The sequence below is a fragment of the Buteo buteo genome, chromosome 6, assembly GCF_964188355.1.
Source record: "Buteo buteo chromosome 6, bButBut1.hap1.1, whole genome shotgun sequence".
Lineage (NCBI taxonomy): Eukaryota > Metazoa > Chordata > Aves > Accipitriformes > Accipitridae > Buteo > Buteo buteo.
In genome coordinates this window covers 7,051,630-7,195,808 of record NC_134176.1, presented here as the reverse complement: position 1 = coordinate 7,195,808, position 144,179 = coordinate 7,051,630, and the positions used below count along the sequence as shown (strand labels likewise).

Sequence of the window (144,179 nt, the reverse complement as noted above, 5' to 3'; positions counted from 1 at the left end):
ATGCTGCTCTCACCTGCTCTCCTGCAACAGTGAGACAGAAGGCAGAGTGGACCTGCAGACAGGCGGGCTTGGGCCACTGTTTCAGGCCACCAATTTTATTTTTTCCATCCCCTGTGAGAGAAAAAAATTTTGGGGAAGTAGATGTGATTCACTCAACTTAGTTATGCCGCCTCCAGTCTCACTGCCGGTCAGCTCTCAAGATGCTGGGAGTATCACTTGGGCAAATGCAAAGTCAGTTACTGCATGTGTCGTAAGATCTGGAGCAGAACGACAGACACAGAAACATGGTGAAAGGGAGGCCATTTAAACAGAGGTTGAAGCAGGGGACGACAAGTGGGAAAACAGAAAATAAGCAAGAAGCAGGATATCAGAAAAAGAACAGAATCATGAAGCGTGAAGAAGGAACACTGGGTGGGAAAATAGATCCCCAAATGGGTCCTGTTAATTCCAGCTGAGTCACTTTTCTTTGACCCAAATGCTTTATCTCCTCAGTGTCTCCTCCCTGCTGTGCCTTGGCTCCAGAGAGTGCTGGGCACTGCTCTGAGGACGTGGCCAACTACTGCTAGGGAGGGACCTCTGCTTTCTTGCCACTTTTGTAGCTTATTGTTAGGACCTCAATGGCAGATTACATCAACTTAGATGGGCAGTGATCTGAGGAGATGCTGAAGCAAAGACATAGCTAGTAAAACCATTGCTGAGATGGACAGTAGCAAAGAAATTTGGAAATCCTGTTGTGGAAATGCCTAAGCCTCTGTGTGCTTCCACTTACGTAACTCCCCTGTTGTACAAAGTGCCAGCCCTGGCACTCAGTGCTGCCGCACCGGCCTGGTTTGATCACGGCATAAAGTATCTTTTCAGTTGGTGTTTGCTTACAACGTGCCTCATTGTTCTGCAGTGTTGACCTGAACAGGCCAAAGCCATCATTCTTCATTTGTGATGTAGGCTGTACTTCATCTAGGCACTGCTCCAGCCCGGCAGGCTCTGCTAAAATTGATTTCTGCATCTGAGCTGCTTGCATGCTGCTAGAACAGGGCTTATGTCTGGCCAGCTTCTTGGATACACTGTCAGGGATGCAAGGACACGTAGAGCATCACGGGTGGAGGATGCCTGTGTCATTGGGGTGGGATTTTTGTGGTGGATGGAGCCGATTCCCTGAACTCAGAGCTCACTTTCTTCTCCGTCTCCTTGTGACAGCTGGAGGTACCAGCTGATTTCAACAAATGATATTGTTGTCAGAGTTATCCAAGATGATAAATTCGTTTCATATGATAAGTTTGTTTAGTAAGAAGCCAAGAGTTAACTGAGTGTGGTTACATTCCTGAGACTTTCTCAGAGCCTTGGAAAGTAGAGCAAGGACAAAGTGCATGTTGCTTTTCAGCTTTGTTCCTCTTGCCAGTACTTGGAGCATGGTGTAAGTACCACTCGCACGCTCCTATGGCTGGCAGGTCTGGCTGTTCACATGTTCACAATCAGCAAGAACATTATCTCCATGAAGTGAATATGTGCAAACAGAGGCGCATGCACACCACCAAATAGCAGCACAGTCCCTGTTCCACACATGCTTCAGTTGTCAACCTCTCAATTCCCGAAGCACATGTGGATACAGGAAGGTAAGGTAGTAGTGTGGAGTGTAAATTAACTGCTGAATGAATGTATAGCCACTAACATCCTTGCGTATTAGTGCCATTAAATAAATTTCTAATGAGAACAACTGTAAATGCCATGTCACCATTTCTGGGGCCAGTCTCACTTTATTAAGCTCAATGGCCAAGCTCCAAATCTCTTTGTTTTATTTAGCCTCTGGACAGCTGGGTCTGTCCCTGGGCAAGTCACTAGTCTTCCCATATCTCTGTTCTTGATGGGTAAAAATTATCATGTTAATAATGGCTTTGTCATCATCATTGTTATTTTTATGTGCTACAAGGTCTTTAAGAAGAGATAATGTCTTTCATTGGACTGAACAAGTGAGAAAACAGCTAACTCTTCATTTGACTTAGCTTCAGTTGTGATGGTGCATCTTTTGGTTGGTTAGACTGCAGATTGAACTGGGCATGATTAATCTCTTCCTGGGAGTGAGCCGAGTGCCTCTTACACAAAGGTTTTAGTCTCTGAACATGCAGTCATGATTCCGATAAAGCTAAATTATGATCTTAGTAATACATAAGCATGACTCATCCCAGGATTGCCAGCGAAAACAGACCTATACACCACCGCCCTGCTTCTCCACCAATGCGTCCAGCCTGTCTCATCAACTTTGCCTCTTTCTTTTCCTGTTCCGTCTTTTCATACATTGGCAGCTTCTCCCACTCCTTCATAAAGGCTGAACATGTAATTTGCAAAACTGATTCCTGTGTCTAGCATCAGGGAGGGACTTTGTAAATGCCTCTGCACTTTTCTTTTCAAGGTCTCATCTGAAAACGTCATCTCTACCCATGAGTAATAGCTGCTGTGCTGCAGTGCTGTCTACAAGGATTGTCCAAACTGACTCGAAGGTGAAAAATTCTGGGGTTGTAACACTGGAGGAGAGCACCGAGGGCAGTGACTGTGGTGCTGCCACCTAAGCCTGTGATTAAAGCTGTGCAGGAGGCGGAAGATTTTATGACAGGTTTTGACATTGTGAAATACTAACTTTTTTCTGAGTTGCAGGAGAGAAGTGGTTTTCTGAGGAAAATCATTTATGGATTTGTGGGGTCAGTTGAGACATTTTTATTTCAAGTACTTAAAAACTAGATTTCTTTACAGTGTACAGAATATAAAAGCTGAAATGACAATCTGAAAACTATGTTCTGTGACTCTGGCCAGATCTGGTAAACCTTTCAGTGTTGATGGAAAACAAAATATTCCAGCTGATGTTGACCCTATTCATATCTTGCTGATCAGCTTTTCCTGCAAAACATTCTGAGAAATATTTAGATTTCTTACTGGAACTGAGATTTGTCAGAAGGATATGTACCATTAGGCCAGCATGAAGCTTGCTCTGAGCTGTCTGCTCTGGGTGCTGCTCTCATTTGCTCTCCAGGAGAGGAACAGTGTCCTCTGACCATGGCTGAGTATGTGCTGCAGAGGGAGCAGAGGAAATGCAGATCTCTGTCAGTGTAGGACATTTTCAACTTATTTATGACAACAGATGCTTCTTATTGCCAGTATTGGGTTGCTACGCCGAGGTTGTGTAACGGTCTTGTTACAGGACTGAAAAGATACATTTTTCCATACCTGTAACGTCACAAACTTTCATAGGACGTTTATTGGGAAAAAAACCAGCAAAGCTGTGCTGATCTTTTAGCTCCAAGGACTTCAAGTGGAAACCTGGTGAAAGCGATTCTAAGCTTTGGTTGAGAAAATTTTGAGTTTTTTTTATTCACCAGGAACATAATCTTTCTCTCCCAGGGAAAGACATGGTCTTTCTAAAGCTATTGGCAGAAAAAGCCAACACTGTTCAGTTGGATGTTTCACCAAAGGTGTGTATTCATGCTGGAGCCCTAACCTCTCCTGTGCATTAGGAACTGCTGTGTGTACTGTGGGCACGATCCTGGTCACATCAGCCTTTCTTTCTAGCGCCAGACTGACAGAAAGGGTCCCCTCTCCCCCTAACAAAATTAAAGAAACTCTTATATATAGAATACATTAAGTATGATAAAGTGCTGTTAGATTGTACCTCTGTGTCTTTATTTACTGCTTTATTTGATCAGAGAGGGTATTCCACTAACACCGAGGGTGTATTTGACTGACTCACCTTTCTATAGTGCAGTGGAAGGGCTGATCACCCAGCATTCAAACCTCAACCAGGGGAAGCAGAAAAAAACCCAGTTGCCAGTACTTCCACCGATTAAGATACAAGATTTATTGACTGTTTCCTCCTATACCACAACAATCTTCCCTTCTGCCAGAACATCTCTGAGACTGATCTTTTCATAGACTGCATACACCAACGGGTTGACATCGTTTCCAAGATCAGCTCACCTCATACATGTGCAAAACAAACCAGATTTTGATCTACTTTCATTATGTTTTGTGAGTGTGCACATGACATAATTTAAATAAGCTTATCCTACTCAGAAGGAAAAAAACATTCCTACCACAGTTTAGGTAAACCAAGCAATTATTCTGTTACTAAGTGTAATTAATGCCTAATGATTTGCTTTGATTAATAGGACAATCAGCATCTGCTCCTAGATTAGTAACCCAAGCAGTCTCTAATATTAGAAGGTAGGGGGTTCTTTTGTACTAAAATCTATTTTTCCACATTCATGTCAAAGCAGAAAAGAAAAGCCTTGTGCTATATTCTAAAAGTAGAATAAAGGGAAGGTAGTATATTTTTGAAAGAATGTAGGGAAAACTTCATAATGTCTTAATGAATTTGTGGGTTTGAGTGAAATCCATGCATCTCCATCCTTTAAGAAAGAAATGACTTTGATCTAATTCTCTGACAATTTTTACAGGCAAAGTTACAGTCAAAGTGTTTAAGATTTTGCATATTCTAGGCAGTAGAGGCATCTCCTGGAAAAGCAAGTTGAACTAAATAAGAATCTACATTTCATATTCCTGTGTTGCTGATCACTGCTAAATATTCCCTCAGTTTAGGAAACAACGGAATGGCATGTTTGAGAGATAATAGTCATTTTTCTAAATCTCCTGATTAGTTTCTTGATTTTTTTTTTGCTGTATGGCTGAAGAATTACAACATACAATGAAGCTGCAAGGCTAATCATTCTTTATCATCTTCTATTGATCCTAAAGATAGAGATGGAGTGCAGTTAGATGCAACACTAATCCAATCGTATAACAGACATCCCCATATGGTTAGTTACCGGCTTTGCCTTAAGCCAATCAATAATCACTTTGACAAAGATAAATAAATTTGGAATTTTTTGTTGAAAGGTTGGTTGTCAGTCCTTTGGGCTCTGAATGCTGCATCTACCAAGGGATACCCAGGTGTTACAGACTTCTCAGTCACTTCAGCGTCCACTTAAAAATAGTGCTTGAAATGACTGGTAGATAACTAAGGAAATGGTTCTCATTTCTGGGAATACTACAGAGCCAAGGACAGAATTAACTTAAGTCACACATCTTGCTTCTAAAAGCCTTTAAAAGACAGTGAATACCTGATAAATGAGTTAGGCTTTCACTGTAATATAAACAAAAAATGTCCCTGAAGAAACAATGTCAGTACAAGCCATTGAACATAGGAGGTGTGTGATGTAGGCTCACCTGGAGGCTTTTATTCTTCAGTCTGTGGTTGAACATTACAAGAATGGAGAGTGAGTGCCTCATAGGCACCTGGCAAACACTTGGTTTATTCTGTTCATGGATGCTTTCACAGAAATGTTTGTCTGCTCTGATACAAGCAGTGCTGAATACAGTGAAGAGACACCATAAATGCCGACATTTCACATGGCTGTACTTCAGCCCCTCTCTGAGTTTGTTTGGTTGAGGGCTGACTCCTGTGTTTGGTCTCAGGCCGTGCATGTGTCCTCTGTACCAGTTCCTCTGTGTCCAGAAACTGTATTTCAAATTCCCTTGCATAGGAATTCATGCTGCAATTGCAGAGGGACACCAGGAGGTCAGGACTGATGGTGAAGGATGATGACTTATGATTAAACATTCACTGTATGTTCAGTTTAATCCAGTGAATAATTGTCTAATACCAAATACTCAATATTCACATGTGGTGGGTTGACGCTGGCTGGATGCCAGGTACCTACCAAAGCTGCTCTGTCACTTCCCCACCCCGCTGGACAGGGGAGAGAAACTATAACAAAAGGCTTATGAGTCGAGATAAGGACAAGGAGAGATCACTCACTAATTACTATCACGGGCAAAACCAGATTCGACTTGGAGAAAATTAACTTAATTTATCACCAATTGACCAGAGAAGGGTAATAAGAAACAAAACCAAATCTTAGAACACCTTCCCCCCACCTCTCCCTTCTTCCTGGGCACAACTCCCAATTTTCTCTACCTCCTCCCCACCAGCAGCACAAGGGGATGGGGAATGGGCATTGCGGTCAGTTCATCACACGTTGTCTCTGCTGCTCCTTCCTCCTCAGGGGCAAGACTCCTCACACTCTTCCCCTGCTCCAGCATGGGTCCTTTCCATGGGCTGCAGTGCTTCAGGAACACACTGCTCCAGTGTGGATCCTCCTGGGGTCACAAGTCCTGCCAGAAAACCTGCTCCAGCGTGGGCTCCTCTCTCCACAGAGCCACAGGTCCTGCTGGGAGCCTGCTCCAGCGTGGGCTTCCCAGGGGGTCACAGCCTCCTTTGGGCATCCATCTGCTCCAGCGTGGGGTCCTCCACAGGCTACAGGTGGAGATCTGCTCCACCGTGGACCTCCCTGGGCTGCAGGAGGACAGCCTGCCTCACCGTGGTCTTCCCCACGGGCTGCAGGGAAATCTCTGCTCCGGCGCCTGGAGCATCTCCTCCCCTCCTTCTGCACTGACCCGGGGGTCTGCAGGGTTGGTTCTCTCACATGTTCTCACTCCTCTATTCAGCTGCAGTTTCTGTTGCGCAGCAATTTTTTTTTTCCCGCTTCTTACATATGTTATCACAGAGACGCTACCACTATCGCTGATGGGCTCGGCCTTGGCTGGCGGCGGGTCCGTCTTGGAGCTGGCTGGCCTTGGCTCTGTTGGACATAGGGGAAGCTTCCAGCAGCTTCTCACAGAAGCCACCCCTGTAGCCCCCCTGCTACCAAAACCTTGCCACACAGACCCAATACATCACAATGAAATGCCTTTGACCAGATTGGGGCTGAGACAAAAACATTGCAATAAACTTAAAAAATAACATCAAATAGCTGAACATGTAAAGGAAATAAGACATGCTGTGAGATGCCACACTTACCATGTATTAACTAAATTATCTTTTCCCTTGGCTTTTTTTCCTCTTGTATCTTTACTCAGATGGACTGTCCTGTTTCATAAACCTGCATCAGTTACAAGCTTAAGATTTCCAATCACCTTCATACCCTTTTCTTTTTTCCTCCTAATATGGCTTTACCATGCCTTTCAGATGTGCATTTCCTCCTGTTGCTTATCATGGTGCTGAGATTCAGGGTTTATTTCACCTTCTGCAATCAAAACGCCCTTGTCGTCTTCTTTTGTCCTTATAGAGGCCCAGAGACACAATGACTGAAGCAAGACATTTACCCTCGTGTCCTCCATTAGAACCAAATTCTGTCTTCATGGTCTGCCTGTAATATTTTAAAACTGATGGGTGAGTAACCAGATCTTTGCCGTTATGCAAACCCCAGCTTGAAGCATTACTTGTTATAATGTACATTGTGGACACATCTAGGAACCTCCAGCAGGATGAAGCAGGAGCTGTGCAAGCACAGTCCCTGCACTACAGAGTGTGGCCAGGTCTGCTCACAATTAGCCTACTTCACATGAGTTGCACTATAATATACGGTCAGCTCTGAACTGGATGGTGTGAAGATACTTGAGCAGACTCAGAAAGGCTAGAGCAGCATTTTTGAGACTCTGCACTAGACCCTCTCCATCTATATTGTTTGCACAGTGCCCATATGCAGAAGTGTTTTATTTGCAAGCTGGATAATCTGCTGGGCCATAATGGCAAGGAAACAAAGAACACTCAGAGTACGTAATGACACATTGACATTTATAGGTACTTTCCCCCAGCAGGTCTTTAAAATAGAGAATCTAAACACTAGCAGGTACCAAGCACTCAAGATGCCAGTTTTTATCAGTGAAAGTTATTTATGAGCCAGTATAGGTACTGCATGCAAAGTAGGAACCCAGCAAAAATAACCTGCCTAAAAGATGCTCAAAATCCAGCTTCTGGGCAAAGTCTTTCCCATTATCTATTCTCTAGCTGGAGAATGACAACCATTTTGGCATATGTTCTCCGATAGGCCCCTGTATTCCTCATTGCACTGTGATGCATCTTTTTACCTTTGCTTGTAATTAGAGGTACTTTTTGATTGGTCTTGACAGCAGTTTGAAGTGGGTTTTTTTTGTTCAGAAATGTCACCAGGAAGTATATTAATCGAGAGAAGCCGAAGGTATTAAAAGCTACAGACTTCTACGTAACAATGGAGAGATATTCTTGTGTATATTCCAGTGCAATGTTGGCAATATAAAAGCAGAAACAAAACATCTCCTGTGTTTCTTTCCTTCCTTGAATTCCATCTTTCATCACCCTATTCCCTTTGCAGATTGGTGAGCGGCAGTTGCTAAATATATGCATAATAGTGAAAACCACTACATAATACACTGCATTGAAAAAGAGTCCTGCCAGGCTTCTAGGTCAAGGGAAGGAGTATCTCTTTCTTTCCTAGTTAGCTTACCTTCCCATTTGCCTCCTTTCTCTTTATGAAAGAGCTGATGGGGAAGGTCTCCAGTTGAAGGAGCTATTCAGAAAAAGACCTGACATTTTGAACCAGAATTCAGCTGCCTCCAACCGTCGTGTCCCCAGTGCTATTAAACAATAATCAAAGTATAATGAAATTCATATTTACTCTGAAAACAAAATGCATACAGATATTTGATTTCAGAAAACCCAGATAATTGCCATAGAAAAGAAATCTGTGACAAATGGGTGCAAAGTGGATAATTTAGAGCATGAAAAAAAGTAATACTTGAATCTATGGGAGGAAGAGACAAGAGCCAACAGTAGGCAGAAGCACAGATGTTTGCATTCTTATTCTATAGAGGACTGCATAGATACATGGGGACAAAGGCTTGGAAAGGGACCCCCATTTCACCAAAGTCCAACCCTGGCACCACAAGCAGTTTGGTGATAGACATCAGGCTGAGAGAGACTCGCAGCTCAGCACATGCGCTGGTCCCCACGTGCCATCGTGACATGTCCCTGCATGGCCCTCTCGCATCGATAGCAATTTTAACACCTCCAGGGTGTTAACACCTTCAGTGTGTTTAACACCTTTATTGTGTGTCAGTGAGAACTTGGGTGACACTGGGGAGAAGATTTTACCCCATGCTATGGGTAAAAGCAAAAAATTGTGCCCCTAAACCAATGGCACATGTCCATCAGATTTATGGCACAGATTCCTTCTTGACCCCAAGCCTGTCATCAGCTTAGCCCTGACTTTGCGATAAGTCACACCACTACTTGAGAGGTTTCTTGGGATCAGCAGAAGCACCAACTTAACTCACATGAAAATCCATCCACATGTGGGTGTTTCAGAAGAGGCTGGAGAAAAGCAACCTAAACCCTCAAATTTGGCATTAAGAGTGAAAAAAAACCCCCTCTTGGAATCTTGTAAATGGTCACAATTAGCATCAAAGAGCATTCAGAACAGAGAAGCACTTTGGTATTTGGATGTAGGTTCTAAAATGCAAATGTTGAAGACCATACATAGAAGTGTGCCCCTGCCCATAGCAGGCGAACTCTTGCCTATCTCAAGCTCCAGGGAGAATTATGAGGCAGATCAAGAAGAATGAGGACTTGGGTGCTCAGGTTAAAAGCATTTGTTTGTGGCTTTTGGACCCGCAGATGAAGTGGTTTTATCTGACTTGCTGCTTTCATTGCCTCCTTCAGACATCCCATAGGCCTGGTGTGGACTCTGCTGCCACGGAAATTGTCACAGACCAAGCTCTGTCCCACTCACCTGACACTGTGGATAGAGCATCTGAGTAACGTCTCTTTCTGGGTGACTATTCTGTCATTGTTTCTTAAAGCTGCTCTTTGTAACATGATTCCTGAACTGCAAACTGATCCAGTTGCAGCGGCCAGGTAGAAATTACCAGCATGTGCTCAGGATTCCCAGGCAACTCTGTCAGGATGCGGCGTTGCTTATCCTGTCAGTCACGGGTATGTAATCACAGAGGATAATGAAAGAGCATAAAAACAAGCAGGTGAAAAAGGTCTTTGTAGGTACTGTTTGTTACCTTTTAACCTGTCAGTAAGAAGACAGCCACGCTGCAGTTATTAGGAGCTCTAATGCAATGGGGTGGAACACCAACGAGGACTGGGAGACAAGCGTTTAGGTGAAGATCCACAGTTTGCGAAGGCCTCATGTCTTACTGGTATAATACATCTCCAAGCGGTGTAATTCAGCAACGGTGACAGCAACCAAGGATAGTGCAGCTGCGAGATGCTTCCTGGCCCACCACCTAACAGAGTCCCTAAGGCTTTTGAGCACTGCAGCAGGGTGAGCGGGGTCACTCAAAAGGGAATTACGGCCACATATAGGAGATCTCCAGACTGTTGCTGAGACAGGTGAGTCCCAGATCCGTGGCAGCTTGAGTGTGACCAGAGTGGGTTCTGCAGTCTGCTGCTCAAAAGTGATGATCTACCGGTTTTCTGTTAAAATCCTTGTGTAAGAGTTTCGCTAAGTAGCCCAATCCAAAGGCTGTATTCTGCTCTCAGGGGTATGCACGCACAGGTCCCACCAGTACCCATTCATGCTGAATGCATCTGCCTGTTGCCTGACATCAGGACATCCCCAGGTGGTAGAGCACCGCAGGAAAGTTCGCGTTCTTCAGAGGCTGGATAAGAAATGTTAGTGAGCTAAAGAAAACATCAGCATCGTTAGAACAACCTGCTGTGCTTCACGACACAGCTGACTCCATTAGTTCTTGCCCCTGCCCTGCCTTCCAGCTAGAGGTTTAAAAAACCCCAGCGACACATGTATCTTCAAAACTTCCAGGGGCAAACTTTCCTCTGCAGCCTTCACCATATCTCTCAGTCTTATTCACAAGCACAGAATTCATTGTATAATCCACACCCACTCAGCACAAAGATCATTCTTGACACCAGAGGAAAAGTTAATGTATGAAGAAATAAAAGAATATGTAATTGAGATTTCCCCAGAGCAGAAAGGAGTGGCGAAATCTGCCACCGCATATCATGCATCTCACTAACAGATACATATTCATTTTGCTTAAATGTATTCTGGTAGTTCTTATGTATTCCTTGTAGTTCCTAACAATTATGTCTGATCTCTTTGTTAGGGACAGAAAATGGAGACTTAATAAGATGTCAACAGACAAGGAGTATAAAGTAATTGCCCATTACTCTATAAATGTGTTATAATCACTTGCCAGAGGGAAAAACGTCTAATTGAATGAAAACTCTTGATGGTTTCATTATGCTCCTATTAAGAGGCAGTCAGTCCTCCTGATCCAAATACAAGGCTTAATGCTTCTTGCATTTACATCTGTAGAAAATTTGAGGCAACTGCAACATTACCGATGGATTTGCAGCGATGCGGAGCTGGAGTCAGTGAGATCAGAGTGAGTCCTGAGCATTTCTGAGCCAGGATGAAATGAACACATTTACCACGCGTGTGGCTGAGGAAGAAATATTCAATACAAATGAAAGCAAAGCTGAATAAAATGCCAGAGCTCTTTCCAGCAATGGCAGGAATCAAACAAAATCTGTGTGCAGGGAGAAAGCAAAGTAAGGGTGAAATTCTGCCTTTCAAATTGCACTGCTAAAAATCCAGGCTAATTATTTGCTTATTAGTTATTAAATAAAACTTCCTTTTCTCCATCCTCCCTGCCACCCAGACAGAACACAGCTGTTGAAATCCCTTTCTGTCTTAGCCAAGATCAGCCCAGCCTCTTTCAATCACTAACTCCCCCTTTCTCTCCTGCATCTTGTTCAAGTTCTTTGTCCTTGCTTTTGTGCCCTGCATAATTCCAGCTCTTCCCCACTTCACGTGCTACCCCCTGTGCATCCTCCATGCCCTATATACCAACTTCAGCACCCTGTGCATCCCCTTCTCCGCAAATCTCTTGGCATTTTCCCCTCCTGCCACTATTCACAGCCTTCCTGATGTGCTTCACGAAGTCGTCCCCCTCACCTACTTTCAATACTTTTTGAAGAACGTTTTCTTCCATGACCTTAAACAAACACAACTCCTGGTGGCTTCATCCACTTACCACATGACAACAGGAATTGTCGCTCCTCCTCTGCGTTACCCTCACGGAATATGTAGCTTCAGGGCTGGTGTGTTTGCCTGTGCTTCCCCAGCCCGTCCATCTTGGTGGCTGCTGTGAAGCGGTTTGTGAGCTCCACGGGATGGGAACGGCGAGTCGCTGGGAGGAACGGCACGTGGATTTGGGTGCCTTCAAAGTAACAGCAGGAGGCTGCCTCTGACTCTAGCTGTGGCTCCTGCAGCAGGGGTATGGTACGTGAGAGGTGGTGGGGCTAGGAAAGGGAGAGAGGTAGCCAGGGTCTGGGGTCAGCCTGGGACAGTTGCTGGTCCCCTGCCCGCAGCAGGAACCCCTCGATGTCTCATCAGCTCCACCCGCCCACAGACCTCCATGGGACAGACAGGGGCTGTGCCTGGTGAGTCCTGTCTGCAAGAGGATTTTGGGATGTGGCTCAGAAGGTCAGACAGAATGGACACTCCTAAGCTATGCTGTCTCGGCAAAGGAGATTTTCATCTTGTTTTGATTGATAAATGTCTTTTTCCAGTGTGAGTAAATACCAATATATCATGCCTTTTAAAGGCTGACTTTTCTTAATTGCCCTCCACGAGTCTCTGAAGCATCATGCACAACTCCCCGAGGATCTGCAGACCACCGATGGGAAAGCGTTTACCACTTGCTCATTGGCTTCCTCTGATCAGACAAATTATTAAAGTTACCTGAGCAGAGGTATTTGTGCTAGCTGAGGGCCTCCCTCAGCAGCGAGGATGTGCTCTGGAGGCAGCGAAGAGCAGCGATCTCTTCTGCACAGGGACTTTAAAGTGGTTGTAAAGCCAGACAGCAGCTTCTTATGCTCACTTGCACTTGTGCAAGATACCGTGTAAGTTATAAGACAAGGAAAAATCATGTTGGCCATTATATATGTTGTGCAGATGATGCTCTAACTAGGATGATCACCCAAAATAAAGGGAAACTAAATGGCTATCTGTTTAGCAGTACATCCTTCTGGCCCTAAACCCTTAGGCTTCCCTGTCTTCTATCTGTGTACCTACTTACCCAGGCAGCCTGTTGCATACCGAGCCTTTTTCAGACTGGGAATGTAACAAAGTCTGCTTTCTCTCCTTGTCTCTATCAGTCTGGTTTTCTTTTTAGCAGATTTGCATGCTACTGGTATGAATCTGTACCATTATCAGCATCTTTTTCAAAGCTCATGTTCGAGGCTCCGCACAATAAAAACCCGAGTTCTTTATGTAAAAAAGTACTGGGTAGATAGATTCAGCAGTGAAGCTGGTCTTTAGGCATGTTCAACCCCTCAGTATCATTTTGTGAAGGAAAATATCCCACTTTTTCATTGGATTTATTTTTGAGGGAATCACACTGTATTTCTCCCAACCTCTGAACTCACTGGGCACTTTCAATCACATTTGACAGTCAGTTTTGTTACAGTTTTGCCAAGAAAGAACAGAGGGAGGCAGGTTAGTCTCCGCTGAAGGAAGGGCAGGCAGAATTTAGCTGTTACCCAGTGCCCAGATGTGAGCGTTTGGCCAGGCAGCATCACGACCAAGCCAAGGTGATGCTGTCCTGCCGGAGAGGGGGAGGCAGCTGGGAGCACCGCAGTGGGGAGAAATTTGGGGGACAAAGAACACATACCCACTGCAACTGAGGCATCACTACTTCATGTTGCAGTATTACTTCATTAGTCTGTATTATGTTTTTATCTTCATTTAATTGGCATGTGCATTTGCATGAACAAGCCATTGCATAAATCTCAAATTGTGAACATTTCAGTTCATTTTTTCCCTCTTTTTGGCTGGGGCAAAGATACCTATTTGTCCTGTGTGCTTGGAGAGGAGTGTCTTGTCAGACAGGCACAGTGACTCCTCTTTGTTTGGAAAGCTGCTCACTTGTGCTTGCTGGTGCAAAGGTGTCTTGTACCTGTTGCAGAGATTTACCTTCAGTGGCATCAATCTCCTGAGCTCATAATAAGATGATATTTTGAGATATTTGCTTTCAAAATATTTACTGAGAAACAACCCTCTCATCTCAGATCGTAGTTGAGAGTCGTACTTCTGTGTGTGCTCCTCGACTTCAGCAGTAAATGGTTTTGTTGTGCATCAGATTCAGACTCTGCAAGGAAAATTGCTGGTGGAGCTGTATCTGCAAGTAGAAATGTTTTCCTTCAGAGTCTGGTCCAAAGCTACCTGGAATTAATAGCATTTTTTTCCCCTAAGTTTTCTGAACACTGAGGACTAAATCTAACTATGATGAGCTAGTTTATAAATAGAGGAATCTTCCCTATTTTTAGACTGCTTTTCCTTGAGCAGGCGAGTGGTATTGATAATAAATGTACAATTTCTTGTACATAGCAGTGGGATTATTTGTATCTCTACTGTTCTACATAAATATAGATGCTCTCTGTTCAGAAAAAAAAAAGCGGAAGAAATGTAGCTAAAATGCTGAATTGTGTGCAGCCCAGTGTGCTAACAGACACTGAGCTGCTTTATTTTACACTATTTGGGCTAAAGATCAAATAGAATGAGATGATAAACAAAAATTGCTGTAAAAGATAAACAAGAACCACTAAACCCATGTTGTTTAAAGATTAAGTATCACTGTTGTTTGCAACATTATAAAACCAAGTCAGTTCGAAAATACCAGACTTAGTTCATCCCTTTTGGCCTGTATCTGAAACTCAGTAGTTTTAACATTTCCTTTTGGTGTAGTGCAGTCAGGGCAAAAGATATAAAAGTATGAATTAAGAGTAATTCTGCTGAAATCTTTAGACAAAATTTTCAGCTTGGACATTGAAAAATAGGGGTTTTTTTAGAAAATCCCACTTTTAGTGAGAATTGAACCATTATCTTTCCTGCTCTTGCAAATCCCCTGCAAATGCATAGTTATGCTCTGACTTCAAAAGCATCCTGTATTTTAAGTATGTTTCTCCTGTTGCCTTAGAATTGCAGTTGTTCTGAGAGGAGAAAATTCAACTATATTTTGGAGAGATATCAAAGTATAGATTTAGGAGACTAATTTTAGGCACCCAGGCTTGAAGTTTTAACCAATGGGATTACAGTGGTATAAACAACAGCAAAGCCCCCAATCTGGGAAAAATAACAAAGCAGAAAGATCTTCTCAAAGAAGGACAATCCAACTCTTGCAAAAGCTGCCAAGGATTACTGTAAGGCAATAATTAATGACCATTGCTGCTGGGTCTCTAACTGATGCAGGGGGAATATTGATATAATCCTATTAGTGTGTTGCTCTCATTAATGTACTTATGTCAATTAGCTGAGCATTTTAGCAGAAAGGTGAATTTATGAATGTTTTTTTTTCTCCATCCAACATAGATTTCCAGTGCAAAAATCGATTTTGAACCACCAAAGATCAAGGTCCATTAATGAATCTTATCTGACACTAATGTTGTCTAATTACATTAAAATGTCACAACTAATTTAATGGCATCAGAGCTCCCTGCTCCATAAGCAAACAAAAGTTTGGTTACATTTCTAAAGAATTTAATTTTTGAACAGGAAAAAGATGAATGGAAATTCCAGTTTTGATAATTTTCTACATTTCTGTCATTCTTAAGTGTTTTGAAATAAAGACTAAGAAAAACCTGGACTCAACAGAACATTCACCAACATCTTACCAGCCAAAACAATAGAGCTTTGGGGAACCATTCAGAAGTATTTCATTATCTTTGCCCTTTTCCTTCATTAATTACTAAGAAAGCCCTAGAAAATTGGTCAAAGCAGCCTGAGCTGCTCTTTGTGAACCAATTTCTGCGTGCGCTTGCGTCTTGGGGCAGCCGCTTGGGTGCAAAGTTGAGGTCAGCCGATGCTGTGCTGACTTAAGCACTGCATATCCGCGTGCGTGTGTGTGTGGCTGGTGCTCACACCGTGGGTCACCCTCATCGATGCTCCTGCTCCCTGCGCCCCAGCACCCTGCTCTGCCCCTGCACCCACGTGCCACAGCCAGGGTGGTGTGGGAGAAGGGGTGCAGGAGGGGGGTAAAACTGGGGGCTGCCCAGTCCCCAGCTTGTGTGTCTGGTTGTAAGTGGGTGGAAAAGAAGAGGGGCGCAGCGAGGGTTTTCATCACTCCATTATGCTTGAGCCTTGAAAATGAGTTAAAATAAGACACTGAACCAACAACTCTTCAAATGACTGATAACTGGGGCAAAGAGATGAGTTCTTAACCTATTTCCAACTGGGTTTTTTTCTTCAACAAAATAAAACAGCGGACTCTTTCACAGCTGCCAGAGCTGGAGCCTCAGTAAGAGATTATGAGAGATGCAGCCAGGGACTAAGTTCGGATACAAAAGCATTTCTGATTGGTTTCCCGCAAGACGAAATTCTGTTATAAAACCTGCTACTCATTTTCCATTGAAAGAGTAATTTGGGAAACTGTCTCTCTTTGTGCTCTAACTAGGCAGCAGATGGCTCCAGATAAGTTTTACTTGGTCCTATTGATTTCACTGCAGGGATTTAATTTTATTTCTCAGCAGAGCAGATTAAAATACAGGAGATGCTTTTTAGGCTTCTGAAATGGCAGAAACCTGCCCCAAAGAAGCCACGGCATCAGTCCATCACCAAGAACACCTCTTTCTCTTGTGTTAGCTCAGAGACATCCGCTTCCTCACCACGGTCTCCTGTAGCATCATTCAGGTCCAGGGAATGGTGTTGGCAGAGCCAGTGAAAAACATGGACAACAGGCAGACAAAGAAGAAATGAGTGACTCTGAGCAAAAGATGTGCAATGTGATTTTTTTTTTAAAGCCCCTTCCCAATGTGTGCTTAATAAATAATTAATTGCTGTTATTTCCAAACTCAGATCCATTTTCACAGAAATGCACTTTCAACTCCAGTGATAAAAAAAAGGGATGCTTTTTTGTTGATTCTTCTTCAGTGCAGCCCTGAAGCGATAAACCAAATTGACTGCTAAATTTAGACAAGAATACAGTCTGGCCGAGTCATCTCGGAGTCCATAAATTTATTAATAAGGGAGATCAAGACAAGTCAGGAAAGAATCCCTGAGATGCAGAGCTGCTTCTCCTTTTAGTGGGTCAAGGATAGTTTGGGGTATGAAACACATATTGTATTTTCTGATTTACATGTCTAAGTCTAGGTTTACTCTCCTAACTATGAAAAACATTGCACTGAGGAAGAGCAACTTGCTGGCCAGCCCTGAGCAAGACTTCCCCATGCTAGGGGCTGCTTGTTCCAGCCCAGTGACTCCACACTTCTTCCTCTACCCTTGGGATTCCTCTCTTTTTCAGCAGTGGGTGGGTAACGTGCTCTTTTATAAGTAGTATTTCCTATGTGTTACCTAGCAAAGGAATCCCTGGGAGTCTGTTTGAAGCCCTAGCTGGTGCCTGCATGTTTTTTGCAAAGCAGGTGTGATGACTGATCCTCAGTTGTATTCCTCACACAGTACCTAACCTTTTATCTCAGACTTTGTATGGAGGCGGCTGCGTATTTCACACATTTTTCCACATAAGAAAACAAATCCATAGCAAAAGAAAGCGATCTGCCTCCTGTGCTGCACAAATGAGGATACAGCCAAGTAGAAGATCCATTGCATGGCAAGGTAGGAAAAGAAAGAGGTGGGATATGAATCGGGAATTGGTTCCCTTCACTGGAGGAAGGGACTGAATCTCGTCTTTCCCAGGGAGGCGAGCAGGAAAGCAGGTGTCACCTCAGAGTAGTTAATGGCATAGTCTGTCTTACTGCCCTTCTTCATGTCCTTGTACTTCACAGGCATGGCGTGGCGTGGCAAGAACTTCTCTCCTGAAGAAGCCTGGAAGCTTGTTCAGGCACTAGGCACTAGACCTGGCCTTGAGAGACACATCTCCCATTTCTCTCATGATCTTCCTGCCCCATACAATGAACTACTCCTGCAAGGGCAACACAAGTACAGCCAGTAGGGTCATAGATTTTATCATAGTTTTATGTGTAATGCTTGGGAAAACAGCCCCATATGGGGTAGACCTTGTGTCCAGACACCGGTCAGAGTTGGATGAGGGACCAAGGCATTTGCTTAGAGCTACCTCTGTCAATCAGCTTCTCCTGTCCACGCTGTCTCCTTCTCTCCCACCATTTCCCTTCATCTTCCCTTCTCTTCTCCCATTCATGCTTGGGGATCAGTGTCTGCAAAGGGCTCATTCAGCTTTGCAGTGGCAGATTCTAGCAACAGCTGCATCTGCAACAAGGAGTATATTAAAAACTGAAAAAGCTAAGAGGGAGCTTGGAAGCCAAGGGTGTGGGGAACGGAAGGTGTCAGATAAGAATGGAGGTGATCTGTACTACCTTTTTTTTGCTGGAGAGCCCTTTTTCTTGCGGTAATGCACTTCTGCAGGAGTTGGTGAAGGCAAACATGAATGGGTCGTGTGATGTTGCAGTTGCTTTCTCTGGGGTTAGAGCTTGCACTCAGGAAAATTACAGCCTTTTAGTTACTTAGCAGGAAGATTCCACTTTTGTTTACTTTGCCATAGTACCTGTGTGTCCATCACCCTTACGAGTCAGGGACAGAAAGATGAAAACTTGCTTCTCTCCCCTCAAGGCTGGGGAACTGCCATGAACATGACCCTGTCACTAATAGCATATAATTTAATCACCAAGTTTTCAATATCAACCAATGATTATGAAGATTACAACTCAGACTAACTAATGCAACCACTTGAATTCATAGCCAGTCTCCCAAGTAGTAGCATGAACCCAACACACCTTCTCCAGGTGGCTTCAAAGAGACTATTTATCTGAGTAAAGCGAGCAGAACTTGATCCACAACATCACACAAAAGGATCGGTGTTTGCTCGACTTGGCCAAAATTCATTGCAAAATGTGTCAGCACAAATGTGGGTGACATATCACTGTGAAGAAATTAGGACACGCTGAACATCACTCTAACAAAGCGACGTTACCACAATGCACCGTACATGACAGCCTGCCCTTTAGACCATGCATCCCACTCCAGCCTGCCCCAGATTTGTACGCCTGTCCCAGCACACCTGAACCTTGTACAAAGGCTGAAGAGCAAACTCTGGTCTCAGAGCAGCCAGAAGAGCATAAGGCAAAACTGCTTTATTCAACACTAGTGCTGGCTTCCTTGTGCACAAAAAGCAGGATGAAATTGCTGCAGTTCAATTCCAGACTTCTGCCTTAAGTGGTAAGGTCTTTATCTCCTTTTTCTGGCTCCCAAGAAGCTGATAAGAGTGAGACAAGATTTGTACCTTATTTGGCTTGGAAAGCCTCAGCTGAACAGGTTGATCATTTATGGGTGCTCGGTGCTTCTTGATCAGCCCCTGCTGGTTTTCTCATACCCCACACTTCAGGGCATATTTCACAGCCCCATGCTGGTGTCTTCTCCCTGCTTGCCCTCTCCTGGCTCTCCCTATTACTGCGTGTGCTGCTCCTCCAAACACTGCAATTTTTTCCTCTCCTCCTCCAGTGTGAAGCTGGGTTTCCCCAGGCAGGATTTTGCCCTTGGCTAAAGGGAAGGAGAAACACCACCACGGTTATGGGTGAAAGTCCCTCTGCTCATGTTCCCAGGCTACAAACTTGAAGTCAGAGATCATGGACATTCCTAAGATAGTGCTCGTTATACTACCTGCTCCTGGTGACCCAACCTGCCCTCAGTGGACCTGTTTCACAGAAGCTGATAGAGAGTGATATAATTTATATCTTCTGGTGTCAGTAAAGCCTTTTGCACTGGTGGGGAAAGAGTTCCTGCTTAGAAACAGCTACTAACAGTCTGTTTTGGTTCTGGTTTGGTTGTGGGTTTTTTTTCCCCTTTAAATGACCCAAGTTCAGCACTCTACTGAGCAAACAAGGGACAGTCCCCTAGAAGCAATGACTGCCACCTATTTTCACCAGCAGCACTTCTTACATCTACTTGGCTATTCTTCTTAAATTGCTGTCTAATTTTCAGTATAAAGAGTGTCTAAGGTACATGCTTTCCATGACTGCAGCTATATTACAAACCTGCAAGAAAAAATAAGAGCTTTCATTGTTGTTTTAATTCCTTTGAACTTCTGAATTCAGCGTCCCCAAAACACGTGCACATACAATGCAGAAAAGAGCTCACTATTTTAAAGCGCGCCCAGAATAAAGGTTGGAATGTATTTTCTTGTCATTTTCTAATAAAAACCCAAGCAAATTATCACATTCCTGCAATTAGGACATTTACTAAATACCATGTGTATTGGATCTGCTGTTGGAATAAAAACTAACATTAAAATTAATACATTTCCAGAGTGACTGATGGGTATAAGCCAGGGCTGCAATTGTTGAACGCAGATCCATCCTCGGAACAGCACAGAGCTTCACAAATGGTTGATCTGCACATGAAAAATAAGAAAAAAAAATAAGCAGGGTAAATACCGTTGTTTAATTGACTTCTGCCACTACAAATCTAGGCCAGATGCAGCCCTGGATTTCCAGTCATTGAAGAAAGAGCCTCATACAAAAAAATCTATTTTGCAAAATACACAAGTGAAAGAGCTTGGAAGGTCACCAAACCTAAACAGTTAAAAGCAATCGCGTTTCAATTAAGTTGAACTGAAACAAACAGGCTTTAGAAAGAATGGTAAACACAGAAATGTTTCACTGAGCATTAAGATGAACAAAGAGCATATATCTTCTGAAATGCCTTTTAAGAGCCATCTCATCCCAGCGCAGACATGAGACATCGCGCTGCGTAAAACTCCCAACTTCTCCCCGCCAAGCGAAGCACAAAAATTAAATAGTTTTTCCTCTCCGTTCGAGATTAAAGAATGGCAAGACAGCCATCTGAAGCAAAAGGGAAAGAAATGGCCGCACGGTATTAAGAGAGTTAATTATAGATGCAGATTAAAAGGCAAGACCGAGTGGTGGAAGAAAAGGGAAGAGTAACCTCCGGCGCAGAGATACTGACATGCAGCAGTTGTCAGTCACCTAGCAACAAGTTTCCTATCCCTGCTGTGCTCTTTAATTCAGCAAATCTGCTCAGGATGTTGGGCTGTTCTCCTGACAAAACGCATTATGTAGCAGACTAAAGGATACAAAAATCCACTGTACACAACACTCTGCTCCCTATTGACCACTGATCCTTTCTCTCAACCCACAAAAGAGGCTTGCATAATGCTCTGAAAAGAGAAAAGTCTCAACAGAGAAAACATTTGCTTGTAATTGAGATTGACTACATAATGAAAATGATGTTCTTTTTTAAATTCAGCTTGTTGAGGCCATGCTTTTTGTCTCCTGGCTCTCAAAACCCATCCCTGCTGGGAAAAGGGGCAAACATTGTACAAACTCAAACCTGTGGGTTTTTTCCCTTCTTTTCACTGGAAGCACACACACACGCACGCATGCACGCACATGCATTTTGTGGCTAAATGGGCAAGACTGGCTCCTAAAGACTTAAACAAGTTTGAAAAAAGAGAAGACAAATAAGAAAATTGTGGTGTGCTTCTGCGTTGGAGAGAAGCTGTCTTCCTTCTGAAGGGAAGCCGGGGTGCGGAGGGCAGAATATATTTTATAATTGATCTGCCTAACGAAGAAGTACCACTGTCTGAGGAGAGGAGTGCTTTTATTACTGAATCCATGCAAAAGTTATAAGTAAACCCACGTATGACTTGTGCACCCACAGACACCCACATCCCTACCTCTGCGTTGAAGTCAGGACTGTGCTTTGAGATAATGGTTATCTGAATATGAAGAATAAACAAGGGGCTGAGTTTAAAAGACCTAAGTCTTGACACAGTGAGCTCTACTGTGGTCCATGGCAGAAGTTGGGGTGAGTGCTCCTTACAGAGCAGTGTCACTGCTGCCATCACCAGGACAGCTGAGGGTGCTGGACCAGGAGATCTGGGTGTCTTCCTAAGACTTACCGGTAGGTCTCATCTTGAGTCCAGAAGCTAGTAGAAGGAGAGAAGAAGGTAATGGGAGAGAAACTACAGCCCCATCCAGCTCACGTGGATGCTCGCAGCAAACCCAGCAGAAGAAAAGAAGCCCGCTGAAGAGGGGTTTGAGCTCAGTTGACACACTCAGCTCTTTGGGATGGAAGCGGGTTTTTTTGTTCTGTTTGTAGAGCACCTAATGCACTGGAGGATCAGATAACAACAATAACACATGACAAGGTTTCCCATTGACACCAATCAGTTGACTCTGCAACTGTGCAACTCCAGATAAACCAGTTGCAATGCCCCAAATTATCTGGAGTTCCTTGTAGAGTAAGACTAATCAGGCACATCAGTGTGGAGCACATCGTTACATCCAAAACTGAGACTGCAGAGGAGAGGGCATGGATCCCAGTGAGTCCCAGAGTGCAGCACAGGTAGGGAACATCACAAAACCCCAGCTTCCTTGGATAACAAAAGAGTCTCCCAGCTGCACTGGCAGAAGGCCCATCACTTCACTCTCTAAAGCACTGGTGGTGCAGGTAGAACAGCATTTTCCTCCCTGGATGTCAGAACCACCTTCTCTTCATGCTCCACAGCATAAAAAAAAAAAAGTCATGTGCCTGTGCACAAGGAAATGCAGCAGTGAGATTTCTCTCCCCAAAAAGCTACACAAAAGACTGAAAAAATACCTTGGTGCCCCAGCTGGACGATGGGAAAGGTGACAGTATAATTTATAATCTGATGGTCACAGAATGGCATCACTCGGAGGCTGTAACAGGCCAGTATAAGGCTGATGGGTGCAATACTTCATCCCATCAAACCAGACCCACTTGGACTTTGCTCAAGCTCAGGTCTTTCCACCCTCTGCTCTCCTAAAGAGGGAGGGGATGAAAGGCAAGGGCCACTGTTTAGCCAGTGGGTATTTCCAGAGGTGAAAAACCACATTCCCCACTTGTACCTATAACCCCCAGACGCCCATTCCTGCCCAAATGCCCCCTCCCCTGTGTGGGGCTGAGCACCAGAAGGCACTCGCTGGGCCTGTCGCCACCACTGTTGCTTGCGAAAGGGGAGAGATTTGGCCACAGCTCGCCTGGTCCTCAAATTTGCTCTGCCCAACCGACCACCCGTTCCCCTCCTGACTTCATCTATAGAGCCCAGCTTGTCATACGGGGCTGCTCTGAGCTGTATAGCAAGCTGGGGCGGGGGGGGAATTGCCAATGGGCATATCTCAGCTGATAACTTACACCTAGATCTCGTTTCTTCTGTGCTCAGTGCAGCAGAGCCAGGAGCAATTGGTGTGGGCTTTCCTTTGGGATCATCTCACAGAATAAGGATACCAGTGGAATAATGCTTCGCTAGTAAGAGATGGGTAATGCTGAGTTCATTCTCTGGCTTATTGAAACACGTTTAACAATTTTTCTGCCATATCAACGCTTTTGCCAGTCTTTTGCATTGTTTTGTATATTGAATAACAAGTTGGGTTCTTTGTTTCCTTTATTTTAATAGCCATGGCTCTGAAGATAAGGAGAGTTAACGTAAGCAGTATTCACTTCAATGTTAATATAACACAGCCTGTTCAAAAAATAAAGGATTGGGAAAGGCTGCCACATGTTGTGCACCCACAACCAAGAAAAAGTAGGCTTTTAGTTTTAAAGGTTTCTCTCTTAAAAAGGATTGTTCCTTTGAAAACAATCAATTTGTTTTCAAAGTTTTTCTTCCCCTTTTTAAACAAAACAAAACATTATTTTCAATCAAAAAATAAAAATTGCGAAGATGATTTCAACCGATAAATATGAACTTAAGCTCACGGGAATGATTGGAAGGTAATGTGCAACAGTAGAAAAGTGGGTTATGTGAACCCCCCGAAGAAATGGTAAAAACCTGAAAGAGTAGAAGGTTTAGAGGAATGCAGTGGGGAATAAAAAAAGCAGAACGTGTATAATTGTGGTGCTCGTGAAATACATCTTGCTATCTCCAGAAATAGTGTAGTGTTGTTTACTATAGAATTTGAGACCCTCTGTCACTCAAAGAGTGCCAACAGATTTCATAGGAGTTAGTTACAAAGAAAATTGCCTGGGAAGGAGTTGGATTGATCATAGAATATGTAAGAGTCCAAATTGCTGAAAAAAAGGAAAAAAAAAAAGCCAAGTGGTAACACCTAGTACTATGGAATGAAAAGAACACATAAAAGTATTTACACCCCTTTCTGGAGCTTTGGGGATATTTGTTGAAATCTACCTACAATAACCACCTGTGTAAATCCTGCCCTGGCTTAACTCTGTGTAGTTCCTCTCCTGCTGAGCCAGTGCACACCAGCTGCGGAAGGGACCTTGTCTTCTGAAAACAGAATTTCTGCTAAGCAGGATATTAATTTTCAGGTATAGTTTTTAGAAAAGTTTTATCACAGAAAAGATAAAATTAAAGTGGACACTGGGGTCAACGCGGAATAGTTGGATCACGTCCCACCAAAAATAGGAATCGCGAGGGATTCTCCTGTTGATATTTTAAACTTTTGTTCATGGAAGCTTTAATCAATTAAAATGCATTATCTACCCTCTTAACTTTCTCAGAGAGGATTATCTGACATTTACTATTCACCAGTTTTGCTGAAAAGGTTAATAGTTCACAGGCTGAAGTTAGAAGTAAACAGAATTGATCATTCCTAATGCTTTGGCTGAAATGGAGGGGCTTTGTGTTGACAGGCTAGGAGATGTAATGAGCCTCTAGTACATTCTTAAGGCTTGTTTCATTTGCTCTGTGAATGGGGAAAGTAAAATTATAGTCTATAGGTGTTTTCCATGGTTCTTTCATAAGCAGGCCTCCTGACACCAATTAAAGAGATTATGTCATCAACTGAAAAGAAAGCTATAACCTTGTATGTTAATGCTGTGATTACTTAAGACAGGGTCACTGGACCCCATAGAACAGTGAATGACCTTGGTGAAATTAACTTCGGAGCTCAATTCCTAATTAACTGTTTTCAATGAAAGAATGTGTGATTTCAAGCTATTGGTCAAAATATTCACTTTTTTCTGTACAAGGACTTTGCCACCAGAAGTTAGTCTCCAGCAGCATAAAAAAACGGGAATAAGATTAGGAAATGGCAAACAGCATGTCCAGAACTTTATGAAAGCAGATATTGTGCCTTGGATATTTTGCCTGAAAAACCTTATTCTTTTGAGGCTTCTTTGCCCACAGTGCGAAAATTACAATCCTCAGGAGGAAACGACACATTTGAACACACATCCAGGACACGTGAAATTGAAAAGAATCGCACCAAAATACTAACACGTAGCTATGTACAAAATATAAGCGTATATTTATAAAAATTATAAATTTAATTTTTTTTTAAATGGAATAGAAGCATATACAAAAACCTGGTCAGGGAAGCTGTATTTTGTAACAGCGGAGGAATGTGCAAAGAAGACAGGGAAGCGTTTTTAAGCAGCTGTCTCCATTCTCTCTCAGGTAAGGGTAGTGATGCTCCAAAAGGAGGATAGACTGCCAGAGTACCCCTTGCCTTCATCTGCCCTGTGTCACGGACTGATCTCTCTCAGAGATGCACAAACTCCGTCCTAGTGCTGTAATACTGGTAGGGGCCGTGTAGTCCCCTTGAAGCTGTTGCTCGGCACTGAACCTTTCTTGGATTGCTGATCAGCTCTGCTAAAGTCACGGTCATATATGCTTCACTTTACCAGGGAGAAATATGCGTCTGAAAACACTTTCAACACTAACAACCACCTGATCTGGCTGTAAAAGAAGTCAGTTTAACCTGTCAGTCTTTTTCTACTTTCTTAAATAACTCTTTTTAGGTGTTGTCCAAGTCATATTTGGACTGGGAGTGCAAGTCCTGAGGATGTTGCTAATCCAATACTCCAGCAAATAGCAGATTCTCCTTCAAAACTGTTCCAAAGGTAGTGGCAACTTGCTTTACGTGTGGAAAGGCTTCGGACCTCAGCTACCTGTATGAACAGGTTCCACTTCCACGGGGCTGAATTTACAGGGTCAGATGTTATGCCTGTGCCAGCTCTGCGTGTGGCAGAGGTTTCTCCCTCTGAAGGCTGTGAGCAAGGCAAGCACGGCGGCTACCCAAGGCGTCACACCGTCCCCAACCCAGGACGAGCGGCGGGGCTCTGGGTCTGCTTCTGCTACCGAATCGTGAGATGGAGCCGATTCCTCTCTGTGGCTGCTGCGATGGGATGAACACCGAAGTAGGTCAGGAAGGGGAAGCGGGAACATCTCCCATCTGCCCACATCTAATTCGAGAAGAAGAAGCGATGAGATAAAATGTCCCAGAGAAAGCCCAGAGTACCTGGTGCTCAGAGACAGCGGAGGTATCTCTGTGCCACGGGCAAAACCCCAAAGGGAGCCTGTAGCAAAGCCAAGGCGTGAGCCAGCTTCCTGAAACTCCATCTCTGTTCGCAAACCACATCTGTGCCAACCATACAGCCCTTGCTGGTTGACCACCAGGCCAGCTGCTCCTCTCCTCACGTAGAACGAAAATCTGCCTAGGCTTGGACACAGACATTCACTGTTCATGGGAACACTGTGAAATATCAGAGCGCAAAAAAGTCTTTTCCCACGGTCACCAGGTTGTAAAGCAGTGTGCTTAAATGGGGATCCAGCTCTAGGGGACAGCTAAAGAGACTGAAGGAGATGCACTGGAAATTAAACTGGTGTGATCTGGATATCATTGCTGATACCTGCCTGGAGATATGGCATGTGGATGGGAAGGCATTAATTAAACATAAAGACCCGTGAAAGCTGTAATACAGACGACACAAAACATGCAATTCACTTCAAATCTGACGAAATGTGGGTGGCTGTTGTCTCTAAGAACCAAGAAAAAGAAATCTCATATAGCTTTCTGGCTTTATTTTTAGTGCAGGTCAAAAATATACCTCATAGACTGGGCATGAATGTGACCGAGAAAGCCCTGGGGTTGGGTATCTCCAACCTCACAGTGAGTTCAGCCTCCCAGAGCACACTTCAGATAACCACCTTTCACACTCCGGCCCCTGGCTAATAAATGGCAAAGAAGCAGTTAGTAAATTTGCTGAAAGGTGCAATTAAAAGTGATAGGGACATTCTGCCAGCTGAAAGTAATGTATTCTTTACTGCTTGTTTGTGGAGGAGGGAAAAGAAAAGGAAAGGAAAAGATTTCTCCCTTCACTGTGGACCACCCATGAAACTTTTTGTCTCCTAATTCTGACACCAGAAAGAAAAGAGATACTTCTTGCTTACAGCGATGCCTTGAGCTCTCATGTGCATTTCTCCCCATACAGTATGGCTTTGGGAAACTAATTGCATTAACATGTTGTCCGAGTGAAAACAGGTGTTGCAACACCTGCATTTTCTGAAGCTGAATTTCATTAAGAACCTGCATTTTCGGAGAGTCAGAGCATGTGGTTTATACAGAGATGATATTTAAGGGGCTGGGGCTGCACAGAACCACTAAATTGGAAAGGTTAATAACTTGTGCTATCAAACCCTGCAAATTATTGACTACGAGAGCTAAACCCTGGACAGTGCCAAGCTCTCTGCAGGAATTCAGCATGGCCGTGATTTTCAGAGAGTGGCAGTGGAGTCAGTTTGTGCTATTAACCTTTTGGCCCACGCTTGAGCCTTTACCTGGACCCGATGACAGTGGACAGCCCTTTACAGGATGCAGCTCCTTAGATAAGGCCTCTGAGTCTTTTGCCAGCATTTTCATTCAAAAGCCAGGTCAGGCTTTTAGTGAATAAATATTATGGTTGCAAAGAACATGACAGCAACAACACTAAGGCTGGAAAGCCTGCTGGCATTGGGGATTTTCTAGGAACAGGGAGCAGCTTACGGGCTACAAGGGCTGAAGTGGAAGATCTGCTTACTCACATGAGTAAAGGCTACTAGCAGTAGGAAGGAAGATTAAGCTCTTAAGGCATGAAGTGCTAACGGGTCTGATGGTGAAGTGGCTCTGCAGTTGCTTACACAGTTGAGGATACAGCCTGTGACATAACACACTCAGCCATGCAAGCTTCATGTGCACATGTCCATGTCATAATACCAGCAACTTGCTAAGTGCACATAATCCCTCCCATCAGAGACACGAGAGTCACCTCCTTGTAAAAACCATGTTAAAATCCTGAGAATGTACACTGCCTTGTGCTAACACTCATTTGTACTTTGAATCATATAAGGGGGGGATACAGCTTGGGTGAGATACCCTTACCTCAGCAAGAGCCCTCTCCACCACTTGTCTGTATTTGCTAGCGTACTAAAGGGTCAGAGCAGCAGGAAAAAGTTTGAAAAGCTCTATTAAATGCAGAAAGATGATTCCTGCAGTGGAGGCAGCAGAAGGGGGCAGAGCATCCACCTTCCAGGGACAAGTTCTGGTGCTGAGGGTGTGCAGAATAGAGACCTTAATGAGGCAAACCACTGAACAGAGCTGGGTGATAACTAAGATAACTAGGAGAGCTCATTCAAGTACAAGTGGAAATGGGGCTTTTCTCTTTACACAACCAGTCCAGGGTTGAGGACATTCAGAAAGTATTTAAAATCAGCGTTGCTACGAATGCACTGTGAGCTTTGTGAGGTCCAGCTATGAGTCCTTTTGAGTACTGTGACCATATTTCATGCAGTGCTTCAAATTAATAATTAATACCTAATCCTATTAGGTATTATTATTATTAGCCTCATTACTCACATCCAGCCTGATCATACTCTCATGGTCTATACATGAAGTGCTGCATGGTTTCATTCCAGCTCACTATAGCTTTCAGCCCCATCAAACCTTTTCCTGAAACTTGCCAGCTGCTAGCAACTGTGCTTCCCCCCCCCCCCATCCCTCCTGGGTGCATTGAGTTGCCTATCTGGAATGCCACAGGATGCCTCTTGCCCTGGACACACAGGCAAGAAACCCATCACAAGGGAAATAATTTAATTACTTGTACCAAGCAAAGCATTTAGTTCAAATGCTTTATGGCACAGAAAAGCAGTGGCAGGCTCTAAACGTCTTCCCCAGAAAGCAGATTTGCTTTGTAATGGTTTTGGAATAAAATCTTCCAAAGCGGAAATGAGAGATGAGCAGCAGAAATGACTGACAACGGTTTCCTTCCTTCTGTTGTGGGCTATTTTAAGATATGATTGACATTGTCTTTCCTACTTCCTTCCTCTGAAGTCCACATCTTTTCTAGCAAATACACAGTTCCTTCCTCCTTTATCACTATTAGCAAGTGCACAGATGCTGGAGAGCAGCTACTTTCTGTGCGTACGAAGACGGCAGTGCGTTCGCACAACTATTTTTCACCAGAGCAGCCTTCCCAAAGCAGCCTGGGCAAAAGGACCGGCTGCACACCACCCTGGAGACTCTCCTGGGGCAGAGCAGGCTCCAGCACGGTCAGCTCTTCCCAGAAGATGCTCCAGCAGCAATTTCCACATGTGCTAATGACAGTAAAACGCTGCTGTTACAAAGCATCCTTCTCACCAGCAGATCTCAAAGCACTTTACAAGGGCAGCATCTCTCTCTCCTTTTCAGAGGCACAAATGATCGGTCCCCATGTCATTTAGGAGGTCATCATACAACCAACAACAGAGGAAAAGGCACTTGAGCTCCCCAGCCATGGCTCCAGCCCCTAGACCACACTAGTCCTTCTCCCCAGCCAGAACTAGGGAAGGTGGTAAAGCTACTTTTATGCTGTTTGCTGGTGGGAAGTCAAGCTGATATCAATCATAGCAACCTTGCTATTCACATTGAGGATGCCTCTGATTTAAGTCCTTGTTTGACAGGTCTTCTCCTTCACCTTGCAAAGCCCAACCTAGAAAGGCAAGCCCTGGTGGAACGCAGGAGGCGGTGGGTTTGCAGCTGTGGCACGGCTTGAGGAAAACCCTGCGGCAGCACAGCTTGTTGAGACAACCTGTCCCCCGGTCAGATGGGATGCTACGTCTTCCTGAGGCGACAGCCTGGTGCCAAGGAGCCTCAAATCCACCAGCTCTGGCTCCGAGCTGGCGTCTGGTGCGGCGATGAAGTTGGGGCCAGGCTGCAGGTGGCAAGAGCTGGAGCAGTTGGGTGGAACTTCTCTTGGCCTTTCCCTCATCTGTCAGTGTTTGAGCACAAAATCTCAGGCTTTCGTTCCTTCTTACGCATACATTCACGCTGTGATTATTCCAGTTTTTTTTCTGCTTCCATCCCCTGGGGACTGGCGATTCAGGCATGGACAAGACATCTTCTGCCAGCAGTTACCTGCTGCTCTTTGTCACCTTGCTCCGACACTACACCATGAGGGACCTGCTCCTCTCAGCCTTGCTGTGTGCTTTTTTCCATCATCTGTGAGTTTTTTTCCTGACAAAAGGAACTGGAGCCCTCTTGTGTTGAGTTTTGAAGCTTGCAACAATCCTTTTAGAAATCCCTTTAGGTTAAGACACCCCAGCTTCACCGGGATGCTGCTGCGGACGAGCTGCTATTAATAGGAACCCATCTGCTCTGCTCGGCTTGGCTTTAGTAGCAACATTACATACAGTGACACCCCAAAAGAGATTTCAGCTTCAAAAGCCACAGACTTAATTATAAAAAGGTAAATGAAAAAAAATCTTATGAGGTAAAACCAGCCTGCTCTAATCTCAGCTATGGAAAAAGGTGGCTTTTTTAATCACTGGAGTTTAATTAGTAGGGTACAGTATATGCCAACTTTGTTAGGAGGCATACATTAGAAAGAGCAATGATGACTATAGGATTTGCAATTTCACTTGACTTTCAAAGCTCCATGGAATAAGTCAATCTCTGTTCACATCTACTACAGAGCTGTGCAAAATGACTGATTTCCACTGAGGGGAAACGGAGTGAGTTTCCCTAAACCTGAGATCTTTCAGTATGTGGCTATGGTAGAACAGCACACACACTTTGGAAGAGGCAGCATCTTAATTGCTGAGAATTCCTGGGATTATTTGAAACTGATGTAGATTTGATGTTATTTTTAATTAATTTTATTTATAAATTATGCTTTTGTGACTCTTCTAGTGATATCAGCTTGACAGTGAAAGCTGATGTTGAAACCACCTTCAATACAAGTATCAGTATTTTATTTTGAGAAACTATTATTTATGCAACCACAATCACAACACTTTTTCAAAGTTGGGGAAAACCTAAGATTATATTTGCCTTGGTTTTTTGTGTGTGGAGATATTTTTATTTGTTGTAATACTCTTCTGATAAAAGTTGCTATAAAACAAGCTATTCAAAGATATTTAAAATTGTTTCCATTGCAGACTCATTTAAGACATCCTAAAAAAATTGTTACTTGTGCTCCTAAGTCCTGTATACAGGATTCCAACAGTCTCTAGACACGGGTCTTAATTCTATATTGTGCCTTTTAAGGCCATTTTATGAGAAGCTATTAGTCCTATTTTAATTATTATTTTTATTCTTATTGTTCTTGTTTCTGTTGTTAAGTGCTGCAAATTGCAATGGTATTGTAGAGACTTGTGAGATGACAAGGTCCTTGCCCTGTAATGCTCAAGCTCAGTGACACGTGCTCTATGGAATAACTTCACATATTACATGGCCTTGTAGAGACACGCTCCCTATGAAAGTCAGCCTTAAAAGGTCCCACAAAGGAAGCAGTTTCTAAAGAGGGTTTTGAAGGCGGGGAAGAAGAGAGCTCACGTTATTAGAGTGAGTTGAGCCCCCTCTGCCACCAGTGCAACACTTGGAAGACTGAGACCCAAGACTTTCCCAGAGGATGTACTCACTAGCAAAGAAGTAGATGCAAATGTTGTGCCTTTCACTGCTTTCGTTGCATGCTGCCATCTCCCCCGTCTCCAAATCCAATCCAAGACCATGTGTTTCCCTGTGTCAAAGAGAGAACCTGAGCTGTGGACCAAGATTCTCTGCAGCGACTAGAGCTTTCCAAACACCTAGCTTGTAAGATAGTACAGGGACATGGCTTTTTATGAACTGCTGAGACATTCTCTCAAAATTCAGGCCTTTTAAAGAAGCTTCCAGTTGTTTTCTTAGGGAAAAAAAAAGTATTAATAAAAATGCCCCAAAGCATTAATCACTTAAAAAATCTCTCTATATTTGGTTGGCAATGTAGATATATTCAGTACAGATGAAGGTCATGCTTGATCTTTCTCCATTTTGCTTCCTGGTTCTCACCATATGTCAAAGATCACGATTATAACCTGACACAGAAGTATCTTCAGCAAGTGATGCATTTCCTCTGTGGTTAAACACAACACCTACAGACAAAATGATATTTTATGGTTCAAAACTACAGTAACAATAACTGGAAGAGATAATTTATAGGTGCTTCAGCTTTTACTGTCTGGATTGCAGAGTGCATCAGGGATTGAACAACAGCATGCAGTTGCTGACTTTCACCACAGGACAGCTGAAATGGAAATAATTGATGCCGATAGTACCTTTCACTGAGAGAGAGTTCCTAATACCTCATGCAAACAGCAGCTGTGTGTCTGAGAGACACAGCGGTCTAACGAAGCAAAGAAGGAAGACTCTGACAGAAGACATTATGGTAATGTACTGTAATGGGGCTTGCTGATTTGAATAAAGTAGCATGTTAAACACTCCACAGTCTCTTTACTGTGTTCCATGGCCCTATTTACAACTCTATATTTAAGATGTTTGCACTCAATACAATCTGAGACAAGCTAACACGCCCAGATTACAGTATTTTTCCATTTATTTTATTTTTAAAAATTTACAAAGGATACATAGAAACTTTGTCCCTTGGTGAAAACCTGACAGCTATGAACAAGCTTTGCAGCAGCATTCCCATCATTTGCCTCTTGGATGCATCTTTTGAAATGAAACCTTTGTCCCACGTCCAAGGTCAGCACAAAGTCACCTGTCACTTGTAGAAACACTACTGGTCTCAGAAAACAGCTAACACTTGTTTTAGTAGTCATTAGAGCAATAAACGTGCTTTATTACCCATTCATAATGGGAAAAAAAGCAAACATTAATAAACTTACCTATTAATAGCTGCAGAGCACCATAACCCATGTTGTATGAATGGTATTGTGCCTCACCCCAGGCCCTGGTTGAGCACACGTGTTCCTGTCAACTGAGTCAAGCACATGCTGTAATAAAAACAGATGATGGATGCGATGATAATGTATACCATTAAATGATTAAAGTCTACTACTCCCTTGAGTAGACACTCTGCAGCACTCTGTTCTTCAGCCAGCTTTTGCAATCCAGCCTCTCCTTCTACATCCAGATTAGGATGTCCATTGTTCCTTCTGCTGCTGCACACCCTCTCCCAGAATATCTCCCTCTGCCACCTTCACCTTCTCAAACGTGGTCAGGTTCATCATCCGTACGGAGTAGCTGATGGGCCAGTAGCTGGACAGGCTGGGTGCCATCGACCGCTGCCACGTGGGAAGCCCCCAGAGCCTCTGGTCTTGGCCAAGGGAAGAATTAGACCCTAAGGGTCCGATCCTCTTCCCATCCCCTCCATCCATTGAGGTCACAGCTTGCATTTATAAAAGGAGTCACAGTTTCTTTAAGCTACGCATTTTGTTTGTAGTTTTAATTAAATCTGATGTTTAACTTGAAATGCAAACCTTTGTTTTCTTCAAAGTTCCTTGACATAATTTTTCTTAAAATTAAGGAAACTTAAAATGAAAAATTCTCACAGAAATTTAAATGTTTTATTTCATTAGTGGCAAAATGGCTTTTTATGAAGAGCTTAATTAAATCTATGCAATTCACAACCTTCTGAAATAGCTGAACCAGTGATTATTTGTTTATTTAGTTGATATAATTGTCTTGGCTGAGAGATTTTGCAGCTAAATCTTTCTCCCTGTTTTACCTAGGGACTCTGCTGGTCTCTGGGGCTCAGAGCTGTGTGTCCTGTGGGCTGGTCTTAAAGCATCTCCTGTATTGTCTCCCTGCTCCTCAGACACTTTTTTTGCCTGTGAAGGTGGCATCTGGTCCTTAATTATTTGACTTTGTTTTGCCTGGTACTCTCCATTTAACACATGAGGAGCTCAAGAGTGCCGCTGCTGGTGGAATGTTTCTGCATGCATAATTAACACCTTCCCTATAGGTTTGGCGACTACCTAAAATCCTCCAGTGGAGGCGTGGATTTGGTTGGTCCACAAGAACTTGATGGTTGAGGGTTGTCTCTGGTGCCTGTAAATTGGGAATTCTTGGCTTAACAAGATGGTGCTGAAGAACAGGGTGCTGAAACCTACCGACCACGGCCAACTAAGAGGAACTTTGCGTGCAATTTCCCTGCCTCCTTTGAGGGGCGAAGAGAATCGCGAGCCGACGCCATCCGTCACAGCATACCACGCCACGCGATACGATGCTGAAGAGGAAGGCCACGCCGCCAAGTGTTGGGCAGGACCGTCAGGACCACACGGGAACCTGCGGTGTGGCCGTCCCCGGCTGCTCGTAGCTTTTCTGCTGCGCAAGGAGCCCTCTGCGATGTGCATCGTGGAAAAAGGATGGCCAGCAGCATCTGGCGGGGGGGGGTGGGGGGCAGCCTTGAAGTCAGGGAGAGCTGTGACACTGCACCGCAATGTCACGAGCTGCTACTGCTCGTAGGGCCGGGGAGAATACATGAGAATTGACAGTGAGGTCAGGGAGATAATATGAAGGAGCTAAAGCGGCTGGAAACCTGGAGAGAAAATGACAAGTTCTTTTGCACTTTTTGAAGCTGAACCTTATTTACTTCTGGGGACAGATGATCTGAAGAACTGATGTAAACTAGTGGGTAAGTTAGAAATTCCTGGAAACTAAGAAAAAACATGTGGGTAAAGAGTAGCAGAGGAAAAAGAGGTGAGGGTAATTTTGGATCTAAAATCAGTCCTGCTAGAATTTTTCATTTTATTTAAGGAAATATGCAGAAGATAACTCATTGGTAAAAAAAACCCAAACAACAATACAACCAAAGGTATTCATGTGTGACTAGACCTGAAGTGTACTTTTCTCAATGCCGTGATGGTCACCCTGGTTTTGGGGAGGTTTTTTTAGCATATACAGGGGAGGAGGGAGACAGCACTCAGCCAGTAGCTCCCCTGACAAGGCAAATCTTTCATCTTGCAGAAACCTAACGTAATTCCCTTCTTCCCACAGGAACCATGCTGTGGACACTGAATTCCTGGTCCATAACACCCCATGAGCAGGTGTTAGAGGGCAGGAAGCGCTCGACACAGGTTAGGTTCAACAGAGAGACAATTTGCCGAGTGTCCCAAGTTTAAGTGCATCATGTTTTAAGTTCTACAAATGCAGGAATGCAAACTGGCCGACAAACTTTTGTGAAATGGACCACGAGTCATGATTAATTTATCAAGCTGTTCTAAATACATCAACTAAAATAATGGAAATATAAACAAAAGTTACATAATTCTTTCTTGCCTGTGCTTGGGCCCTGCTTGTAATGGCGGATATATAAACTGAACTAGAGCGTATAAAAAGATTTCCAAGAAAAAGCCTTTGTTTAATGTTTCCTATGCATCAGATATTCCACTTGCCTCCCAGATGCATATATTCCAAATCATGCTTTTGCTGTCCACAGAAAATTCCTCCATCTATTTATACTTTCAAATCTGTGATCTTATACATTAATAAATAGTAATGAAGTCCTGAAGTAAATACCAATGTTATGGTTTCACTGGAGATCTTGCTGACATTTATAAATATCTGCAGCTTTCATGGTTCAGGACACTGGCAGAGCTCACAGATTCTGTTAAATTTTATCATGGAATTGTACGTATGGTCTCTCTTTTGAAAGTATAATGCGTGGGGTTTATGGAATATTTCTGTTAGGCAGCACTGCATGTGTTTGCTTGCTTTATGAAAAGCCATGTTTCTGCGTGGGTGTATCTTAGCTGACCTACTAAACCCACCATTTTTCATCTCAGCTGACACTGAACACCACACATAGTCTGGACTTTACCAAGCTGTGGAAATGTTCCTATCTTGTGATTACTCACTACTCTGAATTAGTCATCCATTTATATCTCTGTCCATTTATACGCTAGGAGATAATCCAACAAGACTAATAGCCCTTTCACTTCTCGTGTATGCCTTTGTCTATCAACAGGATTACAGGACTTGGTTCCCCATGGAGGAAAGTTTAGCTCAGTGACCCAAGAAATACTTTCCAATTGAACGCTGTCTTTGCCCTGCTCCAAAAGGTGAGAGAGGAATTTCACAACACAGCCTGGAACTGAACCTGGCATGGGACAATCCTGGGGCAGGGATTTTGCTGCTGGGATAAGGCCAAGTTGAAGAGCTGAAGAGCATAAGTAGCAATTAGTTTGAGTCTGGCTCCTCCAAGAGATGTTTAAGTGACCAAGAGCAAAGGACTTGGGACAGAACTTCATTTCAGCCTCAGATTCAGGGGTGGTACAGTGATCTCTGAGCCAGTTTCTTGCTGAAACCTCCTGATCATGAAATACCGCCTAACTGTGCAAAAAGACAAATGCCGTAACATACATTCCTTCAACAGACAGAGTTCTAAGTATCTAGTATCTCACATTTATACAAAAGATGGGGACGTAGAAGGGAATTCTCCACTCCAGAGAACTATGTCCAAGTATGGCTTTGCTTCTTGTACAACAGGGAAGACCACTGCTGCCTCTGGGTCTCCCAAAAGTCCTCCCATCCAAGCAGGAATCAAATCGCTCCAGTCCCTGATATCTGCTAGGACTGGTAGGAATTCGGTAACTTCCAGGTAAAATAATGGTTAAAGCTCCCTTTTTACATGGTTAAACTTTCACACTCCAAGGGAGTCCCATGCTCAGTCATCCCTCGTCTAACACTGGAATTGGTGGAGGCCGCGGGACAGTCAGAATGAGGGGAACTGTTCAGACAAAACTTCCTTGGTTTGTGTGTGGAAGATCTCATGCAGATACAGATGCTCCCAGTAAGTCTGCACTGCCTGCCTGGGATGATGAAAGGAACTTCTGTCACTTGCTAGATGAATTCTGCCAGCACTTCTGAAGCCCTAACACTACTAGCATTTAAAGGAACTTATAAATATTATGTATTATCTCTTTGGGAAACTTTTTATAGCTGAACTTCTGGGAACAGCCACCTTAATCCCCTGTTCGGTCACTAGAGACACGAGAGCTGTGATTGCCACTGCTACTGCTGAGGATGAGACCTTGAAGAGAATGGCCAAGGCAAGTAGGATGGACTATTATTGATCTCAGAAGCAGGTGGGATTTTGCTTGCAGGCTACATGACGGCAGCTCTGAGCGCATCGTGTAAAACCAGTTTTTAAGAGAATGCATGAAAGACCTTTAGACTATCTTCTCTCCAGATTTCCGGAGATGTATTTATATTGGCCTAAAATAAATGTAACATAGAGGAAGGGAGAACGGCTTGCTGCATATGCCACAATACAGATCAAGTCAAGCGAAAAAGCCAGTGTTGGTGGCACATGAAAAATTAGCTCCCTGAAGCAAAGTAGGCAACGACTTATTTATGCTGGCTGGAAAAACTGCTTGTTCTATACACTTGTTCTTCTCCTACCTATAGCTCTTCCCAAGTAAGGCTGACTAGCCTGGTGATTTTGCCTATCAGATCTTTTTATTAGACCTAATAACGTCTGTAGATGCTGCCTAATGTAACATGTGAGTTAAAGCACTTGGCAGTGAATCATGGGCTAAGACATGTCCATCCCCAATTATCCTCATTCTGATAAAGGGAGGAAAAGCAGTGATGAAATAATTGTGTACTTAAATGAAGGTTGCAAGGTCATGTTCTGATCCATATTTAGCAGTGTTAAATTGCAAAATAGCACAACGATGTCTGCTTACATTCAACAGAAAACTGGAGAAAAGTGTTTGCCCTGATGTCCAACCTCAGAGACCTGAGAAGGCTTGTACAGAAGAAGAGGAACAACTCAGTTCTTGTGTCTGTACCAATGCCAGGAGCTGGCCCGGCAGTGAATTGAGACTGAGATTAAAACACTAGAACTGCTTTCAGCACACACAGTGAGTCTGGTAGGACCCCGGCCACTGCCTCTGCTTTGCCTTCCCCGTGGCTGAAGACTTTGTCCAACATGTAGACACGTGCATGACCCCCACCGAATGCTTCACGGCATCGCAGTGTGCAAAGACCCCATTTGAGACCCAAGGGCTGTGCAGAGGCAGATGCGCTCCTTGCTGGGAAGACCAACTGGTTGGTTTGAAACCTGCAGGAAAAAACCGTAGGGTAAGGGGAGGGGGAGGGAAGGGCGAGTGTGGTTGAATGTGCAGTCTCTGTGTCCCATTAAAGGAAAGCTAGCTGAATATTGCTAAAAATCACAGCTGGAAAAATGAATTTTAAACATCTTTATCTGAACTCACCTAATTAGCGCACTGTTTGCCTTATTGGTTGGAACGTCTCACTACTAACCAAGTCATTTCTTGAGCTATTTTCTTGCTAACATGTATAATTACTCCCAGTTCAGATAAGCCAAAAGGTAACAAAACCCCATCCTTTCCACATTTTATTTATTTTGATTCTCCAAAGATGAGGTCTTCTAAAGGTCATATCTTGACAGAATTCCTTTTTTACCCCCCCTGTTGTGCTAAAATAGATCAGTATTATTGACCTTGACAACAATGCCTGAAAGGTTTAGTGACAATCTATTCTGTATCAATGAGCACATAAAACTGCTTTTATGGGCTGGGGCACTCTCCGTGCATTTGATAGCAGGCAGATCGGCTTTTCTTGACAAGGCATCGAGTAAAAAGATTTAATGTATCCATCTCAATGTGAATTGGATCGTACCCTCCTGACATGAGATCCCCAGCCCCAGGGAGAACCGTGCTCAGCGCTGTGTTGCTGCATTAGTCATTTGTAATGGCTACACGAAGAAACAGAGCATGACAAGAGCTAAATAATGTTGTGAGTGCGGAAACGTCCAAGTTTCCCCAGCCTCGCTGCTTTCCCAGACTTTTTAAACATGAAAAGCAATAGAATGCTTTTAAAGGGGGCTTATTTTTCCTTTGAAACTAGTCTTTTTTGAAGCAGGCTTTGTAAAGGTAGATGTTGCACGATGAATAAGGCAGCCGTGGGTCCCGTTAAGGATCTGACAAGAACTCTGCGTTGGCTCTTTCAAGTGGCTTCAGATTTGGGGTGGTAAAGCAGCTGATCCACTAACGTTTAACTGCTCTGCTGTTGCTGACTCCGGTTTCGAAGGCACCAGTCCTCAGCCTGTTGTATACTCTAACACCTGCTCTGGGGCAATAGGTCCCTCTTAATTGAATTTTTCTTTTCTTCCAAATTCTTTTCTTCACTGATGCCCACTCCAAAATAATCAACAAAAATAGAGTTTAATCTCTGTATTTGGTGAAATTATGGCCCAAATGAAGGCAATGCAAATGTGCCAGTGGTGTGAGTGGGGGCAGGATTTCACTTGTTTAGTTAGAAACAGGTTTTGCCAGAATCCTGACTCTTTCCCCTTGAGTTACAGTGATTACTGGGGGAGAGGGGAAGGGGGAAGGGAGATGGAAAAACTATGATAGACATATAGATGAATAAAAAATCACACAGTGGGGAAATGTACAATGACTATTGTTATTCTGGTGTTTTATATTAAAATTTGAAAAACAAGGCACATGAAAAAAAGAAGACAAGGTGGAAATTAAGAGCTTTGTTTCAGAATTTACATTTCTCTGGTTTAAGGGGTTATAAATAATCCTTCCTAATGGGCTGAGTTACCTCCCATCATTATTAGTCTTATCTCCACAATGCCTGTTCTATCATGTTCATTTCAGGGTCAAAAAATTCACCTGGAAGAGCAGCAACACACAGCAGATTTCCCCGAACCCAAGCAGGGAAGCTTGTTAACCAGCCCTTTCACTACTCCACTACTGGGAAGTCAACCAAAGCTTTGTGTATTTGGCTTCAGGGGGTCCTCCCCTGTATTACCGTGTCTAGAAGTGGCATGGAAGCATCATGGCAACTCTTCGTGATCTCTTCCGGAGATGCAGGATTGTTGTCCGAGAATCAACAGCTTCTGTATCAGTACAAAGGCAACTGGTATAATTGAAAACATTTGGAGACGAAAGGTGTAACTCACTGTAGCACAACCCTCAGGACTGGAGAAACACTGAGTACAGGTATACCATCCTTCCCACCTGTGTGGGGACAAGGGATGGAACTGGGATAAATGTTTGCCTGGGTGCACACACATTACTGAGCATCAGGGTTTATGCAGAGACCCCTAAAAATCCCATCCTCCTTTCCTTTTCAAAAGAAAGAGTACAGCATTAATCTCCCAAGAAAGGGTGTTCCTGTATTTCATATTTGACCCATATGAGCACATTTGATTTCTGCAGTGGCAGAAGGCACAGAGAACTGCCAAAAAAGAGCTTTGATCGTGGTAAGCTCAGCTGCATTACACATCTCTGTGCATGTCAAGGAGCACCACCGCCGCTTACAACATCAGTTGAGTGCAGCACAGTTAACTGCAGGTCTAAGAAATCCAGCTCAGATGGCTGGTAAAGCAAAGTCACTGGCATTCAGATTCCTGCTTCAATCATTTAAAGGGCAGTTTGCAGATCAAAGGGGTCTTGGAAAAAACGAAGACACAGGTTATTTGAAATACAATCTTAGCTGGAATAAGCCACCGTGGGGTTCCTTTCCGAAGGCAGCCCCTACCTCCAGGTGTTGCTCTGGGAATGAGAACAAAAGGGGGAGGTAGTGGAGGATGAACAAAACCCCGCAAAAGTCAAGGAAAGAATGAGGAGGAAAAGACAAAAGATTAATCGTTCCATCACCGGCAGACTCCTGAGCAGGTCATTTGTTCTTCCCGCATGAAAAGTCCTTCCACTGCCATCCAAAACAATCACCTGGCATTTAGCTTGCCTTCAGCCCTTTTCCCCCATTTCAAGCACGTAATTATTTACACCAGGTGCATTGCTTCAACCCATCTCTCATGACGTCCCCATTCACAAGTAAAGGATTGTAATTTGCCAGCCTTCACTGAAGTTTCTTTGTACGAGTCTCCTACCCCGGGTGTAACGTTACATTGACAAGCGGCACGGCACAATGGAAAGGGAAATAGAATTTACCCGGTGAACAAAGGGCATTAGTGCTCCCTGCCTCTAACCCCGGGTGACTGTACAGAGCTGACTGCAGGGTCTCTGGTGACAGAAGGCTGGGGTCCTATAAAAACCGTGAGCGCGGCGGCAGCGCTGGCAGACAACTACACCTGCGGCAGCCCACGGCTGCACGCAACCACGCCGCTTTGTACCGTTACTTCGGGTAAATGCTGCCGGTCCTATTTAAAGTTTAAATTAATGGAAGATTTTAGCTGGCAGGGTCCTCGGTGCTGATGGAGGGTATTCAGCTCAAGCAGCGTTCACCCCCAGCTGCTGACAGAAGGTTGCCCCATCGCTGCTTGATTCGCACTGCGTGGTCTGGCCTTTTGTGCACGGAGTTGCCCTGAACTCTGCTGACGGCTGCATTCGGGATCAGGTGCGGTAATAGAAATGCTGTGAAAACTCAGGTCTCGTGGCACCCGTGACGCTGCCTCTTTGTTTCGCTGAAGCTCCCAGAATTTGCCTGTTGCACCCACACGGGGCAGGACCTGTCCCTTTGTGTGCGGCCAGGAACTCTCCCTGGCCAGGGCTGATCCATGACAGATGCCCCTGGGCTCTGCTGTACAACAAATAAACAGCGACAACAATAACGAGGGAAAAGTGATAAGTGGGATTATTTTGGTTTGCAGCTCCTGTCCTTTGATTTCGTTTGATGTAGCAAGTCCAGGCATGGATGAACCTGGGAATGAAGGGAGTCTGAGTGCTCCCCACTTTGCCCTGGCTATGTAGCACACATGCCACTGCATGCAAGGCTGCTTGCAAGCACAATCCCTTTTCACCCATCTAAATCAAAGGTGTCTCCCATCTTTCCCTCCCAGAAAAATCCCAAGGTCACAGACCACACAGAGATGCCAATTATAATACTGGGACAATGATGCCAGATAAACACTGTCTCTCTCATCACTTCTCATTGCTTCTTCTCCCTGAAAAGCGTGTGCAATAAGCTAAACAAGTCCTGGATGCTAGACAGGAGAAATTCCTGCTTGTTCAACTTCAGCCTACATCCCCCAGCCTCTGTGGTCTCATCCAGACTTAGAGTGGAGGCAGTGGGAGCCCTGGTCTCTTCTTTTCAGAAGCAATTCTGGTTCCCAATGAATATGCGGCGTACTCTGGCCATGCCTTCTTGTGATCCTGCCCAAATTTGCTCTTTTAAAAACGGCAGTCCACTGCTCCTAGTCTGGCCTCCAACCAGGAGGCCAGAGAAGGGTGCACCGGGGAAGGGTCACCACACCGTGACTCACATGTCGCAACTGGAAAAGTGGTGTACCCCAGGGGTTGATGGAGGGGCCAATACTGTTTAACCTCTTCATTACTGACCTGGGTGAGAGGAAGGAGTGCTCCCTCAGCAGGTTTGAAAATGGTATAAAATCTGGAGGAGTGGTTGATACACCAGAGGGCTGTGCTGCTGTTCAGAGGGACCTTGACAGGGTGGAGAAGCAGGTCAACAGCAATCTTATGAAGTTCAACAACTGGAAATGCAAAATCCTGCAGAGGGGAGAAAAAACCCCACATGTACCAGCACAGGCTGGGGACCGACTGGCTGGAAAGCAGCCTTGCACAGAAGTACCCGTGGGTCCTGTTGGACACCGGTTTGCCCATGGGCCAGGCATGTGCCCTCATGGCACAGAAGCCCAACAGCCTCCTGGGCTGCCTTAGGCAGAGCGTTGCCAGCAGGTCAAGGGTAGTGCCACCCACAAAAGGCCGGTAGAGTACGGGGAAATCTGTCTCGGACAGGTAGGCTCGCTGGGAGCTTTGTGGCGGTGGTGGCCCTGCCTCAGCAGAGAGCTCTCAGCTCTGCTGCCGTACACGCCGCGCAGACGCTTGAAGATTTCCAGTCCCACCACAAAACCTCAGCCCTGCTGACAGCTGCATGGCCATTAAACCAGAGGTTACAGGCAGCGCTGTAGGAAAGATACCCAGCAGGGGAAGGAAGGGTTGGGTGTGCTTCTGCACATATAAAACCCCATTTTTTATAATTTTTCCATTTCTTTCACTTTCTAATCTGTTGCCAGAGGCACAAAGAAAATTCAGGGGAAGGCAGCAGTACAGAAGTCGCTTCCTCTGAACATCCCCAAAGCAGCGGCTTACAACAGACTTGGAGAACAGCATGCCGCTGGCTGCACCGGCAGGCAGCTTTGCCGAACTCAGCACAACCTTCTGCTAAGGCCCCTTCTGCTGTCTGACTTACCCTTCCTAAAGCACTGCTCCTTCTGACACGAGCGTGCCCGTTTCTTGCTGTGAAACATGCTACCGAGGCACCTTTCCGCTCTTCCTGCAGATGCTTCTGACTCATGCTGATCTACCAAAGATTAGGGAATCCAGCTTTTGAAGTGCTCCGAGACACGGGCTTTTAAAGAAAGTAATTAATTGAAGCAACATTGGTCCAAGCCCTATCAAGGCAGAAATCAGACAGAGGCAGGAGGAATGTCCTTGAGCCTTTTTTTCGTGGCTTCCTCTGACCCGCAGGCTGGAGGAAGAAGTGGGCAGATGTTTCAAATGGAGACATTACATCACTGGGTTTTTATATCCTCCATCTGTATGAACTGTAAGACATAAGCAGGGCCAAGCATAAGTATTCCTAAAGAAATTAAGGCATGAGCAAGGCACGTGCACAGCCCCAGGGTGTAGTTTGCAATATGGGAGAAGTTTGGCTGCCCTCTGGGCAAAATGAAGATCTGTCCCTCCTTCCTATCACTTCCACCTTCTCCCTATAAACCTGCAGTTGCCTGTAGAGCTCCCAGGACAGCTGGCCATGCCCAGGACCATCTGTGCCCTCACTGAAATTGGTGTTAGTGAGTTAAAACCAGGAACACCGGAAAATAATTTTCTCGAGGGACACTTCTCTTCTAGGGCATTTGAAATAACAGCCTCAGCCTTGCTGTTTGATGCAGTAGGTATTTCTCCCATGGACAAGTTATTTCAAATTGGAGAGGAATAGCATAAAAAAGTAATAAAACCTGCCTACCTCCAAACTGGACTTGATCCCAAGCACTGCAGAAAATGGGCCCACCAGTGGGATGAGGATCCTATTCAATGTGCAAGCCCTCACCAGGCTTTTGCTTGCCTGTTTCTCCATGGTTTCCCCAGGTCACCCCGCAACTACCCTTAGAGGTTTTCCTCAGTTGCTGAAAAGAAGAGCACAGAAATGGGTAAGAGGCTGCACCGCAGCATTTTTGGAGTTTTCAGGTTCACTTGGGTCCCAGACATGACAACAGCACGTCTGTGTGTCCCACCCCACCACCTCTCACTGCCTGACTCTCCCAGAAGAGGAAGCGCTGTTTTACAGCTGAAGAGCAGAATTAGAGACGTCCTTCTCTTGGAAAGGCTTTGACATCCCTAGGCAAAAGCTTTTGCTCAGTAAGAAGCATTGCAGACTGCAGGTGTAGGTTTACTATATTGCAACATCCTGAGTTTTGAAGCACGCTGCAAATGCAAGTTTTTTATCAGGCACTACAGATTTAGCCTGTAGATAAATAGGAGACCACCAGCTTTTGATTTTCTATTAACTTTTTATTAATTCTACTTGATTGTCTATTATCTTTTTATTAATTCTATTTGATTTTCTATTAACTTTCTATTAGTTTTTCTATTTTGATTTTCTATTCCATTTCCTCTGCTATTTTTTCATCATTCTGCATTATAATTAGTTGAGATGAACAGACAGTTCTGGCCTCTTCCCATTCATTACATGGTATTGTTTTGTTTTTCATTAACTTCTTTCTCTTTCTGCTGCTTTTTGTTCTGGAAAGCATCCCCTGCCTGCAAAGAGAAAGAGAAGGGGGGTGCAGCATTTTGACCCCCAAATTTTTGTCTGAATTTTTACTGCTGAGATGTCTGGACCTTGACTTCATACTGGCCGCATGTTCTACTGCGCAGTTCTGCAACAGCCAGACTTAGTGGCAACAGCCCAGATCCAGCATTCACCACTAACCAGAAGAAAGAGGCCATCCTATTCTAGGACATCTCCCTGAGAACAGGCAGACAATTATTTGAAGCACAGGAGGAAAGGGGGTGAGAAAACTTCAGTAGTGAGAGCCTGTTTTACAAGCATCTACAAGTCTCATTTACAAAAAGGAGATTACTGCAGGAAAATTCAGTGTTCACAGCTGGCTGGAAAAATCCCTCAAATATAGTTTCCTTTGACTCTCCCTTCTGCAACAGTTGGGACTCAGTCTGAAATTCAAATTAACTTTCATACGCAGCCTACAATTCCATTTTGTGCCCCAAAGCAAAATTTCCTGCATAATTGTGTGTATTTAGGTCAGTTCTCCATTGTTCACTTCTGCAAAGAAAATAGCTGATTTGCTAGTGGAGAAAATTCCTAATACAGTTTTCAAAAGCACTTTTGCAATTAGAGATTGTGCTCCTAAATGAGACTGGAACGTAGGCATGTATTTGCTTGGGTAATGTCTTGAGACTTTTTATGTCTGTTTTTGACAGCAGGGTGACTCCATTTAAACACAGACCATTTTTGACATTTATACAGGAATAAGCTGGTTTGCCAAACTATATTTTAACTTCTATCAAATATTAACCATAAGTACGTGGTATGTGCAAATATTAATCTAATTAACATTTAATCTAGAGAAATAACACTTACCATCTTTTCCTGTTAAAAGGTTCTTTTCACTGCAGATTTTCCCTACGCTTAATTTGTATGAATTTCTTTTGTTTCTAAATTTCTCCTGTGAGAAGTACTCTGTTAGTATCTTCTGTTTATGTTTGACTGTAAAGCACCAGCCACATGCATGGACAGATCCGTATAAACATTTTAACTCATGCGGGTATCAAACTAAAACAAAATATTCTGAGCTGAATGTAATGACTAAGAAAGCTCTCTTGAATGCTCAGTTAATTGGCTTAGACCAGGGATCTATACAAAGCAATGCCTTTATCTCTGTATCTTGCAACGAAGCAAGGAGCATGACTCAAAATGTGTATTTTCTCTACATTTTAGAGACCCATGGTCTGATTTTGTGGCTTCATAAATATTTTTGTGAACGTGCTGCCAGAACAGGTCCAAACAGTTTGAACACATCATTCAAAGGCCCCATCAGGGCTGTAATTCAGGGCAATGACACCAAAGGTCAGGTGGTGGAAAGCCAAAAACTGATGCTACATGTAGATTTCTAGGCATAAATTAAAAAATCAAATCAAATCTCTACCACCCCACCCCCCCCCCCCAGACACTTGCGAGGGACAACAAAGCGTGGCAGATCTACCTCAGGATGCTTGGAGAGAGGGGAAAAAAGAATCAGGTCAAAGCACACAATATACAAATCCTTGGGATGCCGTAGGGCACAGTATGCAACGACCTCAGACTGTTTTGAAAATCGATTACAGAAGGCCTTCAGCTGAATGGAGTCAATGACCCTATCTATGCATGGCAAAAGGAAAACAGCTACATCTTCTCTGAGCTAATACGCACGAGGGTTCCTGGCCCAAGAACATGGTGGCTAGCAAAACAAGACCTATGGAAACAGCTCCTCCCAGCTGTTCTTCTTCAGACCAGGAGAGGAAAACATTGGCTTTCTTTTCATAAAGATTTCATTTCCATGAGATCAAAATAGACGAACCCCAGCTTTGCTCCTCCCCTTCGAAAAAACATCACCAGCTGTGCTAAGGGTCACGATGTAATAGACAAAGAACGTGTGTAATTCAGGAACTGCAACTGCCTAATGAAATATATGTCAAAAGAGACAGCTGGCCTGAAGGCTTGGGCTGCCCACTGTGTTTGTCTTAAGGTTTTCTCTAGCTAGAAGTACAGGAGAATTAGGACTGGTGAAATGGGGTGAGTTTTATCTGGTATATCCAATTGCCAATGTCTCCTTTTTGCACTTAAGCTTGCACCCTTCAGGATTTGTAACTACTGTCCAGTTAAAGCTGTTCTGCTTGGACAGAGCTGGTAAGCCATAACCAACACGTGAGAACGAAGGGTTTTGCTGCCGGTGAGCAGAGCATTCAAACACAGGAGAGAACCATTGAGTGTGATTTGGGTAGCAAAGAAGTGGCAACATTAAGACTTGTGATGCCCCAACAGACATAGAAAAATGAGTCCTATTGTGTTACTACTTGTTACTACTCTGCTTCTGATAGCTGTTTCCATCGTCCTCATTACTGCAGGAGAACTAGTGAAGTTCTTCATTCGGTGACATGCATCAAGTCTGCACTCTCCATCAGCACTGAAAGTGCAAAAGATATTTATGTTAACCGTATAAAAACACTTTTAAACTGATAAAGATGGAAGAATTGTATCAGAAAAAGTGTGGCCAGCAGGACTAGGGAAGTGATCATCCCCCCCAGACTCGGCACTGGTGAGACCTCACCTCGAATAGTGTGTTCAGTTTTGGGCACCTCACTACAAGAAAGACACTGAGGTGTTGGAGGGTGTCCAAAGAAGAGCAGTGAAGCTGGTGAAGGGGCTAGAGAGGATGGTGAAGGCTCTTATGAGGAGCAGCTGAGGGAACTGGGACTGTTTAGTCTGAGGAAAAGGAGGTTGAGGAGCAGAGACCTTATCGCTCTCTACAACTACCTGAAAGGAGGTTGTGGCGAGTTGGGTGTTGGTTTCTTTTCCAAGTACCAATTGATAGGACAAGAGGAAATGGCCTCAAGTTGTGCCAGGAGAGGTTTAGATTGGATATTAGGAAAAATTTCTTCACTGAAAGGGTTGTCAAGCATTGGAACAGGCTGCCCAGGGAAGTGGTGGAGTCACGATCCCTGGAGGTATTTAAAAAATGTGTAAACATGGTGGTCAGGGACATGGTTTAGTGATGGAGTTGGCAGGTTCATGGTTGGACTTGATGACCTTAAGGGTCTTTTCCAACCTCAACGATTCTATGATTCTATGAATTGGGAATAAGGTTGGAGACCACTACTTCTAAAAAACTTGTAAATTGGAGCACAGGGATTACATCGCTTAAAAACATAGACTCTTCAAACATGGAGAACATGATACACCAGCACGAGTTCACTAGACTAAACACATTTTCCAAGCAATGGTGCAAAAACCTTTTGAAGTCAAGCAATACTGAAGTAAAAAAAAAAAAAAAAGGGTCAAAAGTAGCTCCATTAATTTTCTTTGCCTTAGCTACTGTAGACTGTACAATTGTGTCTTCCTTTGTTTCTCTTTCTTCTTTCAGAAAAACCCATAGCAACAGTAGAGGAAATGAATTGTGGGTTCAGTGCCACAAAAACATACGAACGGACTTACTTTTAAGCACGCGAGCAGCTCACTGGCTTCAGCTGGGACTGAATGTTCAGCATATGCTGCAGGGCTCTTCCAACGCGGGACCTACCAAGTGGAAATGGACTAAATGTCTACGCACGGTCAGATAAGCTGAGACAAGGTATTCACACTACAGCATCAATTAGCTGCCTGTAGAGATGGTAGAAAGAATTTAGCTTTTTAGCAGTGCTCCGAAAAGCCTCAAACCCTATTAGACCAGGTGGTGTAGAAAGAAAGTGGACACTATTCCTAATATGAGAAAATGTAGAAAATGCACACAGAAGATGCAAGAGGGACTACAACAACACCCAGAGGATTTGCAGACTTTTACAGAATAGTCTGGCAGCTTCAGGCCAAAAAGAGATGCTTAAGGAAGAAAAATCAAAAGGATCAGGTGTATGCGAGAGGTGGCAGAAGGAATGCACTTCGCTGCATGCAAAGCAAGAACCAACCACAGAACAAGACCCAACTGATTTGTGTACATAGAAAATACAGAAATTAGGCTAAAGGTTACAGTCTACCTAGAAACAAGGTGATAAGGTGAGTACAGCCCCTTATCAAATTTTAATACGAAAGCTTTGCCTTAGCTATCAGATAATAAAAGCTAGGCTGTGGCCTGGAGCAGCTTTCTTCTAGCATTGAACTCATACCCATGCCAAGGTTTTCAGATGCCGGTAAATTGAGACCCTCACCCTCAGCTTAACATCTGAAACTGGGGCAAGGTTTAGCCTATTAGCATGGCCACCTATTAATTAATTAATTAATGTTTCCTAACAGAACAATAAAGTTTCCATATTGAAACTCCTCTAAGTTTTAAGAGTGTAAAAGCATTAAGCTAATATATTTCTGCAAGTATTTACATTACTTCATTTCAATTCATGCTGTACATTTCATTGCTAATATTTTCAGTAAAAGCCTTCTAAAATCAGCCTTCTGGTTTTTTTGTTGGTTCCCCTCCCCTGCCCCAAAACCGATTCCTGATATCCTGCCAGTCTCCAGTTCATTACTGGGAGTCCACAACAACCAACTGGAGGGTGACTTCACTTACTTTCCTATTCCGATTGTATATAGTCTTCTAAGATAGCTGAAGGTAAGCATTAAAATCCCCCGGATAAACAAAACAGTGCAACAAGAGCAAAAAAAGACAAAAACCACTCTGAAGTGTACACTTCAGGATACTTATAATATGAAGTAAAACATATTAGGATTAAGACTGATTTGGGTTGATTGTATCACAGACTCCCACTACATACATGCCAGGGGTGAGCACTACAAAAGCAATAAAGGACTCTTCTAAAGGAATACTTCAAAAGGCTTCTGGCCTTTTGGAAAAAGTAATTTGGGTAAGTAGGAAATGCAATAATAATAAAAAAGCACAGCTACAAAAGACCTGGAGGCTAGCTATGTCCAAATACCCTATTTCTACTGTCTAGATCTCAGTCTAGGGACTCCATCGGTTATTTTAAAAACAGACCAGAAAAGCTTGTTTCCTTAAATGCCTTTTTTTTTCTGCATGCTTGTAACATACTTTGAATTATTTTGTTGAAGTAAATTATACATAGCTGTTTTATCCTGTACCTTCTTATAGTTTATGGGACAGGATTCAAGTTTCAGAGAAAGGTGACTGTTCTCACCAAGTTATACTTCGTATTCACAAATGAGCAGCAAACTCTGACATACTATGTCAGAGTAAAGGGGAAGAGGCATGATGCAGCTTCAGCAAGATGGTGCTTCCTAAAAAGAATCAGCAGGACACTGGACAGTGTCACAGACACTTCTACTACTAAGGAATAGAGGTAAAGACAAGAAAACACATATAGCTAATTGTATTTACTTCATATCTGCTCTACTGTACAAATAAACTCACTGGTTTAAATGTCTATTCAACAAACTTTTAATTCAAGACAAGCCTAAGTGGTAGGTCACAGCAAAGTTTTCAGTCCTGTTTAATAGTATTAAAAACCTGGCTAGCAAATATTTTCTTAGAGGATGAACACCAGAAAAAAGTTGCTAATTGGGAAAAGAAAATAAATCTCTCACAGCTGTCACTCATAAGTAGGATCTTTGAAAGGTTGCAGCTAATTTTAAGCTCTCCCACTTTCTGTAAAAACATTGGAAAGCTTGCACTAAAATTGGTAAATACAAATTAATTTAATCAATATATGAATTCTCATTATACTGATGAACTTCCAGTCCTGCAAGCTCACAAATGAGAGCCATACACCAAGTTCACTCAACTCCCACAGACTCTCGTGTATGCATATTTGCAGGGATAGTTGTCTTAGTTACTTCTACCAGTAACTGTAAACAATTCTTCTTGCTACTCTTTGCCAAATTCACCTTCATTCCTTCAGAACATGACATTAGAATAAACTCTTATATTCTGAAAAATTGCTGAAATCTAAAATTGAAATAGTTAAATGATTCAACTGGGCTTCAGAGTTCTACCTCTTTTAAATTAGCCCATGTAAATGTTGCCTGATCAAATTCAGCCACAATGGACACCTTAAGTTAGCTTAACCTTCCTATCTAAACAGCTCTGATGACATTCAGATTAATTATTACACATCAAGATTAAAAAAAAAAATTAAATTAACCAATAATGCTATTCAGAGGTATAGTATTCTTTGGCTTTGAGAAAAAATACACTAAAATGTAAATTTCCAATTAAACAGGATAAAACATTCTTTTTATAAACTTTGAGCTGGAAAACAAAAGGGATATACTTTGTCTCCCATGTTTGCTCCATTTATGTGAACCAAGGCTAACAGTCAATCATATCATAGCAATTTCAGTTTTTTAATCCACAGAAAAGATTCCCTTATTTTGCTAGACAATGCAGTAGTTCTGATTTTTTTTTGTCCTTAAAGGGACAGGGCTGAATCTTTAGAAAAGACAAGTTTGTTCCAGGTCCCGGGTGACAGCAGAACACCCTCCTGCCCGCTCCCCTGGTTTAATTTGTATATTCCATGTCAGAATCCTACCAGCTCTCTGTCTATAAAGATTTCCAGGGAACCAATAACACATAGGCTCATTTTCCCTCCAAATCATACAGGCTAAAACCAGTGTCAAGATTTATTTTAGCCTTTAGCATCCTTAAATGCTTAGAAATTATATTAGAAAAGTCTATCCTGTATTTTACAGTACTGAATTGGGGCAAAAGATACAAATATATTTTGCTCCTGTGTGACTTGATTTTCCAAAGTCGGGCATCCTAATCAATCCCCAGCTCTCTTGAAAACCCCAGACCAGGTGGCCTCTGGGGAACACCGTGGCTGGAGCCAAGCGCACACTGCTTTATCTTGGAATTTCAACACGTAAGGGGAAAAACAGTGAAAAGGGGGATTTTTATTACTGTAACTAAAAATGATCAATATCAGCACTCAATATTCCATTTTAGTATAACTAGCTTGAATCAGAAAACTGAAGGAGGCCTGGTAAGTTTGTAAATTAGTGACAATAAAACAGATATGAAAACACTTTATAGCATACCACTCAAATACACACACACGATGTAATTGCCTGTTTTATTTAGTGGAATCACTTTTGTAGATCAGAAATATTTCCAATTCCCATTTACTCCAATGCAAGCCTCCACCATTGACAGGCATAATGCAGTTTGTTCAACTGATTCCAAAATAAAAAAAAAAAAGAGGAAAAAAAAAAGTACAATCTCAAAAGTTAAGTTAGAAACTAAGTTCACACATTTTCTTTGGGACCAGGAATCTGTACATAGTACAAAATATACATTTATTGAACTTTCTGTAAACACACAGTTTGAATTGTGTAAAACTGTAAATAGTGGGTGAACTACGTGGAGAATAATTTATTATATATCGTTATACATTCTACTTAAGGAAAATAGTTATGCTCTTGTATATTACTCTGTTAAATTTATAAATTCCATAATGAAGCTGTGTAATCTGCAAACATGCTTTTCAAGCTTAAATCTCTCCATTCGTAACACACATTTATACAGGTCATCAATGAAAAAAGTTACACTTTCCACAAAATAGATATAAAGAGGTCATGAATTTTCTAAAAAGACAGGCACAGCATGTCACTACAAACGAGACTTATGATACGATGTGGAGTCAATTCTGTGAGAAGACAGGTGAAAACTCTCTAATTCAGCATGTTTGTACGTGGTCTTAGTAACAAGACAGATGCTAGAAACCAAAATCTCTGCTTTGAAAGATTTATAAAGCCGCCAGTTCTGGAAACCAAACCTCACACTTTTCAAATATCCAGCATTCCCTGGTTAGGAGAACCTAGGCTTTTGTCTCGTATTAACCCTTCATCACTAGTAGTTTCGTTTTCCGAGTAGTGAACTACCCGGCATGATTTGCCAAGAACATTTGCATAATTCAGCACTTACTCCAAAAACTAGATTCCTGGCACCAAAGAGTTAGATCTGGTTAATAAATGCAACTTAACTCTTGGTACTCAAGGTCATCGTGAATCACACCATCAGCAATAAAACGAATGCTAGGAAATCCCAACTTCCAGCATCAAATGGTTGCACAGCATTAAGCCGCAGAACACGTATTGGCAGGTTCTGCAGCACCTCATGTACTGGGGACTCTGTTGTATAATGCCCAGTTTCCAGTTTAAGAGTCTGGAAATTTCAAATTGTAGCAGACTTGCCAATCTAGCATCAAACACTCAGCAAGAATAAGAAGTTCCCGTGAAACCACCAAAAAAGATCCTTTCATTAGGTCCATCACTGGACACGGAAATAATGCTATATAAATTCAGCACATTTATTCCTAGATTTTTAGGGTCTCATTGTTATGGGTTTCATCCTTTCATTTATTCTTTACAAATAAAAGCACTACATCAAAGGCCAAACCTCTTAAACTGTGCCCTTCTCATGTTTTAAAAGAAAAAAAAATGCCAACTTACATGTTTAAAGAATTATGATAGTTATCTCCAATTAGTCTAACATTTTGCTTTAACATTACCACTTTCTTCCCTTTGACTTTAAAAAGCTTTTTTCCAAACCAAAACTGAATAAAGGTTAAATTTCTCTTTCATTCCAAGAAAAGTGGGACAGTTAAGGCTCCAACAATACACATGCAAACTTTATATATTGGGAGTGAAGCTCCATCAACATCAGCAGGATGTAAAGTTAAATACGTGCCTGATTTTCCCAAGACTATCTTAATTTAATTTTCCCCTGTAGTTTGAACAAAACCACTGTGCTTCAGCCTGAAAACCCAACAGTGAAAATGAAATCAGCTACTCAGCATTGCCATTGCTCAGGCTGGATTGAATTCAGTAATGCAAGTGAAATTAAACTCTGGACCTCAGTCTGTAGGCATTGACAGAAGTAAAAGCATGTAATATTTTATGACCTGCCAGTCTGTTTTCTCGTTTTTCTTCTCAAAGATACTTCTCAAAAGAAACAACAATGGTACCTCCTTCAACTCTGGAGGCTTATTCACAATACGTATGGAGAGCCCTGTCTACTTCAGCTGTAAAAAAACCATGCTCCCACCACCTCTTCAGAGCCATACACTTAATGGAAGCAAAAATGAATTTCAGTTTGAGCTCAATGTTACTGAGTGAGCTGAGAAGTGCAGATGTAGTGCTCTTAAAGGAGAATGTTACTATCTGACACAGCACTCACCCTTCCAAATAAATGGCTGGTTACATAGTAGTAAGGACCATTGATTTTATTTCTCTTTTTTTAGGGGGGAAAAAAAAAGTAGATGTCTAGCGATATTTTAAAAAGCATTTGGGCAGGAATCAGTACAAGTTAAGCATAAAAATCCAGCTAGGCATAAAACAATGTATAGTCTAGAGGTCTGACCTGTCATCCCACCTCTACGGAAAGTTTTGACACTTTCGGTATAGAACCATTTCTTTAATTCTATAAAAGGCATTTTTAAAGTTAAGCCCACTTCCCCAGATTTTGTGGTTGCAAAGGGCAGGGGTTTTGCTGTTGTTGCTGCATTTAAAGCAAGCCTCCCCCACAACCCTTTCCTAAGAGACCGTTATCACTCCTGTTCTCTTAGCTTGGAAGCAAAGGCTTTAGAAGAGTGTCTACAGGGGGGGCGGGGGGGGGGGGAATCTCATTTACTGCTACTCAAAAGGAACATCAAATAAAAAAAATAGATAAAGCAAGGAATATGCATAGAGCCTAGGTCACTATAGGTCAACAAATCCAACACAATCAGGAGATTAAAGCTCCAGACATTTTTTTCACGTATTAAGTAAATAGCAGAAATATTTGTAGTTTTTTCTGGAAACAAGTTTTCAGTGGGAGATAAACTCAACTTTTAGCATGTTTTATATTTTTTTTTTTTCTACTTGAAAGCATTTAGTGGCCCCTGAGAATAAAGACAAGCTTTAGTTTTCCTACAGCTTCCCGAACTTCTGTGAACAAATGCCACGACCCAGGTGACTGCTCCCTCATTTATAAAGCCACATTATTAAGCAAAATAAGGCTACAAAGTGCTTCAGAAGGTGCACACCTGGGTCCGCAGAGACCTGCGGACTGTGCAAGCACTCCAGAGACAGCTTAGCAAGAGCTCACCAAAAGACTGGATTCTCTGACAGAGAGCCTCTTCACAGACAGGTCAGCCAAAAAAAGTACTTAGCCCCAGATTGTTACTTTTAAATTTTGTTCCATTTTTACAACTTATAGCAGGAATCCCATTCATATTATGCACTACAGCATCCTAGAAATCCACATGTGGAGCCTCTTTTTACCACTTAAAGAGTTAAAAACCCCTATCCAGCCAAGCAGAGACTTTACACCCTGTATTGGTATATGAAGACTCAGGTTATGATCATTTCAGACACACGCAGCGGTAGGAACAAGGAACTATACTAGTTATCTAGGAGACATTATTTTCACACCTCATAAAGCTTGGCACAGAGTAACAATTCTATTTTCTACAGAAAAATGTCAGGTACAGCTCTATAGCTCTACAGAGTTTTGCCGTTTCTGAACCTAGGCAAGGTACATCAGGTTTGTATTAAAATATAGTATTTGCCAAATGATGAGGAAAAGGGTAACATTTTACTAAAGGTTAGCCCACTTCAGACATGGCCAAGTTTAAATATCAAGAAATTTAAATATACGAAGTCATTTGCACATAAAAGCAATTCAAGAAGATGCAGGTAGAGATGAAGGTGAACATCTCAGCATGAAATCCTGATGTACATTGAAATAAGGTAAACTGTAACAACCGTATCATTAGCTTAATTGTGGCAGCCATGCTGTCTATCCCACAGCACAGAGCTACATATGTCTAGAGAAAGCAAAAATATGTTTGTCAGCACGTAACTCATACACAAGATGACATTAAAACCAAAGTCTCACGATTCCAGTTTTAAGAATGTTTACCAAAATGTTTGTCTTAATTATAGAGTGGAGAAAGATCTGCAAAGGCTTCGATACTCCCTACAGAGGTCAATCATTTATCTGTTTAGGGTGTAGTTTCCCAAACTGTTGCAGAAGGGGTGATGCAACTGTTCCCTTGCTCTCAGTCCTGTCTCCCCCGCCCGCATCTTGCCCTAGTACCAGCATCCCATAGCTGGATTATCAACTTACCCAGATGAAGCATACAGATTTTTTTTTCCTTTCTCCTAACTGCACGGCCACATAAGCATGAGTGCTGGCACAAAAAGGGCAGCAGGGGCAAACTTACAGGAATAGTTCAGTCTTGATATTTGATCATGAAAGCATAGCCTTAGTTCATAAATTACTAAAAAATGAAATGCAATAGGAAGTCTACCCTATCCCAGTGTATCAAATTAAGATGGGATTCTTACCAGGGAATCAACTGAAGTGAAATTTTGTTAAATCACCTTTTTAAGTTTCCAATTCTTGAACTGAGCAAAATGGCTCAGAGTTTAACCTATATAGCTGAGACAGTACCAGCTTTGCAGTAATTTAATGGACCCTGAGGTCAGTTTATCGTAAGTACATGTTAAAATGATTACCTTTGGCACCTGCAGGAACTATCAAGGTAAGTGCTACCATTACTCATCTGCTGCTTAATATTCATCAGGCACCTTGCTAGTATGACACAACCTAGGATTACTGCAACTCAGCGTAGTTTAATGACAAGCAGATGAAATTTCTCTCTCCGATTCTGACTTTTGCTGGAAGATTAAAATGAATGATGGCCACACATCGAGGTCTTTGTGGGGCTGCTTCCCGGCTAGGTAGGAGCAAGCCAGCTGAAAGGCCCTGGCTTCACAACTTGCACAGGACCCCCAGATTTCTGCCCCACCACGTGTACCGGGGACTCTATTGATACAACGGGTTTACAAAGCCTTGCAAATCTAGGACCCTACTTAATGTAATTGCATTTAGTTAACCCAACATTGGTTTTAAAACACATTTTAGAAGCCTCTGTCTTGAACATATTTCAATGCTGAATTAGTGAGAATTATTTGAAACACTTGTCTATAAAGCAGTACAGGTATTCTCCCAGAATGATCAGTGAAACATTTAATCTGACTATAACAAAACTCACAGAAACTGAAGCCAGTGAAGCTGTCAAATGTAGAAGGAAAACAAAGTCGCATGGCATACGAAGCAAAGTAGCTTTACAAATGTAATTTCCTTTTAAAAACAAGCAAATTGGGACCATCCTATTTGAACATGTATTTAAAAATACATCTTTTAACATCACACAATTTTCATTTTTGTCACACAGGAATCTTTTTCCAAGAGGGAAATAAATAGCACACAATACTTTTAAAAAAAAAAAATTGCTGCCTTGCCCCTGAGGTGCTAATGTTTTTTTAGCATTTAAGAAAAAGTTTCTGGTGCAAGAAGGAGATGCACAAAGGTGCAAAAGTGCCTTTTCCTTTTCAGAGCGGTGAAAAGTAGAGCTTGCCTCTGTTCTAGGATGCTTTATATACTTAGTTCGCATATTTTGTAATCAAAATCTGTATCTAAAATGGCAGTGTTTATGCATACATAATAGATTCAGTGCTCTGACCTCATCAAAACGCTGAACATAGGCGGGAGAGAGAAAGGCCTGAAACGGGCTTTCTTCCGCTACCCTCAAACCTAGTTACATCGCCTGTAGCAATAGCAGAATTATGTTCTTTCTAACCTTTAGGAGACCTCATAAGAAGAGGCTTCAAATATATCATTTGTCACTGAGACAGTTTAAGTGATTATGGTTTGAAGTATGGCTTTTCACACCACAGTTTTGCTTCTGATTTTTAAAGTTTAAAAACTCAAAGGTTCCACAGTCCAGTTCAACGTTTTGCAGTTTCCAAAACTAAACTTTAGTCTCTATGAGAAAGGACAGAACTTTATCTGCCTAGTCCTAAATTAAGTTTAGCTTTTTGCACTAATACGCCATGTAGTATTAAATATGCTTGTTAATTAGGTGCCTGTGAAGCTATAACTTAACATTATTATAGTTTTGCACTCTACAACAAAATTAGACATTTTAAGCATTTATTCATAGGTAGGTAAGGAACTGGTTCTTAAAGCAAAAATTGCTATAAATTTATAAATACAAATAGTGCTTATGTTTTCTTCATTCATGCTTGAACAGATTACAAACTGAATACAATGAAGTTACGTTTAAGCACCCCACATAGACAAGAGGGATAAAAGAAAAGTTTGCTGGTATATACTATACTTAGTTCCAAGACACTATAAGTTACTTTTTCACTGTTCAGTGTTCCCTAACTCTGCATTAGTTTTAAGGCTATATATACAAATATGTATATTTCAAAGTTAGGGAAAGACAAATATAGCAAAATGCATTGTACTACATTTTCCTATCAAAAAGTAATTATACACCAAGTTTTGATTCTGTTTAACTGCAGTAAATGTTACAATCTACTTGTTTTACTGATTTTCCTTTTGGGGAATCTGCCTACTAAATGAGTAAACTACATATTAAATACAATATTCTCAACCAAAAAGACAATACAAGGTGCACAAAACAGCAGTTTTGCAAACACGACTGACTTGAACTTAATTTTTGTATGCTCAATGGGAGAAAGCTAAGCTTAAATCAAATTAGTTTATTATCTTATAAAATTTAAATTAGAATTTTAAACAACGAACAGTTAAATATTGTCAACATGCTATATCTCAAATCACAAGTACTGTTTAACCACTAGTCTCTCATTCTAAGTGGGTCAATTAAAAACACACACCATAAAATGTTAAAGATTGTCAGGCTTTGACAAATGTATTTTTATCAAACAGTAGGCAAATTCAAACCAATGCACATCTTCAGTGGGGAGAAAAAAAACCACAACACCAAAAAGCCTGAAAAAACCCACACTTGTAAAAAATAGGGTAATGGATTAATCCCACATCATCCTCTAGCATATGGCTATGTCTTGGGCAATAATCAAAATCCTTCCCATTTTAAAAATGGGCTACCAATTAATAAAAATATTCTTCCACAAGTAAAATATCATTTACAATGGCACCAACATTTTAAAAGGCAGGAAAAAAGGAATTACACATTTATGGATAAATTTCTTGTTTGTTAAATCAAGCTTTATTGATAAAATGGAATTCAAAGTATTTTACTTGGAACAGCAGCAGACCCAGCCAATCAGGATTGTAAAAATGCTGCAGACTCCTACTGTATGTAGAAAGCTGCCTGTTCGTGCTCAGTGATTAGTAGTTTCAGGTAAGGGTTAATGAAAAAAGAGGTGCAAAGAATCAAGGCATTCTAATCCCAAGGTTCATACGTGTATGAACACGATACTATTAATAGGGCATGATTTAACTCCCACTGAAGTCAAAATCAGAACTCCCTTTAACTCAATGTGAGAGCAGGAGTGTGTCCAAGAAAACAATATACATTTGTTGAAGAATGTGCACTACTCTTAATTATTTTTCCACTGCCAAGCAAATTCACACACTGTAATTTCTGGTAAGTTGCCCACAAGTTCAGCTTTCATATAAAACAAAAAGTTATCTTTACAGTTTTGTGCACCTCTTGAGCACCTAGCTGGCTAGGCTGCTGCTCCTTGCAATCCAAAACCACAACATGAATTTAAAGGGATATATATTGTTGCATCACACAAGCCAAACGTTTCTTCTAACCTTTATAGTGATTTAAAGCAGTTCATAATTAAATATGAGCATTTTGTACAAAGACAATTGCACTTTACAAAAACAAAATCATACAACATAAATTGCTGGAGTCTGATTTACAACATGAATTATGGTTTGAAATCACGTTTACAGAAGTCTGTTTTACAAAAAAGATCAGTTCCTGGGCTAGATGTCGTACTGCTGTAGTCAGTCTCACCAACACATCATATTCCCTTCTTTAATTAAGGATGAGGATGGATGTTAAGAAGGGTCACTGAGGTTGGGCTGCACTTTCATTTGAAGGATGAAACGTGAACTCCACAGCTAGATGAGCAGTTTTACCACATATCATCAGTTGAGGCAGAATCCTTAAAGAAAAAAGAAGGAACCCCTTTAAAGTCTGGAGTGCCCACAGTTACAGCAGTTTCTGGATAATCCAGACTGAAAAGGGTAAAGACTTAAATCATTTTAGAAGTCTGTTTTCTCTCCCCTTTCAGAAACAGCTTTTAAGTATCTAAAATCCACATATGCTTAATTAATGAAGTATTAGTACCAAGACATTTCAAAATCTGACCAAGTGTTTTATAATAGCCTTATCAATCCTCAAAATATTATCCTAGGAACATTATTCAAAACCATTCTCAGAGTAGTCAGAAGAAATACAAAATAGATACACTTACTACACAGGTGCATTAAAAGAGCAGGATGTGCCTCATGCCATTTGTTACTATCATTACCATCTTTTGTGATTTCAGCCCTCCCTCACTTCATAGGAAGATAGTCATCAACTGACACCCTGTTATAATTCAGATCAATTTTAACATTTGTAATTTAAGGTTAGAAAAGTGTAGTTTGGGCAACTGCAGGAAACCCTAATTTAGGATGGTAATAAAACCACAAGGAGAAAAAAAAATGTATATAAGAAAAAAATTGGAAGCAGAGACATGCCATGCTCTAAATCATAACCATGTGGCCACACAACATGGCGTTAAACCGTGCATCCAATACCTGAGTATCCCTAAAATTTGGTCCATTTAGGCCCACAGGCAACAGTGGATTTTGTGTAACTACCACACCCCTGAATAATGTTTAACTGATTCCTGCTCTCAGGTAAAAAAAATCCTAGTACAAATTGAATATTTAATTCCAGTATATGTTTTTAACCCATTTGCCTTTGTCATGTCTGTTTCCATTTCCCTTGCTTAGATTGTTCTATATTCAGCTTTCTCTAATTCCTCATCAGTTGGGTACATAGGTTAACACCACGACTAAGAAGGGGGACCACAGCTCGGTAGCTGAAGCAACAGCTAAATCAGTAGCACAGGCATCAGAGCAAACTGCTTCTGTACAGCAATCTTTGGTTGTTTCAGCATTGCCTGCTACCTCCCCCTAAGTAATTAAGAGCCATGATGGGCTTTAACAACAGTTTATGCTGGTGCTTCCACAGCTACACTTCTCTATCATTACTAGGACTGCAGGAGGGAGAAATATTACTCCTCCTTAAAAGCATGACTTACTGATTCCTTCAAGAGAAAAGAGGCTAAGTCTCCAGCAATGCCACATACGACAATTTCTTAGCCCTAAAGTTCTGCACCCTTCATTCAAACTTGCACACAGAATTCATTACAAACCATAGAGAAGAACAGTTGGCACGGAGGTGTAGTAAAAAAAAAAAACCACAAAAACCACAAATCACTAAAATTACCCTTTGCAAAAGTACCACCTCCAGTTTTTTCTTCAAGACCAGAAGTAGCAAAGGAGAGCAATTATATGAAAGACCAAAATGGCTGTGTTTGTTTCAAGTGCAAGGATGAAGAATAAAAGCAGTAGTGAGTAAAATAGTGAGCTGCGTGCCAACTATTCAGTATGCAGATTTCTGTATCCAAGTTGCCAACATCATCGCAAAACAAAGAAGTTTGTGTACTGTACATCTGTAGAAGAGTAACATACTATAGAATGTATTTTGTAGGTTAAAGCACCCTCTTTCAGCCACTGTTTAGGAATTTTTATGCTAAAGGTATGAGAACTGCCAAATAAACTAGCACTCAGCTGTGAAGCCAATACACAATTCTTTAAGTCTGGATGCATTTCACTTATGTCACATCTAAGCATGTAAGTCATTTTTGCTGATAGGTAAAGGACCAATTTAACTACTTTATGAAGTACAGCACTTCCAGTGACAGAACATTGTTTCCAGTGATCTAACTGCAACTGGGATCAGTGTTCATATTTTAGAGTTTTGCGGTGGTTTTCCCTGCTGACAGTGGCTTCATGTCACTGATCACTGACATATAAGAACCTAAACTGTATGCTTGCTGTAAGATGCTCTACGCTTAAGAATAAAAGTACTTATGCAGTCCCTTTATAAAGTTAATATATCCTTAAAGCTGACAGTTAGAAATCTGTTTATCCTACAAGTATAGCCTTCTTGATATTTGGGGAAAAATGTCTCCCGTAAAAGGGAAAAAAAAAATATACATGACTCCACTGCACCACTGGGCAGGAAAGAATTTGGAAAACCAGGCAGGATTCAAATAATGAAATTCCACAGGACAAATGAATCAACCATACTGGAGTTTTGAGACTATGATCAGCAGAAGGCAGCAGAAAACAATTACAAAACATAGTCCAAAGAGCAGAACATTGCTATTGCTTCTTTGGGGGAAAGTGTCTTTTAACAAGAACTAGCAATATGTTTCTTTACAAAACAGCTAAAATAATTGGGGTGGGGGGAAAGACAATGTAAGAGAAAGGATACTTACAGTATCATCATTCCTGTAGGGGTTCAGTCTGTTATAAACAGCTTCAATCACACTCCGTCTAGAGCAAAAAAAAAAAACCAAACACAAGACTTTAAGGTTGTGTCTTTTTTTTTTTTTTAAGTCAAATTCCCTAAGCATAATTTTAATTTAAAATGCAAGCTTTAAAAGGTTATAAATTCACAGAACTGAGTTTACTGCAAATTAGCACTAAGTGTCATTAAACATTGAACACAGCTACTGCATCCTTTAAAACCTTCAAGTTCAAGATTAACAAAGCTGAATACCACTCAGAGTTCAGCAGGAGGAGAGCACAATCTGACATTCAGAAGAGGCTGCAATGCTGCTTGATGCTACATCTCCTGACTTTGAAAAAGGGTGTCAGAAAACTTGATGGACATTGAATGCCCTGATTATTTGTGTGTCTGATGAACACTGCAGTAGTACTTCATGTATTATGGCACTTGCATAGGGGAATAGAGTTTTTTTTTATTTTCCAGATGCACAAAAATTGCATTCTGAAGTACGTTTTTGTTCGTGTTATATTCTGAAATGTACTTTCCATGTGCAAACCTGGAAAAATTATTTCTGAAGCAATACCCTTTTACAATAATATACGTCCAATACTCTCCTGCAACTTTTCTCAAAAAAATTTAAACTGCAAATAGCAGTCCTACGTATCCTATCTTTAGACTGAGAAGAATTTTGTCTGGTAAAAAAATATTAAAATACTATTTGAAGCGTCTTTAGAGTTTCCTCCTTTAAAAAAATGTGCTTAGCTTATTTAAGATAGCTTATAATTAACTTTTGTCTCTGGGATTCTCTGCTTTTCTAATATCAATAGGAAACATTGATAAAATATTAATAGAAAAATTGCAAACAACATGTAAATGAGCAACATGGGGGGTGTTTGTGGTTTTGTGTTGGGTTTTTTTTGTTGTTGGGTTTTGGGGGTTTCTTTGTTTGTTTTTTGGGTTTTGGGGGTTTTGTTTTGTTTTTTTACACAGGGTGGAATGGTTTTCTTGAAAACTGATACTCAAACCAATGTGAGCCTGAAGGAAAAGGAAACCTTTGCCTTACCCAGCATATAAGGAAACAACTTTGGAGGGGGAGCAGGAAGGAAAGAGGGGAGTAAAAGACAGGAATTATAGATTGGACTTTAAAAGCAACTTTCTTCCAGATCCCCTTCTGCAGAACCAAGTATGACGAAGTAGCAGACCACAACTGCGATACAAAACAAACTTCAAAGAACAACCTTTTAACTGCTCATGAATGCATGCAGAGCAATCACAAAGGAGTGCATTAGAAGAAAAAAAGCAGATGACAGGCTTCATAATCGTCCCATAACACTGAAAAGTCAGGAACTAACATGCAGCAGTATAAACATCATAGTGAACTAGTGAATGATTATAGGGCATGGAAGAGGCTGAATTTAAAGCAATAAAAACAAGCAATTACACACAAAGTACATTGTACATATGAACTGGAAAATTTCCCTGATCCTTCAAGAAATAGGTATCTTTGATTCTAAATAAACGCAGGTTTCTTGAAAAGCATTATTTTCCTTCCAAATTGGCAGTAGTGCTTTGAGTTACACTAACATCCAATTAAATCCATACTTCTATCAACCCCTATTCAAACTAGCATCACTAAGACACGAAATCCCACATAAGTCAGTCACTTCAGCATTTCCTCATGACCATGATGCTACTGCTAGCCAAAGGAGACTGAGAAAAATGTTTGTATGCCATATTTCATGAGTAACTGACTCATTGATACTTCAAGACTACAGCAACACGTCCTAAATAGATGCTGCTATTACATATATAATGGGCATCTCTTCTTTTCCTAGTCAAACAGTTCATGTAAGAACAATTTTGTTTTGCAGAAGTCATCTACATTCATTTACATACCTAGAGTCTTCATGTTTTGGTGTAACAATACAAAAGTCATACTCTGAAGGGTTAAAAATATAGCCTGCACCATATGTGCCCAATCCATTTTAACACAGTGCAGGTTCACGAACAATCTTTTGAACCAAAAAGCACTTGGTTTGCTATGCAAACAAGCTAAGCACTTTGCTTCCTTTAAGACTGAACATCAATTTGAGAAGCCACAGAGCATCAACACTGAACTCTCGAAGGACAAAACCAGACTATATAAAGCTGTACATTTAACTTTTGTTTTTTGATAGACTTCTATCTAGTTTTCAGATTTGTCACAAGCAGACAGATAGAGAAGCAAACCTTGAAGCAATTACAATATTGCTTTAGCTACAGACAAGAAAAGAAAGCTGCCAAGCAAAACATCATGTATATATCACTTCTTGTAAAAGTGCAGAACTACATATCCAAGTAACTACTAAAGTCAGGGCATTATTTTGGCATCTTCAAATGTAACCTCCCACCCAGAAAACCCAGTTAATTACAAAAAACCAGACACACTCAGGCCACCCTTAAAAACCCTCAGTCCTTCCCAAAACTACAGTTTGACATTTAATTTTAGTAGTGATTCAATTAAATCTGTTCTTATCTTTTCATTCAGAACAACTGAGTAATAAAAATCAGAGAACAGTTCACCACCTTTTGTCCTGTACCCCTCTTCCCTCCCCCCCCACTTTTAAGAGTGGCCTTACAGTTAAGTTTTGATTTAAATCAAAAACCACATTTACACTGATGAGAACTCACTTGCTTGCCAATTCACCCCCTGGCGGGAGGTTTGGGATGCTCTCAGTTGCTAACGTACGCATCACGTGGACTAAGTCTGGGACTCCTTCACCCTGCTTCTTTATGATCTCTGGGAATCAGAAGTACTTTTTTTGTAAGTGCAGTCCAAATTTAACTTAAAAAGATTGAAACACTCAGTTTTATAAAAAGGTAGCTTAACTTCTCTTAATATATATATATAAAAAAAAAAAGATGACAGACCATATTCAACACAGTAAATGTTAACTTTGGTTCCATAAGAAAAAGAACCTGTAACAGATTTGACAAAGACATATTGCTAATTGTTAACATGCACACTGGTTTTAGAAATACACAGCTACCTAATAAAAGTGGAAAAAAATTCTTTAATGGCTTTCCTGCTATACATTAGATATAATAGAAGATGTAATATCTTCCCAACAAAAATCCCTGGGCATGAGGCATATTATCATCAGCTTAATCGCTGCAACAGAAGATAATATTTTATCGCCATCATAGAAAGCATAATATTTTCAAGAAACAAAAGGTTAGACACATTAAAAATAACTCCCATGGCTGTATGTATATTAGCCAATACTTGTACCTTACTGCATTACAGCAACATGCAAATTTTAAGAACTATTACATACAAATTAAAAGCCAGAGACATTACATCTAAAAGACAGTTCCACCCTCAACTCATTTAAGGGATACGTGGATATTCGGCAGTTACTTAAAGCTGATCCACTCCAACTTCTGGGTGAAAAGAATCTGTACTATAGCCACAGTCACGTTTGCTAAGAAATTCATTCTTTAACTTTACTCCTAGGCCGGGGTGTGTGTGTGTTATTTTATTTTTGTTTGTTTTTTCCAAGTCATAAGCACATAATTTTATTTGAACTCAAGAGATTTCAGACCATACCACCCCTGAAGAGTCACTCTTTAAATAGGGATTTTATGAAATTTCAAGAACAAGCACATTTTTTAAAATGCATCTCATAGATTTCTCTGTAAACATGAGCTCTTAGAAATTGTAAGAGGTAAGAATTATTAAGACCTGGCACTGTTGATCTTCAAGTGAATACTGCAGCACACATACAATAACATGTACATATGTGCATATATATATATATACATCCACATATGTCTATGTACCACTATTCTTCATGTAATAAAGCATTTACGCAGCTTGAAGAGTAGCTGGAATTCATCAGTACCACTTTTGAAAAATACTCTAGCATTCAGTTTTTGCCCTAAATGATAATTCCAGAAAAGCATACCAAGTTTCCATTTTATAATTTCATAGCGAGATAAGGCACGTTAAAACCTTTTAAAGCCAACATGGATCCAGTCCTTTCTAGTTAAAAAATTAAAACCAACAATTGTAAGTTACTTTTTGTGCATGTAATAGTTTTTCAGGGCTGTATGTGTTTACAAAAAGCATCAGCTCTATTTTGCAGTCAGGCCATGTAAATTATTTGCAAGGTACGGTGGAAGCACTGTCTAGCCCTTAACCAATGTCAAACTCTGCAACACAAAGCTTTAATCTGTTTAGTTCAAAGCCTACATTTTAAATACATGACACCACACACCATAGACACCTCAAAAACTTGCCATTTCCTCAAAATCTATAGCCAAAATTCATTTTACCGTCTAGTATTTAGTAAATAAATAATCTAACACTCTTAAATCTGAATAAGAAGCAAAGATATCAGATTTGGTTTGCCAAGTTCCTTTATTGTGCAATTTTGAACATCTAGTATATTCTACATTGTGCTAGTGCTAAAGTTCTGCTGTACAAAAATAAGGAATTTATAGTTTACCTATACTACACAGTTTCACAACCTGTAACTGCAGTACATTTAACATACAGTCTCCACTAAATGAATACATTTATATTTTGATAAAACTATAGATACAGACTGAATGAACACTGAAGACACAACAAATGGAGTCGGCCTGCTAGCTGTGTTTAATTTATTGGAATTATCTTCTTTCAATACATCTTACAACCCTGTCCCCAACCTTTAATTTACTTTTAAACCTTCTACACATTTTCATGGCATCAAGTACTGGAAAAATGTACTTACAACCCTAAAATAAAGGATTCAAAACATATCTGCTTTTTCATATTCTGAATGGGAATTCCACACAAAGTTTAAAAAAAAGCCAGAGCTTTGATTTTGTGAAAATATGGGAAGGAATATGTAACAGCTAACTTAAAATTATTTATCTCTATCTAGGTATAAATAATGCAAGGCTTATCTATTACGGAATGTTTTTATGTAAAAAACTGAGAACAAAAAAAAGCTTAGACGAGTTTCTTTTTAGAGTCAACACATCAATAACACATATTAGTGCAAATAACAGCAACACATTTTGGAATGACTGATTACTTCTATCATGAAGTTCACATGACATTTTAGGAGTAACACTGATTTATTGCAAGTAATGGCCCAGAAATACTTCTCCACACTTGCTTCTTCTTCCATTATTACTTACTGTAGCTATGAATCTGGACCACAAACACATCAAAATTAGTAAAAGGTGTGTCCTACATGGCATGGCAAGTAGAAAACTTTCTACATTTTTTAAAATCTGAATCACTTCTCCTTATTCAAGATGACCATAAGTACTGCGCCCTAGTCAGTCTTAAAGTTTGCACTTCATAACTACTTCTTAATATATCTTAAGGTATATTCTGGGCTGAGGGAATAAATGTACAACCAGAAAAAAATGCACATTAGTAAGCATTAAATCTTATTACTTGTTGGACTACAATGAGTACTGAAGTGCATAAAAATACATAATATGCATTTTCACCAAGTTTCCATTTTAATGAATTTTAACTTTAAATTGATATTACAGATTAGTAAGATCATTCTAGAAGTACTCTTTACATTTTCTAGTTACTTCAGCTGAAGATTAGGCTTTTAAAGTTAAGCACTACCATTCTTAAAGTATCCTAGGATAACAGCAAGATTATTCACTGTAGTGTTGAAAGTTTCAGATGCTGTAGCAGTCCTACCTTACAAGCCAATACTGCATTATCCATTTACACCAGGAAACAATTTAACTGCCTAAGAATTATGAAGTTAAATGTAACAAAGTTAATCAACTTCTGTTCTTGAAGTTCTCCTTCAGTTCAGCCTCTCAACTTCCCTCATGAGTAAGGCCAAATTCTGCACACAGCTGATACAAATCACTGCTGGGTTGAATAGTGTTTACTACATATTCATTAATTTAAATAATATCTTTGTGCAACAATAGACAAAAGATTGAGGACAACTCTAAAAAAGAAGCAAAGACCCTTGAGGGGAAGTACAATGTATTTCCTCAAGTTGTTCAGACATCATCCCATTAAATTAGTATTAAAGTGCTTTATAACTACATACAGAACCCTTCTGCCTCTATGCAAGTATGACACTTAGCTCATACCTGAAATTTTGTATTTGTATAAATGCAAAGTACTGGCAGCCAAATTCATTTTATGTATCATAATAACATGCAGTTCCAGTGTTTAGGTTCTTCATTTATAAAATGAAGTGTCTGTACAAAAATGTCACCTTTCCTCATTGTAATATTCCTGGGGTACAATGAGGCCAGCCTTAACTTGAACATATTTTCATATTCTAGGTCATGGGTTTGTGTGAACTCAGACAAAGTATCTAAGATACAAAGGTAATACTTGCGCAAATTAGGCGAGTTAGCATGCTGTAAATTAATGTGTGAATTTACAGCATACTTGTTCTTCACCAATTCTGTGAGTGGGCATACACAGTAAGCTCTTCAAAAGCCTGGTGCAAAACTGCTCACTGCTTTGAAATGCAGAAAGCCATCTGACACTTAACTCATGCAGTGTTACCATGCACTTGGATATTCCTGCTATGCTGTCAAAAAGATTCACACTATTGCTTACTGTGTACCAACTCCTCCTATTAGGCAAGTGTTAGATTAAAACACGGAAATGTCTGTCTGGACGTTTGTTCAGGGGCAGAACAGATGTAGTTTGCCAAGACCTTGCAAATGAGGCCTTTCAAAAAGTTGCTACTTTCTGAAGGAGCACCTACACAGGTAGTAAGTGCTTTAAAATTGCACATTAATTTGTCTGAACTCAGAATTCCCATGTAGGCAAGTTCTCTGTGAAATTTCTGAAGCTGCACTGTGTTATCTTCATGCAAGTTAAGGAGGAAAAAAAGTGCACAATATATTCCCCTAACTTACTAATCACTGATACCACAGTTGTGAATAACTCTGTGTATCGTGCCCTGTGTGCTATTAAGGATTCTTGGGAGTATATACACATAACTAGACTTGTAACATATAGGTCTAGAGGAGCCCACTTCAAAAATAGACATAACCTATGCAAACAATGCATACAGCATGTCTTATGTTTCATAAACAAACTCCAAGCTGTGGTTGTTTTAAAATACCAAAAGGCACTATAAATCCAGTTTTAATGATAAATCTTTTAAAGCAAGCTGCTTTCAAATATCATTTTTAGTTAGGTGACCCAAAATGCCTAAGACTTGCAGTTTCAGTCTAAAGTTAAAGAACTCCCAAAATACAAATTTAAAGTAAAATTTTGACAGAGTAAGATGAGCTCCCAGCTTTTGTTCATCATGAATGCTTAAAGATTAGCTTTGACAAATTTCTGATGTACTTTCAAATAAGTAAATACGTTAGCAGGTGCCTTAAAGATGGCAGTAATCAAGCTGTAACCCTACCATAACTGGATAACAAAATATTATGGCTAAGTAATTTGTACATAACTACATAGAAAAATGGCACTCAAATTACCATCTTCACAGACATTTTGCAAGACATTCTGATTATTTCATTTAACTCTATATAACAGGAACCAGGATTTACTGGTCGGAAGTTTGCACCGTCAGCGGACTCATGAAGAACACTGAGCACAAATGAATTATTTCTCTGCCACCTGAATAATTTTCAGGGCTATAGGCTGCTGCAGTTTCACAGCCGAATTTTTTCAGGACATACAGCAGGACTATATGAGTGCCTTTTTCAGAGGTGTACACTAGATGGCCAAGGGCACTTGAAGGTCTATTAAAAAGCCTGTATGTGTTAAGAGTTTAGTTGTTGGAAGGGGAAGGGGGCCAGGGGGTCTGTTTAGAAACAAAGTTACTTATTTTTTTTTAAATGATCCACCTTCTACTCTGCTTTCCAGGTACTTGTCCAACTCTGCCTCTCTTTTCACCGCCTCTGGCGATACCTTTGGTGCATTCGGAAAACAGATCAATATCACACTCATGTTGTCTCGACTTCCCTGGTGGAAAAGAAAAAGTGATTTGAGAATGTATACACACCAGGCTAAATACACATCAAAGCATTTTACACACAAAAATTCACAAATCATATGGTATTAGAATACAACTTTTACTACTATGGATTAATATTATCATTAGCCTTAACTTCCCCCCCCACCCTTAGAGAATTCCAGAAGTCTGCCCATTCATTCAGTACAACTTTTAAGTCACTTTGTTCTTCCCTCTTTCATGGTCTAAAGACTACATGGACCCAATTACAGACAGCCCATTGTCTCTTAAAAATTGACATTACTAACAAGCAACATGTAATTACAAAGTTGTGTTTCATCTTGTTTTAAGTACTATCTAATAATTTTGGGAAAACAGCTGAATATTAGATGGGTAAACAAAACCATTACTGCTTAAAAGCGCTAAGTAGGGAGGTGCTGAATTCAGACAGTGCTTCCACCTAAAATCACAGCTATTGGGGTCCGTCCCCCCCCCCGTTTTTTAAAAAAAAGAAAAGTTACAAGTGAGAGAATGCATTAAAAGACCAGCTGGAAGGGGCCCAGGCCTTTACAAAAGCATTCTTTGAAATGGAAACATTTAAAAACTCCAACTAAACAGAACCCTAATACTTGAATACCTTAAAATACAAACACATTCTGCTTATGAAAAGTAACTGTTTAGTTTACTTTCAATACCCTTGTGCTCTGGTCTACAAACGCATCCACATGCTTAACTTCTAACACCAATTAAATTCACTGAAGTAAGCTAGATGAAGAACAAGCCAGTGTTTAAAACAAGAGTATATGGGCATATGGGGAGGTGCTGACAGTGGGCTACTGCAAAGCTTACAGCATCCGCAAGCCACTGTTCCTTCCCTGGTATTTGTTTTCAGGGCTACCAGACAAAAATTGTGAGCAAAAACATATGCATTATCAATCTGCCAAAGTGTTGGAAAGCAATTACATTTTTCCAATAGGGAAACAATGACCTTGTTAGTCATGTGGCAAGAGCGGAGATGCTGCCTTGTCTCTTTAGTATCAAAAATGTTGGCTTTTTTACATTATGACTTATACCTTGCCTTTGGAAAATTAAGTGTCAAGCTATGAAACTCAATAGTTCAAATCTCTTCCGTAACTGTACCATCCTACAACTTACTAATACAAAGTAGAAGTTATTGTAGACAAAATTACACAGATTTGTTAAAGAAAACAGTCCCATCTTCTTCTACTTGAGCTAGTTTCAGAGCTGTATCACACAACACTGAACAAGAAATACAGTAATTAAACCAGAATAAAAACTAACTTAGGAAGTCAGATCTTCGTATAGTCAAGAAGAAATTTTAAACTGCAAAATATGAAGTCAAGGTTCATTCATTCTGCATTTATCTTGGTGTAATTATGACAGTTATGTTACTACTATATGCCCAAGAAAGCATAGGAAGATTAGGAAGGGAAAGAATATTCTCTAGCTTGATTTAAGCCTTAAGAGTTAAGGTTTTGTAAAGTGTATTGTGAAACAGAAAAGGGCAGTTACTGTCCTTGGCTTGCCCATAAATTCCCATCAGCTTCTAGTTTCCCAATGATCACAATGTATCTGTACATGATTTTAAACTCCTCATTAACCGAAACCACCCACAAAGGCATACTGTTTCTGTTGTGTGTTTGTTCCCCCTCTATCACCATTTTTGTGGGAATCATGGTAATGACTGTCAAAGTCATGTTAACATAAACCATTGGATACTTATAGACTGGAATCAAAACTTAGTCTTAACTTGTTCATAAACTTCTAATAGTGAAAACACAGTAAACTTCTTCTCTCAAGTCTGGCTACCTTGTACAAGCAGGTGTCAACTATCTCATTGCAAACTTTCTCAAGGTCATCAGTGACTTCAAGTCTGGATCTTACAAAGTCACACAGCTCTTCATTTCCCATAACATCCCAGATACCGTCACAGGCCAGTATGATGAACTGATCATCATCTTCTGATCTCTCAATTTCATAAACTTCAGGCTCAGGTGAGACTAGCTGTTCTGTAGGACCTTTCCCATGGACACATTTGTAATCGAAGTCCCCAAGTGCCCTTGAAACAGCAAGAGAGCCATTCACACGCTGAATCATTACAGAACCACCTGCATTCTGTATACGCTCTTTCTCCAGTGGATTACTTGGTTTGTGATCCTGTGTGAAGAAGTGAACCTTCCTGTTTCTACAAAGTAAACCTCTCGAGTCTCCACAGTTGATGAAGTATGTATGTTGGGGAGAAATCATGACACCCACAGCTGTTGACCCACTTCTGTCTGCGCCATGTTTCTTCTCGGAGATGACTCTCATGTGTTCATCAATTTGCAGAAAACCTGTTCTGATGCCGCTCTTTACACTTTCCACAGATGGTGGCCCATCTGGCCCTTTAAAATCCTGGTTGCTCGTGATGTGATCTAATAAATGCTCACAGCAGTACTTGGCAACCTGTGATCCAGCGTGCCCATCATATACAGCAAAAAATGACCATCCATCAAGTCCATTTGGCAAACCAATCACAGCCGTATGTGCATCCTCCATTTCAACTCGCCAGCCTTGCATACTACTCAGACCATAACGAAGCCCATTCCCTTGCCCCTGGGCATTATGCTTCTCCATCTTTGGCTTGTCTAAAAATGCTCCCATGATGACACTCCTTCAGTTCTAAAAAGAAAAAAAAAAGATTATTAAGATATTTCTTAAACATCTCTTGTTTAAACATCCTATTGGAAACTATTAAATAATAGCCCAAATAATGTTAAGATGGGAAAAATACACAGATATAAAGCTGACTTTTCTGTGTCTCAAGCCAAATTTGCACTGCTTTCATCTAATTTGAACAAGGACACTGCTACTAGCTGAACTGCACTTTTCATATTTTTGTTAGTATCTTCAGTTGTTTTAGTTGAAGAATTTATATTCCACTATCATTCATGGTTCTGAGAAAAGCCTCTAGTATAAGTATGTACGAAATCAGTTTGAAACATGACTTGTTAACTGGCACACATCTGAATAGCTATGGTCCTTGTGATTACTGAGCCAATGAAAGAGTTCAATGTTTGCAGGACAGTGGCATTCCCTAGATCCCTACCTGCTGGCCACAAAGTCCTGCTCATACTCTGCTTTTCCAATGGCAATGGGGAAACGAAAGCAAACTGATTAGGTTTTCTTTTGGGATAGGAGGTTTGGGGGTTTTTCTTTGGTTGGTGGTGTTTCGTTTTGTTTTTTTAAACAGATAAAGTGATCTGAATGATCAAGATGATGCCAGAGTTTGCATAAAAGAAGAGGCAACACTGGATAACTAGGAGCAGGACTCAGAAGGAACAGAGCAGCTGTCCCTTTAGGCATCAGCAAGCCATTAGTTTGGCTCAGCCATCTTGTGAAAACTCATCCTTAGATTTTTCAGTTAAATTACGCAGCAAGCTTCTCAGATGTCTGTGCTGCAGATTTACTTAAAACCTTAATGTATTCATGCTTCACTGAAAGACAACTGCCCCTGACAAGTCTAAGGAAATCTGTTTGGAAATAAAATCACACATATTGTAAATTCATGCTTCCTTATTCAAGTCAGACCGATATACTGCACACCCTATCCTCCTCCACCTCCCATCACTGGGATGTGATGCATGCTTAAGAGAGTAAGAATTGTATTTGCAGCCAGCGTAAACTGACTGGTTTATCTTCATGGCTTTCACACCCTAACCATCCAACCCGCCCTGCTAATCCACATCAGTTTATTTGTGCATTCATTATTTAAAAAAATCATACAAAATAGGTCACACATTTTACATATTTGCAAATTCTGCCCTGGGAAGCATCAAAGAGTGTGCAAATCACTGTTATACAATACAAGGTAATGGAACAAGACTATGAGCTTTTCTATTTGAAGACAGTGGACAAAAATTAACTGAGTCTCTGAAACAGATTTTACGTGAAGCCCCAACTAAGCAGCTGCACTAGCAGAAAAGTTAGTACAATAAGGATTTTAGAAGGTTTTAACTTGTGGAATATATTTGATCAGTTTTCTAAGTGATAACACCACTTTTTGATAACATGCTTTTATTGAAATACAGCTCCAGCTCTAAGTGACACTATATATCCAACAAAGCTTTTCACATTGTCTCTTCCAGCCACTATCAACCTTTCTAAAACACTGTACTTGTTAGAATAAATTGTCAAGAAATATTTATATTTGATCTCACCACAACAGTGATTCAAATGTGAGACACAGGGACTAGATATACACTCTTTGGCTCACATGCTTTGTTAACAAAAACAAAAGCCACACATACTTCAGCTGTATGGAGACAGATGTCAGCAGCAGTACACCTCTGCTTCCTCTCACCCCAACCCCTGCTCTTAAGTTCTGTCTCTTCTCAAGTGAACACAAAATATGCCCACACAAACTGTAACTAGCCAACAAAATATATAGCGTCCACTGACTGGTCTTGTATCCTAAGCACATGCACGAGGTTCACATTACTGCAGTTGCTAGGAAAAAACCATGACTTAAGACTTTTTTATCTTCACATGCAACTCTAGTGAAGTCAGAGTGATCAAAATAATTACAGAATGCTGCCATAAATCAAATGGGGAGTTATTGTGTAGAATAATACTTTTTATTCATTCCATGATAGCAGCAGAGTTTAAACTAACACTTTAACACTTTCTTATTGTCAAAGAGATCGTAAAATAGAATGCAGATATTCAATTATTTCACCTTAATTTAGAGCTCAAAAAGCAGAAACTGTCCCAGCAAATGCCACATTTTTGTGAAGTATTTTACATTATTACTGTGTTTAAAACAGAAAAGCATTAAGAACGGATACAGTTAAACTGACCACAAGCACTGTCAGATTTGGACTAAAAAAGGCAGTTTTCCTTCTAATCTCTCACATTACTATGTACACAATATTCAGAGTTGTGCTTTGTAAGCTGTTTGTCCCTCTCAGTAGTTTGTCATGTAAACCACAATTAAAAATACATAAAGACAGGTTGTATACAGTTCTAGCAACTCATACAGAACTGGTATAACACTTCAAAAATTAACAAATCCACTCTCCATTTAAAATCAAGTTGCCTTATCCCTCCCTAGAAGGTAAATTGAAAGCTGTTGCTATTCTAAATTAAGCCTTGTAGGTGAGATGTTGACACATGATTCTTCAAGGGTGCGAGCTACCCACCATAGAGGCAAATGCAACCAGACAGAAGGATAACCACAACGTGGTCACATAACAACTTCTTAGGAAATTATTCACAGCCCATAGCATAAAGTAATCACCTTCCAAAAACTGCAATAACAAACTGCAGTTGCCTTCTTTGCAACACTAGCTAATCATACTTTCACCAGAATGCCAGTCTAAACCTGTAGGAGAATAGGCCAAGTTTTCAAAATCCTCACTGCATCTGAAGGGAAAGCATAGTTTACTTGTGGATAGGATTAATATGCCAAGCCTTTAGTTTTCTCAGGGTTTCAATTCTTGTTCAGAAAAATTTGCATTTAATATGACCAATCTGTGAATTCTTATGAATCGGAGGCTACCTGCTTACTTCTGCCCCCACACCCTTATGCGTGGCTAAAACCTGAAGAATTTAAAGTGTCTTAGTTATAAGAAAAAAAATCTTATTTTTAAAAGGGGCACACATAAAAAGACTAACATACGTGCCTCCTTCCTAGTAAAAATACCTTTTAGACCTGATTTTGAGTCCACGTCTACGGAAACATCTTTCACACATCAGTGTCTACCTAAATGATGAGTACATTCTTCATTCTTTCATGAGGTGGTTTGAGCACTATACTGATTAAGTTGGAATGACACCTTTAGTTAAGCATATAACTCTGCATGCAAATCAGATTAACCTATAGCAGTGCAAGCGCCCAAGTTACAGCACGACTTTGTTATGTAATAACACTAAAGAGAGAAGTCAGACCCAGAACAGTCTGCATGCATGATGTGCAATAAAGCAACAGATCCTGAACATGGTTTAACTTAGCCCTTTCTTATATTTCTTTAGTCATCTTCCTGAACAGGAGTCCTCATCTTATGACTCTTATTCTCCAAACAATTTTACTACCCTTCCCCTTGCCCTTCTTAACCCAGCCACACATTTCTGCAATCATGTTAGAAAACTGCAGTCTCATAGCGGGAGGCAGAACCAGTCCTCTACTCTGGAAGCCTCAATTTTTCAGGATACTTGAATGATGCACATAGGTGCTAAAGGAGACCGACATTCTTCCTATTCCCATTAAAACCAGAGTAAGAGAAAACGCACTTTAATCATGAAGTTCAGTGGCAAATGTACACCGTACTTTTTTTTCTTAGAGAAGGACAATTCTGAACAGTACTATAGTAGCAGTGCCCTGTAAAAAGATCAGAGTTGTAACATTTTCTTCAGAAATGCTAACTCTAAAACATCATATGGCACTGCAACTGCCACAAAGATTAGTCCAGCAAACTTCAGTTTTGAGCTAAGATGATTCTTAGTTCACCATGTCCGTATCGGTGACTTCCATTAGTTTCTCCTAAAAGAGAAGAGCTTTCTGCAGTCAAAGTTCCTGGGTTTTGGCTCTGAAGAACAGAGAAGGTTCTGAACAAAACTAAAAGTGAAAATGGACCCCTATGGATAAAAACAAATATCTATGCATCTGTGAGTGCATCCAAACCATGACTTCTGAAATGCTGACTTTGTGGAGGTCAAATTGAAGGACAGCCTCTACAGCAAGTGCACAAAAAACTCAAAAACCCCCAAAGCTCTCAAGTTGCAGTTTGCAGACAGAAAAGCAAGAATACTGTACAGGGCCTAGAAAAATCAACACGAGTAACAAGATCTTGGATAAAACACAAGTGTGACAAAATTCAAAGGACTGCAGCATTAGAAACAAAACTGAAATAATGAATGGAGCATGCTGAAGATTCAGTAGCTAAACTCCTTGAAAACAGATGCAAATGGAGAACAGAGTGGCAAAGAAAAGGAGGGTAATTAGTATACTGGACCATGGACAACCATGGACAACCACAGATACATCACTGGAATGCATGAAATCTATTTGCCCCTTCATTTGTCCCTCAAATTGTGCTATCCAGACAGCACAACTGTAACGCCTTCTGATACACACGAAAATAAACTTTACTGTTTTGCTATTTGCTTATTCATTTGCTTGAAGGTTCAAATGAAGATAAGTCTTAAACTGTTCACAAAGGACAGTTAATGTAACTCCATGTACCCCTGTAAAAAGACAATTTCTTTTTCCAAGGAATTCAGACAAGGATTTGATCACCTTGTCCAAGAAAACCAACCACTGCCATCTGAAACTTGTACTTTAACAGTATGTAATTTAATAATCCTTTTCAAACAATGTTCAAGTTGTATTCCTTCCACTAGGATAAGCTGCTTACATGAACCACACTGAAATCATAGGCACTTGTTCAAACTAAGCTGAGAAACAACCCCACACTCCAATTTCCTGGAACAATTGTCTAAATGACATTACACCCTGTGTGTTGTAACGAGCACCATAAAGAAAGATTACAACCTTTACTTGAACTACGGGACACAGAGCAAGTCACCAAATTATACAGACTGCTACTGAATAGAAAAAGGGCATCTGATCACTTCAAGTCCAATCTGATCTGTGGTACTTTGCCCCCTGCCTTAAGCAGGCTGGATGCAGTAACGAGTCAACATGTAATTGTGCAAATGTGGAAACATTTTCAGAAGTTAGTGCCTGTTGAATGAAAAACTGACAGTACATACTGGATGCCCCAAATCAATTAATGTTAACAAAATGTCAGAGATCATTCCAGGGATCGGAAGAATGACTAAAATAAAACAGAACACGCAGATGAGGAGACATAATTACACCACAGTCATGGGCTGAATGAAGTAATGAAAAAGCTTCTTGCCAATGAAACTATTTAAAAACTATTGGAGGCTATATGACTGAGTTTTGGCACTCACGGTTCAACATCACCAATAAAGTACTGAAAATTACAGTTGATGTTTCTGAATGTGTACTTTCAGACACAGGCACACATGGCGAACTAGGAGACATGAATTTTCTATGAAAAATAAGAAATAAAATACAGAAATGGCACTATTTTAATAAACATGGACTAACACACAATTTTCCCACCAGAATACTTGCTTCTTGGAGACCCAACTGTAGTCTGCATTGTATTTCAGTAGGACAATTGCAAACAGAAGAACATAAGAAGAAATTACCCACAGGGGTAAGAAAGTTTGTAATAATAATACCAATTTTTTGTTTTAGGACAGATGTAGGAGCTATGGCATGTGGCAGACAAAGGGAACAGGAAAAAGTAGACAGCTGGAAACATTAGTTTAAAGAAAGTAAGGAGAAATATCAAAGCTGTCAGAAACAGGCCTTCAGACAGGCAAGAACATCTATACATGGATGCAAGTGAGAGGGCAAAAAAACCCCCAAACATAAGCAAATTAATGACTCTGTGTGTAAAAGGGAAAGTATGAACTGTTTCAACCTTTCCCCACTTACCCTCCCTCTCTCCCTGTAATTAATATGCAACAGTGATTACAATTACAACTTCATACCACAGCAGAAAATCACTAAATCACTGCACCTCTGATACAGACACCTATGAGCTCTGACCTCTTCATAGCTGGTCCACAGGCACTGCCTTTTGCTGAGCTACGTTGTTTTGTGAGTTTTGGTTTTTAAACTTAACTTCTCTTCTGCTTAAAATCCTTTCTCCTTGCTAGGAGCTGACAGCCTTTCTGAATGCCTCCCCATACTAAGCAGCAAAGCATTTTAGCCCACTTGTTTTCCTATGTCAATTTATTTTTCGTATGTGTGTGTACGGCAGGGTAGGTAGGATTTTGGACAGGATTGCTAGAGCCTCCAAAAGTCTTCTGGAACACAGAAGGTAACCATTTCTAAGTTAACACCCTCCCTCCAGCAACATGTTCCAGCTTTTTCTTAAAACACCTTTTTCTGCTCCTACCTACCTACCTTTCCCACAGACAACTAAACCTGTTCCAAGGTTAAACTAGGAGCTGCTATTCTTGATATGAATGTACTTTGGCTGAGGTTCAAACTCTCTTCAAAGGAGATGTATGTAACCTGATTTTTGAAAAAGAAAGGCCTGGACATTGAAAAAGATAATTCATCTCTCAAACAAATTGTTCCTGCAGAAATCTGAAAGATGGTGGTGTAGATTCAAGATTTCTTTATGGAGATGTTTTCCTTTTGCTCTGTGGTCAGTTACTGAAGAAAATAACATCCTTCCAGAATCACTAGGACCACTGCTGGGAATAGAAAAATCACTACGTTGATTTTGAGAGGAGATAGAACTTGCATCCACAAGTACCAGTCACTCATCAGGATCCCACCATGACTGGCACCCTCAGAACACAATTAAGGTAATACTTCTTAGCCCAGACAGAATGCTTGTTTCTTTCTAAATATTTGTACTACAAATCACAAGTGGGAAAGCATACAAAAAAAACCCACTAGGCAGCAGTATCAAAAGTACAAGCAGCCCAATCACTATGAAAAACTGTAGACAACCAAAATAGCATTAAGAAGTACTATGAAAATCAATGAGGTAGCTCTGCATAAATTCATATGCTGCTGTCTGAACAGTGAGAATGAAAAAGCCAAGGTCCTTGCTTGAAAGCATTAATAAGCAGAAAACATGTCCATGCTGGTGTTCAGTTCAGCACTCTTCTGGTTCTACTTCATTTTCCAAAGATTTCTTACTTAAAAGTGTTGGAAGATAAAAAAAAGACACCCATTTTAGACACAGAGATTAGACAACTGCTTTGTTAATAGCACACAAACTCCTGCAGACTCCAGCCAAAATTCAAAGCCCCATTGAAGCAAACACTGTAAAAAGGAACTGGAAGATCCAAGGAAGCTGCTGTCTATGTAGACAGAAGTCAGGAGAAAGAAAGGCCTTGCTTCATTTTATATATCAATGAGATACATCAAGATTCAAATTTTTTGAAAGAGCAAGGCAAACAAGTGAAAATAAGAATTCCAACCAAACTGCTCATATCAGAAAGAGTATAGAGTATACAGTGCTATGCAGCTATTCCAACAGAACTAAGCACAGCAATAGTTTCACCAGAAAGAAAATATGGGTGAAAAGGAAACAGAAAAAGACAACACAGACGAATGGAGTTATAGTAAGTCATAAAAGCTGAATTACCATTTTTTCCCCCAGTATTTGTAATACCAAGGGTGCTCTGCCACTGTTATCTACCATCATAACAGAGTATTACCCCACTTCTGGACATCATGGGCCTAATTGACAATTCTTACTTGAATACAAGCCACTGAAAGTCCAAGAATTGAACAGATCTGAACATATCAAGTGCTTCAAGTAATAGCTAAAAAGAACCCTGTTCTTTAAATTTCATTTTTTGGATCTCTCATTTACAGCTTGAAGCCTCAGCAACTTCGTTCACTGCTAGTATTATCAAACAATACCTACCATTAAAAAAACAAAAAAGTTGAAGATCCATAGAGGAATGCTTTCTTTAGTGGACGAGTCACACTATTCCACTGCTATTTCTGTGTCAGAAAGAAAAAAAAAAAAACCAACCAACCAAAAAGCATTTGCTTTTTTATCAAGTTCAGCTAAACCTATTCAGAAAAATCAAGACAGAACTGGGAGTCCTAGCCCATCCTGCCACTACCCAAAAAAGAAAGTGAAGTTACTGGGTAAAGAGCCTCTAGACCAGACTGACTTATTAGAATGTCCAGGACTGTTCAGGTTGTTCAAAAGCCACTGGAGTGAAGTCAAGCTACCGTCGATTTGTCTTTGTCAGTGTTTTAGCTGAAGTGTTAAAATAAACTAGGAAAAAGATGCTACATGGAAAAAGGTCGCAATGGGATTATTCACTGAGACTCCAAAAACAAAGGGATGCTTGAACTACAGTAATTTAAAAAAAATCAACAGAACACCAGGTGCATTAACTGAGCCATTCCTGAAATACGGCAAAAAAATTACTCTCGCACACACTCTCATCTGTGGTGATGAAGTTCAGGAAACTGCCACTTTTTTACAGTTAACTTGTTATTGTCGCCTGTGGTAATATGTATGAATTCTTATAGAATCCCACCATCCTTCTGTCATACTGCTTCACTGATAATCTCCCCACAAACATCTTAAAATCTAAGTTAATACAGTCCTATATACCTTAAAGAAAATTGAACACACGGAATCATCACACTACCTCCTCTTTAATTTTTAGACTTTGTGTCTCCAGTTGCTCACCATGGCCACTCGTCTTCTTTTAAAATAATTATTTAAAGCTTTCAAACTTCAGATCTTCCTAACTTCAACAATAAGCATCAGCCACCTATTTCTTATTTGTCTTACAAGTAATTTATTTATCAATATAGAAAAATAAAAGACAAGTGAAAATAAAGTTTATACAGATAGTGCTTGGGAGTAAAATAAACTATTTAGAGAAAACGCAACCAGTATGCATGCACCCAATGATGAGAAAATCATGTTTGCATGAAGGCCCCAAAATTTCCTGTTTAGCCAAGTACTCAATATTATGAAATAATTCAAAGAAACATACATAAGCAACTTCCCAGTCCCTTCATTTTACGTGAAAATATTTGTGGGGTTCTAATCTCAGAAACATGACCACTATTCTGCTGAGGATATAGGAAAAGCAGCATAGAGGAGACTTAAAACCTGATGACTAGACATGAGAATAAAATGGGAATAAAATAGGAAATGTTCTGAAGTGTACAGCTGTAACCTGGCTTTGCTTGCAAGGAAATGACATCAAAACTATGCCAGAAGCACATTAAGACCTGGAAGTCAAATCCTCAAAGCTTAGGAAAAGCTGGAGTTTGTTCATTTGTACACACACAGAGCTTTTATTTACAAATCTATTTTGCCCTCACATCCCCAGCATTCCTATCTCATTAAAAGAACAAGGATATAGCCTGACTGCTGCAATAAAGTAGATTTTTCCCCCAAGACTACATAAAAATATAAAAAAAGAAACCAAGGGAAAAACCCTATTGTTTTAGCCTTTTATGCAGACAGTAACTTTCAGGACAGAAGGCTTTCCTCTGAGGGTCACACTGATTACCAAGTTTACTTCTGTCACTATCAGTGCAGAGCTGACAGATTAGCTTATGATGAACAAGGCAGTAAGGTGCTCCGAGTCCAAACTTGAGTTCACTGCAGCTCTAAATAATCTGGTCCCTGAATGAGGGCATTGTCAAATTCACCTGTTCTTCAAAATATAAGCTATGAATGCCAGCATTTCCTAAGCTTAGAGGCCTCATTCTGCAGCCTCAGAATGGTTCCTTACAGAGGGAAGCAGTACTAGATTTTTAAGAAGGGTCTGTCCAAATACTTACCCTGAGTGTTTGGGGGAACCAGAAAAGTATTTACTAATAGAAGCTGATTCTTTCTTTACAAAATGTTCCTACAATTTAATACTAACCACTTACCTGCCCACATTTTTCTACATTCTGCACCCCTTTCCAAAGATTGGGTTTTACTTAACTTAGTGGACAGCTGGAGAATTCCTTAAACTCATCCCCAAACACAAATAGCTTAGGCACAGTTTACACAGTTCTCGTGGCTATTGCATTTTAGGGTATTGCGCAAGTAAAAAATACAACGGAATTTTATGCACAAATAGCTGTGATATATGGTCAAGAAGAATACAGACTACCATTCAAATTCCAGATCGAAAGTACAGTTGGCAGTTAAAGTGAATTGTATGCACAGATACAGAAAATCCTTAAAAGTCACAGCTGAGACCCAAACATGAAAGCACATTTCATCCTCTAGGTCACAATCCAGCAAGGCATTTAAGCATGAGAGCAACATCATACATCTGAGTAGTCCCACATAATTCAGTTGCATGTGGAGCATCAGCGTAAGCACATTTTAAGTGCTTTTTTTTAAACTGCAGCTATCAGAAAACAAGTAATGTTACACTGAAGTTTCTTGGGTTTGTAAACTATTATCTTAGAAGACTTTAGACACCTTTTTATCTATTAAAATATTCTTACCTGAACTGAGAACTAAGATGTTAGCGATAAAGTGGCTAACGTACTTTTTCCTCTATGTGTAAATTGCTAGCATTTCTCTACATTTCAAAATTGAAACCTGATGAGCCAGTTTTGTTTTTTCCTTGGTATCACTCTTAGATGCTCTTTTGCTAGTATACTGCTATAAAGTTTACACTCTAAACAGTAGAAGTGTACTTCATTGGAACTATCTGTAGATGAAGGAAGTTTTTATTCTGTTTAGTCACACGTAAACACCTTTTTAGAAGAGCTGTTAAAAAAATCTGAGCAACTGTTTCACATATTTATAAACACACACTGTTTTGTAGACTTCAGTAGCAAGCTGAAATATCCATTAGTTAATTTTACCAGTATGTGAAAATAAAAAAATGAAAATGAACACCCAGTAAGACAAAGGCTTGTTCAGGTTAAACAAAAATTAAAAAAAAAAAAAAGATAGAGACTTGACAGACATCTGTAACTTAGTATGTGGTTTAACACAGAGCAGAGTTTAGCAGATAGAAATACAGAAAAGCAGACCTTATAGCATTTGTTTAACACCAGAAACACTCAGCCGGATACTACTGCTATCTAGGAACAAAAATCAGTCTATTCACTCCCATGGTATCACACCTGCTTTCCTCTCCTGCCCCCATTACAATTTCCTTGGTCTAAACATCCTTCCTAATCTTCAGATTTAAATGATTTACTCTAGCAATATTAAATCTTAATAAATCCTAAATTGTTCCTTCACAGACAGAGAGCAACAGGAGCAACATAAAGAAGCTGCAAGGAGATACTGCTATCACTGTGATCCACACCACATCATGGCTCAAATATAGGCATCCTTCTTAAACAACATTTTTATGCACTGGTTAACCGAATGTACATAAAATGCCATAAAAAAAAAAATCACATTTTACGTACACTCCCTGGATCTTTTAAATATCCCAAGAACACTGGCATTTTTTCAGGGATTAGATATTTTTTTACACGGACTTTACACTTCGCAATTTGCCATTCCTTCAATATAGAGCATTGTAGTTAAGCACATTTAAAATTTAAAGAAGTTTATTTCTTATCCTAGTACTTCTAACTGAAATTTGGATCACGTGACTAAAACTACAGAAATCGGTAAGAATTTAGCAACAAAGCAGTATCCAAAAAGAGCTTAATTTTCTAAAGAACAAATGAGACTACAGGTTGCATCATTTAAAAATAGTTATTGATGATACACCAATGTTTCAAAAAAATGTAAAAGTGAGGTACGATGAGAGAAGAGGAGCAAAAATTACAAAGGGCCACATGCAATAGTAAGAATAAATGTTGTTTGGCTCAGGTGTAGCTAAGCTGAGCCACTATTGTCTTGACTTCAAACACTGTTACTATTCAAGTCTTTAAAACGAGTTGCAGGTTTGCAGAGATAAAATTCATTCAATTATTTTACAGTACTTCCCATTCCAAAACTTGCTTATTTAATAGCACTACCTGCATTATTCAATCACTTAATTGCAATGCAGTTCAGCTTAGCCAATTACATAAAAAAGTATTTTTATATCAGAATAGACTGGAACGTGTAAAGATTAAGTCAATAGTAACGTCAGTATTTTAGTAAGAAATATGTTATTGTTAAGTGACTTATACTGAGGTCATCTTGTGGAATCAGCTGCTTTATATTCCCTAGTTCCACTAAAAAGGAAAAGTGCAATAAGATCTCTTATTGACAGCTGCATTCAAAAACATACCAGTTACATAAGTTTGCAAATTATACCGTGCCAGAGTTAAATATCTAAGCATTTTAACGACAGTTCTTAAAATGCTATCTCAGCAAGAATGACTCAACTTCACTGCATAAGCTGCACTCCAGATAAGAAGCAACCAGCCTGATTTTATAGAAAAAACTTTTTTGTATGCTTTAATTCCAATTGCACTAAGTGAGTTCTACTTGTTTAGACCTGCAAGCTTCACCAGTCACTTGGCATTTCCATCTCTCCTTCTTGGTTTCAACAAAAGTATCTCAAGCTTACCTATAGACAGTTAAGTAAATACTTGGAAAACAGGTAGAGTTTTCTACTGTACCTCAAGGGGAGAGATTTACCAGACAACCACCAACCAATGGACTAAACCTATAAACCAGAGCTGGGCCTTGTCCATATACGAGAAAAAACATGGCTATGCCAGAAGAGCGTGAAAGTACTGACCAGCTCTTTCCAGTACAAACTACATTTATCAGAGAGTTTTATCAGATATCTATGTCTGTGAGGAAAATATTAATAACTGACATGATGCATCAGCAAGTCTTTCACTCTTAGTCCAGTCTCACATACAAAAGGTAGACCCAGAAAGGCCTGGAAGAGAAAACTTCAGGAGCAGCTGTCCCTACCCCAGGGAAAAATGCTGGTACACTCACCAAAAGTGCTTTCTTTCAACACCTTTCCTTTGATTGCTACTTTGATTGGATAGGTAAAATGTAAAACTTCCCTGACCCATGTTTCCCCCCATCCCCTGTCTCTGATGTTATTCATAGAAAAACTATGAATAGTAACAGAAGGGAAGCTACCAGAGAAGAAACGTGGGTAGAACTTTCACAATTTTTGGTCATTTGGCAATTCACGCAGGGTCCTGAGTAACAGCGGCTGCCTTGCTTTAATTTCACCAGTGCTTCACGAATCCTGCTTCAGCCACCTAACCACTGAAACAGTACATGTACAGGCTCAGGAAAGTGCCACACGGGCTCATATTTATAAAGTAATTTCCTAGAATCACAAGAGTTAGAACTTCTACTTTATAGAATGATTCTAGTTATTCTGATGTTAAAACATCACGACATACGGAAAACATATCACCTACCTTCAAACCTACTACTTTCAGGTTCTAAAACTGCCTTCTGCTTAAAAAAATAAAAATAAAAATTTCCATTGTATGACATACAGGGCCTTAAACCTTAAGGTTACCACACAGGCCACCCGAATGACCAGCACTTTCTCATTTGACAAAAGGTACAACTCAAAAAAACCCCTAGTTCCTCACAAGTACTACTGTAAACTTAAAACGTTGGTTTTGCAACAACAAAATTTTGCCATACACACGGCAACACTGAAATACCTTAATTGTACTAAATAAATACAAATACATATTGAACAGACGTCTACAAAATCAATTCTTCTGAAACTATTAACCTGCAGCCAGTCTTAAAGCTGTATGATATCTACTATAAAACAAGCTACGTAATGAAAAGGTTAGATGTATGCTCAGAACCTCTGGCATTTAACACGCAAGCCCAATTACCCAGTACATCACTGGACAACTTTTTAATCGAGGACAGCATTTTCTTCTATCTGCTTTTAACATGCACGCTATGACAGATCACAGAAGATCATAGTAACCTCTGCTCACGACATTGTTTTCAAAGGCAGCGAAATCTCTCTAAAACTTTAAATGCCTGAAAGGCGTTGGCAAAGGAAAACCACCCGCTGCATAATAATGTCACTATTTGGGGAGTGCTTGATGCTCCGACCCTCGCTAGGGTGGAGTGCTTTATAAATAGATGCGTTCGTTCTTTTTTTTTTTTTTTTTTTTCCCCAGTGCCGTGCCCCAAGCGTTTGGGTGGCGATGGGAGAGGAGGCTGTTTATAGCCACTATTAAATGAACTCTGAATCGGCCAAGAAAAGGCGGGGGGGGGGGGGAAGGAAAGCCGCTGCTGCTACCTGAGCCAGGCCCAAACCCCTCCGCTCACCCTCCTCCTCCCTTTCTTTCCCCATGCCCAGCCCCAAGGGGGCCGCCGTGCCACCCCCCACCCTTTTGCAAAAGGCGCCTGCAATGCAGGGGCTGCGCAGCGGAGCCCCGCGGCCCGGCCACCTTCAGCCCTGGGGTGGAGGGGAGAGGGATGGGGATGGGGGGGGGGTAAGCTCCTGGCAGCAGCATCCCAAGCAGACTCGCACCCGCGCCGTCCCCCTTCCCATTTCCCTCCCTCTCACCGAGCCGGTACCAGCTGCTGCCGCCGGGGATGGCGCCTCGCTCTTCACCCGGGCTGCGGGAGGAACGACCCCCCCCTCACACACACACACACCACCACCACCGGCCCTCCCCCTCTCCCACAGAGCCGGGAGGGAGAACGGCCCCCGCGCAGGCCACCCCCCGGCTTGTTTACAGGCCCCGCGGCCCAGGCGGCGGCCGCGGCCCTCCCCGCCGCCACCCCCTCAGCCCGGCCCGCCGAAGGCCCCGCACTGCGCAGCGCCACTTACCCCCCCCGGCCGCGGCGGACGGCGCCGGTTGTGGCGGGCAGGGCCGCGTTCCCGAAGGTGCGTGGGGGCAGGGAGGCCGGGGGCAGGCGGGGACGTCCGCGGTGGGGCCGGCGGGCGGGCGGGCCGGGGGAGAAGGGGAAGGAGGGGGAGAAGGAGGAGGAGAAGGGGAAGGGGGGGGCACCCGGCTGGCGGCCTCGCCTCAGTTCATTCACAGGCGGCGGCTGCGGAGGGCGGCTCTCTGCCCAGGGGGAGCCCAGCGCTCATCTCGCCTCCGCTCCTCTCCCCCCCCTCCTCGCTCGCCGCTGCTCGGCGGCCACCGCCGCCGCCGCTCGGCCGGCCGCCCCCCCCCCCCCTTCCCCGGCCCCCTCCCTCCCTCCCTCCTCCCGCCCGAGCTCCGCGCCCACTCGCGGAGCGTCGTCCACCCCCCCCTCAGCCGCCGCCGCCGCCTCTCTCGCGCAGACACACACACACACACACGCACTGCGCCGCCGCCTCCTCCTCCTCCGCCTGCTCCGCGCAGGCGCGCCGCCGCGCGCCTAGCCTGCCCGCCGCTCCCCTCCCCCGCCGCGGCCGCGCGCCGCAGGGGGAAAGGGAAAACGGGGGGGGGGGGGGGGGGGGGAGAGCGGGGGAGGGTGGGAGCCGGGGCGGGCGGGAGCGCGCGCGCGCGCCCCCCCCCTCGCGCCCTCTCCCCTCCTCGCCGCGGGGCGCGTGCGCACGCGCCGGCCGCCCCTTCCTCTCCCCCCCCCCCCCCCCGTTATTAAAATAAATAAATAAAAAAAAAAAACCAACAAAACACCACACACACGCACAAAAAAAAAACCACCGAAACGCGACAAGCGCCTCTTTTCAGAGCAAAAACCCGCCTCTGCCGTAGCGGGCGGGGTACCCGGATGTTGGGGCTGGGGGAAACTGCAAAGGCCGGGGCGGGGGGGGGGGGGGGAAACGGAGCGAGGCCGTTAAAGGTATTACATCACCCTCCGTCCCGTGTGCCGCCCCCCCCCGCCCGAGCTGGGCCGCACTGAGCATGCGCGGGGCGCGTGGGAGAGGCACGAGCTCGGGCGGGCGAAGACGTCATCGGCACCGCCCCCTTCCCTCAGGGGAGAGGCTGAGGCGAGGGCGGGCGGCTCCGGCGCTGGGTCCCGGTCCCGGTCCCGGTCCCGGTCCCGGTCCCGGTCCCGGTCCCGGTCCCGGTCCCGGTGGCGGCAGCAGCTCATGCTCGCTGCTCGCTAGAGGCCGAGGGAGCGGGCAGCGGGGCCCTGGCGGGATCGGCCGCAGCGGCGTCCTCGCTTCCCTGAGGAGGCGCCGGGCGTGGGGAGCAGCGCCTCAGGCTCCTCGGCGGGGACGGGCTGAGGAAAAGGCGCCCCTGGTCGTGCCCCGTCCCCAAAGCCGCGGGCAGGCGGACGGCCGCAGGGACGCGCTGGGATATCCTCTCAGCCGCCTGAACCGGAGCCCTGCAGGCTTCCCCGCTGAAAGCACGACCGCTGGCAAAATCAGCAGCGGATTACCAGTAATGAACGCATAATGGGTTTAATAATCCCATGATTTCCAGCTACCCTTTGATGAAGGCTGGCCTGTTGACAAAAGGGACGGGAGTATGTTCAGGGAGCAACTCCCCCCGCCAGTCTGCAGGGAACAAATTTAGAGGACAAGCTATTAGACAAACCTCTGTTTTGTCTCATGGCGGGGGGGCGAATGCGGCGGGGCTGTGGGGGAGGATGCTCAAGGAGGCTGCGGTGGGAGCGGGGCCTGGCCGGGAGAGGGGTGACTCGGCCGGGGGGGTGGGGGAACGCTCCGTGCGGCTAATTCCAGCAAGGCAGGGTTAAATCACGGGGCTGGGGGTCTTTGAGGTGGAGTGGACGCGGGGAGGAGTGCTTTTAAGAGGAGGATTAGGCATGCATAGTAGTTTTGAGGCTGTGAAGAAGGAATTGACTACGGGGGGAGTGGTGAGGTGGGTACTTAGTTAAAGAATCAGGACGGTTGTCCGCTTTAGGTAGTTCCCATCTTTAACAGCAATCAGAGCAAAGAGCCGTCTGTTAAGGTTTCCCTAAACTGAATGTTTGGAAAGCCCTCAAATTGCTGGTGATGTTCCCGTAGCCATTGTAGATAACAATCAGTGCAGCTTCATCCCGAGTGTGCCAACGACTGAAGGCAGTTAATTGAGGGCTCTTGCGCAGATAAGACCTACAAAACCAGCAAAGCCCTACCCGGAGACAGCTAAAAAAGCTGTAACAAATGTAACAAAACCTCATCGTTGTAGGGCTTTCCTGTAATAGATAAACTGACTGTGTTTCAGCGTGATTACAAAATCTCCAGTTTCCATTGCTGACTGTGACTGAATGGTATGTTTGGACCTGATCTCGCTGTATTCATCCTAATCGTGTTTGTTAGCATGATACTGAACGCCACTCAGTAGTGCTCAATGTTAACTATTTCAGGCCTTTGCATTGTAGTTAAATGCAAACCTCGAGGGAGATTTAAATGCAAAATATTCTGAAAATGTGTTGCGGGGGGGGGGGGGGGATCAGAATGTATGCAGGGTATTCCACAATGAAAGAGAGATTTTGGAAGGTCATGGAGTAATTCCCATAATCTTCATCAATGCTGTTTTGAATTTCCTCTTGTAACCAGTTGTCTTTGGATACCAATTTTGAGGCAGTTCAGATTTTTAAAACTGCATTTTTTTTTTCTTTTTTCTCCCCCCCCCAAACTTCTACAAGGTAGAGGTTATGCAGAATTGTTCCTGCAGGCATGTGCCATGCTGCTTTAACCTCTACACTTAAACAAGGCCAGGTTGGATGGGGCTTTGAGCAACCTGGTCTAGTGGAAGGTGTCCCTGCCCATGGCAGGGGAGTTGGAACTAGATGATCTTTAAGGTTCCCTTCGAACCCAAACCATTCTATGAATTCTATGAAACATAAACTCCACTCTAATAAATCTCTCCTAACACTTTGAATTATATACAGTTGTGGATTTTATTCAGATTCTGTTACCTACAGCTGTGGTTTTGTGTGGGTTTTTCTTTTTAAACAAAAGTGAATGAAAACATGGCCCAGCTTTTTTTGTGATGCCCTAGTTTTAAGCTGCAGGAATGTAATGACAGCAGAGAGTTTGCTGCTGTCATTTTCTATTTATATGTTTTTCTTGGGAAATTGGATGGAGTCAAATTACCACAGTATTTTCTTAAAGTGTAACTTTTATTTAGTTTGCTAGTTTTGCCTGGCCTGTTGTACTGACAATGGTAATAAATATTTACAAGAAATTCAAACATCACATTTAATTAGGATAAAACAGCTGTGTGTAACGTATGCCTCTACTATGCATATTTGTAGCTGATGAGACTACATCTCCCAGCATACAGCTCTTTATTTTCTCTTTAGCTGTAGATCAAGATGGGATATGGATGATTGGGACCTGTAGTCACTAGAGTCATTAGCACCACAGTCAAGGAGGCAGTAATAAGAACCGTTGCAAAAATCTTTCAACACTGCATCACAAACCATAACTGATTTATTGAGAAGAATCATATTTCAGTCTTTGGAACAAGAAATCTCTAATAGCATAATAAGGCATATTTAAAAGGATGTGCTGTTCCACAGTATATTTTTAGATAATATTATGTTTAGAGATTTTTTTTTTCTGCTTCCTGTTACAGCTTTTAAAAAGTCCTTAGCTGGATGGTATTTGTATTTCTAAAGAAAATCTGTGTATCTAAATAAATAGATATGTACCACCTATGCACACTTGGTTATTGCAGGCAGGAGGATGATTTTGTCCAATGTATTCATTAAAACTGTCAATTTAGAAAATTCCACACTTTGCTTGATGAAGCTGTTCCCAATGACATCGTTTCCCATAAAAAGAGAATATGGGACTGTAGTTGCTACTGGGATCACATAGCAATTTAACTGCATTTTGGAATCAGTTTCCATCATAATGTCCATATTCTGTATGAGTCTGCTGTAATCTCTGTGTGTTGATATTGCCCAATGCTCCTTTTAACTCATTCAGTTTTAATATCAGTTGGTTAAACTTCTTTTATTATAAGGTATATCATGAGGTATCAGAATTTTGTCTGTATGTTCCTTAAATAGGGCACATTTAGTACAAATATTAACTGTTGTGTTGCACAATTTAGATTTCTTGATCCCTAAGTGAAAAAGCTGTACTTCTTTCAGTGTCTCACATGTAGTTTATTCAAAAGGTCAGAAGAAACAGGGACTTGGTTTCAGCTTCCCTTACTTATCATCCCTGTTTCTCCTCTCTTACATTGTCTGCTATGAATATCTGATGTAGGTGGGAAATAGTATATTTGAAGTTACTCAGCAGCCTAAAAAGCTGGTTGACTGTGGGGGTTTGTTTTGTTTGGAACAGGATTTGTATCACCTAATAATACTCTTCTAAATATTAGGTGTATAATCACGCTGTTGTCCAGGCTGTCTTGGTTCAGTGGAAGGAGACAGGCACCTTCAGATCATCATTACTGCCGTGCTTACATTGGTGTCTCAAGCAGGTTGGGTGAGCTGCCTTCTGAAGGTGACTTTTTTCTCTCCTGTAGTTTCTGTGACTACAGAAGAAGCTGAGATGACCGCCTAGACTAGACCCTTAATTTTTAGATGGCTAAAATTAATTAATTACCTGTGGTGCTTAGAGGTTATCTAATAAAAATCTTCATACTAATGGTGTGTGTGGCCAGTGATAGTGTGATCATGAACTTGCCAGAAATTTATACTTGGCTTGTGAAGTACTGATGCCCTGTCCCATCTCTTCTCCAGTGGGCTGTACCTATTTTTGGAATCTAAAAGCCAGCTGGATGACTATGCTGCAGGCTTTACGTCTTCTTGGTACTAAGCCTGCAACACCCTGGTGTGATGACATCTGTAGGTATCTGCTAAGGCAGCTGTGCCATTGGGAACTCCATAAAATGCCAGCACTGTAGCTATGATTAATAGTCACATGATGTTTAAATCATCAAAAGCGCACACCTAGGGTGTGTCCTGTATCCAAACTGAATTTATCTGAAAGATGTCACAAAGACTTTGGTCTTTTGAAGAACATCATATGCAGACGTCCCACATTCTCGAAATGCAGCAGTTCTGATATAATTCACTTTCTGCTAGAGTCTTGAAAAGTGCTATGCAAACTGCCACACTTTGACCCCTCTGAGACGAGATTTATTCTCTCCTGATAGCTTTTTAAAACAACGTTCAAACAATTAGGGCATTTGTTAAAAAAGCAAATGCTAGTGAAATTCGGACTACAAAATCAGGTACAAAATCGTTAGGGCATCACAATGTGGTTTTCTTATTCTAGCTGTAAGAGAAAGAAAGCAATGCTCAGTCATGAGTTTTATTCTTCCGGTGAGAATTTGCTGATGGAAGTAACCTGCAATTCAGGAAAATCAGCAAAAGCAAACTACAGTAAAGACCAAAATATCAACAGAGGGAAAATCCTTTTATGCTGAAAATTAATATAAAGCTTTATTCTAGACTATTGTTATTATTTTTGTCTTTCCATTTTTCTCCTGCTTTTTTGTATGTGAAATATGGGAAAAGCATGGTACCTCCCAATTTCTTCAAAATCCCAAGTAAGGAGACAAAAATTCAGGCAGCTCAGGAAGAGAAATGCAGTTTGTCAAGGTTTTCAGAGCTCATCTGCAAATCACCTGCATTTCACATGGTTCCTTCTATCTGTAGCAAAATTTCACTGAAGACCTGGTGGCCAGGAAAATTTGCTTTTCATGTGAAATGAGGAAATTAAAGAAGAGGGTCAGTATAGTCTACAAGCATTTTAAAGAAAGTGAAAAATGAGGGTAAAAAGAGAACTGTTCAAATACTGATTCTTTTTCCCCTCCCTTTAGAACCTCAGCTGCCTCAGTAGTTGAAATGGAAAAGTCTTGCTAGAAAGCCTGTGTGTCCTGAACCTGTTATATAAAAAGGGACAAAATAGACCTGTTTGATGTCTGAAGAAGTGCTGGCATGGCATCCCAGGGTATGCCAATTCATTTTGGCCCCTGTGCTATCTACCAGATTCATGAGGGTACGATGCAAATGGTCTCATTGAGAGCATCTGCATTACTCTTCAACGCAAGAACCATGAATCAGCTTAAAGCAACATTAGTAGAAAACATAAGTTGATTTGAAGTATTCTAAAGGCTGGGTCGAACTCACACATGACAGGACTCCAGGACAGATACCTTTCTATGGTTCTTTCCAACCTGAGGGGGATACACTTTATTGAATCTTCATCTGTTGGTGCTGAATGCTTACGACGACTTCGTGTTCAATTGCTGAATGTTTCATTTTCTTGACAAGATCTTTTTTTTGCTATAAGACAAACTGTGAAGTAGAGAACAACCAGAATATTTTATCAGCTAGGCTTTAGCCGATTCCATTCATTAGATGGTTCTCCTATTTTAAAAATGCCAGGGTATATGTAAGTTGCTGTTTCCATTTGCTATTAGTAGTCTGTGCATGAAGGCCTGTATCCTCACTGAAGTCGGTGACAAAGCTTCCATTGACCTCAGCGTTGCAGGATCAAACCCTTAGTCATTAGCATGTTGTAAAAACGGCTGTTATCCCAGCCAATTTTAATGGGCCTGCCTACAATTGTCAGTTGTTTAACCTAAAAATTAGCTTAGCAATCACAGCTAAAATTACATGTCAGACTGTTGATGCATAAGAATACTTCATACTGAGTCATCAAGAGTCTTATGATGCTCTTAGAATTTTATAATTATTAACATTCAAGCAAGAGATTCTGAAATTTTATAAAGACTGGAATTTCCAGATGTCAAGGAGATTAGTTCTGATGAGAGGATAAGATTTATATTCTGTAAACTCCGTTTTTTGTGTTACTAGTCCTTTTCTTCTTTAAATAGCCGGATCAAGTCGCCTTCTTTGTACAACCAGATACAACTTACTTTTTGCTACATTCATTCATATGTATCTGTTGAATCAGTTGTCTCCTTTAACAAGCCTGTTAGCTGGGATACAGCTGAGGAGATAAATTTTTGTGTGTCAATTAAACTAAAAGCAACATGTCAGAATCAAATAGCCAAGCTGTGGAGGTATTTGAAATCTGAACATTGCTTAGTATTTTGCAAAATAGGTTTTCTCAGGACCAAGGATTCTGGAGTGTCCAGGTTTTAAAGAATAATCCTGTTCTGGAGCTGGATTTTGCCACTTAGGCCTTTTTTAGTTGACAACATAACTGAATTTTAAATTTAGTTTCATTACATAGGTGCTGATGTGGTATGACTGTAAGAAGTAAAGACATTGTTTCATGTTTGCTGGCATAAGGGACACGATAAAAATGGATACGAGATCACAAACTGTATGTGATGGTTTTCTCAGGAAATCAAAACAAGTAGTCATTTGAATTTTTAGCATTTTTTTGACAACTCCCCCCCCCCGACAGTGTTGTGTTTCTTTGGGCATGGTGCAGAACAAAATATTAGCAAAGCAATAAGGGCCATTATGAAAAGAAACTGCTTGTTGTGCAGTTCAAGCTCAGAGTTTCAGGAGGAGGAACCTATCAGGAAAAGAAAATCTCATATTGCAGGTCACATTAGCATAAGTTCTTTTGTAGAACATTTAAGTGCAAGTAATGTGGTGCAGCTTAATATCAGACTATTACTCAGAACATGGATGCTACTTGGAGATAATCTAAGTCCCCACCCTAAACAGAAAGGTATCCTTCCTTCTCAGGAAATTTCAGTTAATAATGGATTAGGAGTCCAAGTACTTCTTGAGTGATTTGGGAATGTGATTTCTTTTAAGGATTTGAAATATGCTTGTTTTCTTGCTTGTTTTCAATCATTGTAGTATATCACTCATGTATTTATTAGGATAAATCTATGTTTCCATTGTATTTGTGTGTGTAAAGGCATACATTTTTACAATTACATTATATTATTACGAACACGCTTCTTTTTTGCATTTTAACCTTTATAGGAATAATCAAAATAATTGACTAGTACTTGACATTTATCATGTCATATTCTAATTATTCCCTTGTGTTGTTTTACTCTGTTTTATGTTCAAAATAAATAATATAATCGCTTGTAAGAGACACGATAAGGAAGAGGAAAAAAGCTTGTCTTACAAAAATGAGAAAAACGATTAGGTGAAAAAAGGGAAAGCACTGGCGATGTTGATTCACAGCAGCCTGCTGAAAATGGGATTGGAATCATTAGCTCACTCTACCGAGGTCACAAGATTGCCATTCTATGACATAAATTTCAATTAATATAGACAGTGTCTCAACATGAAAGTAGCAGTTGACCTGAGCTGAACCCAAGTTAGACGAGAAGCTCATTACCAATAACAGTTAGCAAACAGGAATTATCCTGCAAGTGCAAACTGAAAAGCAAAGTTACATACCTTCAGAGCACTGAGCAAACATGTCATTCTGCTGCTAGCTCTCTAGGTAGAATATGTGAATACTCAAAGATAGCGGTTGTGGAATGCTTTGTTCTCATCTCACTGCAAAAGCAACCTACTGAGAAACCCACAGTAAAAACCAACACCATTCCAATGCAATTTCTAGTGCTGTCTACAAAATATTTGGGATCTTTTCTGAACACAAATACTAAAAGTGTTGATCCAGTGCCTTTCAAGTTAAACTCAAGATTCCCACTGACTTCAGAGGGTTTAGATTGGGTTTAAATTTCTTATTTGCTTGGGGAAGCATTAGTACTGTCAAAATAAATTTCATCAATTTAAGCTGGATTAATGATACAGTAGTCATTTTCCATAAAATCATAGAATAATCTTGGTTGGAAGGGACTTCTGGAGGTCATCTGGTTCAACCCCTGGCTCAAAGCAGGTCCAATGAGATGGAGTTGCTTAGGTTTTTGTCCAGCTGGGTTTTGAATATCTTTGAGGATGGAAATTCCACCTCTCTGGGCACCTGTTCCTGTGTTTCCAGTCAGAATTTCCTGTGTTGCAATTTGTGTCCATTGTCTCTTGTCTTATCGCTACATACCTCTGAAAAGAGTCTATGGTTGAAGACAGCGATAAAAACTTCCCTTATCCTTCTCCTCTTACCGCTGAACAAAGATGGTTCTCTAAATGCCTCTTCATCTTGGTGGCCCTCTGCTACACTTTCTCCAGTATGATGAAGAATTTACTTACCCAGGAAAGGTGACAGGAGGCTGCTTACATAGCTTAGATTTAAATACTTGTGGCTAGTATCTTGCCTGTTGCTGTGACACATAAAATGCTTTTTAACACAATTAAAAAACTCAGCTATGCAAAATAAAACATTACTACCTTTTGCGACTCTCCTGAACTTCTCTGGGTTGACACCTGTGCTACCATACACAGAAAGATGATGCATCCTCAACAAAGCACCCGGTTGCTTTCACTGAGGCTTAATGTCAAGTAAAAGTTGACTTCAGAAAGTGGAATAGGCAAAATGCTCATGAAATCACGTACACATCTTGGATCTGTGTTCCTGTAGATATTAAACAAAACTTCTTGCAGCATACCATCCTATACGCCTCAGAAGAGGGACAGGGCCAGCATCCTGACAGACCCACATCTGCCTGATCCTGGGCAGTGCAGGAAACTTCTTTAGATGTTGGTAGTAGTTAGAGCAGTCTTAGAGCTACTTTGTCTTGGTTTTGGTTACCAGAAAGGGACTGTTGGAGTACCAGGTGCACCAAACTTACCCTCTCCCAACACTAGCACATCTATCCATCAGCTAATTAAGAGAGCACTATGCTCGCTCTTACTTTTCTGACACCCGGGGATTTTCCCAAATGAATAATTAGATCAGCTCTCTGTTTATTGTGTTGCTCGAACGGAAGCTAAAATTTAGCTGGTGTATCTCCTTATCTCTTTACGTCCTTAAAATACACACTATCTAAGCAGGACTATGGCTTATGACTTTCCTTAACTGAGATACACAGAAAAAAACCACCATCCCCATAAGCGTATGCTTCTAGAGCTCCTTACATAATATCTTCATTAAAATGCCAATCACAGGGTTCTGCTAAGAGCCAGGTCAGACTGTGATCAGCTTTTTAGGCCATATTCACTTTTGGACTTCTTGCCTGAGAAATTCCACAGGTTCACATGCTTGATTATGCGATTATTTTCTTGAATTCATTAAAAAACTCCCCCCATGCTCAGTTTACAGCCCCAAAGCTGATCTTCCTCATAATTTATATTCTGATAGTAAAAGGTTTAGAAACAGAAACGTCCATTTTTCTCTTAAAAACGTTGGTTGTTAATGAAAATTCTCTGATATTTCGTGTTTTGCTTTGGGAAGACCAGCAGAGGGTGCCTGAGCTAGAGAGCAAACCCCATCCCAGATTTGTGCTGGAATTGTTAACAATATGAGTGTAAAAAAAGAAATAAACTTTAATTTAGTTCTCTATTAAAACCAAAGAGGAATACATTAATGAACATGAAGGGAAACTAACTGTCTTAGGAAAACTGCACTATTAACAGGCTGTCAAAAAAGTCAGACTAAAATTAAGGAAAAAAGTAATTTGGGGATTAGGAAAGGAATTTTATTTACCTGATTCTGTCATTGGCTAGCAGCTACTAAAGGACTGGTTCCCTGAAGTATCTTTTCATGTGTTTTCGGAGACATTCCCTCCATCAGCTACTCCCTAAGCTACCTCTGTGTAAGGAGATGGAGGAAGAGAAAATCTTTCAGTGCATGATTCAGAACAGGTTCCTAATTTATGTTCCCTGGCCACCCCCACGATGGAGTTTGTGCTCAGGGAGACGAAGCTCTGCAGAATCAGCCTTTTGGACACCAGCTTCTCCTCCTCCTGTCCCTCACTTAATATTAAATGTTGCGAGAAAGTTTTCACTAGTTCCCTGCATGAATAGTCTTTTCAGCACTAGTGCAATGAGAGAGCCAACGCAGAAAGAAACCTTTCTAGCTTCATCACAACAGATTTAAATCAAATAAATATTGTTTTATATATCTAGATAGGTATTTGGAAAATTCCAGATGTGCAAAGTGGGCGCAATTCTTTCCATTGACTTTGGTGACCTTGAAACCCAGCCCAGGATGATAGATGCAGAACAGGGATCTAAGAATCAAAATGTAAATATCAGTGAAAATGTCTGCGTCTTCTTCACCATCAGAAGAGGGTTTTTCCTATATTGAGAAAGCAAGAAAGCTTTTTTTTTTAAAGAAAAACATGAAATACTTGCTCTCCCTCACTTATCCAGATATGATATATTCGTATGACATTGTATGTTCAGATATGTTCTAGCCTTACCTATAGCTATTTTTCTGAGGAAAAGTCCTTCATATATTTGTATCTTGACTTCTTCTAATATTTCATGTGAATAATCATGAAGAATTACATAGTACTAATGTCATACAAGCAAAACGGCATTATCATCAAATGGAGTTTTGTTCAATTCACCTGAAGGTGTTCTGTATTTCTGTTATTTATATAAACACAGGTGATTTAGTCATACCCCTTAATGTAAACTAAAGAAAGTGTGTTATGAAAAGGAAATGGATAGTACAACTTAAGGACTCTGGGTTTCATCACTGTCCCATGATACTAAACAAATCTTACCGTCATATAAATGGCCCATCTTCTGCAGGAAAGGTTGGAGTTTTTCTGGATTTATCTTTTTATTATTTCTCTGAGTAAACGTGCTTTTAATGTCAATAAATGGGAAGCAAAGTCAAAGTAGTGTGGTCTAGAGGAATGAGCAGAGCTCAGGCAGGCAGTCCTGAATAAAATTCACCCTTATGTGAAGGGCACATCACAACACGTAAGTCACATTCAAATATCCAGTTAGGTCAGCCAGAGAGACTTGATGTGCAGGAGCTCTTTGTCTGGAGGCAAATGTTGTCCTTTAAAGAGTAACATGCCCCTTTTAAACAGATACAGTTAATGTAGGTGTCAGTAAAAGCATGCCGAGCACTTTGCAAAAAAAAAGCAAAGCCAAGCAGTTTATAATCTAATTGAAAAGTCATGGATGTGAAATTTGGAAGAAGGGCAGGGCCGAGTGTAGCTGCAGGTGGCTGGGATCACTGCAGAGTTTTACAGCTTCCAACACAAGTGTGACACTGTGTAGAGGGTAGAAATTGGCTCTCGCTTCTTATATTGAGGAAATCCTTCCCAGGGGATGCCACAAAAAGTCACTGACCGACAACCAGGAGTCATCTACTTCTGTGTCTGAAGATGCTTCCTATATTTGTCCTGGCTGTCTGAATAAGAATTTTCTTGCCTCTGTATTTTTATATTACTATTTTGTGTTCTTCTGTGGTGCTCTGTTGTTATGTGATGTTTTTCTATATATTTTTTTTCTGAGGGAGGAAACAGTGAGCTGTAGGGAGGGGAGAGGAGGACGGAATGATTTACTCACAGTTATACCACTTCAACATAGGGTTTTCTTAACTGAACAGTTGCAAAGACTTGTGTAACCATCTCTGCCATGTCTTTTTTAGTAAGTAAAACAATCTGTGGACTTTCTAGTCCTGAGATCAACTGGCCTGACCTGGCTTGTGTCTGTAGCTGATGCCCCTCAGACATATGCCACATTCCCTGGGACAGTGTTTGTGGGCAAAGCCTTACCATGAACCACGATAACAGTTTAAAAGTATGGATGATCAGGTGCCAGTGTATGACTCCACTCCTTGGCCCTGTTTGACTTACTGGTATAGATGTAGCTTACTCTGGCAAGCAATTTCTCTGGTTTACCTTCTATTGCTTGGGAACAGGTTGTACTAAACTGTAATGCAGTGGCCAGGAAGGCAGTACCAACAGTTTCATTTACTGTTTTAAAAATGGATAGACGACACAGGAGTTCAACTTGCCCTAATTGGAACTAGACTTGAAGTTTTAAATTGATGGGAGATCATGCTCAAAACCTTAACTAAACAGACTGAAATGAAATGGATGCAAGGCGTAAGTAAAATTTAGGAAAGATTTGAAGGAAGAAAAGATAGAGGTTTTTTCCTTCAAGTCTCTCTTTAAGTGGCCTGAGTAAGGAGGCAGGCAGAAGGGGCTATGTGTGAAAAGACATGAAGATGGAACAACATGCTAAAAGCTGAAATGAAAAGAGATTAGGGTAGCTAGGAATGCAGAGGCTTAGGTGCACTAAAACTCAGAGGCTTGAACTCAAGAAGATAATTCTGATGCAGAAAGCAGACAGCTTGTGGTCTTTGTAAGCAATAGGAAAAATTTCACTGAGATAGCAACAGCAGAATTATACCTCAAATCAGTGTCAGATCAAAATGATTCCCACATTTAAAAGGCTCAAATGGATGTCCCTTACCTAGGATAAATTTTTAAGTTTTCAGTAAATGTTATTACAAGAGAGGCAACATTTTCTTAAATAATAATTTGCAGTTAAACCAGATATAAATAAAAACTATAGAAAGAAGGTATGTATGCACTGTCTGGTCAGATTTATGTAAGAAGTATTTTTGGCACTCTGTTACATTTACATGGGAATGTCTTTGCCTGGATGTGTGTTTGTTCATCTCCTTTTCTAGCAACACTAAACCATATGGCATAGGTAATGTTCTGAAGCAGATAGCATGGAGTCATGGCCTTACTTCACTTGCACTCATTTTATGGCGGATTCTCCCTAAAATTTTGTTTTCCTAAACAAAGCAAATAGCTTTTCTCCTTAGAAGCTGTTCTGTTTTGCTCACAGTGGAAGAGGAAAAACAGGAAAATGGAATGTAGTGCTGCTCTACTTATTGCTATTCATTTTAATGTTATTGTACCTGCATAAATAATTTAGGGAAGGAAGAGCATTTTTCAAATCTATGTTTTACACAGACACTGAAATAAGCTCAGATAATTGCACTGGAGCTTTATTTACTCTAATATGGATCAAAGAAAGTGCATCACAGTACTGTGGAAAACATTCACACCCGTGCTCTCACAGTTTTATTACCAGGGCTGGCATCAAGTCATCTGAGTCCCCCGTGTGAACATTCAAAGAGGAAGCACTGTACCCAGAAATCTGAAAATTTTATAGAATCACAGAATCACAGAACAGTTTGGGTTGGAAGGGACCTTAAAGATCACCTAGTTCCAACCGCCCTGCCACGGGCAGGGACACCTTCCACTAGCCCAGGTTGCTCAAAGCCCCATCCAACCTGGCCTTGAACACTTCCAGGGATGGGGCATCCACAACTTCTCTGGGCAGAACCTCTGTTCCAGTGCCTTACCACCCTCACAGTGAAGAACTTCTTCCTTATACCCAAACTAAATCTACCAACTTTCAGTTTAAAACCGTTCCCCCTTGTCCTGTCACTACAGGCCCTGGTAAAAAGTCTGTCTCTGTGTTTCTTATAAGCCCCCTTTATATATTAAAAGGCCATAATAAGGTCTCCCCAGCACCTTCTCTTCTCCCAGCTGAACAACCACAACTCTCAGCCTTTCTTCACAGGAGACGTGCTCCAGCCCTCTGACCATTTTCACCGCCCTCCTCTGAACTGCTCTGACAGGTCCATGTCTTTTTTGTGCTTGGTGCCCCAAAGCTGGACACAGTACTTCAGGTGGGGTCTCACCAGAGTGGAGTAGAGGGGGAGAATGTGGGCTGCAAGTGCATATTGCTGGCTCATGTCCAATTTTTCGTCCACCAGTATCCCCAAATCTTGCTCCACAGGACAGCTCTCAATCCATTCATCCCCCAGTTCCACTGTGCTATCGCACTTTTGCACAAGGTCTTCTCAATACTGCACAACTGGAGAAGAAAATAAATATATAGAAACAGCAGTCTAATCAAACATTTATTTCTGCCTTATTGCCTTGGAGATAGAATGCAGCTTATCTTGCTTTTATTTACATTAAGTGTGTCAGTATAATTTGTGTAACTCTTAAGAATTAAGGCACGTTATCATGTTATGTGCTGAGTTTAATTGATCTGTTATCTGCTGCCACAGAGTCAACAGGGGAACCTCAGCAAGGTTCACAGCAGGGTGTGGAGCAAGACTGTGACCTCCCACATTGGGAACTATTTCTCATGTTGTTTTCAGAACCTTGCACTTCATCTTTACATTGGCTCTTGCATTTCACAGCCTCAGTTAAGTATAGATACCAGAACATGTTTGCTGAACTCCAAAGTGCAGTCTGCCTCAATCACAGGACAAAGTGCAACAGAACTGTCGTTCATTCTGTTGATGTTCAGGTTGACTTTGGTTGACTTTTAAAAACTGTTAGCAGTAATGGCCTCTTCAGAAAGTGAAAATTAGCTTCTCATGGAAATTAAGTTCAGGCATTAGGAGGAGAAATATTTTTGGTTTTCCTCGGGAATTCAGATGTTGGTCAAATCCAAGGGCTTTGTTATGTGATCCTCTAAGAGATGTTTCACTTTGCTTTGGTACTTTGACAAACAGCTCTTCTCTAAGTAGCTGTTGGCTCTGAAGCAACAAAAAGAGCGTATGTTACTGTCAACACTCAAAGTTGTACTTGCAGCAAGGAAGTCAGAGCACCGCTGGCCATCAAGGTTGGACTGGAAGTGGCAACCCTGGACTCCCATCAATCTTTTGCCAATTGCTTTGGGATTGAGAAGAAATCAATCTAGCATGATTTGGATGGTTTACAGCAGCCATACGTAAAAGCTGCAGCCTGTGGTAGCTTTACTGCTTTTTAGCTAGTGGGGATCTCAAAAGAAATCTTTTTAATAGAGTTGGGTGTGTATGATTAGGATAATTCCTTAAGTATATATATCTATCATTAAGATAATACTAATGAGATGAGCGTATTTACTTTTTATAAGTTGGAAAACAGCAAGAATGGACAATACCTTGTAAAGGACCCTGTAACTTTTTCCAGTGCTCTCCTTCCCATGCTCAGTCTCACACTGAGCATGCCTTCATGCACTGAGCAGGCACTTCATGCCTATCTTTGTTGTCTTGGGGATAGGCAGTAAAATCCCCACTGATGGTGACTGTGCAGCTGTACAAATGCACAAGAACTCCGTAACTGAACGTTTTTTTTTAACAGGAGAAGTCTGTTTTACTCAGTTTTGTTGTAAAAGAAGGGTTGTAGCAGAGTTAACAGTATAAATTGTCACCAGACATCAATCACAGGATGCTGGGACCTCGTGAGGTTCTCCTACGCATCCTTTCTGTGCTCAGCCTGAGCTGGGGCATACCTGTCTCTTTGGGGATAGCCAGGAAAATCCCCACTGGGAATATACTGTGCAGGTGCAGTGTACGTCCTCTTCCAACTTTGTACTGCCTGTTCTGGTGTGTTGTGGTGCAAAGCTCCACAATCGTGTGTGCACCACCTGCACTTAGCACAAGGAGGAAATAAGACCCAGAAAATACTTTCAATTACTTGCTATTTATTTATATATGTTTCGTATGGCATTAAGTTTCCATTACGCTATACCTTGCACTAACACAAAATAAATAGTTCTCAACTCAGTAAAACAGGAGAAAACAGGGAAATATAAAGAATAGCTGTAACCTATAGCTGTATAACTGTGAACAGTCATAGTTCCTGTGATAGTCTTCCTTCATAACCTCCAAAGGCCTGTTTCTATTCTAAAACACCACAACTATTTAATTAACAATGATTGGTTTGGACACAGTTGAGGATTGGTGCTATTTACAGAAACAAAGTATATTGGTGGTGCATTTTTATTTTTCTGTCACCTTTCCCTTGCTGTATGAATTACGTTCTGACTGATTTTTCAGCAAGTCAGTCAGATCCGTAAAGGTAGACCATGGCTGTATTTTGCCTCAGAAAGCTGTAATGCAAATTTTGTGGCAATTCAGGAATTGACTCGTGAATCCTTTGGTCATCGGTGGAGCTGGGTCAGACCAGGCAGCTGCATGCGGTAAACAAGGCCGTCCCGTGCTAAGTCTGCTGAGAGATGAAGGGCCTTAGCCTGTCAGATTTTGGGAACAGGCTGTGTGTCCCTTTCTGAACAACTATACAGCTCTGCTTGCAGTTATGTCAAGTGTCTGGCAAGGAAGCAGGAATTATTACGAGTTCCCCTTTCGTATCTGTACCTCCTGCTGTGAAAGATGGAAACATCAAGGTAGTAAGAACAGGGTTTTTTGCCTCTGCACATAAACACTAGCAAATCGACGGTGAAGAGCTGTAGATGAGAGTGATGTGATGTCCAGAAATGCTGCAGCCCCTGCGTTTTTAGCACTTGTGGGTGTCCAGCACCACGAATGTTGGAGCCCAGTGTTTAAACCCAAGGTCTGGAACGTGGGCCAGAGCGGGCGTATGTGAGAACCGGGTTTGCCTCGGCAGGCAGCGCAGCGGCAGGCATGTCCGAAGGCAGCATTACTGCAGGAACCCGGGTGGGAAAAGGCTTCCACACTGCGAGACGGGCTGCTGCCTCCCGCGACAGGGGTGCAGCAGTATGGTCTGTGAGAGGGCCGGGGATGGCTCCAGCGGGGAGAGGAATCGCCGGTGTCCCCGAGGGCCAGCCGCGAGGCTCTCCTCAGTTAGACGGGCGCTGCCTTTTGATCTCCAAACACCGATTTTTTGATCTCCCAACACCGAAGCCAAACCTGGACACCCGCCAGCGCCCGAGGACATGCCGCCTTGTTTACGAGCAGGAGAAGGCCGGGCGGCCCTCCTCTCCCCTCGGGGGCACGTCGAGGAGGCAAAATAAAAAAAAAAAAACCCAAAACAGGGCCCCGCTCTCAGAACCCGACCTTCACCCCCTGTCACATGCACGGCCTCTCCCCCACAAACCCAGCGCTTTATCGCTGACTGCGCCAGCCCCCCCCCCGGGGCCGCGTTACCCACCGGCCCCGGCCGCCGCGGGGATCGCCTCAGGGCCGGACGTGGGCCGCGGTACGGAGCGAAGCCGCCCAGTGGGGGAAAGGGGGTGGCAGGGGAGGCGGGAGGCGGGGAGGAGGCCGGCGCTGCGCTGCCGTGGGGCAGGCGCTGGCTTCAGGCAACGGGAGGGCGGCTCCCGCAGCGTCGCGGCCCTGATAAAGGGGCACGGCTGGGCGGCGGTGGCGGCAGCGGGAGGCCATGGCGTGGGGCTGCGCGCTGTGCCTGGCGCTGGCGGGCGGCGCCCTCCTGGCCCTGCTGGTGCAGCTGCTGCGCTGGCTGCGGGCCGACGGCGACCTCACGCTGCTGTGGGCCGAGTGGCGGGGGAAGAAGCCAGGTAAAACCGCCCGCCAGCCGCCGTCGACCGCTGGGAGGGGACCGGGAGGGGGGGGGTGGTGGTGGTGGCCGGGGACGGGTTTGGGCCCCTCCGTGAGGGGAAAGGGGGTGTGGGGAGGAGAGGGGTCCCCAGGGACGGGGCTGAAGTCGCCTCAGCTCGGTGGGACCAACCCCCGGCAGCTGCCCCAGGGGTTTGTCCATAAAAATAACCCCCAAAAGCGTCATTTTCCCACCCTTGTCCAGCGAGGTGTGTGGTGCCCCTCGCGCCAGTAACGTAGCTCTCTAAAAGCAGCTTTGCAGCAACAGGGAGCTCCAGCAGATCTGTGGCGAGGGCTGGCTCCTTTGGCCCAAAAATGGTTGTTTTGCACTGTTTCTGGGCAGATAATCCGGTTCTGGCATCGGCATGCGGAGTAACCGAGGCTGCCTGGGGAGCGCGTGGTTCAGGGCCAGTGTCGAAGGAAGGGTTGGTAAGAAAAGAGGATGCTTGGCGCCTGTGGCCAGGATGAGTTGCTTTGTAATCAGTTTAGCTTCTGTTTCAGTTTGTTTTGACATCTTCAAGCAGACCTCGGTTTCACAGTAGTGCTGAAAGTGTTTACAGTGAAGTAAACATGAATATTAATGTTCGGATTAAATGGGTTTCCTCTTCTGAAGGGCGTAAGGGAACACCACACGATTGCTCTCTGTGGCTTTACACCACTTTTTTGTAAGGTGCTGCTTTTGACACCTGTGGGTACAAAAGTTCAATAAAATGCTGTCAGGAATTTTCAATTCTTGCTCGTGTTGACCTTTCTAATCTGACTGTAATTCTGCCTTCTTCTGGACAAAGATCTTTAAATAGCATAGGTTTTGTTTGCTTAGTAGAGACTTTTGATCAGGAAAGCCACAAATCTCTGAATATCCCCCCTCAGCTTAGCCAGCACTGGTGATTTGGGTCTGCTGTGAGCCATGTTGGGCACGGGTGGTTGAGGCAACAGTGGGAAGCTGGTTGCACCTCATCCATTGGGGGAAGAAGCTGATCTGAAAGAAGATGGGACAAGGGACACTATAAGCCTGTCCCATCTGTGAAATGAAACTGGATGTAAGGTTGAGATCTGGAGATAAGACTGTATGGAATGAAGGCAGATCAGGAATGTGTGCCTGGGGGAGAACAGTGGGGTAAAGGTTTGGGCTTGAGACCATGATTCGGTTGGGATGGTGGCACAGGTGAAGGTTGGCATTAGGAAGGGCTTGAGAGAACAGTAGGACAAACTTGTTGAGACGCCTCTATCTTCCGCTTTCAGTAGAAGCTTACCGCTAAAGTGCTAGTCCATGTAATGGACAAGAGAACAGAAAAGCATGCACGAGTAATAAAGCTCTAAGAAATACTAAATTTAAATGTGTGTGAGCAATCTTCTGTAACTCTTTGGATATGCAGCCCAAAGTTTTATAGTAACTCCATCAGGTTGTTCCCTTACTATAAGAAAACTACAAAAAAAGCTTCGTGTGTGGACTTTGCAAAGATCACAGAAAGACTCAGGGCAGAGAAACAAGATAAATCTTGACTAATACAAACAGAATTGAAGCTTTGTCCTGAGGGATCTATGTGCAATGCACATCAAGATGTAGGAGCTCTCAGGTAGACATAGTGTTATTTGAATGTAGCCTTCAGTCTTATTGGAGGCCTGGAAACCTTTTAACTAGTCTCTAAAAGTTCCCATATAAAGAGCAATGTAGTCAGTTTCTGATGTAGTTGTTTCAACATGCAATGTAGGAAGAATCAGGCAGAATTTTGTCAACATTAGCTCCTTTGCTCTGCGAAGAGGTGAGCTGTGTCTTACCCTGCCCTGTGTCCCAGCCTCAGTGCTTGTAATTAACTAAAATATGTAGCTGAAATGGTAGCATTTTAAGTGGCATTTTGCTGATAGTTCAGCTATATACATGTGGCATAGTGGTGCCACAGTGCTGATCCTAACTGTTCAGGTGGGAAAACAGAAGGGACAAACGCTACAAAAGATGTTTCTTTAAATATGTTCTCCTTTTTCTCTTCCTCATCCTGATATTGTGCACATAATGTAGCATGCCTAGGTAAGTAACATGTGGATCCCATGGAAAAAACCCTTGATTTTTATTTAAAGCTGTTATTGGAGCTGTCACTCTTGCAGTTGTTACATTGTGTTATCACTTCTACAACACTATTATGGATGTTGAAGCTTTTGGAGATAAAAATACGAGAAAGCAGACTGATCTCGTATGTTTCCTTCTCTTGTGCTGTAAACTATAGTTATGAAGAAAGGCCTTAATATAGGTAAGACTGGTTCCATGTCAATGATTCAGTTCTATAGGTTTAATTCACTTCTGGATTTTGTCCTTGGCAGGTGCTGGATTGCTTCCCATCTTCTAAATATTTGTGTGGTCGGGAGACAAGGGTTACTGCATACCTGATGACTTTCCTTATGTGTTGTGTTTCATTAGCTGAACAGCAGTCACTCTAAAAGGTGTGCTTTTCACAGGCAGTATAATATCAAGCTAAGGAGGATCCTTTTACATATGAAAGCCTATGTATCTGAAAGCCTACCTACTCTTAAAGCTGGGAACAATGGTATGATTCTTTAGAGCTGTGGGGAGGATGTTCTGCTTTAAAACTCCCCATACCAAATTTTTTTCATGAATGAAATGACACGGCAACCTTGTGCTACAGGAGCTATAAAATTCTGGAAAAAGCCCTAAACAGCTACAAAAGCACTTCTTGGATTATTTGCAGTACTACTTTGTTCAACCTCTCATTTGTTATGCCTTGTAACACAGTAGCTAATGGTTAGTAATAGTATAATCTGCTTTTATTTTTTTAATTTGTCATGGTTAATTTTTAAACTTATTTCCAGTATCAACAGGACATTTATTCTAGAGCAAGCTGATGGTTTGATACTTGTTCTACAACGGCATTTGAGCTAGGTTTTCCATTATGTTAACTCCCAGTAGCTCAGTGCTTGGTAACTATCAGCACTGGGGAATCAGTGGAAAACTTTCCTTATCTCAGTTAATTATTCTGTTCACAGAACAAGATCCTGAATAACTGCAGTGAAGCTGCCCAAGACAGGTTGAGAACAGGGAAACTGAGTAGTAGGAGGAAGCGGATTTGTTTTCAGTAGCAAGAGGAGATGAGTGTGGTAAGCAGGGTTGAAAGTGTACCCATGTGTTGTTTTGTTCATGTAGTGTTTGTCTGCACGGGTTTTCTGCCCCCCCCAAAATGTAATAGGAGAGATGAACCCCCATGTTTCTTGTGGTTAATTCAGTGAATTGGTAATGTACTAGAATAAAACTGTTGGAAGAGCGTGTCAGTAAGATTTATAGACAGCAGCCATTTGGTATAATGATTAATACAGTGGTTATTCCTACAACTTCAGCAACACCTCTTTCCACCTCCCAAGTTCATAACCTTAGAATACATCTCTGCTTTGGAAAGTGACTGTTGTTGCTGTTGTTACTGTTTTTAAAAGCAAACAAAAAACCCCAAACAACCCCAAACCACCAAAGCTTGGTTTTAGGAGCGATTTTTCTTTGGCTAAAATACAGTCAGCTTAAAAAAAGACAAATAATACTCACTGCCAGTCCCACAGACTCAAGCTGAGCTCCGATATTCAGTCTTGAGTGCTCTCTGCTCTTGTCTGAAGGGTAGAAGGTTTTGGTGCTGATCTCTTCATAGGATTTATGTCATTAAGACTCTGAAAGTAGAAATTTGAAGCACAGTGTGGTGTACAACCAGGAACTGATTACTGAAGTAAGCAGGAAGTAAAAGCAGTCCCAGCCACTGGCTGCAGTGAAAAAGAAGTACTTTTGCTAAATTAAACGAGTGGCTAAGTTTCAGTGAGCTGAAAAATGCTCTTCTGGCCTATTTAAGACTAGAACTGGCTCGGGAACTGCATTTGGCTCTGCTATTTGAATTATACCATGAAATCTTTCTTGGTTGGCTAGACATTGTTGGAATATTCTTCTGTAAAATTCTTCTGTAAAAACCTGAGAAATAGAAGGAAGAGCTCCTGTCAGCAGTGCTCTGAGTACTTGAGTCAGATTTTCACCAAGACTAATCTTGAACACATACAAGTGTTAGGCCATGCTACATTCTGGAAGGTGCTCTGATATTGGTGATCATTTGTCCTTAAATCATGTTCTGGAATTAAATGGGCGATTTTCATCCATCTGTTGTATTTGATGATTTTGGATATATGTCTGTAAAGCTTAGCCTTTTCCCAGTATCCGGGTGTATCATGGAGTGGGAGTAATTGCAAACAAGAGAGAACAGTCATATAAGCAGAGGAGTGAAAGGAGTGAGATGCTATTATTTTTACTACAGGTTAAAAAAGCATGCCTGGGCAGGAACTATGAGTACCCGGGAAATTCACACGTGAGCTTTCACGTTGGTAGCTCTGTGTACTGTACTCTGCCAATGCAGGAATTAACCTGCATCAGATTCAAAACAGAGTGGATGAACACCCATTTGGTTTGTTATGATTAGCTGTCTTTGTTCAGAGAATTCCCTTCTGTCGACAATTACTTAGGAACATTTTTGAGGTAGAACATTATTGGGAAAGGTTTGCTTAGGCTTTTGTTTGGATTTGCAATACAGTAACTGTTTCCTGTCATTTCCAAGAATTCTCCCTTTCCTCTGAAGCTCTTGATGAAGTTAGTGGAAACGCTCTGTGTGGATGGCTTGCAGAAATGCAATCAAATTTCTTCCATCAGATAGATAATCAGTGTTTATTCAGATTAGCCTTGGAACAAAGTTCAAGCAGCAACGGAACAACTATGAACAGTTTCACAACTGCACGTGACCAAAAAATAAGAAGTCAGGATTTTGTAATAGCCAAAAAAAATTGAGCATATTTCTTAAAAACAGTATCAGATTATACCCCTGCAGTGACTTAAATGACTTATCCTAGCATTGGCAATGTGTGAACTATGTTCTTGATTCTTTTGTTAGAAAATGAACTGCGTGGCAAGGTTGTCTGGGTGACAGGAGCTTCCAGTGGAATTGGAGAAGAATTGGCTTACCAGCTATCAAGGATAGGAGCCTTGCTTGCCATCTCAGCAAGAAGAGAGGATGAGCTGGAAAGAGTGAAAAAGAAATGCCTTCGTAAGTACAACTTGCTACTTCAAGGGAGGAGTTGCACTCTTGCTGTGATGGAGTTGCCACAGAAATACTAACCCACATATCACAGGAATAAATTTCATTATGAAAGTAAACTTTATATATAGCTTCACTGTACATTTGAAGATGGTATTTTCTTTTTGTGACTGAGAAGCCTTTGTATAGACTTGCATTATGAGTTCCTTCATAAGCCAATGTTACCTAAAATCTCATTATCAGTTGCAAGTGGTCTTGTAAGATACTAGATTAAGAAAAGGAATAAATGCTGTGGAGAATGGAGGAAACAATCTGAGGGGTATCATCCTATTAAGAACCAAACCATGTAGCTGCATGCTACTAAGAAGTCTTCTTCCTTCAGGTTTGTGCATGTTACAGGCAGACTGACAACTGACTTTCCTCTTTGGAAAAGGAATGAATAGAAATGTTCAGAAAAAGTTGTTCTGAGCAAGTGGAAGAAAGAGGATCTCCTGTAGATCAAGAGGAACAAATGTGAAGCGGAATATTCAACTATTCTAGTTATCTTTCATACACCTGCTGAGTCAGTAGTCTGGCTTCATTCCTCCTGTTTCTCTTTTTCCCTCCTGTTTTCTGGCTTGACAGCAAGCAGGGTTAATTAAGACAATTAATTTGTGTTGATAAATAGAAGTTTTGAACATGATTAACATGTCTTTTCAGACTATATATCCTCTGTAGCTCAGTATACAGTGTTTTATACTAAGTATGTTATGACACTGACAGTTCATTCCTGGTAATGTTGGCAGAATGTCCACAGTTTACTTGGAATGAGTGCTGGTGAATAAGGAAACATTTGTCTTGGATTAGCACCTACGCATTTCTAGAAATCTAAAAGTTGCAGTGGGCTGCTATGAAAATCTGTCAAGGAGCTTCAAAAATGCACAACTCCTTATTTCTATTTTCTGATGCTTCAAAAAAGCAGTCGCTTAAATAGATATCTTCAAAAGGAAGCAAGGGACATAAGATGACAGTGTGGTTAAGTGGTAGCCGTGGCAAAATTCCAGTGGTATATGATGCAATGTTTAGCAGTCAGTAAAACTATGCAACTGTATTTGCGTCTGTGGCTGTTTGTTGTCATTGCAAAACTGATAACACTAGGTAGGCTGGCAGGGGCCATAATCCTGGATGTCCATTTTCAGGCAACACTTGTATGAGAGTGTGATGTGCTAAGGAGTATTCAGAAAGATTATTTCAATTGGCCTGAACCAAGAGTATAGATTTATGTAAGAATTTCTGCCTCTGCCAACTTGAGGTAACCCTGTGAATGTCTTAGCTGTGGTATATGCTAGCGTTAAAGTCTTATGTAGCCATGTGTTTTGCAAATATACACTGCTGAACTTTATTTTAACTATAGGTCAGATTAGTAGGAATATTGGAAACTCTTCAGGAGTATAGTTACTCCATATTTTCTGTTGCCAGCCTTGAAGTAGTGGAAGAGAGTAACTGGGCCCCCTTCCCCTCTTACCCTTCTTTTCTCAAGGCTATATAAACCCAGCTTTCCACCCCTTTCCTTGATAATCATGTGTGCTAGACCCCCTAACCATCTTAGTGGCCCTATGCTATGCTATCTCCAGTTTATCAGTATTTGTCTTGAACTAGGGGCGTCCAAAATTGGACACAGTACACTAGATGCAGTTGTTAAGTGCAGGCACTTAAAAGTCACTTTCCTCAGTCTGCTCTTCCTAGTGCAGTCCACTAGCATTTGTAATTGCCAGAGCTCATTGCTGACTTATGTTCAACTTGCTATTGTCCTTCCATCCAGGACCTCAGCTCTTGTTTGGAGAGCTGGTACATAGCCATTTGGACATTCGCCGGCAGTACTGCATGGCATTATTCTGTCCCAGGTGTGAAATTCTGCATTTGACTTTGTTGAGCTTAATGAGGTTTGTCAGACCGTTCTTACAGCTTGTTAAGATGCCTCTGAATGGCAGTCCTCCCCTCCAGCATAGCAGCTGTTCCTTTGAACTTGATGTTAACTGAAGAACTGCTGAAAACCTATGTTTTGTCCCGTCATCTGAGTCATTAATGAAGATATTAAAAGATACTGATCATGGAAGGATATCACTTCTAACTGGGCACCAGTTAGACTTTGAACGGTTGGTTGCTATTCTTCAAGCCCAGTGATCCGGCCTGTTTTTCACTTGCATTGTAATCCACTCATCTAGACCCCTCATATTTCCCCAATATAGCTTCAAGGATGCTATGGAAGACAATATAGAAAGCTACATAGTCAAGGTAGACAACATCCACTGCTTTCCCCTTGTCCACAGAGCCAGTCATCTCATCACAAAAAGCAATTAAGTTGGTCAAGCAGTATATGTCCATGCTAAATCTATGCTGGCTTTTCCCAGTCACTTTCTTGTCCTTCATGTACTTGGAAATTGCTTTCAGGAGAAATTGCCACATAATTTTCCCAAGGACTGAGGTTAGGCTGTGTGGCATTTGGTTTTCTCCAGTCACTGTGGAGCTACTCCACTTAACCAAGTACCTTCCAAAGATGAGTGCCATTGGTCAGCTCTTGTAAATCTTGGATGTATATATTGCCCTGCTTAAATGTGGAGTTTGTCCCTAACTTGGTCTTCCTCTGATGTTGGTAGTATTTCTTTCCCCCTAGAGTCTAGCCTCAGGAGTGCGGGAGACCTGAGAGGAGATCTTGCCAGTGAAGACTAAGGCAAAGAAGGCAATGAGTACCTCATGTTTTTCTGTGCACTTCGTCACTTCGTCGCCATCCCTATTCAGCAGTGAGCTCACTCTGTCTTTGGTCTTCCTTTTGTTGGTGCTGTACCTGTGAAGCCCTTGTTGCCTTTCACATTCCTCACCGGTTTCAAATCCGTCTGAGCGTTGGATCTTCCTGATTCCATCCCTGCATGCTTGGGCAGTGGGTCCACGTGCTTCTGGGTAGCTTGTTTTGCATGTTTTCTTTTTGTAATTGAGTTCAAGAGTATTCTGTGAGGTTTGAGTAGCGTGGGATGGATTAAGATTGAGCTGCAACATGTAATAGCAGCTTGAATTTGACTGACTTGTATGGCATAATTGGAACTAATAGGCTTTAACATGCCAGGTGTAGATGCTATACACAGCAGCAACTTAACTAGATAATTTTCATATTAATGTCAGAAGCAAGCACACTTATCTTGCTCAAAATTCAGAGACACCACCCTATGATACACGTTTATGCATTCTACACTGCTTAAAGGCTGAAGGAGAGAGAGAGAAGGAAAGTACCATAAAAGCTATGGTAATACCTGTTGAGTCATGCATATGCCAACTCAACATTTCTCTGCAGGAGGGAGGGAAAGCAACTTGTATAACTTGCATGGTTCCTGCAAGTGGCTTCTGTATTTCCTCCAGCCACTCTCTGAAACATGAGTTGAATTTCACCAGTAATTTTGGAGGCTGTTTCTCTCAAAAGCCCTAAAGAGGAAAAAAAAAAAAAAGTAGATGGGGGTGTGTTTCTTGGTTTGACAAAGCTCAAACATGATTGAAATATAGATAGGCCAAATGAATGACAAGCAATCTATAAATTATAGAATTAGATAGTAACTGAGGTTGGAATGGACCTCAGGAGGTCATGTTGTTCAGCCTCTGCTAAAAGCTTATGTTCTGTTAAAGGACATTATACAAGATAGAAATAAAAGAGAAGAAGTGGTGAAGAGCTGGGAAGTAAAGGATCTATGCTGAGTAATAGCACTCACTGTGTTACGAGAAACTGTTATCTTGGATTAACATGTATTGAAGAGAATTGTTGATCTGAAATCCTCTAAGTGATGGTAGGGGAAGGAGGTGTACACCTGGTGTCATAAGAAAATACTATTCTAAGTCAGCATTAGTTATGCCGCTGTCTTTCAAAAAACAAGTTGGCTTTGGGTGACTGTAACCATGTTTTAGTTAAAAAGTAGCTAGAACTTAATGAACCATAACAGGGAAGAGGCAGCCCATGATTGCTTGATAGGAAAATGTCAGTCAGAAGACCTGCTGCTTGGTGGTTGGACAGTTTGATCCCAACCAGAAGCCATGTAGTTGTAAAGCTGCTATGTAAGGAGACTTTAAAGGACCTCCAGAAAATACCGTGCACTAGAAGTGCACAGTTTCACAGCTGTGTGAAAGTGGGCTTTGTTCTGGGTAGACTGAGCACTGAGCGCTCAGTTTCAGATACATTGCATCTGAAAGCTGGTGGCCATGTGCAGTTCAGTTTGCAGCTGGAGACACTTCACTAAAGGATGTTAACTAATGTATGTTAGCATTTGTGTAAAACAATGAACTGTAAAGTAAGGTCTCCCACTTGGGAGCAAGTGTTTTTCTGGGTTATCATAATTGTTTCCTTAACAACATCAGTTTGGTAGTAGGCAAAAAAGGAAGTGGAATATTAGGTGTTACTGGTAAAAGGAATGGAGAACATCATTCTGACAGTGCATAAACTGGAACATGTACATGCCTTCAATATCATGCACAGTTCTGGTCATCTGCCAGAAAAACAGTGGAAGGAGTGGACAGTAGAAGAAGTTTAGAAAAAGGGTAACAAGAATGTTTGAAGTTTTCTAAAAGCTGTATGTGAGGAGTGACTAGAGCAAGGATTCCTCACCGTAGAAAAGAAGTAAGGAAGCTGGTAGAGATGTATGGTCTGAATGCTTTGGAGGGTGAAAATCAGACTGGACTATCAGTTGCTCCAAAATAAGAGCTAAGCTTCTGGTTTGCTATTTCCTGAAGTCAGAAGTTTCTTACATCATATAAAAGAGCACTTCCTTATCAGCAGTCTGTGTCTCTTCCTCTGCTTTTTTCTTTTCCCTGCTGTGTAGCTTTCTTGGCTGGGTTGACTGTGTGGTCTTGTTAATCCACAGCAGAAACACTCCACATCCCAGTAGGTTTCAGCTGTGCAAGTCTCCTTGAGGAGGGAGCATGAGCTAGAGGTGTGTCTCCAAGAAGGTAGTTTAAACTACATGGCTTTTACTACTGTGTTTCTGGAAGAAATGGAGGGGAAAATGCACATGGAGGGAGCAATAAATGGAAATACTGGTAGCTTTAAACCAGACAGATGGGTTTATTTTAACCAGTAGCCTAAATGCTAGTGACCTTTGGACTAAGGCAACTTATGGTTTTAAGTAACCTCCTTATTTGTACATCACCGTAAAGACAGTTCAACCTTACCTGTATATGCAAAAAGTAGTAAATAAAAATTCAGAGCCTTAGGCCCTCCAAAGAGCACAGCTGATTAAAGGGGAGCAGGTACACTTAGTTGTGGCTAGGAATCAATGTAGAAACAAAAATAGCACTATCAAACTAATATAAATAAAGTAAAGAAATCATGTTATATGTAGTTAAAAAAACCTGGAAAGATTAACATTGAAGATTTTATTTTTGTGATTCATCTGCCCCAAAACCCCAGGGTAACAAGTCACTGCTCACAAAATACTTTCTATGGAAAAGGTCAGTTGTTCTGAAGAGGCAGTGGTAGAAACACTCAACATGAAGGCTTGAACTTGATGACAGCTGACTTTTATTTCAGGAGATAAATATATTAAAAGCTGTCAGTTAAACAAAAACCTCCTTCTACCTCCTCCAATAATCTAGCTTCTCTAGACTTTGCCTCATAGCTACTCATATATATATGTTCTGTTTTGGGTCTAAATTGTACTAGTCCTACTGTCAGGAATAAACATGCTTGACCAGTTAACATACAAGCAAAGTGTCAAGGCTGCCAATATGCCATGCTTCTGAATGACTCAGTGAAAAGTTGCAACATCAGATAATCCTGTTGCATGTTACTTCCAACTATAGCAATTTATTTGGAGAAGTGAATTGTCTATGTTGTGCTGCACAAGCCTGTTTATTAAAGTCAGGCTTTTCACAAGCAAAAACATAATGATGAGGAAAGAAAGACTTGGTAGGAACAGATTAAAAATGGATTCTATGAGGAGATGAAAATGAAAAGCAAGCATTTTATTTCCAACTTAATGTTATGGTTTCTTCATGTCTTTTTAGTGAAAATGTGGTGTTTAAAAGCAGATTACCTTTCCCTTGATTGTTATGTCAGCAATCTTATTGGTTCCCATTCACATTATGGTTGTTTTTAGAGATTAGCAACTTGAGTGACAAAGATATCCTTGTTCTGCGCCTTGACTTGACTGACAGAAGCTCTCATGAAGCTGCAACCAACAGTGTTCTTAAGCATTTTGGCAAGGTAAGGTGTGCTTCAGGGGTTAAACTTCTTTTTCTTCTCTATCTCCTATCCCTGCATGTATGTTTGTATTTCACTTTTCTATCGTGTGGTAAATTCATCAGTGTCTACATCTTTCTTCAGTTTCAATATTAAACTTGACCAAAAGTACCTGAATTTTCATCCCTTCTGTTGCTTGCTCCTAGGTTTCAGCAGGCTTTACAGAGATGCAGCAATGAACAAATAATCAGTGGTCATTACCAAGAACTAAAAATTCCCTTGCTTGATGTCACTGACTTTCTGCACCAACTGAAACAATCTTCAGCTGTATATTTAGGGCTTAAAATTGTGTATGAAAGTCAGAACCTTTATTTTGTAGTTTCACTAATGCATGTAACGAGTTCAGAGCCATATGGGACAAAACTGGACACCAGTTGTTTTTCTTGTTTTGTGCAGTTTTCTAGATTGCTAGTCCAGAGTATGGAGTTAAGAAAACAGCAGTCAGGTGTAACTAATGTTAAGTACAAGCTAGGCCTTTAGTCCATTGGTATTTTGTTTTCACAGTGAAATTATTGATAACAGATTTGTTTCTTCTGTTCTTTACTCTAGTTGTTTTCTGGTTTTGCACAAAACGTATTTCAGAGGTCACCTTGCAGGACCTGAGCATTAAGTATTATTTGCTACAGTGCAGTAGGGTTAAAAAATGTTGTGTGGAAAACAACTTTCCAGCTGCCAGTGTTCCTGTACTAGGAGTTAACCGTGTTTGGCATCAGATGCTGTAATCCTGTTCTGTTGACCCAGCTCAAAATTAGCCAGCCCTCAATTCAAGGGGAAAGTCTAGTGGGTGAGAGGAACTACTGGAGCTTCTTCAGCAGTTCATATATCTTAATTGTGTATGGCAGAGATGACAGTAGAGGGAGGAAATAGTCACTTAACAATTGCCTGAGGAAGTGCCAATGTATGTGTTATATGAATTTATCATGTATCTTTCCTGAGATTGATGTTTTGGTCAACAATGGTGGACGTTCCCAACGCTCTCTGTTTGTGGATACAAACCTGGATGTCTACAGTGCCATAATGGAACTCAACTACCTAGGTACAATCTCTTTAACAAAACATGTCCTGAATCACATGATACAAAGGAAAAAAGGAAAGATTGTTACTGTGAGCAGTGTGATGGGTATCATGGGAGCTCCTCTTGCCTCTGGGTACTGTGCCAGCAAGCATGCTCTGCAGGTAAGCTAAATTTCTGATATTAATTAAGTCTTATTGTGTAGTAGACCAGCATCAGTTAGTACTGTAGCAGAGGACTTCATTCTGTGCAGAAAACACAAATCTCGCCTGAAGTTGTACACAGCATATGTAGCTTTCTCAGGTTTTGAAAGTCCTTTAGAATGAATTTGCTCTGAAATGTGAAATATTTCAGCTCCCAGTGTAGATTTATTTTCCTGACTAAAATTCAAATGTCATCTTAGTTGGTCCTAACCACTACGTAGTTAAATTCCAATGTGAAACACAAGACCTTAGCTGCTGGCCTTCATCTGAAAGAATACCTAAATCAGAGGATTATTCTGTTGCATATAGAAGCCCTAATGTTCTCATCTTAATTCAGTTAGGGAGGAAATGTCACTGGTGAGAGTTTTAAGACTACAGGAAATCTTTTAGGACAGTAAAGTGAGAGCAGTGAGTGGTAAAGCAGACTACTTGGAGAAATGAGAATTCCTGATCTAGCTGGGAACATCTGAACAAATCTTCCCAACAGTTCTGAATCTTGCTGTGGTGTGAAGAACTGGCAGCTCATAGTGTCTTAGGAAGTTATCTTCTGCATAATACTTAACTTTCAATATTGCTTGGAAAGAGTTTTTGAAAGTAGTCTTACTTGTGTAGAAAAACATAAAAGAAGAGCTCAGAAAAGTATCTGAGGTAAAAAGAAAGCCTGTATCATTGAGGAATAATTTGTTTAACTAGTAAATTTATTTAGACATATTTGTCTTTCACCACTGTTTGACTTCCTGCTAATGTACATTTTGCTCTCAGTAAAATAAACTTCAGCTGTGCTCAGTGCTGATTTAAAAAGCTGGCACCTTCCTACTCCCTGCTGGATTTAAGCACATAAACAGAGTAAATAACTCTGTTTAAGCTATGGGATCAGTATCTTTTTGACAATTTGACTAACAACAACAAAAATGTAACAAGCGGCTGACACTGCAAAGCTGCTATTCACTTGAAAGAATATGTAGAAGACGGTGACAGGCCTCTGCTAATAAAAAGTTTTCAGTTGGTGATGGGGAGAGATCTGCAGCTCTTCATTTGAGTGGCAGCGATGAAATTGCCTATTAGAGGCCAGCTTTTGGCTTAAATCTAGTAGATATTTAAATCAGAAGAATGCAGTGAGCAGAAGCATGAATCCTTAATGCTCCTTTATTAAGTGTTCTTTCAGTTGAGTTATCTTTTGGGTGTGGTGTAGTTGGTCTAAGCATGGCTAATTAGTTGCAGAGCATAAGGAATTCACGTGTTGCTTTAAAAATTCAGAACTCTGAATCTCATGTTAAGATCAAGAACACGGAAGAAGCTTTAAAGAGATAGTTTAGTAAAATTTCTGGATTAATTAAAAATAAGCTAACTGAACTGCTTATATCTTTGTTAGCTTCTACCTCTGCTCAATAACCAGGCCAGACTCCAAACCTCTTTTCTTGTTTCTTTCACAGTAACTCTGCAAATAGTAATTGCAGATGTTAAAATGAGATTTGCAATATAGAGTTTGAAAAGACTCTGTCTGAGAGTCTCTTATCAGTCTGGAGTTATGGCTAGATGTGGGCATGAAACCCCCCAAAACTAGAAAAGCTTTTTTGAAATATCAAACTTACCAGCACAGTTCACGTAAAGGAAGTCTGTAGGAATGGCAGTCCTCTTCAGATAGCCCAGTAGCCCATCTCTGACAATGACCAAGAAGAAATAGCTAGAGAGAGGGTAAAGGAAAAATGAGATGAAGCATAAAGTGGTGCTTTTCCTGTTGTGTTTTCCCAGTGTGTATTGACCTGTATTCTAAGATCCTGAAATGAAGGTTCCATATTGGCCACCAGTTATTAAATATGTGAGCCTATCTGACTTGAATTTATTACGTTTGCTTTTTTTTTTAAATTCATGCCTTGGAGTCTACCACAGTTAATGCTGCAATCTTAATTAGGCCTTTTTTTAAAAAGTCCCTCCTTTTGTTCTGAGTGTGTGTTTTGGTTTGGGTTTGTTGTTGGGGCTTTTTTTTTTTTTACATTTCTTTTAAATGGCAGTTTGAGGAAGGAAGGAAGGAATTCTGCTAAGAATTAAAATTTGTTCTTGAAACAATCACACTTTGATTCATGCCAACTGGAATTCTTCATAACAACGTTCTGCTGATGAAATTACCCTTCATTTCAGTTCTGGGAGTGCTGTAAGAGCATGAGTCAAGTCCATGGGAGCCTGCATCTGACTGATGCAGTTTCTCTCCTACTGTGAGGCTCATGGAAATCATGTGCCATTCATCTAGTTGTAATTCATATAACCGGTGGCATTTGGAGTGGATCGGAAATGGTGGCCTTCAAAATGTTCCTTAATCAGGAACTTGTCTAATTAGCACATGTACTGCACTGAGCAGCAACCGCTATTCTCTTTATGCAGTCTCTGGTCATTAGGGGAATTTCTAGATATTTCTGTCATAGTAGAAGTCAGTTCAGCCTTGCCTTCTTCAGCATCTTCTAGGATTTGGTCACTAAGCTGGAAAGGCCCAGAGATGGCTTAAAGCAGTTCCTCTTCCAGACCCCCTGTGTCTCCATGTCAGAGCTGGCTTCAGTCTGGGCTTGCGGGAGATGCTCAGATTCTTCCTCTTGCACTTGAGTTTCTTACTGCTCCTAAATCTGTGTCTGCGCCTGCCTGAATTTAAAGAAAAGAGAGCACTTTCTTTTCTTACTTAGGAATTTTAAGCTTCTCTTCTGGGGGGAAGTGGAAGAATTTCATACCACCTACCTTTGGATATCTAAGATAAGTGCTGGAATTGGAGAACCTGTATATACAGTAGATAGAGCCTCTAGAGGGGACTGAGAGTGAGATTCTGGTCTTCAAGAGGTTCTGCTGAGTGTATATTGGCCAGGATTTCAGCTGAGTAAGTGTCCTGGCCATCCTGTGTTCCTGGTGAAGACTACGCCTCTTCCATGGTGTAAAAACTTGGAACTGCAGTACAAAGGAAGGAGGGACCACACAAACCCCTTGAAATGGAGGGGCATAGCAGAATGGCCACAGCGCAGAAACAGGAGCTTGCTGTGACTTCTGGCTACAGGCATTTCATGTTTACAGCCTGTGCAACCCATTAATGTAATAGCATGAAGTTGACAGTGCTACTCCAACAGCACTCTGAAAAAAGCCTCAGCAGCCCTATGCTTGGCTACTGTGTGGACAGGATCTCCAAAGATAACATAAGCTCACTGGGCCAGTGCTCAGCTTTTGGTATCTTGCAACTTGCTCAGGTCAGCAAGGCTCCTTTTGTAATAATACTTGGAGAGAAACAGTAATCTGAGTGGAGTGCGCCAGAGCTGGTGCTCTCTGCAGGAAGGTGTCTGAAGTTGCCTACAGAGGTGGCTACTGCCATGTTCCTCTGTGGCTACTCAGGACTGTGGGGAGGTGCCCATTTATAGGTAGAACTTGGATCCCAGAAGCCTACCAGCATTTGAGCAGGTGTAGGTGCTTTGTCACAAGTGACCGAGCAATGTTTCTGGCTTCCTTTTTATCATAGACACCCACCCTTCCACCTCCTTGACTCTTGGAAGTACATCTTGAGCTTGTCTCCTTCAGGCAAAATGGGAGTCAATTCTGTTCCTCACCATCCCAAACTGCCGGGCAGTGATAAGGGAGTGTGGGCTGGGAGAGCTCTTGCTTAGTCCTGCTCATGCAGTTCAGTGTTGATGGAATAACTCACGACTGCCCAAAGAAGGGAAGATGGCTGCATAGGCTACAAAGAGCAAGTCACCTGCAAAAGACAATTTCCACAATATTGCAGTTCTTATGATTGGTGGCACTTCCACTACCAAAACAGTGAGGCTCATCCTCAGTACAGGGACAGCAGAATCTGGCTGTAGTTTACAGAAATTACTGTGGTTTTGAGATGTCAAGGATAGATTCCTCAGTGATTTATATATTAATGTCTATAATTGCAGATAAAATGTTAAATTAGCCATTGAACGTGAAAAGTCAAAGAAAGTAGTAGGAATTGCTTTTAGTGGAATATTGTTATCTTTACAACATACAATTAGTATGAAGATACATAGTCAGTTAAACCTTGCTACATGCGGAAACATGGCAAAGGAAGCTTACATTATAGTCTTTTCTTCTAGGGTTTTTTTAATTCTCTTCGGACTGAGCTGACTGACTACCCTGAGATAAGTATTATCAACATATGCCCAGGACCTGTACAGTCCAAGATTATACAAAATGTCTTTACGGAGAATCTTGCAAAGGTAAGGACTCAGTTCTGGTGTGATTTTTTTTTTTTCTTTTCTTTTTCTCCTCCTAGCAAACACTAACATCTTCTTACCAAGAAATGCTTTGATTGGTGCAGAACTATGTGTAGGCTTGTAATTCTTTGTGGTATCAAGTCTGTATCAAATGAAAATAAAGTTTGATAATTGTTATGCCTTCTTTCTTCCAACACATACAATCCAAGTCTAGTAAAATTTACTGTACAGCCACCCTGCTGCAGTTTTGGGGGAAAGGCCAGGATTTTCTGGACACTATTCTGCATGCAGAATACTATCCTTTCTGCACAGGTAGCTTTTTGTTTGTCCTAGTCACGATGTTCCCTGTTTGGTTGACGCTGTTGTTGGCAAAGCCACTAGAGTCAGCTGATGCAAGGCCCGCATTCTTTTCCTGTTAGTGATTGTTCAAGGAGAAAAAGCAAAACCTTCCAACTGCACAATTGCTTTTAGTAAAGGCTGTCTAACAAAGTAGCTGGCAAAAATTGCTGCTATGATACATCAAAATGTAATCTATCCTAAATTCAATCAATTTAAAGCTTGGGATAACCTACCGATGGGTGGGGATGGAGAATCTCCCGTTGTTGAATTGAGTTCTGAAAGGATTTTTGGCTTGCAAAACTTCATACTTTTGTGAAAGAAAAGATGTATTTTCTGAGCAATCTGGAAAGCACGCAAAACAAATTCCTCAGATTTCAGCATGGCAAAAGTCCTAGGAGGAAGATTGAATCTAGACCAGAATTGCTTTTGCTCTGTGAAATAGAACAGATTGATAGAGCAATCTGTTATTGCTGGAGTGAAATGTATATAAATTCACAGGGCTGTGGCTTACATTCACTATGTGATACAAGCGGACAAGATTTCAAGTAAGACATCCGTGCCGCTGAAGAAGCCTCTGGCTTTTCTCTTGTTTGAGATGACTGCCCACAGAGCAGGGCTGGCAGGAATATTTAAGTTAATGGTGAACGTGGCCTCATCTACTAACTTGGTTACTGAGGAACTTGTAGCATGTAATGGGGTAGGCAGCTGGGAACAGGGAGGTTCCCCTTTCTCGGAGCCCTCAGCTGCAGAATGGGTCACCTGTTCCGACAGATCTATTTCACGATAAAGCAGAAGCCATGCTGAAGCAGGACAGAGTTTGGAGATCCACTTTTTTAACCTTTGACCCATCAGTCGAGGCATTAATTAAAAGGGTGCTTTAGTTAAGCATGTGGGCTAAAGGAAGGTGGGAACTGTTCCTACACTGAAAACTAGAGGATAGTGAGGGATGGGTTCCCCAGCCCCAGCTGCTGCTGTACTGGCTGGGTTGTTCTACGTGTGCACAGTGCAGGAACCGGGAGGAGTATGTCTGTTGCACAGAGCCTGGCCGTTTCTCTCCCTCTGTCGCTCACAAACAGAAATCCAGTTCTAATCCCTCCTCACTCGCTCTCCCTTCCAGTCCATAGAGAACAGCGGTGATCAATCCCACAAGATGCCAACTGACCGCTGTGTCCGGCTCACCCTGGTGAGCACAGCCAATGACCTGAAGGAGGCCTGGATCAGCGACCACCCCTATCTGGCTGTTTGCTACCTCTGGCAGTATGCACCCACTTGGGCTTGGTGGCTGATGAACAGAATGGGCAAGAGGAGGATACAGAACTTCAAGAGCGGAGTGGTAAGTTTATTCCTCTCTCCTCTGCTTGCTTTTTTTACTCTGCTGACAGACTCTTTAGCCATGGGAATGTTGGGATTGCATTTTGGATCTGTTTCTTTTTTCCTCTCCTCACTTCCCTAGCAGCTGATGCCAGGCCAGACTCCATCGCTGCATGCCTGGTAGTCTAGAATTACTGCAGTGTGGCCACATCACAGAACAGTGAAGTCAGGGTGTCTTGTAGTGCCAAAGGTCTTGCTCCAATCTTCGTCACGTGGGCTGCAAGTTCAGATCTCACCATTAACGCAGAGCTGAGCTAGAAGTCGCTAGCATAAATTACTTAATGCAACTTGGAATTAAGACTGTTGAAAATCTCTCCCTTGGTTGTGTCTAGTTTTTGTATCAGGCACATAATCTGAGCTCCTCCTAGGAGTACGTTAAGCAATACTGCTGTCTGTCAGGGCTCTTCACCCTCACTTACATCACTGAAGACAGCTGTGCGGTGTGGTGTCCTGTTCTTGCAATACTGCTTGGCAGGTGGTATTTTTCCTATTGTGTTTTTGTTGAACTTGGTACAAAAAAACCCATGTCAAAGTACTCCAAAAGCAGGAAATGCAAAAATAAGTGTGGCACATGCAACTTAAAACTTCCTCCTTCCACACTGTAACTGCCCACTGTCACAGGCTGTTTCAAGCAAAATAACAGTGTGGGTGAAGGGCTTCAATAAGGGGGGGAAATACTGATTTAATGTACTCTCACTCCAGGACGCTGATGCCTCTTACTCAAGAAAGAAGAAATAAGGACAAAAGTGTACAAATTCCTGCTTGTGCTAAGGCTGAGAAACTTTTTTCATACTGCGTGGCTGCAAACAAAAGCTGTTTTTTATCTGTTGTACCTTTGTCATCTTCATGTAACTTCACAAATCTATCGAGAGGTATACACACTTGACTAAATAAAAATCTCTTTCTAAACATACCTGTTTCATGTCAAACACCCATAGGCTGAATATTTAAGCTTAGAAGAATTGAGACAGAAGAGGGTCAGGCAGCATTATGTTGTTTTTCTGCTGCTATGGCAGTAGTAAATACTTGGTGAGCAGGCTAAGTAAGAATTGTATACCCACAGGATCTTTGTTTCTCTCACTCTCCTTCCTAATGGATGTTGGAACAAAAAATCCCCAACCCCACAAGTAGTAGAAGTTGCGATGTAAAGGGTAAGGATGGATAGTTTGCATTTGTGAAGTGTTCCTTTGGGAAAAGGAGAATATATTTCATCTTCGGTGTACAGGTGGTCTGAAAGCAAAATGTATATATGTAGGGCTAAATCCCTGATGGTGTGGCACAACATTTAGAAGCGCTTAATCTTTAGGTCTCTTAGCACCACTGCAGAGTCTGCAGTCCTCAGCCTTCTGCTTGTTCTGTGAAGTCTGAGGATCAGGCAGTGTATAGAGAAGCAGCGGAGAAGGGCAAGAGTGATGGTATAATTGTAACCCCTGTCGCAGGTGGTACTCAGCCTTGCTCTGAACCTGGCACATGTTAAATTTATAGAGCATCAGGGAGCAAGGAGCAGGGGAAGGTCCGGTAGCAGAACAGCCTCTAGCTGCAAGACTGGGCACAGTATTAATGAGAAATCCTTTTCACAGCAGATTGCTTACAGCCAAGACACCAGTGCTAGTGTCAGAGCTGAATTAGGGCAGACATCGCATTATAGGTAATTTAAGCATGAAATAGAAGCCGAGGTCGCAGCTCGGTCAGAAACAGGCTCTTCCATACAAAGCAGAGGCCAATCTCAACAGTACAGGTGGTGTACTGGACAGCAACAGCTGTGAGGAACTGAGGGCTGTACTTTTTAATTACCATCCCATTGCCACCCAATTCAGCTGTTAGCTAGAAGTACCTCTGTAGTGGTAACTCACCTGTACTTACAAGCTTGGTGACCTTCCTGCTGCCAAAGTCCTCAGACATGTTTGGATGTACTTCAGGCCACACACTATCCAGGTAAGAAAAATTCTTATATAATCTTACATCATAAAAGAGTAACAACCCATTTATAAATTATTGAAACTTCCCAGCCATGGCTTATTTGCGAAGAGTGACGTTTTTAACATGGCATTTAACAAAGATGGAAACTACTGTCTAGGGAAAAAAAAAAAAAAGACTAGTCAAATGACAAGTGTCTCCTCTCATGCTGTCCTGGAAAAAAGGAAGGTTCATTTCACTTGCTAACGCATCAGTTCCCATACTGTGGTTTGTGAAACGTGCTAAAGAGGCAGCAATAAGTCTGCATGACAAAATGCAGCAACTCGTAATACAACACATGTGCAGATGATGTTCACAGGATGCTTTAGCTTCCATCCTCTAATCCACAGAAGATTTGGCAGTATTGTACACAGCAGAAGGCTTGCTCTCAATTTACACACAGGTTTCTCTGCTTTTTCTCTACCAAAAAGTGTAAACCTTTGCTCAAAGAGGAGTTCACTGCTCTTGCTTGAGCTAAGGACAATTGCTGCTAGACGTGTAAATGTGGACCCACTTTCATGGGAGCATGAGAAGGAACAGCATGGAAGGAGTCACAGTAGAAATGACAAGGACCAGGTGGTGATGAAATTGCCTCTTGCAGAGAGGAAGCTGATGTTCAAGAAAAATGGCAAAAGCAGAAGCTTTCCAAAAAGGACAAAGCATTTGCCATTTGAGAACATCACTTCCTTAATGCCTCATTCCATTAAACTGATTCCTGTATGGTACATGAATGGGACAGAGGCAGCCTCCAGGACTTAATATTTGGTAAATGCTCAAAAAAAGGGGGTGGAAATCCTCTAGTAAGGATTTAAAACTCTTTAAAACTGATCTCGTTAAATAAAGGTTCTCCAAAGACACAATGAAGGTGTCTTATGCTTACCTTTGTGTGATGAACATAGCAATCTGTAAAGCAAGTGGGTGTTGGTAAGAATTAAGTAAAGTGGATGCACATACCTGGTTAGAAAACAGCAGTTCTCAGTGGTCACATGGGAAAATGGTGGGGTGGCCTGTCGTAAGCTCAGTCCTAGATACTCAAGTCTGGTACTAGTACTCCATCAGTAATCCAAATAGCAGCGTGTATTCTATGCTTATGAGAGCTGCAGAGAAGACCAGGCTGGAAGGTGCTCTAAATTCCTGATAAATCAGAGAAATGCTCCAAACCAAACAGGGCACAGTTCAAAAGCACGCAAACAAAACAACACACTTAACAGGGGCACTCGGCTGCACAAATTTGTGATACAGAACAAGAGGCTGTAACTCATGTTTCTGCCAAAAAAAGAATCTAAAGAGGGTTACAGAAAATCGTAACATGAATCGGGGTCATACCATTGCAAAACGCACTGGAACACACGAACTCCACATTCCTGTGCACAAACAGGAATTCTGCACATCACTAATTCTGTTCCTCCATCTGGTACCAATCAGGATCTCTGCTGGAACACCAGGGCCAGTTACCAGCAACCCTTTTCAAGGCAGCTGGGTACCAGATGGAGAGAACCAGAGGAAAGCAAGAGAAAAGGATCACAGCTCTCTTCCATTTTTTCTCAACTAGTTTATTCAGTTTACAGAAGACAAAGAATGAGGGCAGAAATTACAGCCATCTTCAAATAAAAGACTGCTGCTGCAAAAAAAGGTAATTAAATTTTCTGTAGACAGAAGACAAGTAGTAAAGGCTTACAATGAGGCAGGAAGGTTTAATTAGATTTAGGAAAAACCCCAACTTTCCAACTGCTGCAAGAACAGCAAAGACCTGGAGCGAACTACTTGACGAGTTCATGATACTCCTGGTATTGAAAGTTTTAAAGCAGATTAAACATTTGCCAGGAGTGGTTCCTTTTGAGAGGGAGCTGAAATAGGTGCTCTCTAAAAGCCCTTCCAGATCTGTTCCCGTGATTCTGTACTTCCAGATGCAGTTCATGGCCAAGCAAGGTGATTTTAGGTTATCAGCAATTTGTTATTTATGCTCCTGCACACCAAACAACCCCCTTCTAAAAGGTGCTTCCATTAATGTTCTGTGTGAATTTCATCCTGCGTGTTAGAATGTTATACCACGGAGTTTGACAGGTGTTTCCTTACCACTTCCAAATTCCACTACAAGGTTTGCATATTTCTTTAAAATCATTATGGTCACAGATCAAAAGAAACAGTTAATAGCCAAGTACACAGTACGCAGTCCTGTGACAAATTTTACCTAATGCAAAAAGGTCTTAGAGGAGTAAAAGCTGTAAACATGCTCCAAGTTATACAGCACTGGGTGTTCTAAACCAGTACTAATTCAGTTACGGAGCAGATCTCATTTAAATTGATTCTGCAGGTTAAAGACAGACAATTACCTACACCCTGCTCGGCATATGCCAGCAGTAACTACACTGTAACTACTACTCTACAGAGAAAACACCTTTATGTGCTCATGACTGGTGGTAACGAACAAGATGAACAAGCCACTGGAGAGATGACCCAGACCTGTTTTCAAGGAGACCGGTAATATTACAAACCAATTGCCAAATTTTGTTCTACCCTGTGGTAAGGTTAAAAAAAATAAAGTACTTCTGGCACAGACAGCTGGATTTCTGACCCCCTCCCCATCAAGCTCTCACTGTATTTGTGGAAGACTGGTTAGTGATGTGGACATAGGTTGCAAACAACAATATATATAGATATATAAAAAAATACATGGATAGTGGAAGGAGGAGACAAAATTAATCCATTTGGACTCAAATTCCTTCTCTCCCCTAATTACATGTTTACTTCTTTCATCAGGAGGTCACACAGGTTATTAATGTGTCAGAATGCATACTGTTTTATATAAATTCTCTTTGCCCCCAAAACAAGTATTTTGGTAAAAATCATCCCTTACAACTTACTTTGTTAAAGCATAGCCGATAACTTACTACAACTAAGGAAGATCAGCGAAAGTCATATATTATAACAAATGCTAAAACTGAACTCAGTCCAATACAAAATGCCAGAATAAAAAAAATTCATATAAATAGTCATATGTACACTTTGGTTACCAACTCTGCGGTTGACGTTACTACAGTGAGCTGTAACCTGACTGTCAGTGCAAGTCACCTGTCCAAGAAAAGAAAAATAAAAAAAAAAATCAGAATGCACCAAAACCAGTTAATGATCAGAATTCTGCTGCTCTTCTCTAAACTGGAGAAGAGAATTTCAGCATCTCTGGCTCATCAGCCACACAGGCAATGGTGTCCCACATGTTCCAGCAGCAAGAAAACAGTTCAAAACTTCCTGCCTGCTGAAGGTTCTGGCTAGCACCATTTCTGTGCAAATCACGTACGCTGGCTTGGCACTGCCATCCAGCGCCATTTTGAGAGTAAAATCTTATTTGTAGTGTATAAATGTAGCATGAACATTTGATTCCAAACATACAGATGGAAAGTACAAAAAACCCCCCAAAAAGCAGTGCTACCGACATTCTAGAACAAAGGCAGATGCAGAAGTTCAGATGAATAAACAGGGTAGCCAAGAGGTGGGTCCGCAGCTTGCACAGTAAGGTTTCGCAGAAGAACAGGGTGTGCCTGGATGCTGTAGCGTTCTTCATCATCATTTGTAGCATACAGCAGCTCCCAGGACAGATTTGCCCACTGACCTCGGACAGCTTCGTCATTAAGTTTTCCCACTTGTACTAACAATTCCTGAAGAGTGAGGACTCGCCCAGTGTAAATTCCCTTTAAGAACAAACAGATCAAAATGTTCAGTACATTCTCCAAGAAGATACACAAGCATTTGGTTACAAAGCGCTAAATGGGGCTACATAGTATGACTATCATCCCTTTAAAAATGGCAAAGTGTATAAACTAGTCTCCTCAGTTCAATTCTTCCTTCTAGGAAGATAATTAGGAAATATTGCTGTATCTGAAGAACAATGCAGTGTGATTTTCAACAACAGTGATGTCAGCTCTTCTCTAGCATAAATGTAAACTTTGTTTGCACAGCCTTCATGTTTTGGAACACAGTTAAAAGGAAAAAAAAAAGGCACTGGAAAAGAAAACCAAACTTTGACCTTGCTTACTAGTAATTTTTCTTCTTACCATATTTGGGTCATGCCCCAGGGAAAAAAGGTATGGCTTTTCCTGAAGAACTGCTTGCTGCCACTCAAGATCTGATACCAGTCCAATGTACCAATCATTTTCATATTCTTCCAGGTAGTTAACCAGCTCTTTGAAGTTCTCAACTGGACCCAGGCTTGCTTTGTCAACCATAAGTTTAAAAGTGTATCTGAAAGGTACAAAAAGCAGTACAGTAACTAGTGCAGTGAAAGACAGAGGAAGAAAGCGTCTTCAGGCTACAGAAGGCAGGAAGGCACCATGAAATGTTACCAAGAACTAGCAACTTTGTAAGTTACTGCTTGTCAGCTGAGTCACTAGAAGTTAGAACAGGTATGCTTTTAGCTCACCCAGATGCAAAACACATTAGCTTAAACATCCTTCATTCACCTCAAACACTGTTCGTGCTGCCTGCTAATGGAAAGTGCCAAACATCTAACTCCATCACAATTCTCTTAGATTATGGGGACAATGAAAATGGGTTGGTTTTTCCCTACTTAACACAGCAGATTGCCAGTGCTGGAGGCAGCTGCTGTGGAGAAGGGAAGAAGGAAGGAATCTTTGTATCACTGCCTGGGGTTACAGGCAATATTTATGTAGGAAGAAGCTACAAATATATTTAACTGGTAAGGTTTTAACATGAACTACTCTTAGTGAAGTGATACTTACTTTCAAAGCACAGGACTCTCTATATAATTTTTATACTCTGAGAGAATGTTTTTCTTTTACCTGAATGCTTTTAATGCAAGTTGGAATAGCTCCGGTTTGCTAGTTAGCCAGTCCAAACCAACAGACCATGGAATACCACCAGTGTATGCTCTAAACACATGGCTCGGGGCAGGCACGGTGTTATCCAGTCCAAACAGACCAAAACAACACGACAATACTCCATGGATGTACAAGTCTTTCAAAGCTTTATCTTTCATCAGATCTTCAAGTAAGTTGGAAGGCTTTTCTTTCAGATGAAAAAAGTCCAGTTGACTCAAAATGAAGTGGTACCATTCTTCTGGAAACCTCTGCCTCATTTCATTGACTTTGGAAGAAGGCACTGGGGCTGTTCTCCATTCTTCAGGGATGCTCAATAGCTCTGAGTAAGAGCAACTAAATTCAACCCGAGGTAAAACTTCTTGCTGTTTCCCTTTGTCTACTGCAGGAAGCCCAAGCACAACAGCCCTGTATAATTTATCTTCTGGTGATATTTCTTGTGGGACTTCTTGGCTCTGTGTTTCTACAGATCCTGGAATAGACAGATGTACTTTTGGTGTAATTCCCAACTGCCCAGGTTCCTTTCTGTCTTTCATTCTGCCACTGGGTTCAAGATCAAAAATGTCACTATCATCAGTCCAGTCCTCAATTGTATCAACACTAAAGCTATCTTCTTCCCTCAGAGGCCTGGATCTTTCTACTGCACTGCTATGCTGATTTTCTGGAAATGATCTTTTTTTGTTCATGTCGGCATTGCCTGGGCTTTCCCAAGTTTTTGATTTTTTATAACAATACTGGAGAAGCATCCATACAAGCACTTTAATGAAATCATCTTTCAGATGCTTTAAATTCTCATGAGAGTCAATTATTCCAGATAACACGTTTCTGGCATCAGAATACAGCCGTACAGGTAGAACAGTACAAGGAGTCAAAATGTGTCCAAAATGGTGATTAGGAGAGAGAATCTTTGTGTGCTCCTGATGTTCGAAGGCCATTTCAAAAATTTCGTCAACTCTGTGAGCTTCAGCAGCATGACAGGATGTTTCCTGCAATTCTAGCCCCTAAAGCATAAATGAAAACAATTTGGGTTTAGTCTTCCCCAGCACATATCCTTAAATGCTAGCAAGCTGTTTTCTTGCAACAAAATTTTTCTGAACAAATAAAGATATGTTCCATTGTCAAGAATTCCACAACTGAACCTACAAATCTAACTGGAGATAATAGTAATAGCAAAGCACACACTACAAAATTAGACACAGATCAATGTCTTAAACAAAACAAACAAACAGAAAAAATCTTTACCTCATACAGATCTTATTAGCCAGCTTATTAAAGATGTTGTGTCACAAGCTAGATGATAAAAAAATTTCACACCTGCTACATGTCAGTTGCAAGACTAGTTAATATAGTAATAACACTCATCTTAAAAAATTGACTGTAATATCAGGTAAATTAGTTACATTGCCAAAATGTTACACAGCAAAATGTTTGCATGAGTTCAAAACATTAATGTCAGTCCTCAGCATGCAGTTACCTTAATGTTAACACCACAGTAAGTGAAGCCTTTTTCTAGCACCAATATCCACATCAGTCTGTCCTGAAAACGGCACAAGTAATGTGATCCAGGTAGAGAGAGACCTAGACATGAAAAAAAAAAACAAAACAAAACCGATGGTATTACTGTAGTATTATATTGTTAAAAACATTTTCTACAAGCCAACTGAGGAATTCAAAGGCAAACATAAAATATTTCTGCATTGGCATCAAAATCAGTTAGAACTGGCTAACTAGTACCCTAGAATTTTAAAGAAACTATCTGCAAATCTAGATATTGAAATTGTAGTGCTATCTTTGAAAAAGCTGTGGAAAACTGGGAAAACCTCACAAAACTGCAGGACTACAATTTTCATACTGGACCATGGTTAAGCAACCCCACCCTCAATTCCCTTTGTAGTGACAACTTTCATTATTAAAGATCATCTTTGGCTGCATTTCCAACTGCACAGTTCCCACTGATGTCACCTGGAGATCTAAAATTCTTATGACTGCCGAATACATTAAAGAATCATCATGTAGCACATGAGTATCTTAATGGCCCTGTTTGCTGTGGAGTACAAAGTTTATTTGTTATGGGAGAAATAAAAATGTAACTCAACAGGATTTTTTACCTATGCTACCAGTTCCTAAATTGACTTGTCTGTATTCCAGAATGGTTAGAAAATATCCCTCTAGGATGTGAAATCCAGAGCGTAAATGATTCTGCTCCAGTTTCAGCTTACCAATGACATAATCACACCCATTTTACAGATACATAAATAGAGGCAGAGCAAGAGCACCTGCTCATGTTTAAAGATTTGTGAATCAGCATCATATGCATTAAACATTAACAGTAGATACAGTGGAAATCATCTGTAGTCTTCCTGAAATACCTCTGCGTGTCTGTGAGGGGGGAATAAATCTGATCCCACCGTATTAAGTTTGACATCACCAAAAATAAAGCCACACAAAATAAACTGGAATTTGAAAATCAAGTTGCGAACAACTTCAGATCACACATCAAAGTAATTAGTGCTCAAAAATCACACAATCTGGCTCTCACTGTAAAAATTAGATGACACGTTCTCCCCCCTAAAAAAAGGTACTTTTTCTCTTTTCTATCTATTTCAATAAAAAGTGCAATGCCAAACTTCCTAGCAACTGGTGGTTATACTATATTTCTTTGAAGTTATAGCCTACTGTCAACTTCTCCAATACAATGGTGCTGTTCTTTAGCATGACTTTGGCTGCCAGTTTATGACCTGCTTCTGCTGTCACTCACATCCAAGTGACTACTCACTTGCACAGAGAATTTTAGTTTTAGAATGTTGTAAGATGAAATCAGTGAAACCAACCATTAAGCTGTAGTTAAAATTTAAGTAACCTTTTCTATCCCACTGAGCTAATGAAGTGCATTTTCTTGCTAACATTTTGCAAAGATTTTAATTTTTTTCTTGCTAGCTGTTAAAGCTACTAAAACTCCTTTACACAGAAAAAAGTATGGTTTTAAATTAAAATAGAGACACACAAAGTGGTACCTCTTCATTTTGAAGTCATCTGAGAACATCACATTTTTTCTTGCTTGAAGACATTCATTCACAGATTTTCCCATTAAAGAAGAGACTTTTCTCCCCCTCAAGATTAGTGTTTTAAATTATTTAATCTGAGGCATACATGCCACCACAGTCATGATGGCAACGGGGAAACATTTTTATATCTATACATATTATACATGAGATAGATACAACAGATATATATCAGATAGATATATTTACAGTATATAATAGATATATTTATATTATGTATGTTTATTATATATATATATAAAAAACATACATAGGCTGAATGCAGTAGACAAACTGAATTGTCTCTCCTTTAGGGGAAAAAAAGCTTCCTAGCTTTATTTTTTTAATACCTCTCTCTACACCAGTACTAAAAGTGCAGCAAATGTTTCCTAGTAAAGCACTTGCATATAGTTTTCAGAAAAGTGTGATTAAGGTTAACTTCCACTGTCTTTAAATATTAGTCTATTTTTTCTAGTCATAAGCTATTTTCTAACAGGCTTATGTAAATATTTGCCTCTTGTCTAAGGGCAACAGTCTTGATTATTTAGGTTACACAAAGACTGCTTCTCAAGAAAACAAGCTTGCAATTTTAACAGTTATTCTGTCTCCAGCTGGGAAAAAGACTTGGCATTTCTTCACCTCTGTTTATATAATTCTGTGAAATACCCATCATGATGTCTTTCACAGGTTTTAAGACCACAAGCCCTGTTACAAACCTACCCTGACTACCTGCACAAGACATGCCGTTAAGTCTTATCAGCTGGTTCTGTTCTCAACTGTTTACTGCTAGTTAGGCTATATCAAGTATTTTACAAACATCCAGTCCATATTCACCATATCTAATTAACATAGCCAAATTAGCAAACTCACCTTCTGGATCCTGAGTAATGGGATTGATGCAGAGAAAGACACCTACATATACAACCACAAAGAGCAGTTTGACACACCTCCTTCTCCCCACTGACTGTCAAGAGAACTCCTCAATTTATTGCTTCCAGTTAGGTGGGCTGAATACATACCGTCCTTTTTTGTTCAGTATAAAAAGATTAGGATTAATACTGTTTCATCACCATTTAGTTTCTCCTTATTTTAAAGATAACAAACCAGAATTATTTTACAAGAACATAAGAAGTAGAGATGTAAGAGAAGGATAAAAGTAATCACTTTTCCCTTAATTGAACAAACTCTGAATATCAGATTTAACCTACGTCATGAAAGATGGTTTAGATCAGATGCTATGATTCTCCTGTTCTCCAGCAAAATCATGTTTCCTAAACCACTTAGCTACATTCCTTCACCGTACCTACCTAGGCTACCAGCTGCTAGTGCAGACTGCAGAGCAAGAGCCAGACTTGGAACCATCTGCTGGTAGTACACGGTATCGGAGCAAACACATGCTGTAGCGCCCGCAGGTCCTGGCCAGCTTCGGACAGGCCGGGGAAACCCAATCAAAAATACCGGTAGCGTGAAGAGCGGCAGCAAGGGAGAAGAAAGGAGTGCAGAGATGGCGATGAAGGTCAGCAGGATTGGGAAGAAAACTACATTGAGTGTGATTAAGGTCGCGGTAGATTTACGACGTTGTTTTTTCTCTGTCCATGATGTCAAAAGAATAGCTATGGCAAACTGCAACTTTGAGACAAACTGAAGCACTCGATCACGTAGGATACCAACCTGCAAGATACATACAACAAGCACGTTTATTTGTATCCTGTATCATATCATATTCAGCACTGCCAAAGCTGCCTTATCTACAAGGATTTTAAGAAAATGAAGTGTGATTATCACTGACTGGTATTAGAATGTTTATCTTAGTACACAGTTTTTTAGCTTCTATTTGCTAGGTTCTTGGACTCTGTAATTCTCTAATAGGGGAGGGCAAGGAAACAAAGACTTTAAGTGACAACTATCTGCTTAAATTTACATTATGACAATTACCAGCAAGAGTCTGATCCCTGTATCAAGGCTCCTGTTCCACCAGAGGTCTGGATTAAACACCAACATTTGTGCTATTGACACAACCACTATGTCCAGTAGGGCGTTTTCTGTATTCTGCCAGACCTAAAATAGAGATATGTTAGACATACATTTAAAAATTTATTTATCCATCTCTGCTTTCATGACCTGGAATATTTCTTCCAAGTCACCTTGATACTTAAATCATGTAGAAGAGAGTTTCTTAGGCTAACATATTTAAAATTCAAATTACCATCCTAAATATTCTTGTGAATCCAATGCAAACAGACACAGAAGGAAGATTTTGTAGTGAACGGTCTAGTGACAGGAATGCTATCATAGCAAACGGAGACACTGTAATTAAAATAAAAGAAACATTGATTTCCTTTCAAAAACATAATTAAAGTCTACAGAGGTAAGCAGTCTTATTGCAGAATGGAAATTTTGGAGTAAAAGGAGAACTCTTCCCTTCATTATTACAAACTCCTCTTTGTATTACACTTTCAGGATATCAACCAGTGTATTTGCAGTAATGGCCCAAGATGGCAAACATTTATGTCGATGCTTAGTTGTTATTTGCTATTACTTTTTTGTTGTTTGTTTGTTTCCCCAAGAGAATGGGAATACTCAAATAAGAAAAAATAAACATGGGAATAGCACTCATCAATCCACTTCCCCAAACTGATGCTTCTTTACAAAATTAAATAATTTAGATCAAAGTTTGTTCCCCCAAAGTAGATACATTTGTCCCTAACCTACCAGAAAGGAGACTGTTCCCTTCACTAGCAAGTTGTAAGAACCAAATATCTAGTCACCTTGAAGACTCTCAACTCACTTTTGTTTCCGAGTACCTTTTAAAAAAATCTACAAGAGCCATTTTTTCCAAAAGTGAGTACTGATGTTATAACTAAAATCCTTTAAAAGGCCTGGCTTTCTGAGCTGGACTTTTAAAAAGCTCAACTTTTTAGGTTTACCCCTAAAAAAAATAAATAAAATCACTAATCACTTTCAAATATTCTGAACCAGTAATTTTGACCTCAATGCACAATTTAGCAAAACATAACAAATATTTCCAGCTACTTGTTTTTTCTTGGTTCATTCATGGAATCTTGCACATACAGTAATTCTAGTGTTCTTTCAATCTTCCTACAAGCATCATCTAACAAACAACAGACAGTGCGTATTCCTACCTAGTGTTAGTAAAATCCTCCTGACAACACCAACTTTCATTAGCCTTCTTTGCTTCTCCATGAACACAGTCACAGTCCTGACATCCTTTGGATAAAAGGGGTTTCGGAAGACTCCAAACAAGTACACTCTCTGAATCTCTCTAAGAATCCACATAATTATAAGTAATATGATCAGAATGTAACTCGCTATAGCCTGTGGGCTGGCCTTGGAAAATGATGAAAAGCCTGCAAATTGATGCAGCAGGCTAGCTTCTATGAGAGCAAATGTCAACACAGTCAAATAAAAAATAAATTCCCTCCACCCAAAGTGTATTCTAAGACCTCTGTGCATATTTTTTGATTTGCTGGAGGCTAAATGGCTGATCATGGTGTGTTTGAAGGCAAAACCAATCTCGCTTAGGTTAAGACTCAGTATGAACCCAAATCCAGTCATGAAGAGGATCACACCGAGAGTGCTGGGAATGAAATACGATGCTATTGCTGTTCCAGCAGAAATGAGAAACATTACTAATAACCTGTGAAGGAGAAAATAAAAAAGATTTGCTTGAAAAGAAAAAGGTTATAAACAATATTGATACATTTTACAATTATATAAACAACATTTACTTTGTGTTACTTGACATAGGTGAACCTCCTAGTCCAAACTCCAACAGTTGTTCCATTCCCCATAGAAAAAGTGCGTCAAGCGGGGGCAGAATTCCCATTGCCCATAAGAATGGCAGAAAAAGAAATATGATGTGCAAAATCTGGTTTGTCTGTTCTAGAATGGGTGTGTTGACAGCAAACCTGGATAAAAGAAGAAATGTATTTGAGTTCTGTGAAGGAAAAAATAACTGATGTGTGGGAAGACTTTTTGTTTAACTACTACAGCAATTCCAGAAGTATAAACATTACATATTCAATCTACAAAGCCTCAACTAGTATCTTTTAAAAGGAAAAATAAGGACATACATTTATGCTTGGGGCAGTAACACACTAATTAGAACATCAGAACACAGGCTAATTTTTCATTCAAAAGATTTGAAGCCTTCAAATTACACAGATGAGTCAGGTGATATAAGTATGCTAATTGTTTTGATACTGTTGTGATAATACACTCAAGAAATACTTGTGCAAAAAGAAAGGCCCACAGGCTCTAAGACCTCAACCATTTAACAAAAAAATGCTAAGTATTTTTTCAGAATTAGAAAAGTGAAACTTTATGCAAGTCCAAGACCCAAGATGTAAGCCTTAACACTGAAAGAATGCCTGTACACCAAGAGATAAACTCTCTTTCGGAATATAAAATGTTATTTTCTACATAAAAGTATTAAAAGCTTCCTGTAAAAAATACAAAGATCAATATTAGAAATCTGCATAAATTCTAAGTCATACATAGTTCACCAGTTAGCTAATTAAGTTAAAGGTGGACTGCTAAGATATTTGGTTTCTCTTTACTTCTTAATAAGTAAGCCTCAAAGGAATTTTGTCAAGAATTTAAAGAATGTCTGAATTTTCTCCTCAGGAAATTACATAGAAGAATTTGGTGTCCAATACCACATGTATAATTCTCATATCATAACTGAAGAGGCAATTAGGGTAAATCATTAAAAAAGACATCTCCAAGTGCAAAACTAGTAAAATCAAACATGCTTTTTTTTTAATGCATTTGAAGTAGCCCAACCATAAACCACATACATGTGACAAAGTGATATTTATATCACCCAACAGGGAGAAAGAATGCATAGAGTAAATCTAAACCCATCTTGCTTTAAGAGATTCTACAAATACTTTAGCTAAGACATTGTCTGAAAAGTGGAAATATAAAAGTCTTCTACTTGTAGACTGGTATAGTTCTTTTGTATTACAAAAGCATTTAAAAATCCAAGTTCAAAATCCATGTAATAAAGATATAGTAATGTTCAAATTTGCTTATCCATTCATTAAAACCAAATTTGTAGTCCTTTTTTGCCTGTAGTTTAAAACCCGCTGCAATCACTTTGCAGACATTAAATTGGAAAATAGTCCAGGATGAAATCTGGATAGAAATCCAGCACTCCTGGAGTTTGCAGTATTTACATCTATGATTCCAGGTCAGGAACATGTGTTTTCAAAACACATCCTTTAAAAGGATGTTGATGCAAATGTTCTTGTACAAAAATACTGAAACTGACATGGTAGAAGATAATTTTAGCTGTCCCTTACTTAGAAACTGCTCTAACTGCTCTTCCTAATTTATGTGGAATGCTATAAAAATTTAAGAACAACCTTTTATGCACAGGGTAGAGCCTCAGTTTTTACCATTCTAGCTTCTTTCTTTAGAGTTCCTACCATTGATTAAAATATCAAAATTAAGTTTCCTCAGAAGAATAATTTCACCTTTCTCATCAAAAATACAGAGAATAACCATTGCTTTAATTAGCTAAATGCTGTATTAGGTTTACCTGTGTGCCAGATCCACTGCAATAAAGACAAAAATATAGAAAGGTCTCATCAGAGCAGTGATTTCGTAAGTATCCAGTGCTTGGAAAGTAGCTGTTTCGGTAGCTGTATTTATGATTAATGAATACTCTCCTATACATATAGTCACCCATCCAAATACAAAGATCATAACAGTTCCTCCAATGTTGCTATATAGCAAGGTTATTCTGTTTGGCAGCAAATACCAAGTTCCCAACCCACACAATACCCCTGCCAGAAGGGAATGAAACACAGTGTTGATTATATACTTCTTGCCAGGAATAATAAATTTTACTGTCTCTGAACCTACACAGCTGGAAAATTCAAACTCATCTTCATCTGTTAGGGTACTCTGAATTTGCATTCTTTCTACTGTCACTGTTTTCTGCTTTGCATATAGATTTGTCATCTGAAGAATAAGTGCAGTAACAAACATCAGTCCTCCTGAAAGTGCTGCGGTATAGTAGTCTTTCATAAAGCCTAACTGGTACAAAAGTGTTCCTACTCCTCCCAAAACCCATGGCATCAAGAAAAGAATAATCTGATTCACATATATGTAAGGAGGGGCACAATAGCCTAATTTAAACCGGGGACCTCCCAGCAGAGTCTGTGGAAAGCGCTTCAAGAAGAACTCCTGTTTGTAATCATTCAGCAGAGGTACATCTGGACCCATTCTTATTACTCAGGAATGCTGGATGAATATCATTTTTCCTGCAAGAGAACAGAAAGAAAAAGAAGGAAACAATCTGGAACTCAGAACTTAACCAGAGAATTCTTTTGTGCTGTTTTCATTTACCAAGTTATAGCAGAATTCTGACATGTTAGTATTAGTAGACATCATCCTAAAGCACTCACAGAATGTGCTAGAATACAACTACTAAGCAAACACCTAAAATGGAAAAAGCTATCTATTTTAAAATGTAAACATATTCTTTAATCTGAAACTTAGGCAACAAATAAAATGTATAGTCTGTTCTTGGGAGATAATAAAACCAACTCATCTCCACACCAGAACACCTTCCTAAAACTGATTTTTTTTTTCCATCCAATCTGATTCCAATCACATCTTGCCACAGGCCTCTAATTCCAATTAACCCTGTTATGGATCTCCATATACAAACAGAATAGTCAGTGATTTCAGTGAATAGCCACATAAGCGCAAGGATACAGTCACACTGAGGTCCCTGTAAAAATCAAAGCCTTATGAAATAAACTAACTATAAAAAAATATTAGTAGAAGCACTAAAAATTGTTTCCCACATCAGCATTTTTACTGTCCTCCCTACACAGCCTAGTTGCAGAACAAGAGCTCACTGTACTAAGCACTACACAAAACATAAAATAAACAGTTCACTTTCTGCTTCCTAAAACATAAAATAAGAAAAATAAACACAATACTTGTGAGTTGTAGCAGAATCGGTATATATTCTTCTATATGTCAATGGAGAAAGCTGAAAAAAGGAAAAAAAGATGCCTGTAACATTTACAATGAATCATCAGATAGAAATCAGGTATGAATACTCATTTAGAGAGGATCAGGCAATGTAGAAATAATGAATGTAAGATGGTAACTATGATATTCAAGTACAATTTTATGCTACTAGTCACGAAAGCAAGAATCGATGAATGACAGGCAGGAATATTCAAGCTAAGAAACGGTGAAAAAACAGCACAAAAATGTGGTGCTAAAGCACTTCATTAATAATAATTCTTTAAAAAGAGATGTTGGTGTGCATTAGGAGATGTGCAAGGACTGAAATTCTGACTTTTTTTCTACTGGACCTATATAATCTGATGAATACCCATTAGCCATCATTGCTGATACATTAAAAATGAAACACTCGGCTGCCATAGAGTTTACAAACTACTGTGATCCCTTCTTTCTACAAACCAAATGCTTTTAGTAGCTTCCAAGAACTATTTACTCCTTACATTTAAACAGATATCAATCAGTTAACTGTAGGCAGATACTGGTCATCAGGGGACTAAGTTAGAAACAGTGCAAATGAGAGATATTAAAGGCCATTCATACACATTATCACAACTAGAAATTTGCGTTCAGGGTCCACTAAGTCAATATACTCCACAGTGAAAAGCAAGACCCCACAGGCTCTGTAACTACTCTCCATGTAGGCTGTGGATTTTTTTTTTTTTAAGTAGAAATTCCAGTTTGGAATATTGAACACGGAATATTGAAAGCATAGAGGGGTGTTGGTCATACTATTTCAAGCCATTGAAAGTTTCTTAAGGGAAGGAGAAGGCAGCAGTCTGTCTTAATGGGAAAGACACATGTTGACTATGGAGAGGGGAATTCATCCCAGTCAGCTCAGGAATTTGAAAATGTAACAGGGACACACCCAACTAAAAACAAATTTCAAATGTAACAAAAAAAAAAATAAATCACAATTCATCTTGTTTAGAAAAGAAACACTGTTTAGAAGGCTACATAGGCATGAAACCAAGTCCCTGTGAAAGTTACATGCAGTAGATTTATATGCACATAAATGATACAAGCTGAGTTTTAAAAGAAATGCAGAACCAAAAGGTGCATAGTTTTCCTTGAAAAACAGTTTTCAGGCAACATGTTTTTCTGCTCTAAGAAGGGCTATTTTTGTTTCAAGTTCTGGTCTGCATTTGTGTTTGTCAGTTTATATTGCTAACAAAATGTTAACAAAACATTCCTCTTACAGTTTCTGTGTAAACAATAGACATCTTTGTGTGAGACACAAAAATCTACACACATAAACAATATAGTTCTACTTGGCTACACTCCAAAGTGAGCCATAAAAAGATGTGAACTTATTTATAAATGAAAATCCCAAGACTGAAGCTCACAAACTATGGAAACGATACCCTCGACTATCCATCCGGCTTCCAAATAGTCAGGTAGCACATTAGGACTTCAAAGAGGCACTCATGCGTGTCTCGTTATTTCTGTGCAAAGCCCTAGCAACAAGACTCCACACATTAGTGAGTGTTTACAGGACCTGGCTTCAATATACATTCCTAACATACAGGCCTGGCCTGACTTTGACAACTTGCCTGGTTACCCAAACAATCCGCACCACAACAATTTGTCATCACCAGCAGGGATCCATGCGACTTTGATATTATCGTAACAAGGATAGTAAAAGAACTTTAACACCATAAGGTCATTTAACAAGTTCCCTCCTGCAATATCCTCTCTATGGCCTTATTACAAAAGGAAAGAAAGCAAATATTTCTTGAATTCAGGCAGAAATTCACAGGAGGGCAGGAATTTTTGCCTAAATGAACATCATCCTTCACATCCACTGAATGGTGGATCAGCTCAGCGTGGTTTGGTTTTATTTCAAGCAGATTACAGGAGAACACGTGTACAGCTCTCAGCCACCTAAGCCACTGAAGCACATAAGCCTTAAAAATACTTACCTCTGAGGTCTTCCAGGTCTTTTCATGTGACACTAAGTAACAGTTACAAATCCCCTACTAGCACAGGAGGGAGGAATGCCAGCGTGGGAGGCTCAGGGGGAGCCGGGGCAACCCCTGTCCAGGCAAATCCACCTGTGTGCCCAGACACCTGCACCTCTACTCCACAGTTAAAGATCCGGCTGTGCTGCAGGCCGGCTTCCAACCCAGGAGCCAGAGGGAGCAGACTGGGGGCCTCTCCTCGACAGCATCGATGCCGTCCCCCAGCGAGACCGGGGACGCAGCTTTTTAGGCCAACACGCTCCATCCAGTCATGGGAAGAGCATCCCGGGACTACCTTTGGGAAGGGCCAGACCCCCTCCTTCCAGAGACACCTCTGCACCTGGCCAGACGGGCTCCCACAGAGCCGCCACACTTCCTCCCCAGCCCCCTCTCCCTCAAATCTTCCGCAGGAACGGAAATTAAAATAACCAAACGACCAAAAATAAAGCCTCTGCTGTTTTCGACTCCGGAGGGGAAGGGAAGCCACGCAGCCACCGGACCCGCCGAGGGACGGCCGGTGGGCAAACCCCGGGGCGGGCAACGCCGGTCAGGCAGAGCCAGACGGGACGGGCGGCCTCCCCCGACCGACCCCCGGGCTGTGCCCGCACCGCCGCCTCCCCGCTTCGGGGAAGCCCTGGCGCCTCTGCCTGCTCCGGTGAAGGGCCCCGCGGCGCCCGGGGAAAGCGGGCAGGTGGGTGCCTGCACCCCTGCGGCGAACGGCCGGGGCCGGAGAAAGGCAGCCGCGGTAAAAGAGCCTCTGCGAGGCGGGCACCTACCTCTGGCCCGGACTCAGAGCAGGTCAGGGGCTTTGCGGGGCGGGGGGGAGAGGGGGAACGGGGGCTGAGCCTGCGGAGGGAGGAGGAGGAGGAGGAGGAGGGAGGATGGCGGGGCGCTCCCCCCTCCCGCCCCAAGGCTTGTCCTGAAGGAGGGAGCGCGAACGGCGCAGGCCGCGGCCGGGCGCTCCTCCCCGCCGGCGGTGCTGCTGTTGTTGCCGTTGCTGCTGCCGCTGCTGCTGCTGAGGACGGCGGGGAGGAGGAAGGTGGAGGAGGAAGGTGGAGGCGGCGGCTAACGGCGGCGGTGAGGCCCGGCCTCGCCGCGGCGGCCCCCTCCCCTTCCCGCCCCCTCTTCCCTCCCCTCGGCCACCGCCGCCATTTTGCCCGCCTGAGGCAGCCGGTGGCGGCGAGGCGCCGCGGGGGTCCGCGCTGCCTGCGGGAAATGGCCCCGGCCCGTCGGGTGGCGGCGGGGGGGGGGGGCTTCTCCCGGGCGTCTTCTTGGCGGGGTCGGCACAAGAGCTGCGAGGGACGGCGAAGGCGAGGGGCTGATCGCCTTCCCGCTCCCCGGTGGCGGGGCTTGCCCCCGCGGCGGGCTGGTGCCCCGAGCCCGACGGCTACCTGCCGCCCCGCCCGCGCTTCCCTCAGCGGTACGGCGTTTCTCAGCTCTGCTTTCCACACAGAACCGTCGTCCTTCTGTTGTAAAATTAGGCTTGAGGCATCTCTCTAGCTGCGGCCTGCCAGCAGCTTCCCGAAGCGAAGAGGAAGGTGAAGAAGATCCCTCCGTCCGCAGAGGAGCTGTGGCGAGGCAGGCAGGGGCTGGTCCCTCTCTAGCTGATGAATCTGTCACCCGGGCGGCTTCGGTTTCCTCAAGTTTCTTTCCATCCCTCTCAGAGCTGGCA

General features: G+C 41.4%; 3 protein-coding genes and 1 long non-coding RNA gene across 9 annotated transcripts; 1 reads left to right on the top strand and 3 right to left on the bottom strand.

Annotated features, from left to right (window-relative positions):
* Window positions 1–41,321: 41,321 nt before the first annotated feature.
* Window positions 41,322–43,093, bottom strand: LOC142032401 (uncharacterized). Its single transcript, XR_012650820.1, has 3 exons — window positions 42,974–43,093; window positions 42,103–42,270; window positions 41,322–41,344 (listed from the first exon to the last, which is right to left on the bottom strand). It is a non-coding gene; the product is annotated as an uncharacterized LOC142032401 (long non-coding RNA).
* Window positions 43,094–51,518: 8,425 nt separating this feature from the next.
* On the bottom strand, window positions 51,519–87,471 carry PPM1A (protein phosphatase, Mg2+/Mn2+ dependent 1A). Of its 2 annotated transcripts, none has more exons than XM_075029607.1 (6): window positions 87,075–87,471; window positions 71,610–72,461; window positions 69,673–69,790; window positions 64,504–64,612; window positions 61,820–61,877; window positions 51,519–59,425 (listed from the first exon to the last, which is right to left on the bottom strand). In XM_075029607.1, exons 2-6 carry the CDS (start codon window positions 72,441–72,443, stop codon window positions 59,396–59,398), a joined length of 1,149 nt encoding a protein of 382 aa, XP_074885708.1. In that variant the 5' UTR covers window positions 72,444–72,461; window positions 87,075–87,471; the 3' UTR covers window positions 51,519–59,395. The 2 variants fall into 2 exon arrangements, with proteins under 2 accessions (XP_074885708.1, XP_074885709.1); XM_075029608.1 differs by lacking the exon at window positions 87,075–87,471 and adding an exon at window positions 86,808–86,954.
* Window positions 87,472–104,954: 17,483 nt separating this feature from the next.
* DHRS7 (dehydrogenase/reductase 7) lies at window positions 104,955–124,557 on the top strand. Of its 3 annotated transcripts, none has more exons than XM_075029603.1 (7): window positions 104,955–105,163; window positions 110,120–110,272; window positions 116,374–116,480; window positions 117,453–117,692; window positions 121,817–121,939; window positions 123,393–123,608; window positions 124,349–124,557. In XM_075029603.1, exons 1-7 carry the CDS (start codon window positions 105,028–105,030, stop codon window positions 124,382–124,384), a joined length of 1,011 nt encoding a protein of 336 aa, XP_074885704.1. In that variant the 5' UTR covers window positions 104,955–105,027; the 3' UTR covers window positions 124,385–124,557. The 3 variants fall into 3 exon arrangements, with proteins under 3 accessions (XP_074885704.1, XP_074885706.1, XP_074885707.1); XM_075029605.1 differs by lacking the exon at window positions 104,955–105,163 and adding an exon at window positions 112,917–113,043; XM_075029606.1 differs by lacking the exons at window positions 104,955–105,163; window positions 110,120–110,272 and adding an exon at window positions 113,155–113,200.
* Window positions 124,558–127,139: 2,582 nt separating this feature from the next.
* Window positions 127,140–143,428, bottom strand: PCNX4 (pecanex 4). Of its 3 annotated transcripts, none has more exons than XM_075029600.1 (12): window positions 143,284–143,428; window positions 140,456–140,508; window positions 139,042–139,768; window positions 137,225–137,404; window positions 136,619–137,133; window positions 135,682–135,782; window positions 135,411–135,533; window positions 134,783–135,146; window positions 131,909–132,012; window positions 130,399–131,435; window positions 129,655–129,841; window positions 127,140–129,291 (listed from the first exon to the last, which is right to left on the bottom strand). In XM_075029600.1, the coding sequence occupies exons 3-12, from the start codon at window positions 139,728–139,730 to the stop codon at window positions 129,040–129,042; spliced, it is 3,552 nt and encodes a 1,183-aa protein (XP_074885701.1). In that variant the 5' UTR covers window positions 139,731–139,768; window positions 140,456–140,508; window positions 143,284–143,428; the 3' UTR covers window positions 127,140–129,039. The 3 variants fall into 3 exon arrangements, with proteins under 3 accessions (XP_074885701.1, XP_074885703.1, XP_074885702.1); XM_075029602.1 differs by lacking the exon at window positions 143,284–143,428 and adding an exon at window positions 142,469–142,960; XM_075029601.1 differs by lacking the exon at window positions 143,284–143,428 and having other exon boundaries at window positions 140,456–142,960.
* Window positions 143,429–144,179: the final 751 nt, after the last annotated feature.

Bases quoted from the DNA above. Each gene is read 5' to 3' on its own strand.
- PPM1A (XM_075029607.1), bottom strand. From the start codon at position 72,443: ATGGGAGCATTTTTAGACAAGCCAAAGATGGAGAAGCATAATGCCCAG. The intron at 61,878-64,503 runs GTGAGTTCTCAT...TTTTTGCTCTAG, and splicing joins GGGGGTGAATTGGCAAGCAA to ACGGAGTGTGATTGAAGCTG. The intron at 59,426-61,819 runs GTAAGTATCCTT...TTTTTCTTTAAG, and splicing joins CCTACAGGAATGATGATACT to GATTCTGCCTCAACTGATGA.
- DHRS7 (XM_075029603.1), top strand. From the start codon at position 105,028: ATGGCGTGGGGCTGCGCGCTGTGCCTGGCGCTGGCGGGCGGCGCCCTC. The intron at 110,273-116,373 runs GTAAGTACAACT...GGTTGTTTTTAG, and splicing joins AGTGAAAAAGAAATGCCTTC to AGATTAGCAACTTGAGTGAC. The intron at 121,940-123,392 runs GTAAGGACTCAG...TCTCCCTTCCAG, and splicing joins TTACGGAGAATCTTGCAAAG to TCCATAGAGAACAGCGGTGA.
- PCNX4 (XM_075029600.1), bottom strand. From the start codon at position 139,730: ATGGGTCCAGATGTACCTCTGCTGAATGATTACAAACAGGAGTTCTTC. The intron at 132,013-134,782 runs GTAGGTACGGTG...TTTCATGTCTAG, and splicing joins ACTAGCAGCTGGTAGCCTAG to GTCTCTCTCTACCTGGATCA. The intron at 129,292-129,654 runs GTAAGAAGAAAA...TTGTTCTTAAAG, and splicing joins TGGGGCATGACCCAAATATG to GGAATTTACACTGGGCGAGT.